Raw genomic sequence first — 144,179 nt, 5'->3', positions numbered from 1 at the left:
AACAACACCTGCCAAAGCCGTCATTCCCCCTACTATCATGAATTTTATACTGAGATGTTGCGTATACCATGTGGACAACCTAGGGGGTAGAAGGGTAGGAAGAATGTCCACGGTTCACAAAAATTAATGAAAAATTGCATGATCAGATGTTTACGCTGATGGAGGGAAGAGCACATCTAAAACTGTTCAACATCTGTCCACGTAGTATGAAAACAGCCCTTCGGAAAAAAAAGATTCATCAAAGGAATAAACTAAAATAGAATAATTAATAGTTGAGGGACGTTTAGATTATAAACTTCATTATACAGACCCCATTTTTCTGATATGTATGATATGGGTATTACAAATGTATATTAGCCATCTAATCATTCTTAATATAATTCAATTTTCTGAACGCATAACTATTAAGACTTGTCTCATTGTACGAAATAACTTGAATCAAAATTAAAAGATACAGTTTCATTGAATGGATGTCTTATATGTCATATTGAAAAGCATTATGATTCCCCAGATTAGTTTGTTTTTCAATTTAACGCACTGTCACTTCAAATTTAGTTTGAATTTAATTCGATAAATGGGATGTTGCTTAGAAGCAGATAGACGAAACATACTTACTTGATAGGGGTGATCGGGGCAATATGGGCCACCTAAGGAAATCGTTCCGAAAAGCGCAGAAAAACTCAAAAAAACATCCTTTAAATGTAGTTGACTTATACTAGAGAATGTTACCTTTCATATTACGTCGATGAATGACGAAAAATGCGTTTGAAAATTGTTGGAATGCACTTCTGAAAATGTATTGATTTCAATGTGTGTTCCCGACTATACGGGGCAATATGAGCCACCATTTGGGGCAGTATGGGCCACCCATCCAAAACCTTTATTGAGGTGAAAAAAGTATCGTAATATGGAAGAATATGATATTCCTGCAACAGTTGTGAGTATTCCATACCAAATAAAATTAAAAAATCGCACAACCGCGGACTGAACAAATTTGTCACTCTTCACCGTTTGAACAGCCACATTTAAATTGGTCAATAATCATTTTTTCTGTTTCAATCGCACTAATGCGCTGTTGTAATTTTTCCGTAATGAATCTGACATATATGATAATATTCTTGTATTTGACTACTGAAATTTGAACTTGTTCGCATTTTAAGGCCTAATATCTTGCTCTGTGCAGGTATGCCCATATTGCCCCATAGAGACCGGTTTTGGGAAAAAAAAAATATGATAAATTCAGATTTGTATCAATACAAACATGTGTGCACAATATTCAATTTTAATATATCTTTTGATTGGCACGGCAAATGCTGGGTAAAGCGTACCATTGGTACTTCGCGTACCTGAAGGAATAAAATAGACCCCATCTCGCGGTCCTTAGCCTCTTACCCAGCAACTCCTATCCCTACCTCCCCGCGGTGCTGGCCGGGATACGAGCAACCTTAGGGAAGATCGGGTAACCAACCCCGGTGGGAACTATGGTCGTATGCGGACAGGGAAGGGGGGGTTTGCTCCTCTCCGGAGGTGCAAATCTTATTGAGCGTCTGTTCTCCATGTCAGGATCGGCTCACAACAGCGTCTGTTCTCCATGTTAGGGGCGGCTGATCATCGTCCGAGTGCCAGCGAGCGACTCTTGATGAAACTGTGCACCATGGTCCACCGGGAATAAGGAGGAATAGTCCTCCGTAAATTTAGGGGGTTTGGTGTCAGGCCCTGCAAGCCAGCCTTTAAAAAATCATAAGCAACGAACAATCAACAAGAGAGTACGGACCGGAACCATCGGCGAAGACCACTGCGACGAAAAGGGACTAGCGATTGGAAACTCGGTTCGTGGAACTGCAAATCTCTCAACTTCCTAGGGAGCACACGCAGACCCGCCGATGTGCTCGGCGACCGTGGATTCGGCATCGTAGCGCTGCAGGAGGTTTGTTGGAAGGATCAATGGTTGCGAACGTTTAGAGGTAATCATACCATCTACCAGAGCTGCGGCAACACACACGAGCTGGGAACAGCTTTCATAGTGATGGGCGATATGCAAAGGCGCGTGATCGGGTGGTGGCCGATCAATGAAAGAATGTGCAGGTTGAGGATCAAAGGCCGGTTCTTCAACTTCAGCATAATCAACGTCCATAGCCCACACTCCGGAAGCACTGATGATGATAAGGACGCATTCTACGCGCAGCTGGAACGTGAGTACGACAGCTGCCCAAGACACGACGTCAAAATCATCATAGGAGATTTGAACGCTCAGGTTGGCCAAGAGGAGGAGTTTAGACCGACTATTGGAAAGTTCAGCGCTCACCGGCTGACGAACGAAAACGGCCTACGACTAATTGATTTCGCCGCCTCCAAGAATATGGCCATTCGTAGCACCTACTTCCAACACAGCCTCCCGTATCGGTACACCTGGAGATCACCACTGCAGACAGAATCACAAATCGACCACGTTCTGATTGATGGACGGCACTTCTCCGACATTATCGACGTCAGGACATATCGTGGCGCTAACATCGACTCTGACCACTATCTGGTGATGGTTAAACTGCGCCCAAAACTATCCGTCATCAACAATGTTCGGTACCGACGACCGCCGCGGTACGACCTAGAGCGACTGAAGCAACCTGATGTCGCCACTGCATACGCGCAGCATCTCGAGGCAGCGTTGCCGGAAGAGGGTGAGCTCGATGGGGCCCCTCTTGAGGACTGCTGGAGTACAGTTAAAGCAGCCATTAACGACGCAGCGGAGAACAACGTCGGGTATATGGGTCGAAGTCGACGGAACGATTGGTTCGACGAAGAGTGCAGACAGATTCTGGAGGAGAAGGACGCAGCGCGGGCGGTTGCGCTGCAGCAAGGTACCCGGCAGAACGTGGAACGTTATAGACGGAAGCGGAGACAGCAGACCCGCCTTTTCAGGAGAAGAAAGGCCGCCTGGAAGAAGCGGAGTGCGAGGAGATGGAACAGCTGTGCCGTTCTCAAGATACACGCAAGTTCTATCAGAAGCTCAACGCATCCCACAAAGGCTTCGTGCCGCGAGCCGAAATGTGCTGGGATAAGGATGGGAGCATCTTGACGGACGAACGTGTGTGGTGATCGAAAGGTGGAAGCAGCACTACGAGGAACATCTGAATGGCGCTGAGAGTACAGGCAGTGAAAGTCAAGGCAGCGGAGGAGATGACTACGTCAGTTCAGCGGACGATGGAAGCCAACCAGCCCCCACCTTGAGGGAAGTTAAGGATGCCATTCAACAGCTAAAGACCAATAAATCAGCTGGTAAGGATGGTATCGAGCTGAGCTCATCAAGATGGGCCCGGAAAAGCTGGCCACTTGCCTGCACAAACTGATAGTCAGAATCTGGGAAACCGAACAGCTACCGGAGGAGTGGAAGGAAGGGGTTATATGCCCCATCTACAAGAAAGGCGACAAACTGGAGTGTGAGAACTTTCGAGCGATCACCATCCTTAATGCCGCCTACAAAGTGATATCCCAGATCATCTTCCGTCGTCTGTCACCATTAGTGAACGAGTTCGTGGGAAGTTATCAAGCCGGCTTCGTTGACGGCCGCTCGACAACGGACCAGATCTTTACTGTACGGCAAATCCTTCAAAAATGCCGTGAATACCAGGTCCCAACGCACCATCTGTTCGTTGATTTCAAGGCGGCATACGACAGTATAGACCGCGTAGAGCTATGGAAAATTATGGACGAGAACAGCTTCCTGGGAAGCTTACCAGACTGATCAAAGCAACGGTGGATGGTGTGCAAAACTGTGTGAAGATTTCGGGCGAACACTCCAGTTCGTTCGAATCGCGCCGGGGACTAAGACAAGGTGATGGACTTTCGTGCCTGTTGTTCAACATTGCGCTAGAAGGTGTCATGCGGAGAGCCGGGTGTAACAGCCGGGGTACGATTTTCAACAGATCCAGTCAATTTATTTGCTTCGCGGATGACATGGACATTGTCGGCCGAACATTTGCAAAGGTGGCAGAACTGTACACCCGCCTGAAACGTGAAGCAACAAAAGTTGGATTGGTGGTGAATGCGTCAAAGACAAAGTACATGCTTGTGGGTGGAACCGAGCGCGACAGGGTCCGCCTGGGAAGCAGTGTTACGATAGACAGGGGATACCTTCGAGGTGGTCGAGGAATTCGTCTACCTCGGATCCTTGCTAACGGCTGACAACAACGTTAGTCGTGAAATACGAAGGCGCATCATCTGTGGAAGTCGGGCCTACTACGGGCTCCAGAAGAAACTGCGGTCGAAAAGATTCGCCACCGCACCAAATGTGTCATGTACAAGACGTTAATAAGACCGGTAGTCCTCTACGGACATGAAACATGGACAATGCTCGAGGAGGACTTGCAAGCACTCAGGTATTCGAGAGACGGGTGCTTAGGACCATCTTTGGCGGTGTGCAAGAAGACGGTGTGTGGCGGCGAAGAATGAACCATGAGCTCGCCCAACTCTACGGCGAACCCAGTATCCAGAAGGTGGCTAAAGCCGGAAGGGTACGATGGGCAGGACATGTTGCAAGAATGCCGGACAGCAACCCTGCAAAGATGGTGTTCGCTTCCGATCCGGCAGGTACGAGACGGCGTGGAGCGCAGCGAGCGAGATGGGCAGACCAGGTGCAGAACGACTTGGCGAGCGTGGGGCGTATCCGAGGATGGAGAGATGCGGCCTCGAACCGTGCATTGTGGCGTCAAATTGTTGATTCAGTGTTATCTGTTTAGATGTTAACTAAATAAATGAATGAAATGAATATCTTTTGATTGTGGTGTATTTTTGATCTGTATTTTAAAAAGTTTTGTGTCAAAACCTTATTTATAAACTTCAAATCTTATAATAATTTTGCCTATGCAGCGAAAATTTACATTTTCAAGTGTATTTCCATGTTTGAATTGAATTTTAATGCGGTTTTCACGTTGATGCATATGTGGAGCATCCTCTTATAGATCATATAACTTTTACATGATAAAACTTGTCAATAAGCTCAAAATGAGGGTGGCTCATATTGCCCCGTATGTTCATATTGCCCCTACTGCCCCTACTTGATACTTGATGGGCTACAGCTCTTCGATGAACCTACGCCGAATGGAGTATCCTTCTCCACTGGACTCGATCCTGGGCCAATCGCTTCCAGTCGCCCTGAACATTGAGCGCCCTCAGGTCCTCTTCAACTGCAAAAAGCCATCGTGTACGCGGCCTTCCACGAAGCCTGCGGCCTCTTCCGGGTTCTCTACTAAATATTATCTTCGCTTGTCGTTCTTCAGGCATACGAACAACGTGACCAGCCCACCGTAGTCTGCCGTGTTGAATAAACTTAATAATATCCAGCCCTTTATACACCTGGTACAATTCGTGATTCATGCGACGCCGCCAGATACCGTTCTCCTGTTTACCGCCGAGTATTGTCCGCAGCACCTTACGCTCAAACACTCTGAGAGCTCTCCGATCAGCCTCCTTTAACGTCCATGTCTCATGGCCGTATAAAGCCACCGGAAGAATCAGGGTAGTATACAGCGCGAGTTTTGTTTTCGTTTGCATACTACGGGACTTAAGCTGGTTACGAAGTCCGTAATAAGCCCTATTTGCAGCTGCAATACGTCTTTTCACCTCGCGGGTAACATCATTATCGCACGTCACTAATGTTCCAAGATACAGGACGAAACAGATACAGACGAAACATATGGGATCGTTTATCAGGTCAGGTCAGGTCAGGTTTTTCTCAAAATATTTAACTTTGATACGAGAAGCACGAACAATCATCAACTCGTCATTATTCTCACCATTGAATTCTTAACTTTTTTCTACAACAAATATAATTTTGAAAAGTATCACCGGCGCGTGCTTACTTGTAATTTTAATACTGATACATTGATAGCTACATCAAACAACTGAACACCGAAATACGCCGCTCGGTGCACAGGTTGAAGAATTGACCACGCGACGCCTCTGCGTTCTCCCATACTAATTTCCATACAAACTTCAAACGCGATGCGGAAACCGAGGAAGCAGCAACCAATCGGTCCCAAATTCTGCACAGTTGTTCAGGACCCAGAATGACTTCGAAAAACCATTGATTTGTAAAAATGACCATGACGCCCCACTCTTATATATTATATAGCCCATTTTTCTTCTTCTATTTACGATGTGTTATTATGTGATTGTCCAATTTCTACACTACAGTATTAGCATTTCCTTAATTTGTTCAATTGTCCATCCTTCGCGAGAATAAACAATCAAAGCGATTGTTCATTTGAATTTCGGATTAGGCACCCCCGGCATCATTTCTTCAACGTAAGGAAAGTAAATAAGAAACGGGATTTAAATTAAAAATAAAGTAATAATCACGGCTGTTCAACCACATTGATAGTAATCGGAAAGCTAATTATGTTATCTCTATTTGATTTTAAATAAGAATGTTCAGCCAGACATATTTTGTTAATTTACGTTTATTTTGCATTACTTTCGCGCGCGTTTGTGTGTCGCTTGCCGTGACCAGTAAACCGTAATCAGGATTTCACTGGTATTAATCCTGATTGGCCGGTTGGCACATAAAATCGTACATAGTGCAATACAAGATGCTAAATTGGAGGCGATACATACATGTTGTATGGAGAAGTACCACTATCGACTCCACTTCAGCATCCTACACGACACCGAGTACGACACCATATACGTGTTGACTGGGTTTGATAGAACCTGGTTATAGACACATGTAGCTTTAAACCTCTATATTTAACAGAGCCCACTGTCAAACCCCACCACATCATAGGCAGGCCCCCAAGTCGCAGTGGCCATGGGGAGCGGTCCCTAGGACATAGTCCCTGCTGTCCCTTCAATTTTGATCGTCCATATTATATAAAAAACAAAGTTGGTATTTGTACGACCGCGCATAACTCAAGAATAGACAGCCCAATTTTTGCAAATTTATATTCCTTTTCTTCTTCTATTAACAATTAAGTTGAGAACAATTTAAAATAAAAAAAAAAGGTGTACGTAGAAAAATTATCAGGAAACTGATTAGTTTTGGGCGAGACAAAATTCGCCGGGTCAGCTAGTAGTATTATATACCGATCATCTAAGATCGGTGAACTGGGGCGCTGTCTGTATGTGTGAGTGCACAAAATCTAACCCATTTTATCCACTTATCCTTATCCAATTTGCTTACGACTGGTTGCATTTAATGGAAAGTCCTATTAAGGACCCCCCTAACACACGTGACCGAAAAATCGCGACGCGATTCTAACGCTTGTCGAATGCGATTCTATCGCCGTTGGAGTGAAAGAGTAACTGGAACATTGCCTACAGCGACCCAACGAAAAAACCGCGGCGACTAGTTTTCGCAGTTGCAGTTGCAGGTCTGGGGGAGTCATTTTATTGTTTCTCATTGAAAATGGATAGATCGGACAATTGACTCAAAACTTTCATAGCTTTCTATTGAAAATTGACTAGACCAAACTTTAGGTTCAGAAATAATGACCAAAATACTATATTTTGCACAAAAAATGCGTAAATAGTCTAGTTATTATTTTGGCACCTATTCTCAACCAACAAGTTCGATTCGAATGGGAATTCTGTCCGCCGTCCCATCATTTCATATTAAAATTGCCTGGGTCGGACAATGGACTAAAAAGTTATGGCAAAAATACTATTTTCAATTAAGCACCAGAAAGCCACCGATACCGTTAGGCGGATTATTCAGGGTTTTTCCAAAATAATTTCCGACTACACCTTTGTAAAAACAGTAAAACATAACTTTTTCGTCATTTAATTTTGATTTGATGTTTTTTCTAGTGATTCGATTATGCTGAAGATACTGTGAGCCCGTGAAGGAAGGAACGGGTCGGACTCGATTATCCGGAGTATCGATTTTTTTTACTCCGGGTAATCGAATCCACCGATACTGCGATAGACTCGATACTCCGGATAATCGAGTCCGACCTGTACCTTCTTCCACGGGCTCACAGTATCTTCAGCATAAAAGTTTCCTTCGTCTCAATGCTACGCACAAGCAAATATTGAAATCAGTAAGAAGATAAAATTGATTTTTTTGCATACTAAACAAAATTTGTAATTTAAATTCTTTAGTAGTATTTTGTAATTCTGTCATGTTTTCAGTTGCCACTGAACCCAGTGAATAAAAAAAAATGGTGGAAAATCTTGTTTGTTGGGGAGGTTCTTCATGAATACTGTTCGGAACATGAAAAGTGGTTCGATTGGTTCTGGACGTCATCGACAAAAGGGCAACAAGATACATATAGTTTTCGTTGAGAAATACGATACTTTGTATTTATTGTATTATTAAAGCAATGCTAACGAGCATCTTCTTCTAGAGTGGTATTTAATACAATTCGTAGATTTTCACAAAGCCGTTTATTATTGGTGATAAAGCGTAAGTTAAGTGAATGTGTATATGTTAGTTGAGTATGTATGTGATTGGATCGCCGGAATTAGTATAAAATGATAATATTAATGAATGTGACAAAGGTAGCAACAAACAATTCATTTTTTAATTGACGTCAAATGAAATGTTACAAGGGCTAAAAGATAATGATGTAACGGTATGAACTTAAGTAGTGGATATATTTTTTTAGAATGGACGACCCATTCCGCGTCCCATAGGAGCCTGAGGCATTTCTCCGCCGGCGGATTTTGGGCTCTTGATGGTTTCGTCTACCGACAGGATCATACAACAGGCTTCACAGGCAGCTGTCAGAGCGTTGATCTTGATCACCGATGGTTCCCAAACGAATGCTTCGAAATTATCGGCAATATGTTCTTTCAAAATATCTACTCCGTACCATTGACAACCTAAAAAAATACGAAATAAGCCAAAGTTAAATATGCTTGGATGAAATGTACACATGTCATCGATTTTAGGAATAAAAAACTAAAACTGGATCTTACCTTGTGCATGCTTTTGTCGTAGTTTGTTCAAAATATTGGTTGCATCGAAACCGGCATTATCGCACAACTGACGAGGAATGATCTCCAAAGCCTTTGCTAATGCGCCAATCAACAGTTGCTCCTTGCCGGCAATTGTGCGTGAATAATCACGTAACATTTTCGACAGTTCCATTTCAATGGCTCCGCCTCCTAATAGAACATAATACATAAAGAAAGAAAAAAATAATCAATCTTAATTGACGGAGATTTTTTACTAAAATAGGATACCTGTTTGTTCCACTGATCGATGTTCCCCATATTCACAAACTATTTATATTTTACAATAATATGGTTGCGGTTCTGGCTGATTCGCATCAAGCGCCAATAAAAAATTACCAAATTTGACGCACAAAGCAGCGTGTAGCGGTTGTAATTAATAAAACCCAGAATAATCCACCTAGCGATGATGGTACCTTTCTCGTGTATTGTAAAACAAGAAAACACACAAGAGTAACAAAGAAAAGCACATAAGAGAGGTCAAAATTGCATTTTAGAGAGATAGATTCAGTTATTTCCATCAATTCACATTTATTTGCGTTCATTAAAGGTGGTTATACAACAGAGCCGCAAATCGGCCATCTTGGAAACCACGTGCTTTTTCTAGTGATTTTTCAAGAGCACGAATTGAGAGAACCACAATGCCCATGGGTATGAAACATCCGTAGATCGTTTGCTTACTTATGCAAAATTTCAGCATTTAATTTCAGCATTGTACGAAAATTATTGCGCTAGTTTTGAACTCTTGATAATAGAAGTAAAAAACCGTGTGGTGAATTTAAAATTCACCACATGGCTTGATTGTATAATCACCATTGTAGCATTACAGCAGTTTAAAAAAATCGATTTTGAATTTTTTTTCCAAGAGGGGGGAACCCTTGGGAAAAAATGAAAAAAGCAATGTTTTTTTAATAACTCCGGAACGCAATGGCCGATTGGGACAATTTTTAATAGCAAAAAATAAGAAAGGATTCCGCGTCGAATGCAAGCTAATCGGATAAGTTGTGTCTCGCATTTTTTTTGTACACACACATACATGCATACATACACACATACAGACATCACCTCAATTCGTCGAACTAAGCCGATTGGTATATAACACTATTAGTCTCCGAGCCTTCTATCAAAAGTACGGTTTTGGAGTGATCCTCCTGTAGCCTTTATATAGGGTATGATGGGGCAAGATGGGTCGCCTAAGGCGAACTCTGAATATCTCGAAACAGAAACATTTTAATTCCACTTTTCAACATGGATTTATAAAAATAGCTCATAATCTGTAAGCCAGAAGTATGAAATAACAAAAACTCCACTTTTTATTCCATTTCGAGTCATTAAAGTAAAAGTCTATTTTTCTGGCAATCAAAAAATGACGGGGTAAGATGGCCCTAGTAACATTTTGGTTTTATGATGGTTTTATAACACTCTTGAAGAGTAAATTATTGTCTTCAAGAGCGTTTTAAAACTAAAATTGTTACTTGGGGGGTCAAACAGCGATGCACGATGAGTCAATTTTAAATACTGCAAGTAATAATGTTTTAAATTCCAATATTGAATTACACACAGATATATAGCTTTATTGTCAATGATTATATTGAATAAAACATAATTTTTGAGCCTTGGATGAAGAAATTGCTCTACATTTAAAATAGGCTGCAAATTCTTATAAAAAACAAGCCGTCTGAGTATTGCTTTCTTAAAGACAAAAAATAGACATTTTCAATAAACAAAATAACACCATTATGTCAAAAGTAACCTTAAAATGATTTAACCAGCAATGTAAAATATATTTTGAATACGAACTATGCCCTTCAGTATGTGCTGACCCATCTTGCCCCATTTGTAAGTTCATGTAGGGGCCCTCCTTATGCGTGCGGTAAGACGCGCGGCTACAAAGCAAGACCATGCTGAGGGTGGCTGGGTTCGATTCCCGGTGCCGGTCTAGGCAATTTTCGGATTGGAAATTGTCTCGACTTCCCTGGGCATAGAAGTATCATCGTGTTAGCCTCATGATATACGAATGCAGAAATGGTAACTTGGCTTAGAATCCTCGCAGTTAATAACTGTGGAAGTGCTTAACCCTTTATAAGGCAGACGAATCTAAACAATAAATTAACAAAAACAACAATAGGACACAATGTTGACATGGTATTAAACTCAAATGTATGTTTGTTGTACATTAAACAGTTCAGAAACATTGAAAAATTGGTGGCAATATAGTTGCCACTGCCCGCCAAGCGGTATAACATTGGTGGCAATATAGTTGCCACTGCTCGCGAAGCGGGACAACATTGGTGGCAATATAGTTGCCACTGCCCGGCAAGCGGGAAAACAGGCAACAACAAAAATATAAAAAGATTTTTAAAAATTTGGTTTTACGTAGAACCAGTCAAATCAAGGTACGTTACATTTTTTGGTAAAGAGTCCTAGTCAGAAAACGCATTATAAGTGAAAAAACAAATTGGGAAAAAAACACAATTTCGTCAAAAATCCAAAAACCAAATATACTGGAAGGCAAAGCTTTTTTCACGCTAATCACGTAGTAATCTAACACAGGAGATTCAAAATAATTGATACCAACGGGAAAAAATATATCTTTGTCGTTTTTTTAACGAATTATAACTGAAAATCCTTCTTCCACTCGAAACTTACGATCTGTTCGTAAAAAAACTGTTCTCAAATTGACATTTCAATTTTTTTATGGCTCAAATTCATCTGGGGTGTTACTAGGAAGCAAATAAAGCCACTACATGGGAAATTATAAGCAGAGCTCTTGTTAATAAATAGAAAAAAATATAATTTGTTGGTGGCAATATAGTTGCCACTGCCTTATAAAGGGTTAATGAACACTAAGCTGCGAGGCGGATCTGTCCCAGTGTGGGGATGTAATGCCAATAAGAAGAAGAAGAAGTTCATGTTAGAATGTCTAATTTTCGATCAAATTTATTTATTTCAACGCAGTTAGTATAACATCACCTACATTACTTATAATACGTTTACTATGTTACTAAAAATGTTTAAATTTTACATTGCTTGCTTGACGAGATTACACGTTTTATAGAAAGAGTGTTTCGCATAAGAAACAATGCTGAAAAATATTTTACCTTGCCATACACTACCAAAATAAATATTTATCATCAAATCGAGTGACAATAATGTAGTACCAAATTATTCCTCTTACAAAGTCATAATCTCCACATTAAAATGTACACGATGCTCAAAAACGGCCCTGACCCATCTTGCCCCGCCTAACCCTATACTTAGTATACGCGAAAGGCAAAAACATTTCTTTTATCAGGGATAGTTTTTATCAAATAAGTACATAAATAGATAAGAATATTGTATTGTGTATTACAAGTATTTATTGCAGTCATAAATCCGCTTGGTGCGGTTTGCTAAAGTTTTTTGTGTATTCAGTTGGAGCTACTTGGTAGCTTAGTTTGGCAAGACTAAACCCGTCCCTACGTTCACCCTACTTAGACACAGACCAACAATGAACATCGTGTGCAGTAGTTAGGTCTTGTGTCGAAGTAATTCTTCTAAATTTTCAGTGTCCCATTAATAGCGTTCGAATCATATTCCCAATTCACAGCAAACAAAAGAAGCACAGAGAGATCGTTTTAAAATTGTATTAGGTCAATACCAATTTCTCAAAACAACACATCCGTTTCTCCAGGCAAAAACTCAAACGTCGTTCAGACGAATCCAACAGCAGTTCCACGCAGACCAACAGACTTAAATAAATACTCCCCCCTAAACAATTAGAAAATTCCCATAAAAAAATAGGAAATTGCCAATAAAGAAATCAGGGTATGAGCAATAAATAAATATTAAATTTTCACAAATAAAACAAAATTTCCATAAACAGTTAAAAGTTGTCCACAAAACAAAAATAAATAAGCACTTTTAAAAGCAAAAATTGCAATTATAAAAGAAGAATGTTCCATAAAAGAAATAAAATGTTCCACGAAAAAAAATACAAAATTTCCATAAATAAATCAATATTAGCAATAAAAAATTACAAAATTTTCTACAAAATAAATATATATTTTCCATAAAAAAATAAAAAATTTCCACAAAATTATCACTAAGGAGTAATAAAAAAAAATAAGAAAATTTCCATAACAAAATACAAAAAAAAAGCAATCAAACTGTGTTTTTTTTTCCATAGATCACCCTTCTTTAAAAGCGTTTAAAGTTCATGTAAAATTTCATCAGCTTTCTTGTATTTTTTTATGGAAATTTTCTTATTTTTTATTGCTTTTTATATTGATTATTTTTATGGAAAAAGAAAATATTTATTTTGTGGAAAATTTTGTAATTGTTTATTGCTAATATTGATTTATTTATGGAAATTTTGTATTTTTTTGTGGAACATTTTCATTTCTTTATGGAAAATTCTTCTTTTATAATTGCTATTTTTGCTTTTAAAAGTGCTTATTTATTTTTGTTTTGTGGAAAATTCTTAATTGTTTATGGAAATTTTGTTTTATTTGTGGAAATTTCATGTTTATTTATTGCTCATACCCTGATTTCTTTATTGGCAATTTCCTAACTGTTTATGGAAAATTTCTAATTTTTAATGAAAATTTTATTTTGCTGCCATAAGGTAACAGAAGCATTCTAATGATGACCTTTTGATGACTCTCGTTCAGATTTATCGTTCGCATCCCCGCATACAAAAGCTGAGTCGCTTTGAAAATTTGGCATTGAGTTGTTCATCATTCACATGAGTCAGTTTTATTATTTTTATTATTAGTTAATGATGAATTAGAAAACTAATAAGAACGTTTTTTTTTGTCCCTTAGGGTTGCTATGATCGGGGTGGGTTTTTGAAAGTTGACAAGTGATTATGCCGGAAGAACAAGGTCTACTTTGACTAAAAATGAATACCGGACTGTGGGAATCAGCTAACATAATCCTCTTGAAAACTTTCAGGAATGTGGTCTGGTCAGTCACATAGGACAAAGTCTAGTCAAAATGTAAATTTGAATATGTCAGTATTGTTTGTATATACGTTAGGCGTTGATTATTTATTGAGTTATTTATATAATTGTGAATTGAGTAATTAATCTAAAACACAACTTGTTTTCTATATTTTAGATCTGTTATTGTCACTGTGTTGTTGTCTGTTTCAACTTAAAAGTCTTATATAATTTTGTCTTATGATCGTTTTAGTCATTGTTAGATACAGTATGCATAAAACTACAAAAAAATGGTAACACACTTAAAATAAATCGCAGATTTCTGTGAAATTTCACCGAAATCTCAACAGCAGAACCGTTCGGTGAATAATTTTACAGATGTTCGGTGGTTTTGACAGTTGAACAAAGGAAAAATCGCCGAAAATTTTGTGAAATATTTACCGAACAAATCTGCTGTTGAGATTTCGGTGAATTGAAGCAAAATTCACCGAAATCTGTGAAATGATTTAAGTGTGACTGCCTTACAAATCATGTGTCGGATGCGGTCCTTGGCTCTATTTGTTGTGGCCCGCGTCGTGTAGTAAAAAAAATACTTCCAACCCGGCCCGTAAGCTTTTCTATATGGCTCGAGCAGCTCCTTCTTATTTATAAATTCTGTAGGTTATTACTGATTAAAAAAATTAATCTGTGCTTGCACGGAGTCGGATAATCCAGCACGGGCCAGTTTTGTTGTTATTGAGATTTTGGTAATACGGATGAAACCAGAACGGAGAAGTTGATAAAGAATACATGTCGATATCGTGTGCTCTAAAGAAAAAGCCTCTCTCAGTAGCATAAATTTCTCGCAAAGCACGGTGAAGAGTTAAAGTTCGCACAGAAGATTTAAAAATTACGTTACTGTAAAAATCCACATGCTTATGATTCTACCTGCTTGTAATCGTCATCTTTAAATCACATAGGATTTAGCAGCATTGATCCCAATTAAGAAAACAACTACCGGTATAGACCTGAGGAAAGCTGTTAAAACCTGTATGTAGCGACCAGGGAATCAATATTCGGGCAACGCCTAACAATATAGACGAATCCAAGTAAAAATAAGAAGAAGACACACGACGGTGTTAACTTTGACAGATCCTACAGCTCAGCATAGGGAGATAATTTTAAAATGCTTATAATAAATTCTAGACAAAATGTAATTAAAATCTGATTGATGTGCGGTACGGAAAAAGTTCTGAATTACATATCTGAAAGCTTATCTCAATTTTTTGAATATTTTCCAAAAATGTATCTATCATACAGTTCGGAACTTTTTCCGTATCATACTTCAATCAGATTTTAATTACATTTTGTCTAGATTTTATTATAAGCATTTTAAAATGATCTCCCTATGCTGAGCTGTAGGATCTGTCAAAGTTAACACCGTCGTGTGTCTTCTTCTTATTTTTACTTGGATTCGTCTATACTCTTTGTCATTAACAGAGTTTGTTACTGACAAACGCACCTACGGGTCTACTACGAAAGGCCGAATCACAAAAGGCCGAATCACGAATGGCCGAATTACAAAAGGCCGAAACCACAAAAGGCCGAAATCACATAAGGCCGAATCACAAAAGGCCGAAACCACAAAAGGTCGAATAAAATCGGCAGACCAACAAAGTGGGCCGGAGCGCGCGCGCTCGCTCCGGTCCACTTTGTTGGTCTGCCGATTTTATTCAGACTTTTTTTTATTCAAATACTTAATATAATTTAGAATATGCAGATTATTTTGTGATTTTTCAGTGAAGTCTTGTGAAGTCAGTTTCTTTTAAATTGGGAGAAAATGATATGCATTGAGGAACACCGCGTTACTGCAAGTTATACAGCTTTTGGTCAAAAGCATAATAATTGAAAAAAGTCTATTTTGTTTAGCTTCTGATGTCGCAATTAGATCATGAGTAGTGCGCATCATTAGCACAATGCTCAACCATGCATCATGAAGCGCACAACTCCTACATTGATGCAAATCGGCAATTCGATTCTGTGAGCCATGAATCCGGTGGAATTTAACTCAGGCTCTTGCATTAGATTTGGAATTTAACTTTTCCCAATACTACTGATAATGATTACTACGTCAGCAAAGGAAGAAAAAGAGAGCTCTTGGATTACTCCGTTACTTTAAAGTGATAATATTTATCCGTATGTTCATGCTTTCATTACTGCAATGAAGATTGATCTATTATGCAATATATAAGGAATCAAATTGACTCTGTAAACACCGTCATACAACTTCTTTCAATTGAAAGATTGAGCTTCGACGTTGAACTGACGTTAAATACCTCAACTGAATAAGATTGATTAAGATCGCTGCTAGTAGTTGCAAAACACGTGGACAAGTTTTTCTTAATAGGGCAGCATAATATAAGTAAACGTAAATTTGTCAATATTCCAAGTTCTCTTAATTGAAAGATTGAAACTTTTTGTAATGATTCGGCCTTTTGTGTTATTCGGCCTTTTGAGATTCGGCCTTTTGTATCATTCGGCCTTTCGTGGTTCGGCCTTCTGGGTTTTCGGCCTTTTGTGGTATGCTAGAACATTTTCGGCCTTCTGTGGTTCGGCCTTTTGTGATTCGGCCTTTTGTACTGATCCCGCACCTACACTGAACCCAAACATCATCATCCAAATGAATGATTTGTCATTTCCTGCGCTTGCAAGGCTTCAAGGCTTCCTTCCTTTTTCATTAGGTTCTGCAGCGTCTGAACGTAACCTCAATCTGGTGACAGGTCAGTAGTACTTCTTGTTGGACTCAGGGGCAGTCAACCAATCACGAACTCGACCCTTGTCGGAGTCAGTCGAAAGTACTACTGAACTGTCAAAAAAGTTCATTCGACGAGGACCGAATTCATTCGTGACGTCATGCTGTAGAATCTAATATGATGAAAACAAATGAATGCAGTATCGACAAGCTATCGGATGAATTTCATCAACTTTTGTGATGTTTATATTTCGGTTACAGAAAACGTTGCCATATACTTGCAGTATTTTTCTTGTGCGTCAGATTGTCGTTCTAAATGCAAATGAAAACTTAATCCCCCAAGCCCTATTACGATAATCATCCACTTTTGGTAGAATTTTCTGTGCTCCAATTATGCTAATGGTTTTGAAAGTCATCTGTTCACAAGCCGCGGTCATCTTACAATGGCGTCCTAATTTTGACCGTTAGTGGAGAAAATTCGCGATTATAGGAATTGCCGTGCTGGTAAGATAAAGTGAGGAACTATCTCTAAGGAAATTTGTGTTATTAGCAGGTATCATATTATTTTCAGAATCCAGAGGGAGTCAACCATAATCCTGCACCGACAAAAGCGGATGGATGCCGATCCAAACCGGATGATAAGTTGTAGCTCCGAAGTTATCTACCACAACCTGCCGAGTCTGTTTGTAAAGTGGAGCTCATCGATAGTGTTTCGCTTTTTTTGCGTCGAATTACGGCCATTACAGTGAGGATAAATATTAAGCACAGCACGGCGCCAACAGCATTTCCAGTGAAGCTGACATGAAGAAGCCAGTAAATTCCAAGGACGTGACGACAGTGGTTAGGAATCGATGAGCTAGGTGCGCTCAAAAAAGACTCGGGAAACTCTAAGCCAGGCTGCCCGCGGATCAAGGACCCCAATGAACACCACCTGCTGGCTGGAGAAGGATAGCTTTTAAATTGCCTCATCCAAATCGCATCACCACCCGGCAAACCACACAAAAAACCAACCGCTACCTATTGCATCAAATAATAGTGGTTAAAAAACTTGGAACACATCGTAAATCTTATAGAACTAGAGAATCAGAAGTTTCGTCAGTTGCTGCACTCGAATATCGAGTGGGCAATGAAACCAAGGACCAGCGGCATGATAGTTGTTGCCCAACGGCGTGTCAATGCAGAACCATTTGGCAGCGCACACCCCACACTATTCATTTTGAAGTATTTTCTTTCACAAAATATAATGCCATTTGTTCTGATTCAATATATCGATATCGAAAGCAAAAATATCGATATGACCGATATATTGAAAGCAAAATATCGATACAAAAATATCGGACATCGAAACAAAAATATCGATATTCCGATATATCGGAAGTATCGGAACGTCCCTATTTTGTACCGTGCACGCACCATACTTTGCGCAGTTAAGGAAATGCAAAATTGAATCAACTCGTACAACTTACACAAAGTAGCTATCTGCCTGAAATAGTTTCCAAGCTGTAGTATTTTTAGCATATTATTGTTTGAGAACTAAATTTGGTACAAAAATTTGAAATAAATAGTAAATTGAACTTTAAAGCAGACCCCTTATTATAATCCTAACTTTGCGCACATAACTTGGAAAATTTCTAACACGATGATTCCCTGGTAGCGACGCTCGTTTTTAAGAAAATCAACTTTACCTAAGCGATGAAACTCAACCACCAATAATTCTAAATTATGTTGACGGAAATGGAAGCAAAATACATAGATTTGTTATGTTAGTTCGTTAACTAACGCATAGTACCTTATATTCTCTTCGAAATGAAATCACACTATTTTTACAAGATAAAGTAAAACCAATGTCCACGCTGCATGATGGAAAGTGATTGTAGAATAAAGCCCGTGGTGAATTTCAAATTCACCACACGTTTATCTACATACATTTCCAAAAGCCCAAATCTGGCGTAATTGTTTTCGTACAGTGCCGAAACGCAAATTATGGTTGTTCAGCACAACTAAGCAAACGATCTGCCATTATTTCAGCCCCATACGCGTTATGGTTCTTCCATCTCGTGCTCTTGAAAAAAAATATTGGAAAAGCACGTGGCTTACAAAATGGACGATTTCTGGCTTTATTGTATAATCATATTAATGGATGAGTGGCTTGACCTTTATCAAGGAATGTAATTGTCGCTGAAAAATGCAAAAAAAAACAAGCAACAATCAAGAATAGCGATAACTCTTTGTCCTCATCTGCAGAGGATAAAGACATGTTGCGTTCCATTTTATTTGCAACAAACATGGAGAGGTAATTGTTGTGAGCTTTTCAAAGTGCGATAACTTGTTTATTTCAGAAGTAAAACACAAATCATGTCAACGGATGGTTAAGTTTATGTCTAAACATTAATAACTGATACTTATTTAACCAAAAACATCGTCGAAACTCGACTATTTCTCAAAATGCGCGGCAGGCGATCATTGTCCTATTCTGTTGCAGTTTGGGACAAACGCCTATTGCGAGTTGAATTTGTCCCAACATTTACAAGAGAGGACAATGTTGTTGTCATTGGCAATGTTGCTATCTTACATTCCCTGACCTTTATAGAACGTCACCAAACATTTCAATGACTTGAACATAAAGTTGCAAATCAGGAATCAACACTTCAAATATCTCACATCGAACGTACACAATAATGAATGGACAACATTTTTCAATGTTTATAATATTATTTAAAATTCAGTTTAAGCTATATTTCAGTTCACAAGACTCAAATTATAAGAAACAAAACTATAAAACACATTCTCCTACCTCTGATCTGTTGGTTTGATGCACTGCTCGATTGCTACTAGCAGATACACCTGTTTTCACAACGTTGTTTTCCACTCAAATTCAAGCTAAAACAAATGTTTACATATGAAATTCACTTCACAAGACATAAAGCACATCACATTTTCACTATTATTATAATTATATTTGAAAAAAGAACGCGATTTCCTATAGTTTGATATAGGTTTATTTCGAACTATGTCTCAATCATCCTTGTCCGTATTCCAAACTGTTTACATCTTGCTTGTATCCTGAAGGGTTGCCGACTAAGATTTTTATTTCAGAAAGGCTTGCATGAACTTTTAATGTGAAACTCAACTGACATATTTGCAAAATAAGGTATATCGAAAAGATAAATTATGACAAACATAAAATTGAACTGATAAGATGGAAAATTGCAACAAAAACTGAAATATTGTAATTATGTTTCTAATAACATTTCAGTTGTTCCTACATAAATAAAAAAACATTGGAGAATTCGGCATCACTGCAATCATATCGTTACGTATACACATGAGTAATAGTGTGCGTAGTTTATGTTGGAAGTAGTATTATTGAAATAGGTACAGGCATAGGATTAACTATTTTAGAATGTTATTGAAATGGGTGCATGGTGGTGATGATGTTTTTTAGTTAAATACTTCATAAATGTGATGTTCATTTCATTTTCGAAGTCACCAAATTGTTCTCAATTAAAAATTATGTGAATTGGGCATAATTATTCTCACGGTACTTGATAATTGGGTGAGAAATCAATGTATTTTATGTGCACTGTGTCTTATTGTTATTGATATAGGAACAGATACCCTATGCAGGTAAACTCGAATCCCTTCGACAGACATTTTCAAGCCTATTAGCTATTTTTTGAGGACACAGTTCCTCAACACCGTTTACTGATGTAAATAATGTATATGAAATGTTTCAAATGCAGATAATTGACCTCCAATGCAACGACGAGCTCAAATCTAAATTTTAGAAAGACACATCTGTTGTAAGGGGCCGTACACTAATTACGTAACACATTTTTCTGGGGTTTTCAAAAGCCCCCTCCCCCCTGTAAGATTTTTCCCATAAAAATCATTTTTTATTTAGGGGGAATGACGGCTTTGGCAGGTTTGTTCTATTATTGGCAGGGGGGGTTTTTATGACTGATTTTGCTCAAATTTGGCATAAACATTCTTTGCATATCAAAGAATATTGTGGCCAAATTTCATAAAATTCGGTCGTCAAAAACCCCCCTGCCAATAATAGAACAAAACCTGCCAAAGCCGTCTGTTCCCCTATATGGCGCGTAAGAAAATGGCAAACCCCCCCCCCCTCCCTCCGTAAGTGCTTACGTAATTAGTGTACGACCCCTAAGATATTTTCTCTCTTCAGAAGTACATCTTCTTCTTATTGTCATTACATCCCCACAATGGGACAGAACCTCCTCGCAGCTTAGTGTTCATAAAGCACTTCCACAGTTATTAACTGCGAGGTTTCTAAGCCAGGTTCCCATTTTTGCATTCGTATATCATGAGGCTAGCACGATGATACTTTTATGCCCAGGGAAGTGGAGACAATTTCCAATCCGAAAATTGCCTAGACCGGCACCGGGAATCGAACCAAGCCCCATACCCTCGGCATGGTCTTGCTTTGTAGCCACGCGTCTTACCGCACGGAAGAGGAGGGCCTCAGAAGTACATATCTGTGTGAACAACTTTTATCAAGAATGAAAGCAGTAAAAAGAAATTCTCGCGTGATTTTGAAAATGTTGTAAGTCCAAAAGAGAGGCTCTCTTTGTTTACTTTCTTTTTTGATTATTACGAAGCCTTACTAACATTTACATCGGATGTTTCAACAGAGATCTGAAGAAAAAAGCTTTGTCTAGCGTTCTGAGGTGGAAATATTGCAATAAATGCAAAACTAGCTTCAGTATTAGTAAAAGATAGCGTAATAAAAGAGAGTCGCTCATTTGGATATACGACGTTTTCAAAAATCATGCTAGAATTGTTGATCTTCATTTTATCTGCTTGCAAAATTTGATCACCGATTGTAAAATCAATATGCGTCGAGCATTGGAAATAAACCAACAAAAAAAGATTCTTCAAACGCAATAAGTTTTTCTTTTAAATTTAGCCATTCTGCAAAACTAAATGCCATTCTGAAAAAAATAACTTTGGTTATTTTTAAAATGTATAAAAAATATGTAAGGTACAGTGGGGTAAGTGGGTAAATGGGGTAAGTGAAAAAAACGCAAGTATTTCACTGATGAAGCACAGAATTATTCAATTTCACTTCACAATCATACAAGGCCATTCAAATCAATGCGTTGAATAAGTGAAAGATGAAATAATGAGCCATTTCAACATGCGAGAGTAAAAGTTTATTAACCTTTCAAGTTTATCTTTTGCACAAGTTGTTTTGCGTGTCAATAAATACAAATATTTTTTTTGTTGGTTTACATAACACATTCAATTAGTGCATTGATAAGTTGGTTTTCTTTGTAGTTTTGAATTCCAGCCACAAAAATATTGATATGAACATCAAAAATTTTGAAAAAAAAATTTATTGCTTTGCCTGTTTTTTTTACCATGGGTGGGGCAAGTGAAAATTTTTCGACACTGAATGCATTTCTCTATTTTTCCAAACACAAATAATTTCTATTAAGCGTATATAAACAAATGATACCAATTCGAACTCATTCTAAGGCTTTTGGTTATTACAGTGATACGTGGTAATACTAAATCAGGAACCCAAACGTGTTAGTGTTTGAAATAATCCATGTTTGATAAATAATTCGTGAAAAAATGTTTTTTTATATAGCTTAAATACAAGAATCACTACTTTTGCAAATATATCAACAATTATGATTTATTTAGTTGAAATTAATAACATTTATTTATTTGTTAATGTAGACTCTTCTACTGAAATCATAAGTGGATTGTTAATGAAATATAATATGATTCCAGGTTTGATGAATATTTCAAAGATAATTTCTCTGCATTATCGCCAAGGTTCATTATCTTACTATAAACCTGAAATAGAAAGTAGTGTTAGACACAAATGGAGATGAGATAGTAGATCTCAAAAAAATCAAGTAAAGAAAACATAAAAACATAAAAATCATTTAATGGAGGCACTCTAGTGCCCTTTGACTTTCATGAAGTGTCAAAAAGCATCACAACAGATCACAGTTATATTCTATTCAGTATAATTATCATTTGCATGAAATATATGAACAGAAAATGTGTTCTTATATTGAAAAATCCTCTTTTAAAATCATTTTTCACTTACCCCACATGTGGGGCAAGTGAAAAATTGAAACCGATTTTTTCGTTTTCCAAATATTTTGTATCCTAAAAGTATTTTTCAAAGATCTTGTTCACAGGCATATACTGCCGTCATACGCATATTTGTCCCATGTTTGCTGGGATTCCCTATATACATGGGACAGTTATGCGTATAACGGCAGTATAAAGATTAGATAGATGATTCGTTATGTCATAAATATGATCATTTTCAATATTATATTCCACTTTTATGACTTGATGAACATGAAATATACGATTTCCTTTACCCACTTGCCCCACTGTACCTTACCGAATATTTCCTGGCCCGCCAGCAAGCTTATCATTCTTAAAACTAGCCTGTGGCTTGAAAAGGTTGGGCAGGCCTGATATACATAACAATGGATCGCGTTAGAATCAATTCATAAAACTGCCTACATCACGCCGCAATCTCCAAAAGCAAGAAACAGCAAAAAACAATTTTTCATCTTTGCTCCGTTGGAGCATGCAAATGTTTGCATCCTAATCCCCAGTTGTGCCGTAAAACGCGACTCGAGGGCTAGGCAGCCATTTTTGGACTCTGTCATGATTATGGTTTCTGGGGCCCTCGTTAACCGAGCGGAAAGATGCGTGGCTACAAAGCAAGACCGTGCTGAGGGTAGCTGGGTTCGATTCTCGGCCCGGTCTAGGAAATTTTTCGAGTTGGAAATTGTCTAGACTAGACTTTCCTGGCCATAAATGTACAAAATTGTCCTTGAGGATCGAAGCTATTTTAAAGCAAATCAACATAAACGCCCAACCACGAAACTTTTACGGAGTGGAAGATGGACTGCTGCATTTTAAAGATAAAAGTTTATAAAACAATACCACTTACCGGCTACGACGGAATCGTTCCGAATGGTACGCCTGACGATCATTATAGCATCGTGTAACGATCGATCGGTTTCCTCCAAAAATTGTTCTGATCCACCTCGTAGAATCAGCGTACACGTTTTCGCATTGGGGCAGCCTTGGAAGATGTTGAATCGCTCCCCTCCCACTTGGCGTTCCTCGAAGTGGGCACATGTTCCAAGCACCTTGTCGTCAATATCCTGAACTGTGCTCATCACTGCTCCGCCGCACGCCTTCAATGTGCGTTTAAGATCCTCTTCTTGAACACGTCCGGCGCAGAACATATCCCTATCAGCGAAGTATTGGGTAGCAACATCGCCAATGGGCAATTTGGAAAGAACGACCTGAGCTCCGGATTTATGAATTTTCTCCAGTTTATCGTACAAAATTTGCCACTCAGCGTCAACGACCTTCTGATATTCTTGAACATTGTCCACGCGAACTTCGGCATTGTCACGCTCAGCTTTTAATTCCAACTCGATGTTAAGAAGAGCAATCTTGACATTTTCGTATGATTTAGGCTGCATTTCAAAGCCTGCATATGAGAATGTTTTCTTGAAAGCTACGCCATCAATCAGCATGGACTCTTCCAAGGCACCGCCTGTTACTTTTTTTATTCCAATCATGTTCAGAGGCAGTAAAACATCCAACGTAGTAACAGCGTCGACAACCATTTTGGAGAAGAAATCCTTCTGTTGATGAATGAGCTTGGAATTCATTGCCGTAGCAGCGCACTTCTCCAGCAAGGCTCGATGCTTTTCGTTGTCATGTTTCTCGATCTTGAATGCCAACTCGTTGATTCTGGAGATGCACAAGCTAAGCGTTTTCCGCACTGCCTTGATGATAATTCTAGGATGCACACCTTCTTCGACGAATGGTTTCAACTGCTTCAGGAATTCACCAGCTAACATAACAACGCTCGTGGTACCATCGCCGACTTCAGCGTCCTGAGATTTAGCGATGTCAACCAGCGTTTTTGCAGCTGGGTGCACAATGTCCAGCAACTTCATAATAGTTGCACCATCGTTTGAAATTGTAGCCTTTCCGTTGTTCTCGACAATCAGCTTGTCCATGCCACGGGGACCGAGGGTAGTACGCACCTGCAAATAAACATATACGTCAGTTCAGCACGCAAAAAATCCAACCAATCTGAAGTAACTTATCTCTTGTATACCGGTGTCGTATGTGTGATTTAATATATTTTTTCTTTAAAAGATCTTGAATGAATTGGGCTGTGATGTAAAACACGCTCATTATTCATTGACAAATGTCAGTGGAAACAATTATTGAAAAATGGTTAAGTTTGAAGGAAAACGTTTGCCAACTTTCTCCAGAGGATTTTTCGAATCCTCATAGTTATCTAAATGAAAAATATGCTTGAATTGTATAATTTTGTTAAAAGTTCTTTTAACTTTCAAAACATAGATATCGTATGCTTGGACTCGAAGTCGATGATCCTGTCTTTTTTCTTTTTTAAGGGCTAAACTAGCAGACCCTTTTATTGTACCATTCAAATAAAACCCAACCCAAAGCGGCAATTAATATACACCCTTATTCTTGTTTACGAACGAACGAAAGTTTTGAGTGAATTAGAATTCTTAGAATTTCCCATTCCCAAACGGAAATACGCATCAATTATCGACTGAAAGCGCATACGAACAATTACATAAATAGAGGTAGTATTATTATAGTAAATCAGCTGTTGATCATCTTCCTTGTGTCTAGCGAAAAAACTGTTTTTCAATGATGAAAACCTAATGTTGTACCTACCTAATTTTTTTATATCATTTCCCTAAACATACTTTCTGTGTTTTATTCCAAAAGAAACATACAAACAATATGTAGGTAATTATTTTCAACAATGTGTAATACTTACGGCATCCACAATAGATTGGCAGGCGTTGATGTTGGATATAAGCTGAGGCTTTCCCTGAGAGGTGTCGGTACCTTCCTTAAGCAGCACAATTTGAGGTTGCTAAAAATACGGAAAATTATAACTTTCTTAAAGGTTCCATTTGATAATATTGTATTTTTGTAAATCAATTTGACTTGTAATGGATTACGCGTAAAACAGGTTTGCCGGCCCAGCATATTGATGAATCATTCAAACACCGACGAAGAAGCTTCCTATAATAGTGTAAGTGCGCCCACACATTTCAATTGAATATTCCAGAAAAATATAAATTTCGTTCGAAACCGCACTTTTGTAATTAAATCAAAGTAGTAACACATTAAAGTAACCTATTCGTTGTATTATCATAATAATGATCATCACTTAAATCATAAAATACGGCAGTAAAAGAAGTGAAAAGTTAACATTTGGCCGGTCAGCAAAATGTAGAGTAGCGAAACAGCATGTTTCCACGGAGATTATTCATAACAGTTTCACGCTCAAAAACTTGATCAAATCAATATTTTTTTATGTACCAATAACAACTTATAGATTACTTACCATTTTGATAAACTTTCACTAGTAAATTAACCTGACAAAGGCAATTTTACGATTAAAAAGGAATAATTTACGAATTTTACAAAATGCAAATGCGAGAAGCACACATGAACGAAAAGACCGAAGAATGATTTTGACAGATAAAGAAATATCGACAAAATATCGAAGCCTACCCAGAAGCACTTTTTGTGAGGCGTTAGACTCTGGTTAGATAATGTTAGGTATGCTCTCTTCAAGAAGCATAAAAAGAATGCTATGTTTTCTTTCGTTTTTTTTTTCGCGCTGTGGTAAAGAGCGGTGACAGATCAGAACACAAAGAAAACACGTTTAGTATCTGAATGGCGACAGTAATCATGAAAAGTAATTCATAATTTTGATTCAAGTTGAGCCTTAAACTCAATTGATTTTCTTTTGTATTAGATAGCGCATCTGAATTTGTGGATTCTCCAGGAGTGGACAACAATGGTCGCTGTGCATCAGAAGCCGGCGATGGATGGAGAACCACATTTGATTGAAATGCGTTGCCGAAGAGGAGGAGCGGAACGACGATGACCAGCGGCAGTGCAAGGAAGCAGAAAAAAACTACGGCTGGCTGAGGATGGGGAATAAAACTGTCGCTGTGGATCAAAAGCCGGCGATGGATGGAGGACCGTATTTGATTTCAATGCGTTTCCGAAGAGCAGGAGCGGAAGCGACGATGATGAACAGCGGCAGTGCACCGAAGCGGAAAAACTACGGCTGGCTGAGGAAGGGGAATAAAACCGCTGCGGACACAGAGTTCAAATCCGGTCCGGTAAGTGGTAGCTTCAATTGTGTGAATAAGGTGGTATTGTAATCTTATCGACACTGCCTGTAATTGCATATCTGTCCCATCTTTGATATGTTTTCTATTCAGATGAGACAGATTTGCGATAACAGGTAACACTAATCAAATTTGATGTATCGCCTACACTCCTTTTAATCCTTTATATTCAATTAATTTGTCGATTAATTGACGCATAAGGTATTTCTCTACAAATAGCTCCAGGAGTGTAGGGAATTCCTTCAAAAAATCTCCTTTAAGGAAATCCTAAATTGTTGTATCAATACTGCAAATTCCAGTCATTTGCTTCAAAAACAATTTTCACGAATTCTCGAAATTACTCTGGCAAGTATTAATCCGGGAATTCTTCTGAAAAGTTTAAGAGGAATTTTGAAATTTCCACTAAAAAATCTTTTCGGATGTACTACTTTAGACATTTCTCTGGGATTTGTTCAATAAAGTCATATAATTTATTCCTTGGCATGCTCCGTGAGTTCTGTCCTGGGTAATAGTAGTTTTGGTGTGCTTTTATCATATGGTATGATTTCTCAAACTGGAATTGTTTTCTTTTTTTTTCTAGATTACGCTGGTTGAATTCAAGAAAACACGATTCTGGCAACGGGCGGTCAGACTGACAAAAAATACCGGAAGTTGGATACAACCAAGATACGATGGATAGTTTTGGTTCAGTCAGGAGTTTTGTTGTTGTATACGGAGGATCTCAGGTCGTTGGACAGAGGTCTTTCCACACGTCTCAACATGGGCACAATTTCAGTTATAATTGTGCAAAACAGTTGTTCGTATTATTTTGAAGTTATTTAAATCAATTATTAATTTTATTTTAATTTTATTTAAATTTAGCTTTAATTTAGTTTTATTTGAGTTTTAATTGAATTTTAATTTAGTTTAAATTAAGTTTTAATTTACGTTTAATTCACTTTTAATTTACTTTTAATTTAGTTTTAATTTACTTTTAATTTAGTTTTAATTTAGTTTTAATTTACCGTCGTCGGGGGTGAGAATGGGTCACGGTTTCAACTACTTAGAATGCTTGTAGAATGGATTGAATGTATCTTAGGGTAAGAAGACTTAATTATAAGAGACCTTTTTGAACGTTTTTTCTCTACGACCTCCGGGCTGCCGGTGAGAGCATTCTCACCTCTCCGACTCATTGTCACCCCCGATGGCGCTAGTTTTAATTTAGTTTAAATTTAGTTGCAATTTAGTTTTATTTTAGTTTTTAATTTTAATTAAGTTTAAATTTAGCTTTAATTTACTTTTAATTTAGTTTTAATTTAGTTTCAATTTAGTTTTAATTAAGTTTTTAGTTTAGTTTCAATTTATTTTCAATTTGCTTTTAATTTACCTAGTTTTAATTTAATTTTAATTTATTTAAAATTTAGTTTAAATTTGGTTTCAATTTAGTTTTATTTTATTTTTAATTTACTTTTAATTTAGTTTTATTTTAGTTTTAGTTAACTTTTAATTTAGTTTTAATTCAATTTTAATCACAGAGAGGCTCGAAGAAAATTTCTTGCAAAACATGTGTAAACAAACACACCGAACCTCAACGCCATCGACGTCGACATTGCAACTAACAATCTCATTTTGACAACACGATGGCGCTGGTATGCTCTTGCGTGCATAACGACACTAGCGCACAGTGGCATTTTTTGATGACGCTAGCGCTGATTATGCACGGGATAACGGCGACATTCCAAAGTTATTCAAAATGAACAGTAAAAAGTTATCACAACATGGCGAGTGCAGCTTCAACGTCTGTTCTCTGTGTTTTAATTAAGCTTTAATTTAGTATTGATTTACTTTTATTTTAGTTTTAATTTACTTTCAATTTAGTTTTAATTTAGTTTTATTTAGTTTTAATACAGTTTGAGTTTAGTTTTAGTTTAGTTTTGATTTAGTTTATATTTACTTTAATTTACATTTGATTTAGTTTTAATTTAGTTTTAATTTATTTTTAATTTAGTTTAAATTTAGTTTTAATTTAATTTAATTTATTTTTTTTTAGTTTTAATTGCGTTTTAATTTAGTTTTTATTTAGTGTTTTAGAGGAAGTAATTAAGCAACTCCCAGATGAGTTTCTGGTGGAATTTCCAGAGAAACTCCAGGTGGAATTCCGAAATGAGATCTTGGCGGAATTCTTAAAGGAACTCTTGAAGAAATTCTGAAATAAGTTTCTGGTGGATTTCAAAGAAAACACGATTCTGGCAACGGGCTGTCATACTGACAAAAAATCCTGGAAGTTGGACACAACCAAGATACGATGGTTTTGGTTCAGTCAGGAGTTTTGTTGTTGTATACGGAGGATCTCAGGTCGTTGGACAGTTACACATGTGCAAAACAGTTGTTCGTATTATTTTAAAGTTATTTATATCAATTATTTTTAATTTAGCTTTAATTTAGTTTTAATTGAGTTTTAATTTGGTTTTAGTTTTAATTTATTTTTAATTAAGTTTTAATTTACGTTTAATTCACTTTTAATTTACTTTTAATTTAGTTTTAATTTACTTTTAATTTAGTTTTAATTTACCGTCGTCGGAGGTGAGAATGGGTCACGGTTTCAACTACTTAGAATGCTTGTAGAATGGATTAAGTGTATCTTAGGGCAAGAAGATTTAAATATAAGAGACCTTTTTGAACGTTTTTTCTCTACGACCTCCGGGCTGCCGGTGAGAGAGATGACCCATTCTCACCCCCCACCCATTGTCACCCCTGATGGCGCTAGTTTTAATTTAGTTTTAATTTAGTTTTAATTTAGTTTTAATTTAGTTTTAATTAAGTTATTAGTTTAGTTTTAATTTACTTTTAATTTGCTTTTAATTTACCTAGTTTTAATTTTGTTTCAATTTTCTTTAAATTTAGTTAAAAATTGGTTTCAATTTAGTTTTAATTTAGTTTTTTTTAGGAACTTCTGGAAATATTACAATTGGTGGAATTTTCAGAGAAGCTTCTGGAGGAATTTCTGAAGGAATTCCCGGTGAACTCCTGCAGGAATGCTCAGATAACTCTCAAAGGAACTTCTGGAAGTATTAAAAGAGGACTCTCGTGGAGGAACTTCTGGAAGAATTTCCAGTGGAACTCCTGAAAGAATTACACAAGAAATCCAGAAGAAACTTCTGGGAGTATTACAAGAGGAAATCCAGGAGGAATTCCTAGAGAAAATTCTGGAGGAGTTTTCAGAGGAACGCTTGGAAGAATTCTCAAAAGAACCCCTGGAAATATTCTCAGAAGAACTCCTGGAAGAATTCCCAGAGGAACTCTTGGAGGAAATACCGGAATTCGCAGAGATACTCCTAGAGGATTTCGCAGAGCAACTCTTGGAGGATCTTCTGACAGAATTACATTAGTAAGGAACTCCCAGATGAACTCCCGAAGTAACTTCTGGAATAATTACAAAAAGAACTCCTGAAGGTATTCCCAAATAAACTAGAATAACTATTGGAGGAATTTCTTTAGGAACTCCTGGAGGTATTTCCAGAGCAACACTTAGACAATATCCCAGAGGGACTCCTGCAGCAATTCCCAGAGAAACTTCTTCCCGAACTTCCATAGAAACTCATGTAGGAATTCTCAGAAGAATTTCCAGAGGATCTGGTTGGAGGTGGAATTCTTAGCGGCCTTTCTGGAGGAATTATCTCTTGGAACAAGTTCCAGAGGAATTTGTAGATGAATTTCCGGTGGAAATCCCAAGGAAAATTCTGGCGAAACTCCTGGAAGAACTCTTGGACGAATTTTCAGAGAAAATCCTGGAGGAATTTTCAGGGCAAGTCCTGGAGAAATTCCCAGATGAATTTCTGGACAATTTCACAAATAAATTTCTTGGGAACCCCTGAAGGAATTTCTCAAATAAATTTCTAGAGGAACTCCTGGAGGAATTCTGAAATTAGTTTTCGGAGCAATTTCAAGTGGAACTCCTGATAGAATTCCCAGATGAATGGTGGAATACTAAAAAAAAATCTGGCCGAACTCCTGATAGAATTTTCAGAGGAAGTTGTGAAGGAGAGGATTTCCCAGCAGAAATTCTGAAGAAACTCCTTGAAGAATTCCCAAATGAGTTTTTGGAATAAAATCTAGAAGAATTCCTAGGAATTCGTAGTTGAACTTCTGGTGGAATTGCCAGAGAAAGTTGTGGCGGAGTCTACATTTTCGGAATAACTCCTGGCGCAATTCCCAAAGCAACCACCTAGGCATTTTCTGGTGGATTTTTAAGAGACTCATAGAATTCCCAGATTTTCTCTTTTTGAAAAAAAACCATATAAATTCCTAGAGGAACTTCTGGAGATATTCTAAAATGTATTCCTAGGGAATTCCTAAAGGAACTCCTAGTGGAATTACCAAAGTAGCTCCTGAATAAATTCCCAATTGAGTTTTTAGAGGAACTGCCGGAAGATTTCCTGGAACAATTCCTAGAGGAATTGCTTAAGGAAGTAGCTCCTGGAGGAATCCTAATGACATTCCCTATTTACTGTTTTCGGATTAAAAGAGACTTAAAATCAAAATTCAATGAAGTCTAATATGATTTTATCGAGAGATTTTTTTATTGACGGAGTCAAATCACAACTCCAAGCGACTTTCTTGCTTCGTCACGGCCTGTCCGCCATTGGCCATCTTGTTACCGTGCATCTTCTTCATACGGTTCCTGCGTTCCTTGCGCTGCTTGCGATTCATCTTCTCCCAAACACTTCGTGGCTGACCAATCGGTGCTTGGGTTCAAACTTCTTGGCATGTCGAGATCATTGCAAAGCCGGTCGAGTTGCCACCGTCAAAATTGGTTCCAAATCCAAAAACGAACACTGCATCGGGGGTACATGACCGCCAATTTGTCACGGATTGGAATCTTCGGGACCGAAGCCAGTCCCAGAGGCACGACGTCATAAATCTGCTGCTTGCGGCTCAGCTGTTCATAAACCGGCGGATATGGATCGTTGCTGCCGGCATTTTGGTGCACCGGTCGACTTGCCACCGTCAAAGTTGGTTTTGCGGCTCAGCTTTTCATAAACCGGCGAATATGGATCGTTGCTGCCGGAAATTTGGTGCACCTCTTTTTATAGACTGAGGGTAAGGAAAGCCTTCGCGAACGCACTTTTGTAAAACAGTCAAACTTTAAAAATAATAATTTCACATAAATAAACGAACTATTCTTCATTTAATTCAGTTTTGTTTGCATCTAGCTGTGATTCGGTGCAAAAGTGTGCTTGTGTTGGTTAATAATATATTTCGCGCCAATACATGCACTTTTTGCTCGTATGACAGCTGGATGTAAATAAACCAGCATGAAATCCCACCCGAAAATACCCTAACCACTGCCTAACCGCCTAAAGCGAAACATAGCTAACGTTCATCTAATGTGAGGGTAACGTGTTAGATTAAAATATGCATAAATCATAAACATACCTAACAAAAGTGTTGCAGATCTGTCTAATTTTAGTCTCATTTTACTCTAAAGTTAGTGAGAAAATTAGAGTAACTTTCTAACAGGTTACACTCACATTAGGGTCAAGTTAGAGTAACCTTGTTTGCTGGGTAACGTCAATTGTATACGCTGAACTAAAAATAGGAACAAATATGTATTTAAATATTTATTTAACCTATTTTAAAGTCCACACTGAAAACAATTTGCACGCTTGAACCTCATGTTATACTAAGGACACACCTGTGGTACTTGTACCATGGTACAAGAGAACAAGAAAGTTATCCCAAGACTATCTTTAATAAAGACAATAATTGGTATGGTACTCATTTCAAGATTCTTGTACCATGGTACTTGTACCACCAGTGTGTCATTAGTATTAGACGATCCCCACCAGTGCGTAAGACGATGCCCACCAGTGCGTAAATAAAGCCAAACTAGCAACCTCTATCATGACGCGAACGCGCACCGGTCGTTGGTAAACGGGTTTGGGAAATGTAAACGCAACCTTCGGTGAATAGCGAGTTGGCAAATTTGGCGACCCGCTCCAACCGTTGCCAAACCATCACACGGAAATATAAAGTAACCCGTAAATAAAAAATCTGCCGTCTGCTGAAAAATTGTTCGGGTATTAATCATCAAAACCATTGTGATGGAGGTCAGTTTAGTTTGGATTTCAACTGATTGGTGGCGCTAGCGCATATGAAATAACCTGATAGGTTAGATATCTCGAAATCTGGAATTTTTAGAATATTGGCGTCTTCTACAAAGTTGTTCGGGTGGTCAAAACCATCATGACGAAAACAAGTTTAATTTGAAATACAACCGCTTGGCGGCGCTAGTGAATTGGAAATAACCTAAAAGGTTAGATATTTCGATAGTTGAAATCTTAAGAATATTGCCGTCTTCTACAAAATTGTTCGGATGATTAAAACCATCATGACGAAAGCAAGTTTAGTTAGTAATACAACCGCTTGGCGGCGCTAGTGTATTGGAAATAACCTGATAGTCAGGTATCTCAAAATATGTAATTTTTAGAATATTGCCGCCTTCTACAAAGTTGTTCGGGTGGTCAAAACCATTATGACCAACGCAGGTTTAGATTAAGATTTAACCGCTTGGTGTATAAGACATAACCTGCTAGGTTAGATATTTCGAAAACTGATTTTTTTTGAATATTGCCGTATTCCACAAAGTTGTTCGGATGGTAAAAACCGTCATGATGCTAGCAAGTTTAGTTTTAAACACAATCGCTTAGCGGCGCTAGTGTATAAAAAATAAACTGATAGGTTAAATATCTCAAAATCTGGAATTTTCAGAATATTGCCGTATTCTACAAAGTAACTTGCCATAAGACGAGTTCGTACAATTCCATTTAATTCCACCACTTGGTTGTACCTAGGGATCCTATAATGAGAGATATGCAAATACTTTTCCAGACGATTTAGCAACGCTGTTATTTTTGTTAGCAAACGCTTCCAGCACTTGCCGCAGCGCAAAATGTTGAAGCTTGTATATGACTTTGCATTTGATAACAATTTGGAATATGTTTGTCTGTCCACTAACAGTGTTTAAATAAGCATTATCACTAAAATAAAAGTGCAATACAAATAGGCGAAATACGATACATAAACTAGTTTACTTCTACTCGCGAAAGTAAAACAAATAGTTTATTCGATGAAACTTTTCTTAAAATCTATCTCAATACCTCTCAACCTCGTCTCAATCTGCAACAATAACAGTGTTCATTTGGCTCACGTTTTGACAGTTCTCAATGCTCGATTGGCTTACAATGGCCGCTTTCGCATATCTCTCATTATAGGATCCCTAGTTGTACCTTTGACAGATACACTCACGTAAAATACCTTCCGAAGTTTATTAGTTTGCCTTATGAAAATTAGCCACAAGGAATCAGTTTGAAAATCATAAGGCAGCCTTATGAACCTGCATGAATTTTGGATGAACCAGATCCATAATGAACATATATGTTTATCTTATGTTTACCTCACTAGTTTCATTAATCAACCTTATGAAATTTCATAAGTTTTTATAATGAAATTTCATAATATGAATATATATTTTTATTCAAAATTTACCTCAATGAAAATAAAACAAAGTTGTTTGTATGAATAAAATAAGGTTTCAGAACTTTATTTATCTTTCTATTGTCATTATAATTTTGTTTAGATTGAAGAGTTGAGATTGAATTTGAATTCTGATAACTTTAAGAATATTATAACATATTTATAGAATCACCGGATATACTATCCGAAAAAGACATCTGGTGGAATCTTTAATATAGTGTCGGATGACTCCAACAAGTTCCATCACATCGATGCCAATATCGAAGTCAGCATATATGCACTGACAAAATTCCAATCATATCCATTATGTGTGGCACACATAAATTTTGACTATAGCATTTCCCACATAACGGCTATTTGAATTCGCATAGCATATATGTGGAAAAACACATAACCGTTATTGGCTAATAACCTTTATGTGGATTTTCCTATAGCGGGTGGTTATTAACGCACACATGAAATCTATTTGTGAATTTCTTTAGATTTTTGCCAATAAAAATGTGTGGATTTTTATTAGTGTGCTGAATAATACGCAACGAACTTTAAGTCGTAGCTCGCACGATTTCGATGTTGAGCCATTCGACTATAAGGGTCAGCTGTTTGTCTAAAGATCCAAACAGAATCCGAAACGAAACTAATGATGGGTTCCTTTGAGAATTCTAAAAACTTGAACTTGAACTTTCACGGAAGAATCCCTAAAGGATTCCCGTCAAAGTTTCTAAAGGATTCCTGTCGAAATCTCCAAACAATTTTCGCCAAAACCCCTGTTGTAATGCCTAGATGATTTCCGTTGTGATCCTTACATTACTCTCTTAAGATACCCTGAAGGATTCGCGTTGGAACCCTAAAGGATTCCCATTAGAATCCCTGAAAATTCCCGTCGAAGTCCCTGAAGAATTCCCGTCCGGATTCCGAAGGATTCCGGCGAATTTCGAAAGATTCCCGTCAAAATCGGAGTCCCTAAATAATCCTCGCCGTAATTCCTAAAGGAATTTCCGTCGGAATCCCTGAAGAATTTCCGTCAGAATCCTTAAAGGATTCACGTCAGAATCCCTGAATGATTCCTGTCGGAATTCCTAAAGGATTCCCGTCAAAATGCTTTAAGGATTTCCGTCGGAATACCTGGAAAGATTCCGCCGTAATCCCTAAAGTATTTCCGTTAAATTCTAAGGATTCCCGTCAGAATCCCAAAGAATTCCCATTAGAATATCTAAAGTGTTCCGGAAGTATCTCGTCAATATCGCTTCAAGATACCCGTCGAAATGCTTTAGGGGGTTCCCATCGGAATACCTTAAGTATTCCCGTCTGAATCTCTAAAGAGTTCCCGTTGGAATCCCTACAGGTGCCTATAGTATTCGCGTCTGAATCTCTAAAGAATTTCCATCGGTATCCCTAAAAGATTCCCGTCGGAATTGCTAAGAAATTTACTTCGGAATCAGAACTCTTTGGGAATGCCCGGATCACTAAAGGATTATTTTCCCATTACCAAAAAGATCCTTTTTAGAATCCCTAAAGGATGTTATTCGAATCAAAATCTCTAAAAGATTCGCTAATAAATTCCCTTTGGGAATCTCTAAACGAATCCTTTGGGAATGCTTAAATGAATCTTTTGAGAATGGCTGAAGAAATCCTTTGAAAATTCTCGTAGGTTTCCTTTGTATCCCTTCTGAATCACCGAAGGTTTTTTTTTTCCAGATACCCTAAAGGATTATTTTAAAATCTCTAAAGGATTCATTTTAAATTCCTAAAGAATTGGAATTTATGGCCGCTTGTTTTGTTTGAAATTCATAAGAACGCGAATTCGGGACTAAAAGACGTTCGAATCAAAGAACAAGGCAGCATGTCAGTGGGGACCAATCGCGCAATGTTGGCAATGTCGCGCGAGATATGGATAACACCCACCTGCTTCAATGTTTTCGAAGGCTAATAAACCGGTCAGGTGCTCCAATAAGAAGTTGGTAAGTGTCCGGTACATGCTGGCCCTCAACCCCCTCAACATAGTATCCAAGGTAAATATATGGATTAGAATTTGAAGTACCATGACAGAATGCATTCTTTTAAGTAATTTGTCGAACCAAGCGGAAGCATATTGCGTAGTTTTAACTGTGGACTGCAAAATAGACTTGCATCGCGAATCGGATCTCCTTAGAATGTAATATTCGTTGAACTAACTGATTTACCTCCCACAGCCACAGGTAGTTTCCATCGTTCTAAATCAGCAGCAACACATGAGCCCACAACTTCGGTTTATTCGGACAGCGGAGCGGATCCTTTTACCTCCTGGTCATGGTATTTACATGTACTTCAATGACTCCAGACATGCTCGTGTATGTTTTCCGTGTTGATCTTCGACGAATCTTCGTTCGCGCTCGAACAGGTCACAAGTCCTGTTTAGTTATATTCTTCCGAATGCCGCGGGACCTACACAAATGGAACTAATCGGTTGAAATTTGTGTCATTTTTTCACAAATTTACAATCAGAATCTTCAACAGCAAATAACTCACCGGTAGCTTCAAGAAATTTTCCGAATGCCAATGGACCCTTCTAATCCGAGTATTATTTGATAACCTTTCGTGGCCCATCTGTTGCTAACTTTTCCTGGATTCGTACGACGTCACTTGAGCTTGCAGTCTCTCATATAATGTTCCTTATCCACACACATATTTTCGTTCCTCGTTGTTTTTTACCATCCAGCTCGCCATCCGCGTGAATCAACCGTTCGAAATCGCTCCTCCACCGATGATGCCGGCTTCTAGTTAATGACTCAAATTCGAGCTTGAAACGAATTTGAATCGAATGAATCTGGGTGGTTTTCTTCGTACCGTTGCCAATACCATCGGCATCCTCATTGGTGTCGGTTTACTCATCGCCGGTTGAGTGCTCGGAAAACGTTCCGTTTTCTTCAAAAATGATGCAATTGCTGGAATAAATAAGCTTGATTTAGATTTTTTATTATGAATTTTTATAAGTCATGGTCATAACTTTATCTGCAATTATTTAAGTTTTTAGGCTTTATCTTAAATTATAGCATTAAGTTCGGAAAGTTAACGTTGAAAAGTAAAAGTCCTGTTAGTCATTTTTCCCGTAAAACTTACATAGTAACTGATGGGCCTAATCCGCAATCTGCTTGATCCTCCGCTAATAATGTCGTGCTGCTCCTGCACTCTGCAGCACCTCGGGATGTACAACTCTATCGTCGCGCGCTGACTGCTTTACAGACGATGCCAGTGCCTCGTCCATCGAATATACGTTTATCTTGCCATCACGGACAGTCCTTCCTTTGCTAGGGCTGCTTCCAGATTTCTGTAATCAACCGCGCCGATTTGATGGCAATGTAAAAGCGACGAATGGCCCCAGAACTGGTTGTTTTGGCTGTGTTTTGTAACGATAAGTTTGTCCAGAAAAGGAATGTGTTCGCAGCTGCAAAGCAATACTTATCAGAAATATAATTTTATTTTGCGTGATGTGCACTTACCTGTCGGATATCTGCTGTGGCGAATCCATCGAAATAACGGCGAAGGGTTCCGATTGAAATCTTTTTGGTCGGCGGGAATGCAAAACAAAAACAATGACGTTAATGTTTTCCGGTGGATGAACACATGAACATGTTGCTCCATAAGATTGCCTTATGATTGTCATTCATAAGGAATAATATTGGAATTCATAAGGCATAGGTATGTAATTAATACGGATGATTGTGAATTTCATAGAAGCCTTATGAAACGGTTATAAAATGAACTTTTGGTGTTTCATAAGGGGTAACTTATGAATTTCGATATTTTATTTACGCCAGTGTACTACAGTAAGGTCATCTTCAGTGTCTCGTACTTGACTCGATTCGGCTCAACTCGAGCGAAAACGAGTATTGCGGTTTCAAACTAAACTTCTGGTTTTGACTCCCCTTTTAAATCTTACATAATAACCAACCTAACAGATAATTCGGATAACTTTGTAGAAGATGGCCACTTTCTAACTCTAACGGATTTAGAAATATTTAACCTAACATGTTATTTCTCATATACTAGCGCCGCTATGCGTATGAATTCCAAACTAAACTAGTCTCCATCATAAATGTTATGGTTACACGAACAACGTTGTAGAAGACAAAATCTTTCTAAGTCTTATAGATCTCGAGATATCCACCTCACTAAATTATTGCATATAAGCTAGCGCCACCTAGCAGATGTGTGTCTAGCTAATCTGATAATCACAAAATGTATTACGCACATATTTATATTACAAAGTTGCTCGCGCGTTCTGAAATATCTGAAAATAAATAATATTTTTTCCTGATTTTATTTATTTCCGTGTTTGCCTCAATAGCAACCGGATATTCACCACCGGTGCGAAGCATGATTGCACTTCAACAACCTTGATAGAAACAACCGGTGCGAGAACAAGTGCATAAATAAAATATGAACGCATTTCGTTCCTATACTAGACACTCATTTGGATACACATTGGTGGGGATCGTCTAAATGAAGCCAAAATAGCAACCTCTATCATGACGCGAACTCGCACCGGTCGTTCGTAAACGGGTTTGCGAAATGTAAACGCAACCTTCGGTGAATAGCGAGTTGGCAAATTTGGCAACCCGCTCCAACCGTTGCCAAACCATCACACGGAAATAAAGAGTAACGCATAAATAAAAAATGTGCCGCCTTCTGAAAAATTGTTCGGTTATTCATCATCAAAACCATTGTGATGGAGGTCAGTTTAGTTTGGATTTCAACTGATTGGCGGCGCTAGTGCATATGAAATAACCCGATAGGTTAGATATTGTCGCGCTTATCTTTTTCTAGACTTTCGCGGCGGTCTTACTCTCGCAGGCTCGACTGCGAAGGTAGACGTCAAGATAGCCGCCGGGTTAAAAGATAGGGAAAATTTTCCAAAACCACGTGCTTTTCGCCAAATGACAGCAGTATTCGATTGTATTAGTGACAGGCAACCGGAGTCACTGAGTACATAAGGAGTGTTTATCATGACAAGTGCATACGGTGGGTAAGATTTTTATTGACTCTGTCGTGTTTAGTGACTGTTGCGATTACCTGAGAAGCAGCCAGCAGGACCCCGCAGTATTCTATATTTTCTCGAGATGCATAATATCTCGAAATCTGGATTTTTTAGAATATTGGCGTCTTCTACAAAGTTGTTCGGGAGGTCAAAACCATCATGACGAAAACAAGTTTAATTTGAAATACAACCGCTTGCCGGCGCTAGTGAATTGGAAATAACCTAAAAGGTTAGATATTTCGATAGTTGAAATCTTAAGAATATTGCCGTCTTCTACAAAGTTGTTCGGATGAATAAAACCATCATGACGAAAGCAAGTTTAGTTAATAATACAACCGCTTGGCGGCGCTAGTGTATTGGAAATAACCTGATAGGTATCTCAAAACACGTATTTTTTAGAATATTGCCGCCTTCTACAAAGTTGTTCGGGTGGTCAAAACCATTATGACCAACGCAGGTTTAGATTAAAATATAACCGCTTGGTGGCGCTAGTGTATGAGAAATAACCTGCTAGGTTAGATATTTTGAAAACTGAAATTTTTAGGATATTGCCGTATTCCACAAAGTTGTTCTGGTGGTGAAAACCGTCATGATGCAAGCAAGTTTAGCTTTAAACACAATCGCTTAGCGGCGCTAGTGTATAAGAAATAAACTGATAGGTTAAATATCTCAAAATCTGGAATTTTCAGAATATTGCCGTATTCTACAAAGTTACTTGCCATAAGACGAGTTCGTACAATTCTATTTAATTCCACCACTTGGTTGTACCTTTGACAGATACTTATTTCGACTTCTACAGTAAGGCCATCTTCACCCGCATAATCATGAACCATATGTGGATTATTCCTCAAAACGTTCATGACTATAAATAACTTTACCTCTACTGTTCTGGTTGTTATTCATACTAAAGATACACCAACCTCACCATAAATGATATTCACAGTATGGTATGTTGTTATTGGCATATCGACCATACGGGTAATAGGCGGTTAAGTATAATTACCATATAAAAAAAGGCATTTTTCAGTACAATAATTTCATAATACAACATGTGGTATGGTCCAGTTATAATCCGTGTTTGAGGTGAGAACAATATGAAATATACTATGCAAATAGTAGAATTATATGACAAAAAATCGGCACACCGTATCCCTTACCTTACCTATATTAAAAGGAAATTAGTTATCATTTTCGCTCACAAAAAAATGAATACAAGTGTTTGACACATCTTAGTTATTTATTTGTAAGATATATATTTTAATCTCCCTGAAAAAAAAAATATGCGCGATGTAAAGTTGAACCAGCTTGTCTTTGCTTTTTCTTTGTGCATCCGGGAAGCTGCATGCAAGAGAATCCGAAATTTACCTACAAAACACGCAGGAGGAAAACCCTTACACTATAAATATGCAGAGCACATATCTTATTAACAAAATACTTACCAATATCACGTTATTTTGGAACTAAGGGAGCTCTTCTTCCACACTTTTTCGCCACCATAACTGTTGAGAATTGAAGAAAAATTTTGTTGTTTAACACCATTTGAATGGATTACACAAATTTCATTACTTACCAATGATTTTAAGTACAAAAAGTAAGTAGAAAGTTCAGAAAAACAACTGAACAAGAAACATTTTGTTTCCACTGAACTAGTTTTTTTCCAACGAAATCAACAACAGCTACACGGGAAAATATGTCTGCATGTGGTCTTTTAAGCATCATTGCTGAACTAATATGTTAATCGCATATTTATCATTGGAAGATATAATTCTTAACTGTGATTCAACACCGGAACAAAACTAAACTAGATTTAGAAGATACATAATTATTTCACAGCCATATATGGTGGTTGTTGACATACCACGTATAAATTATTTACAGTTTATTATGGTTTATTTCGAAAGATCGGAAGATAAGGCATTATAAATAAACAATATACTAAGACATTATTACATATGATACTATCGATGAAACATGCTGTATGGTATTGATTCTATGTCAACATATAGTTACATTGTACATCTATGATTACACAATTAGTTACAGTATTCCTTAATGCGTGTGAATAGTGGCAAGAATACTGCAGATGGTTTTTATTTATGCGGGCAGTGTCTCATACTTGACTCGATTCGACTCAACTCGAGCGCCAACGAGTATTGCGGTTTCAAACAAAACTTCTGGTTTGACTACCTTTTTAAATCTTACATAATAACCAACCTAACAGATAATTCGGATAACTTTGTAAAAGATGGCCACTTTCCAACTCTAACAGATTTAGAAATATTTAACCTAACAGGTTATTTCTCATACACTAGCGCCGCTATGCGTATGAATTCCAAACTAGACTAGTATCCATCATAAATGTTATGGCTACCCGAACAACTTTGTAGAATACAAAATCTTTCTAAGTCTTATAGATCTCAAGATATCCACCTCACTAAATATTGCATATAAGCTAGCGCCACCTAGCAGATGTGTATCTAGCTAATCTGATAAGTTTAAATAAGAAAAAAAAATAAGAAAATGTTTTACGCATATATCTATATTACAAAAGTTGGAGCGCGTTCTGAAAGATTTGAAAATAAATAATAATTTTTTCCTGATTTTATTTATTTCCGTGTTTGCCTCAATAGCAACCGGATATTCACCACCGGTGCGAAGCATGATTGCACTTCAACAACCTTGATAGAAACAACCGGTGCGAGAACAAGTGCATAAATAAAATATGAACGCATTTCGTTCCTATACTAGACACTCATTTGGATACACATCGGTGGGGATCGTCTTAGGACACAATAAACCAACACGGAAGAAAAAAAGTACCCAAAATTGAGTACTTTTAAACTTACTTTTGAGTTATTTTTTCTCTTCGCTTTCATCCACTTTTGTTGTCAAAAACAAAAGAGCCAAACAATCCAACGACGCCAGTTCAATACGGGAAGCCAATGTTGAGTTTTATTTCCTGACCTGAGGTCGAAATTGAGTGAATTAAACTTAAATTTGGGTCAATAAATTTTCCGTTGGGTACTTTTTTAACATGGGAGTAAAGGCAAACTCGAGGGCAAACTACTTCGACCCTACTTAGGCTTTGGTCCGATTCGTGAATTAAAATCGAATTAAACTTAAAAGTGACATTTTGAAAATTTTCAAATAACCCTGCTCGCAGAGCAAGATTACTTTTGACAGATATTGAATCATTTTTGATAGATGTTTTGTTGGTCTTGCTGGGTAGCACCAACCATTCTTATGAGCGGGGGATTTCATAATTTCCGAACTGTCACTTTTGAGTTGAATTTGATTTTAATTCGCGAATCGGACCAAAGCCTTACTCAATTTTGGCTTCCCGTACGGATGTTCGAGGTTGGGTGAACTAAACTCACTATTGGGTAGTTTATTTCTTCCGTGAAGGGTATTTCTCAAGAATTTTATTTAGTTCACTTTAACAAAAGTGAACTGAATAATATGAAAAGTTTGGAAAAGGCCTGTATTATGTCCCATGTCCGTGTTACATGAGAACATTTCCGCAGGCCTGGGGGAAATTTCCAAAACCCCACAGAGTGCCGTACACAGAAAAAATAAAGAACCTAAAAAAAAGTTTAAAGAACTCAACTTTAAGTACGAAGTTCGAATTTTTAACTCAATAGTAGGTAGTTTTCTCACTCTCTCTTTTGAATGTTATTATAAACAAAGAGAGCTGCATCGACCCAACGTGTGCTGTTCCGTGGAAGAAGCCAAATTTGAGTTGTTTTCACCATAGTCCCGGGTGAGTGAAAATAACATAAATTTGAGTTGGTGGAACTTCATAGTGGGTGAAAATTCAACACGGGAGTAAAGGCAAAGTACTCACCGGATTTTTTCGCATTTTACTTATTTTTGGCTTCTTCCACGCAAGGGCGGTTTTGAGTGAAAGGAACCGTAAAGTAAGTTGTTTCGCGGTTCCGTGTAAGTGCCAAAAGTGGGGTCACGGAACTAAACATTGACACATGGATGCTAAATGCATGATTTGTGGTGGAACCTCTCACGCCAAGGACGCCTGTCCTGTGAGAGAAGATTGCAATCAATTTAAATGTATACACAGCAAAAACAGTTGTTGAATATTACATTCGAAACAGATGCACATAGGCTATTCCGTCAGAGCTGTGATATTCCACTCTTTCGATGTACACGGCAAATCGGGAGTAACAGCGCCGGTGTAATTTTTTTCATGATGTAATTCTGCACGATGTACTCGAATACCTTCTGAGTAATAATGTACAAAACAAATGACGTAATTGAAGGGATGTAAAATAATTCAACGTGAAAAGGACGATGTACATGGTGCAAGATAAATTGAGTTTTCTTCGTTTTATCTATGAACCTGAATTTTTCAATTTTATATGATTTTATTTTACTTTTATTTAAATTCCTGAAGAAATCGACACGGAACTTGAACAAAACAATAATTATAGATTTAATCAAATAGCAAATAATCAACTAGCTGTTGAACATGCTGCTCGGCAGATTCCAACCATCGCCGTCGCACACAAAGTAGGTGTCCGTGGTGAAGGTTGCCCAGCGTAGTGGCCGTTTCCCGCCCATCAAGAATCGTTGGAACCCTGAGAAAAGGTGTGTTAATTGATGGTAAACTACTTCTCCTGTTAAATACTTACCTGAGAATAATTCAAAGCATCGATGAAGCCAACTAGGAGAACTAGGTGGGGTAGCATATCGCCAAACACGCAGTTTGGATCCAGGACTAGAACGCGATAATTGAAAGGCCATATCATCAAGGCTGGTTTTAATCATTTTCTTGACGTAACCAGAATGCTGATGTTGTTCGGACACTCGCCGTTCTGTCCGAATCCGGTAGGTAGACATTGATCGATTTCCTGCGTCTTGATTTCTTGTTGATATCCTGAATCTCACGTAGATGCATCGCATTTCTACCTTCTCACTCCATCTTGGAGTACTGGATGAAGTTGAAATAAATTTCGATAATCGTGGAATACAGCGGGAGACTGGTATTTTCAACGTAGAATACGTTCGTACGCATAATGAAAATGGCATCTTCGTAAGGGATTCCGGGAAACCGCGATCCACTGGTTACTATTACTTACCTAAAAAAACAAAAACCAAATCAATAAACATTCTTCACTATTAACGAATAAATAAATTATTGCTTTTTAAATATGATTCTTCTGGAATCCCGGAGAGAAAGCGCCCGGGATTCCGGAGAAAAACTTCCCCAAAAGAATCCTCCATTGATTTCCAACAGAATTTTCCCTGGATTCTTCTCGGCATTCCCAACCGTGTCCTACAGGGAATCTCCAGTCTCTCTGGGAATCCAAACACATCCTCTCAATAATCCCAACAGACCCCTTCTGGGATTCCCACTAATCCCGGCAATCTAAATAAAACCCTCCCTGCTTTCCCAACGAAATCCTTCCGAGCATCTCAACAGAATCCTCCCATGTTTTCCAACGAAATCTTCACTGGATTCCCAACGGAATCCTAGATTGCTAGAAGGAATATCATTGTTATCAACAGAGGAATCTTTCTGAGTTTCCTAAAGGCATTTCCTCGGAATTCATCCCCAACTGAGTCCTCCAGAGATTCCCAGCGGAATCCTACTGAGATGCCCAACGGAATCCTGCTGGGAATACCAACGGATTCATCCCGGGATCCCCGACGGTATCCTCCGAGGAATACCAACGGTATCTCCCCGATATTCCCAAGGGAATCTCCCCAAGATTCTTAAAAGAATGAAGGAATCTCCCCGAGATTCCCAAACAAATCTCCTCAAGATTTTCATCGGAATCTTCCAGAGAAGGAATCTTCCCGAAATTCCCTGAGATTCCTCCCAGAAATTTTGAAAGGAATTTTCTCATGAAATTGGATATTTTATTTGTGAATCTCGAGTAGATTCCTTCAAGATTCTCTAGGAGATTCATTTGGGAATCTCAGAAAATTCTTTCGGAAAAGATTCCTTCGGCAATCTCGGAGATATTAATTCGGCAATCTTGGTGATATTTCTTCGGGAATACCAGAGACATTCCTTCGAAAATATCTGGAAGATTCCTTCGGGAATCTCGAAGATATTCCTTTGGGAGTCTCGGGGAGATTCCATTGGGAATCTTGAGGAATTTCCATTGGGAATCTCGAGGATATGCCATTGGAAAACTCGATGAGATCCCATTGGGAATCTCGATGAGATCCTATTGGGAATCTCGGTGAGATCCCATTGAGAATTTTGGGGAGATTCCATCGGGAATCTCTGAGGGAGATTCCATCGGGAGTCTCTGGGGGAGATTCCTTCGGGGAGATTCCTCCGGAAATCTCGGGGAGATTCCTCCGGAAATCTCGGGGAGATTCCTCCGGAAATCTCGGGGAGATTCCTCCGGAAATCTCAGGGAGATTCCTCCGGAAATCTCGGGGAGATTCCTCCGGGGATCTCGGGGAGATTCCTCCGGGAATCTTGGGGAGATTCCTCTTGGAATCTCGGGGAGTTTCCTCCGGGAATCTCGGGGAGATTCCTCCGGGAATCTCGGGGAGATTCCTCCGGGAATCTCGGGGAGATTCCTCCGGGAATCTCGGGGAGATTCCTCCGGGAATCTCGGGGAGATTCCTCCTGAATCTCGGGAGATTCCTCCTGAATCTCGGGAGATTCCTCCTGGAATCTGGGAGATTCCTCCGGAAGTCTCGGGGAGATTCCTCCGGGAATCTCGGGGAGATTCCTCCGGGAATCTCGGGGAGATTCCTCCGGGAATCTCGGGGAGATTCCTCCGGGAATCTCGGGGAGATTCCTCCGGGAATCTCGGGGAGATTCCTCCGGGAATCTCGGGGAGATTCCTCCGGGAATCTCGGGGAGATTCCTCCGGGAATCTCGGGGAGATTCCTTCGGGAATCTCAGGGAAATTCTCTCGGGAATCTCAGAGAGGTTCCTTCGAGAATCTCAAAAAGATTCCTTCGGGAATCTCAAAAAGATTCCTTCGGGTATCTCAGAGAGATTCCTTCGGGAATCTCAGAGAGTTTCCTTCGGGAATCTCAGAGAGATTAATTCGAGAATCTCAGAGAGATTCCTTCGGAAATCTCTGGAAGAAAAGTTCGGAAATCTCGGAGACATAGCTTTGGGAATCTCAAGGAGATTGCTTCGGCAATCTCGGGGACATTTCTTCGCCAATATCGGGGAGATTCCTTCGGCGATCTCGGGGAAGAAACCTTGGAAATATCGGGGATGTTTATCGGAACTTTCGGAAAGATACCTTCGGGAAGGAACCAGGAAGGAGTCTTGGGAATATCGGGGAGATTCTTTCGGAACTTTCGTAAAGATACCTTCGGGAATCTCGGGAGAATTTCTTCGGGAATCTCGGGAGCATTGCTTCGAGAATTTTGGCGATATTCCTTTGGGAATGTCGGGAATCTCGAATAAATTCTATCAGGAATCGCAGCGAGATTCTTAAGGAAATCTCGAGAAAATTCTTTTGGGATTCTCGTGAAGATTTTTCGGGAATATCCATGAATTTGCACGAGATTTTCAACGGAATCTTCCCAACATTCCCAACGGGATTCCCCCGAGATACCCAAAGGAATCTACCGAAGATTCTTAACGGAATCTCCCAGAGATTCGTTACAAAATCTATTCGTGATTTCCAAGGGAATCCTCTCGGGAATAATTCTTACACAGAAATCTGAGGTAAAAATCACTATTTCGTAGACTACGCCGTTAGAATTTTGAATATAATCCTCCAAGATTTTTTTATTGAAATCTTCCCAAAATTCTCAAGGGAATTCCGAAAGAAAATACTCCCGGGATGCTGTTGGAATCCATACAATGGAATCCTGTAAGAGCTTGAAAGGTATTCTGTTTGGATTTCGAAAGGAATCAAATTAGAATTCCGAGAAGAATCTTTTTGGTATTTCGAAGGAAGCCCTTTTGTGATTTGAAAGGAAATAATTTTGAAATTCCGAAGCAAATCCTTTTGGGATTCTACGAAAAACTCCTCTTGAATTCTAAATTACTTTTTGTCTTCCAGAAGAAAAGAGGTATCTATCTGAAATTCAAAAGAATTTCTTCTGGAATCACAAATTGAACCTTCCGGGGGATTCTGAAGAAAATCTTTCTGTAGCTAAAAAAAATCCTTGTAGAATTCCAGAAGAAAAAAAAAATTTCCCAGATTTCCAAATTATTTCCCTACGAAATCTCAAAACAATTTTCTTTGGAATCCAAAAAATACTCAGCAACCCCACACAGAGTTGCTGCAGAACATGAGAATTTCCTTCAAAGGGCCAAGAGATTTACGGAATCAATAAAGAACTTTGTCCGGATTCCTTGAACGATCCCCTTCGAAATACCAACAAGATTCTCTTATGAATACCAACAGGACCTTACTGAATACTGAAGGACCTTCTTTGGAATGTTTGAAGAAATTTCCGAAGTATTCTTACCTCAATCCTTGAAGGGATCCCGATCCAATCCAAATCCGACGAAATCCCTAAAGAATCCCGTCAGAGTCCCCACAGAATTTCTGCAATACCCAAATAATCCCCATCGGATTTCCCAAAGGATTCCCAACGGAATCCTCAAAGTATTCCCGACTGAATCCCTGAAGATTTAAAAGGGGTTGACCAACTACCAGGAGAGCTATTTAACCCTTTATAAGACGGACGAATCTAATGTCGTTTTCGGTTATTGCTGGGTCGAACCTAGTTCTGCCCCGGATCCGCTCTAACAGCTGTCAAAACGTTCGGTTATTCGTTCAGGTTGGATCGCGATCCGCACCAGATCCGACCCAAAACGAACGAGGTTCGCTCTGCCGATTTATCGAGATCGAACCTAAGTTCACCAATACATTCGAACACAAACTGTCAAACAGGTCTTTATGTTTACGCTAAAGGAAAATGAAAACATGAAAGACACGAAAGGGTGCGGATGGGTATTTGACTTTTAATCGTTTTTGTTTCATTTGTTGAATTTATCAATTTTGTTGCTGTCTTGCACGTAAAAATGGATTATTTTAATTGTGTGTTGTCTTTAAGTTTCTCTGATGGTGAAATGGGTTCAGATACCGACATATATTTTGCAGATTACTTCAGGCGGTAGCTCCGTTATAAACAAAATGATGGTTAAAAATTTTGATGATTTTTATTCACTATTACGTTGTGTATTCGATTATATGCTTTAGGTGTAATTGTTCTCTCGATGGGAAAATAGCGTACCGGAGTATCGGATTATTATTTATACCAAAATGTTCATACAATTATTTTATTCGTTATTGCAGCTCTGTGAATAATTTGTTTAAGATTAAGGATTTGAAGAATATAAACATAATGTCACCCTTTATATGGCAGTGATAACTATATTGCCATCAACAAATGATACGTTTTTCTGATTATTTACAATAGTTTTATTAATTATTCACCTTGCAGAGGGTATATTTGCTACCTAGTAACACTCCAGATGATGCCAGAAAATAAATTCGAATGTAAATTTAGGAACAGTTTTATACGAATTGAGCATAATTTTAGAGTGGAAGAAGGATTTTTAGTTGTAATTCGTTAATAAACCGACAAAAACATATTTTACCCCGTTGATATTTATTATGTTGAATCTCCTGTTATGTAGTGGAAAATTATGTAGAGAAAAATTATTTGCCTTTCTTGTATATTTGGTTTTTGCAGTTTTGGCGAAATCGCGGTTTATCCCAAAGGATCCCCTCTTGGGAGGAAAATACAAAAATGTTCTATTACATTTGAATGGCATAATTGATAATTCAAATGTAACACAATCACTGTTATCCAGAACGCCACTTAGAACCAGTATAACAGTTTATCGGGAAACACGGATTGGCATAATTACCGGAAATGTTCCAGAGCGCCAAAATTCCTCCACGGCAATCTACATTGCCGTCGCCATTCATCACAAGCTTCTAATCACATAAATTTATTGATGGATTAACTGTCATTGTTAAAATAAACAATTAACAGAAGAAAAATCTGACTTCCCCATTCAATTTATATAATAAGAAACAAAATAACACTAATAACAAAATTCAAAAGATAAAATCTGTATAAAATCTGATAAAATATTTATATTTCTGCCTATCAGCTGGCAGTGCGAATTGAAAACAAAACAGATGATAGGGCTTGAGATCTCACTAACACCATCATACTGACTCGATCCCGATTCGTTTTTCGTTCGGTTATTCAGAGTCGGGGTCGGACCTGACCCAGGTCTTGAACCGAAAACGACATAAACAATAAATTAACAAAAACAACAATACGACTCAATGTTGACATGGTATTAAACTCAAATGTATGTTTGTTATACATTAAACAGTTCAGAAACATTGAAAAATTGCTGGCAATATAGTTGCCAGGAGAGCTATTTAAACACGGTGGTGAGGCACTGGCTAGAGCGCTGCACTGGGTCATTACCAAGATTTGGGAGGAGGAAGTTTTGCCGCAGGAGTGGATGGAAGGTGTCGTGTGTCCCATCTACAAAAAGGGCGATAAGCTGGATTGTAGCAACTACTGCGCAATCACATTGCTGAACGCCGCCTACAAGGTACTCTCCCAAATTTTATGCCGTCGACTAGCACCAACTGCAAGGGAGTTCGTGGGGCAGTACCAGGCGGGTTTTATAGGCGAACGCTCCACCACGGACCAGGTGTTTGCCATTCGCCAAGTACTGCAGAAATGCCGCGAATACAACGTGCCCACTCATCATCTATTCATCGACTTCAAAGCCGCATATGATACAATCGATCGGGACCAGCTATGGCAGCTAATGCACGAAAACGGATTTCCGGATAAACTGACACGATTGATCAAAGCGACGATGGATCGGGTGATGTGCGTAGTTCGAGTTTCAGGGGCATTCTCGAGTCCCTTTGAAACCCGCAGAGGGTTACGGCAAGGTGATGGTCTTTCGTGTTTGCTATTCAACATCGCTTTGGAAGGTGTAATACGAAGAGCAGGGATTAACACGAGTGGTACAATTTTCAATAAGTCCCTCCAGCTATTTGGTTTCGCCGACGACATAGATATTATGGCACGTAACTTTGAGAAGATGGAGGAAGCCTACATCAGACTGAAGAGGGAAGCTAAGCGGATCGGACTAGTCATCAACACGTCGAAGACGAAGTACATGATAGGAAGAGGTTCAAGAGAAGACAATGTGAGCCACCCACCGCGAGTTTGCATCGGTGGTGACGAAATCGAGGTGGTAGAAGAATTTGTGTACTTGGGCTCACTGGAGACTGCCGAAAATGACACCAGCAGAGAAATTCGGAGACGCATAGTGGCTGGAAATCGTACGTACTTTGGACTCCGCAAGACGCTCCGATCGAATAGAGTTCGCCGCCGTACCAAACTGACAATCTACAAAACGCTAATTAGACCGGTAGTCCTCTACGGACACGAGACCTGGACAATGCTCGTGGAGGACCAACGCGCACTTGGAGTTTTCGAAAGGAAAGTGCTGCGTACCATCTATGGTGGGGTGCAGATGGCGGACGGTACGTGGAGGAGGCGAATGAACCACGAATTGCATCAGCTGTTGGGAGAACCATCCATCGTTCACACCGCGAAAATCGGACGACTGCGATGGGCCGGGCACGTAGCCAGAATGTCGGACAGTAACCCGGTGAAAATGGTTCTCGACAACGATCCGACGGGCACAAGAAGGCGAGGTGCGCAGCGGGCAAGGTGGATCGATCAGGTGGAAGATGACTTGCGGACCCTCCGTAGACTGCGTGGTTGGCGACGTGTAGCCATGGACCGAGCCGAATGGAGAAGACTCTTATATACCGCACAGGCCACTTCGGCCTTAGTCTGAATAAAAAAAAAAAAAAAAAAAAAATAGTTGCCACTGCCCGCCAAGCGGTAAAACATTGGTGGCAATATAGTGTTGCAGGTTTGTTCCGCGAGTCATGTAATAATCATGGAGAAGGACTTTTCTTTTAGTTCAGTATCCCTACTATGGTGAGCTATGAAAATAGTCACCAGTAGGGACTGAAGAGACACAGTTGGTTGCTGGTCGATAATTGAATTCATGTATTCTCGATCACGTCTTAAATAGCTTACACAATCTACATGCTGTATTTGGTAGAAAAGAGACAACTGGAGTGACACTTGTGAAAAGTGCTCATCTTACAATTTTGGTGGCCGGTGGTCTTACCCGTAATGTGTTGGGCTAGACCCTACGTTAGAACGAAAGAGGTAAGAAAGAGAATTCTATAACTGTGGCTCGGGCGCCGCATATGGTTGCAATTTCATAGCTTGCATTTTGGAGTGCATTGATCGAAATAAGTAATTTGAGTATATGATTTATTGACTTGAAGCATGTTACGTATCAGTGGTTCTCAAGTACCATGACAATAGTTGCCACTGCCCGCGAAGCGGGACAACATTGGTGGCAATATAGTTGCCACTGCCCGGCAAGCGGGAAAACAGGCAACAACAAAAATATAAAAAGATTTTTAAAAATTTGGTTTTACGTAGAATCAGTCAAATAAAGGTACGTTACATTTTTTGGTGAAGAGTCCTAGTCAGAAAACGCAAAAATAGCCTTGGGCTAAAAACCTCTTTAATAAAGATTAAAAAAAAAAAAACGCATAATATGTGAAAAAAAAAAATTCGCGTTTTTTCTCCCAAGGGGGGACCCTTGGGAAAAAAACACAATTTCGTCAAAAATCCAAAAACCAAATATACAGAAAGGCAAAGCTTTTTTCACGCTAATCACGTAGTAATCTAACACAGAAGATTCAAAATAATTGATACCAACGTTTTTTTAACGAATTATAACTGAAAATTCTTCTTCCACTCGAAACTTACGATCTGTTCGTAAAAAAACTGTTCTCAAATTGATATTTCAATTTTTTTATGGCTCAAATTCATCTGGGGTGTTACTAGGAAGCAAATAAAGTCACTACATGTGAAATAATAAGTAGAGCTCTTGTTAATAAATAGAAAAACATATTATTTGTTGGTGGCAATATAGTTGCCACTGCCTTATAAAGGGTTAAACACGGTGGTGAGGCACTGGCTAGAGCGCTGCACTGGGTCATTACCAAGATTTGGGAGGAGGAGGTTTTGCCGCAGGAGTGGATGGAAGGTGTCGTGTGTTCCATCTACAAAAAGGGCGATAAACTGGATTGTAGCAACTACCGCGCAATCACATTGCTGCCTACAAGGTACTCTCCCAAATTTTATGCCGTCGACTAGCACCAATCGCAAGGGAGTTCGTGGGGCAGTACCATACGGGTTTTATGGGCGAACGCTCCACCACGGACCAGGTGTTCGCCATTCGCCAAGTACTGCCGAAATGCCGCGAATACAACGTGCCCACACATCATCTATTTATCGACTTCAAAGCCGCATATGATACAATCGATCGGGACCAGCTATGGCAGCTAATGCACGAAAACGGATTTCCGGATAAACTAACACGGTTGGATTCGCCAAGTACTGCAGAAACGCCGCGAATACAACATGCCCACACATCATCTATTTATCGACTTCAAAGCCGCATATGATACAATCGATCGGGACCAGCTATGGCAGCTAATGCACGAACACGATGGATCGGGTGATGTGCGTAGTTCGAGTTTCAGGGGCATTCTCGAGTCCCTTCAAAACCCGCAGAGGGTTACGGCAAGGTGATGATCTTTCGTGTCTGCTATTCAACATCGCTTTGGAAGGGGTAATACGAAGAGCAGGGATTAACACGAGTGGTACAATTTTCAATAAGTCCGTCCAGCTATTTGGCTTCGCCGACGACATAGATATTATGGCACGTAACTTTGAGAAGATGGAGGAAGCCTACACCAGACTGAAGAGGGAAGCCAAGCAGATCGGACTAGTCATCAACACGTTGAAGACGAAGTACATGATAGTGTAGTATTAAAGAGCGATCGTAATAAATGTATTCTCAACAAAAGTTATTAATGTGTATCTTCATTGAAAATCAAAATGAAAGATATAATTCATTTTATAATCCTATTATTCGAAGTCGTAAAAGCACCTTATAACCCTATTATGCAAAAGGCCTTTTGGAAAAAAAGAGAAGAAAAAAAAAAGTGTGAAACTGTTTCTCCTCGATGTTTTCCCCTTCGCTGTTTCTGATTGGTCGGCCTACTTGAGCATTCAGCTATAAAAGCGATGACGTTCGCTTGGATTGTTGATTCATCAGTCAGACGTTGCAGACAGCAGAAGTCAGCCATAGCAGCAGTAATGCTACGTTTTGACAGGGCAAGTGAATTAAACAACTCAGTTGAATTCAATTGACTTGCCAAAAGTTGAACATGTTCAACTTACTTTTTGTTCAAGTGAATTGAATTAAGGTGTTTACACGTTCAATTCGCGTTCGATTCAAGCGACTTGCTCAATTCACTTGTCTTGTCTAAACGTAGCATAAATTGGACCCGACGCGCTCGTCATCATTCGGACATCATCGGCAGCAGCGCTAGCAGAGTACCGACGCGGAAGGGGAGGAAAAGAGCTTGGGCATCCATCGGCGACATTCATTCGTCGTCACACTTTGACATCAGCGCATCAGCGGTGGTGAAAAACAACACCTACCCACTCGTTGCCAGTGGTAGCAGCGCGGAAGATTAGCATCTAACCAGAAATCGCAGCAGCATCGGAATCAAACGGCCCTTTTCAGGGCCAAGGTTACAGAGGAAGATTTAGCCATACAAACTACACTGTCTGGTTTCACTGAGGAGAGGAACATTCGGAGTCCGGTCGCAGTAACAAAATCAACCGGCCCTTTATCAGGGCCACAGTTAATTGAAAGTTTTCCATTGTTACTGCTCTGTCCGGCGGCAACAGCAGCGATTTCGTATCGGAATCTTCAGCATCGGCACCGAATCATCGAATACCTGGGCGGATAACCAGTGTCATAATGACCCCCGGCTACGACACCTACCCACTCGTTGCCAGTGGTAGCAGCGCGGAAGATTAGCATCTAACCAGAAATCGCAGCAGCATCGGAATCAAACGGCCCTTTTCAGGGCCAAGGTTACAGAGGAAGATTTAGCCATACAAACTACACTGTCTGGTTTCACTGAGGAGAGGAACATTCGGAGTCCGGTCGCAGTAACAAAATCAACCGGCCCTTTATCAGGGCCACAGTTAATTGAAAGTTTTCCATTGTTACTGCTCTGTCCGGCGGCAACAGCAGCGATTTCGTATCGGAATCTTCAGCATCGGCACCGAATCATCGAATACCTGGGCGGATAACCAGTGTCATAATGACCCCCGGCTACGACAGATAGGAAGAGGTTCAAGAGAAGACAATGTGAGCCACCCACCGCGAGTTTGCATCGGTGGTGACGAAATCGAGGTGGTAGAAGAATTTGTGTACTTGGGCTCACTGGTGACTGCCGAAAATGATACTAACAGAGGAATTCGGAGACGCATGGTGGCTGGAAATCGTACATACTTTGAACTCCGCAAGACGCTCCGATCGAATAGAGTTCGCCGCCGTACCAAACTGACAATCTACAAAACGCTCATTAGACCGGTAGTACTCTACGGACACGAGACCTGGACGATGCTCGTGGAGGACCAACGCGCACTTGGAGTTTTCGAAAGGAAAGTGCTGCGTACCATCTATGGTGGGGTGCAGATGGCGGACGGTACGTGGAGGAGGCGAATGAACCACGAGTTGCATCAGCTGTTGGGAGAACCATCCATCGTTCACACCGCGAAAATCAGACGACTGCGGTGGGCCGGGCACGTAGCCAGAATGTCAGACAATAACCCGGTGAAAATGGTTCTCGACAACGATCCGACGGGCACAAGAAGGCGAGGTGCTCAGCGGGCAAGGTGAATCGATCAGGTGGAAGATGAATTGTGGACCCTCCGTAGACTGCCTGGTTGGCGACGTGTAGTCATGGACCGAGCCGAATGCACACTTAAAAATATCCTTGTAAAATTATGTCATGGAACATGCACATAAAAGGAGCGGCCAATTTACCATAAATTTATGTCAACCTTTAAAATTACATGGTAACAAAAAGCCAAAAAAAATACACGCCATGACGTAAAAGTATGCTACCGGAGAAGCTCACTTCTACGTCATGACGTGTTTGCTTTCTATGGATCACTATATAAATACAATACACAATTCTTTGTTTTTATATTTCTGCATTCAATACCTACCAACGATGAATTGTGTTTATAACAAATCCTAAATGGCACTATCCACGACGCATAACGGTATCTCATTTTCAAAACACATAAACTACACTTGTTCAGACGCCAGAACAAAACATGTGGAGAAGATTACGATTGATTAACTGAATGCACTACTGACTTTTGTTCGGCCCATCTTATAAAATTAGGCTTGATATTGAACGAAAATTAAGCTGGTTATCACTATAGCATCCTTATAGCATGCTTTTATTTAGAATAGCAACTTATAGCACTTGAAGATGATTATATATAAGTTTAAAACCCCCAGTGGCACAAGCACTTGCGAAATGCATTAACAATATATATCACATCATCGTTTCTGTGTCAAATACTATATAATACGAGAACATTGACGAAAGCACCAAAACCAGCCGACATCGATTAAGTTTTCACTACCGCGCACCTACCAAGCGATCAGACTACTGACTGACTGATATGTGCCCCCAGTTCATGTTCATGTAAATTTTCGGTAGAACATTTCTTTGAAAGATACATGAAAAGAATCGTAAATTTAAGTCTTATATAAGATTAGGTTATAGAAAGTTAAGTGCATCAATGATTCGGTAACATGTAAAATCCATGAATTTTTAGTGTGTGGAGAACACTCTTATATATAATAGATTCCCGACGCAATCCTCAAAGAAAAGGATTCCCGATGCACTCCTCTAAGGAATCCCAAAAACAACTTTTGAACAAAATTCATAAAGAATTCTTGACGCTTCACGTCGGAATCTCTTGAAGATTCCCATCGCAATCCTCAAAGTATCCCCAACGGAATCCCTGAAGGATTCACGACGGAATACCTAAAGGATTCCCCTCGGCATCCCTTATAGATTCCCACTGGAAGCCCGGCAGGATCCAGGCCAGAGTCCTTGAATGGTTCCCGTCAATATCGTTGAAGTATTCCCGTCGAAATCCTTAAAATATTTTCGCGGGAATCCGCTCGGGAGTACTTAAAGTACTACCGTAGAAATATTTAAGGGATTCACGTCGGAATCGGATTTTCGACGGATTCCTCAAACGATTCTCTACGGAATTCCAAAAGGATTCTCGACGGAATGTCAAAAAAAAACAAACTAAAAACCTCATTAATAAAGATTAAAAAAAAGAAAAAAGATTTATCCACCTATTAGTGATGATGCCTTTCTAGTGCATTCTTCTTCTTCTTCTTATTGGCATTACATCCCCACACTGGGACAGAGCCGCCTCGCAGCTTAGTGTTCATTAAGCACTTCCACAGTTATTAACATGAGGCTAGCACGATGATACTTTTATGCCCAGGGAAGTCGAGACAATTTCCAATCCGAAAATTGCCTAGACCAGCACCGGGAATCGAACCCAGCCACACTCAGCATGGTCTTGCTTTGTAGCCGCGCGTCTTACCTCACGGCTAAGGAGGGCCCACGTGCATTATATTTGTTTTATTCCAAAATGCAATGTCCGATCGAGCCAACTTGTTGCGAGTAAATCAGATAATGCTAAGTTCCAAAAAGTGTGTCTACAAAATATGTACACTTACACACATACACACACGCTGAGTAGATCGGTATAAAACACTGTGGGTCTGTGGGTCAAAAGTTCTTTTTTGGAGGAATCATATAGCCTTACGGTACAACTCCCCCTAATGGCCCGTTTACATATGAGCTAGTTTTAGCGGACAATACTAGCTCGATATTAGCATAATGTAAACACTATTAGCACATGACAATTCCTGTTTACATTATGCTAATTTCGCGCTAGTATTGTCGGACAGTGCATTGTCCGCTAGAACTAGCTCATATGTAAACGGGCCATAAAGGATTCACTTCGAAATTCTTAGAAAATTCTCATCGGAATCCCTTGAGTATTTCCAACGAAATCCCTAAAGGATTCCCACTTGAATCCCTGCAGGATTCCCGTCAGAATCCCTAAAGGATTCACGTCAGAACTGTTGAAAGATTCCCGTCGAAGTCCCTAAAATATTACCGTTCTTCTTCTTCTCTCTTCTCTTCTCCATTGGCATTACATCTCTCACTGGGACATTGCCGCCTCGCAGCTTAGTGTTCATTAAGCACTTCCACAGTTATTAACTGCGAGGTTTCTAAGCCAAGTTACCATTTTAGCATTCGTATATCATGAGGCTAACACGATGATACTTTTATGCCCAGGGAAGTCGAGACAATTTCCAAACCGAAAATTGCCTAGACCGGCACCGGGAATCGAACCCAGCCACCCTCAGCATGGTCTTGCTTTGTAGCCGCGCGTCTTACCGCACGGCTAAGGAGGGCCCCAAAATATTACCGTTGAGATCCCTAAATGATTCTCGTCAGCATTCCTATAACATTCCTGTCGGAATCTCCAAAGAATTCCCATCAAAATCCCTTAAGGAAATCCCTACATCCTGATCCTGATGATGTCCCTACAAAATTCGCGTCGAAATTCCGTCGGTGTCATTAAAGTATAAAGAGTCCTTAAAATACCGACGAACTTAAAGTATAAAATAAAGGATTCATGTCGAAATACCTAAGCGAGTCCCTGAAGGATTCCCGTTAGAATCCTTTCGAAATTCCTAAAGGATAGGATTCCCATGGGCATCCCATCGCAATCCCTTAATGATTCCCGTCGCAATCCCTAAAGGATTCCCGTTGAAATCTCCTCAGAATTCTCGACGGAATCCCTAAAGGATTCCCGACTGAATCCTTCCAATGGGATGCTGATGAGAATTAATTAAGGGATGCCAATGAAAATCCTTCAAGGATGCCGATGAAATTCCTTTAGAAGCTATGACGGGAATCCCATTCGGAAGCTGACGGGAATTTCCATGGGAATCACGAAATGTTTCTTGTTGAAATCCATAAAGGAATCCTTAAGGGACTTTAGAAAATGATTATTTATACTTTCCCTGTGATAACACTTCGACTTCGAAATATGAGTCCATAAGTAGCCCTGATAGTTTATTACTTACCTCACTCGCGTTAGGATTTTTGTTCATGTCCTCGACAAAAACACTCAACGGATGTGCACCGATAGAGGCCCTCCCGGATAAAAAATATCATTAAAATATCATAAATTTTATTGTTACAACACCATTTGAAACATTATTTTTACCATTGAATATATAATGGAATTTTGACAATAAAATCACATGAGAAATAATGGTTTTCCACGATAAAATGAATGGTAAATGGGACTTTTACAATTAAAAAAGGGGGATTGTTATGTATCTTTACAATAAAAAAATCGAAAAATTTCCATACAAAATTCGGAGCAAAACAATTGATTTTACGGTTCTTCAATGAGATGATTTCGAGCGACAAAACAATAGAAAACATTGTGTTTTAAATGTTTTCAATTACTGTTTGTATTGTTTTACAATAGAAATACAACAGGATTTAGAATACATTATACTCCAATATTACAATAAAAATACAATTCAATTAATTGTTTTACAATTTTTTTTATTTTCAAATTAATTTTAATCCAGTTTAAACTTGATTTTAACTCATTTTAACTCGCATTGCTGTTACTTGGCTTGGTGCATAAACCTGCGGAAAATGTAAATTATTAAATAATGTCAGTTTTATTAGAAGTTTATAAGAAAAGAAAAAATTACCTACATCAGTTCTTATTATATCCCGTTGGTAAGATTGGCCAATGGTAGCCACTGAACGATCTTGAATCAGTGAACAGCAAGCAGCAGTATTTTATTTATCATAAGCTTCATTTCTGTAAAGGAACAAGGATACGTTACCAGGTATGTCATCAGGTATTATGAAGATAAAATTTTTATTTATTTTTTGTTCGGGATGAACCACTGCGTACATTATGTACATTGAACTTTTGTATGTAGTATAAGGTGCCTGCCAGAGTAGACGCGTCTACGCGACGCCGCGCGAAAATTGTACGCAAGGGAATAACAATCAAAAATAAGGAGCTGTCAAATCGTATGGACGCTTCGTTTCGCATCGCACTTCGCGTCTACTCTGGCCGCACCCTAAGATTACGATTACCGGTGGTGAGTATAAACCGTTTGTCAGCGCAGTATCATTACTTGACACTTCACCGGTCGCTACTAAACGCGCTGCTAAAACAGTAGCGCAGCTGACAGGTGACCAAATTTAACAGCGCTGCTATTTGATGAACTATCAAACGTCGAACGTCACCGGTACGGAATGCAGCCACCAAAATGATAACCGAAAATAGTGACCGATGCGAAAAAGAGTGACTAATCTAAAATGACATCACTGATCAAAATACTCGCTCCCAGTAAAGATGCTCTAACGCGCACTTACTTTAAATACTTACCACGGTACAGAAGCCGTATAGTGATCTACCGCTTGCCCAGCATCAGAAACTGTAATGACACTTTCTGCACCATACAGTTTCATTATTTTCATCTCTAAACATCACTAATTATAAACAAAACTGTACACGCTCAAATGAATTCAGCCATTCTCCGAGTAAAATGATAAGCAAAAGTTTTTGTTCCCTTTCATTTTTTTGAATTAAATTTTTTATTGCATAACATTTCTAGACCTACAATATGAAAATATATACTTGAGAATCGGTATAACATTTTTATTCAATTAATATGCAAAGCTATTGTAATTTTATTGTTTTCAATTGTTATTTCATCAATATAATAAATCCATGAAATATTCCAAAATTATATTAATACAATTACATTAGACGGATTTCCAGATCATCCAAACCGAATACTTTTAAAATTTGTTTAGTTTTTGGATGAGCAATACTAAACATAAGCGAACAATAAAAATATAATAGAATGAATCGGTAACATTTAAATATATTGTTATTTTAATGGACGTACAATAGGTCATTGCGCGCGGCAAACCTAACCTCACTATTTTGACAGGTACTGGTCCTGTTGTTTACGTTTCGGACTTAGAATTTTTTTGATCCAAATTAAATCTGCATATTTCACGATGTTGAAGACATTCCATACATTCCGCATTCAAATATTGGTAATTATCGATAAGCTTAGGTAATTAACGATCAGAAAATCCAAAGAATGATAGAAGTATCTCAAAATTAAAATAAAGTCGTCTGTAAACAACAGGACCAGTACCTGTCAAAAGTCGTGTGTGACGTCACTGTGCAATGGAGTATAAAGATCTTTTACAACCGTGAACATTTTACAATAAGCGTACAATAGTTTGTATTGTTTGCCACACAATCTATTGTATTTCAATGGGTTATGTCATTCAAGTTGCTGTAAATTTTTATCCGGGCTTTCCAATGCATATAAGATGAATGTCATTCGAACGGATCTGTGAGAACTGTTTATAACATCGTTATTCCTCGGAGCAACAGTATCTGTAGACTTAAATGTCGGCTCTTTAAGCTACTTTATTATTTGTTGCGTCAAAGTCATGGACGGGGGATCTGAAACCTGCCAAGTGGCCGCGGAGTTCTTTACATCAATCCTTCTGCGATCTATTATAATGGATTTGTCGTGCAGGGTACGTGGAGCATCCGCATTTGGGAATATCTTCAGCAGTGATGTTAATGGAACAGAAAATTGCTGAAATGATAATTAAAGAGTAAAATATATTGTAAAAATATAGATTCTTTTTGAGCAATAATAACTTTATACTTACTATTCTATAGAACCGGATACTATTTTGATGTCTCAGTGCATAAATTTCACCATAATTTAGTATTTTAAACCTTACAAAAGAAAAACTCTGCAAGCGATTCATCAACATTGCAGCGGCTAAACAAAACACCACCAGGCAATCGAAACCCGTCAACACAAATTAAGCAGTGTTGAAGAAACGCACATTATTTTGAATGTGATTTTACACTGGATTTTTGTAATAACCCATAACTATTTCTGAACGCTGGGTTGCATGAATTACTGTGTAATATTAAATAAATAAATATTGTTATATTACACAAATGTAACGTAGTGAAAAATAATAAATCCATTTTATTGTAATTTCCAGGCGGTGTAATATTACATCCAAATGCATGTCAATTTGCGTCTATATTTTGTCATTACATTGGAATTCCGAAACATCATTCGAATTACGTTGACGCACTTTACAATTTTTTTTTTGCTGTGTACCAATTGTGGGGGCAATCAGAAATTCAACTTCTGGGAATGCGCTTCACACAAAAAAGTTTTGAATTCCCGTGCAAAATTGATGACGGGAAATTGCAATAGATTCGCCGGGTAAACAGATTTAAAACGCTCAAAGTCCGCAATCATTTGCCGGTCGAGCAATTCATACTCACCACAATCAACGAACAAATTTTGCTCCTACCTCTCACCGAGTAACGAACAGTTCGTCAAATTCTAATTTTTCAAACACGCCCTCCTATGCAAGCATCGCTCCAGGCAGGCAAAATTTCATTTCTGAAACCATTCTTCAACGGAAAATAACGTTCGTTCTGACGACTCAGGTAGCATGTCTTTGTAGCGACTTTGATTTTCTAAATGAACAATTGCATCACATGATTGATGCAATGTTCAAAGCAAATACCAAAACTGAAGCTGTTCAGGTTGGTATCAAATTTACTCAAAGAATTGTTATTGGACTTCGTTTAAATGGATTCAAATAATTCTTTGAAAATTTTAAATTGGAATGCCCGCTCATTAAAGGGTAAGGAAGATGAATTATTCAACTTCCTATCAGTTCATAATGTGCACATTGCCATTATAACTGAAACATATTTAAAACCTGGTCTTTTGTGGGCAGAGTGGTTTGCTACTTCTCAGCAAATGAAACACGGAATTTGCCTTCCGAGAAAAACTGTAGAAGATCTGATTTTATTTCACAATAGTCTCTCATAAAGAGCATGTTACAATAGTGATGGATGTATGGTGTTGAATAAACAAGACAATCTTATATGCGAATAATGTGCAAAAGGAAAGCACAATAATAACTGTTGAATTGTATATATGGCGTATAGCACAGTGTGCGAAAATAGTTCTAAGCAAAAGCGTGTTATGTAACACTCACCCTCAATTCAACATCCTAACGGTTTCGTCATGAAATCTGCTAGTTGTTTATCTGTTGGCATATATTGTACCTTAAGTAAACCTTCTCTAATTTTTTCCCTGACAAACATATATTTTACATATAACAAACATATATTGAAATGTGCTGTAGCCATCGATTCGTACTGTTTGAATCTTTCTAGAACATTACTTTTGTACTTCAATAGACAGTGAAGACCGTGAAGTTTTCAATAATGTTATGAAGTATTTAAATCTGTCGAAAGTTTTCTTTTCAAAGGGTCCACATATATCAGTATGTACCACTTCCAAGGGCCTGACTGTCCTAGGTATTGCCATGTCGATAAATGGTGACCTTTTTTGATTTCCCGCAAGACATGGTCCACATATTATCATGTCTACTGATACTTATGCTATCCATATCATCAACCATATGATTTCTAATAAGTTTCTTAGGATTTGTCATTCCAATATGTCCCAATCTCTTATGACACTGCATTAGTTTGTCATTTACTTTTCCCAGTAGAGCTGAACTATCTGGATAGTCACAAAAAACGTCCAAATAATAGAGGTTATTTATTCTCTGACCTCTCATTATTATTTTACCGTTTTTGTCAAAAACCTTGACGTTGCCATTTTGAAAAACAATGCTGTTCCCCTCAGATTCAATCTTCCTGACTGAAATCAGATTTGTATGAAGTTCATCAACAAAAAGAACATTGTACAGTTTCAAAGCTTTTACTTTATTGAGACCAACAACAGAGTTTAGTTTAACATTGCCAACTTTTGTCGCTTGGATACGCTGTCCAGCCTTAGCAACACAAATTTCCGTTGGCTTCTGGAGCTTTCTCACGTCCCATAAAGCTTCGCCATCTCGGAACATGTGATCACTGGCGCCTGAGTCAAGTACACAAGCGAGTCTCCTTTTCTTCGTGCGGTTTGCAATGAGGGCAATGTTTTCAACATTTCCTGCGAGATCCTCAACATCCTCAACGGTGGCAACCTTCGAGTAACGGTAGTTGTTTGAGTTGGAAGGGCACTTGTTCTGGTAGTGTCCCTTTTCTCCACATTTGAAGCATTCAATGTGCTGCTTCGAGGGCTTCTTGGATGGTTTCTCTTCGAATCTCTTCCTTCTAGCAACGAAACCTACGTTGCAGTCTTCAGCGGTAGATCGTTCAGCGTTCAATTCAGCGTTGAGGAGCATTCTTTTGATGGATGCTAGTGACAATGTATCGAAGTCCTCCTGCTTCATTACCATTAGGGCATTCAACACACTACTGTACTTCATCGGAACTGCGTTGAGTAGTGTTTGAACTTTGTCTTTGTAGCTCAGTGGGTCCCCATTGGTTTCCAGCTGATAAAGCACATCATGATGTTCAGTGAAAAGTTCACTCAATGAGTTGAAGCAAACGTCCTTCAACCCATAAAGCTTTCCTCTCATAGTGGTCTTTCAATGTATCCATCATTGCTTTTGCTGTTGACTTGCCCATGATCGTTCTCAAAGGAACATCCGTCATCCATGAGCAGATGAGCTGCATCGTCTTGCTTCTGACGCGCATCAATTTTCGCCAGTCTAGATTTCTTAGCATCTCTGTCTTCGTTCGCCGGTGCCTTCCAATATTCCTCGTTTTGTGGCTCCCTCTGGAGAACTGCGAGAATACCCATTCTGCGCAGAGCCATCTCCGCCCGCATCTTCCAAATGGGGAAGTGTTGCTCCATCCCATAGGACATATGGGTCGCACGGACAATCCGCTTGTCCTCTTCGGTTTGCTGATACGGGTAGTCCATCGCGCTGGTTCCAGTTCTACTAGCGATCGCTGGTCCCATAACCTGTGGGCAGAGTGGTTTGCTACTTCTCAGTAAATGAAACACGGAATTTGCCTTCCGAGAAAAACTGTAGAAGATCTGATTTTATTTCACAATAGTCACTCATAAAGAGCATGTTACAATAGTGATGGATGTATGGTGTTGAATTCTATTCAATATCCCAATGGACCAACTTGTTTTTCTTCCAGTCGAAATCCTTCTACAATTGATTAAGTTTTAACGGATTCAAGTGAGCTGTGTGGCCAATTGGTAACTCATGTTGACTTTGACTCTGATCACCTTCCTGTGACGTTTGAAATCTCACAACAAGCCATTAACAATCCAATCAGCTCTACTTTTAATTATCATAAATTGGCATTTATATAAAACTGTATATTGATAGGAAATTTGATGTTGATATTCCTCTCGATACCAGAAGTGATATTGATAATGCTCTCGTATCTTTGACAAATTTAATTGTCGAAGCCAGAGGCATTGCAATTCCTAAATGTGAAATTAAATTCAACTCCATTATTATTGACGACGATCTTCAGCTACTGATCCGTCTTAAAAATGTGAGGCGAAGGCAATACCAAAGAACTCGCGATTCCGCGTTGAAAGTTATTTGGCGAGATTTGTAAAATAAAATTAGGGGGATAGATTTTACTCTTTCCATCAATTCATATGCATTTGCGGTCATTTAAATGCATTGTTGCAATCTTTGAAAAAAAAAAGTTTTTCGTTTTTGAAATTTGTTTTTCCCAAGGAGCGACAATGTTTTTTCCAATAACTTTGGAACGCAATGATCGATCGGGCCAATTTTCAATAGGAAACAACTAGACCGCAATCCGCGTCGACTGCAACTTGTTGCTATGCTACCAAAAAGTGTGTCTATTCATTCATTTATTTAGTTAACATCTAAACGGATAACACTGAATCAACAATTTGACGCCACAATACACAATACATCTCTCCATCCTCGGATACGCCCCACGCTCGCCAAGTCGTTTTGCACCTGGTCTGCCCATCTCGCTCGCTGCGCTCCACGGCGTCTCGTACCTGCCGGATCGGAAGCGAACACCATCTTTGCAGGGTTGCTGTCCGGCATTCTTGCAACATGTCCTGCCCATCGTACCCTTCCGGCTTTAGCTACCTTCTGGATACTGGGTTCGCCGTAGAGTTGAGCGAGCTCATGGTTCATTCTTCGCCGCCACACACCGTCTTCTTGCACACCGCCAAAGATGGTCCTAATCACCCGTCTCTCGAATACCTGAGTGCTTGCAAGTCCTCCTCGAGCATAGTCCATGTTTCATGTCCGTAGAGGACAACCGGTCTTATTAGCGTCTTGTACATGACACATTTGGTGCGGTAGCGAATCTTTTTCGACCGCAGTTTCTTCTGGAGCCCGTAGTAGGCCCGACTTCCACAGATGATGCGCCTTCGTATTTCACGACTAACGTTGTTGTCAGCCGTTAGCAAGGATCCGAGGTAGACGAATTCCTCGACCACCTCGAAGGTATCCCCGTCTATCGTAACACTGCTTCGCAGGCGGGCCCTGTCGCGCTCGGTTCCAACCACAAGCATGTACTTTGTCTTTGACGCATTCCCCACCAGTCCAACTTTTGTTGCTTCACGTTTCAGGCGGGTGTACAGTTCTGCCACCTTTGCAAATGTTCGGCCGACAATGTCCATGGCATCCGCGAAACAAATAAATTGACTAGATCTGTTGAAAATCGTACCCCGGCTGTTACACCCGGCTCTCCACATGACACCTTCTAGCGCAATGTTGAACAACAGGCTCGAAAGTCCATCACCTTGTCTTAGTCCCCGGCGCGATTCGAACGAACTGGGGTGTTCGCCCGAAATCTTCACACAGTTTTGCACACCATCCACCGTTGCTTTGATCAGTCTGGTAAGCTACCCAGGGAAGCTGTTCTCGTCTATAATTTTCCATAGCTCTACGCGGTCTATACTGTCGTATGCCGCCTTGAAATCAACGAACAGATGGTGCGTTGGGACCTGGTATTCACGGCATTTTTGAAGGATTTGCCTCCGCTGCCTTGACTTTCACTGCCTGTACTCTCAGCGCGATTCAAATGTTCCTCGTAGTGCTGCTTCCACCTTTCGATCACCACACGTTCGTCCGTCAAGATGCTCCCATCCTTATCCCGGCACATTTCGGCTCGCGGCACGAAGCCTTTGCGGGATGCGTTGAGCTTCTGATAGAACTTGCGTGTTTCTTGAGAACGGCACACCTGTTCCATCTCCTCGCACTCCGCTTCTTCCAGGCGGCGTTTCTTCTCCTGAAAAAAGGCGGGTATGCTGTCTCCGCTTCCGTCTATAACGTTCCACGTTCTGCCGGGTACATTGCTGCAGCGCGATCGCCCGCGCTGCGTCCTTCTCCTCCAGAATCTGTCTGCACTCTTCGTCGAACCAATCGTCCCGTCGACTTCGTCCCACATACCCGACGTTGTTCTCCGCTGCGTCGTTAATGGCTGCTTTAACTGTATTCCAGCAGTCCTCAAGAGGGGCCCCATCGAGCTCACCCTCTTCCGGCAACGCTGCCTCGAGATGCTGCGCGTATGCTGTGGCGACATCAGGTTGCTTCAGTCGCTCTAGATCGTACCGCGGCGGTCGTCGGTATCGAACATTGTTGATGACGGATAGTTTTGAGCGCAATTTAACCATCACCAGATAGTGGTCAGAGTCGATGTTAGCGCCACGATATGTCCTGACGTCGATAATGTCGGAGAAGTGCCGTCCATCAATCAGAACGTGGTCGATTTGTGATTCTGTCTGCAGTGGTGATCTCCAGGTGTACCGATACGGAAGGCTGTCTTGGAAGTAAGTGCTGCGAATGGCCATATTCTTGGAGGCAGCGAAATCAATTAGTCGTAGGCCGTTTTCGTTCGTCAGCTGGTGAGCGCTGAACTTCCCAATAGTCGGTCTAAACTCCTCCTCTTGGCCAACCTGAGCGTTCAAATCTCCTATGATGATTTTGACGTCGTGACTTGGGCAGCTGTCGTACTCACGTTCCAGCTGCGCGTAGAATGCGTCCTTATCATCATCAGTGCTTCCGGAGTGTGGGTTATGGACGTTGATTATGCTGAAGTTGAAGAACCGGCCTTTGATCCTCAACCTGCACATTCCTTCAATGATCGGCCACCACACGATCACGCGTCTTTGCATATCGCCCATCACTACGAAAGCTGTTCCCAGCTCGTGTGTGTTGCCGCAGCTCTGGTAGATGGTATGATTACCTCTAAACCACTCTAAACGTTCGCTCCATTGACCCCTTCCAACAAACCTCCTGCAGCGCTACGATGCCGAATCCACGGTCCTTGAGCACATCGGCGAGTATGCGTGTGCTCCCGATGAAGTTGAGAGATTTGCAGTTCCACGAACCAAGTTTCCAATCGCAAGTCCCTTTTCGTCCCAGTGAACTACGCCGATGGGTCCGGTCCGTATTCTCTTGTTTATTGTTCGTTGCGTGGGTTTTTTGGCTGGCTTGCAGGGCCTGACACCAAACCCCCTAAATTTCGGGAGCACCATTCCTACTTATTACCGGTGGACCATGGTGCACAGTTTCACTTAGCGTCCCTCGCTGGCACTCGGACGATGATCAGCCGCCCCTAACAAGGAGAACAGACGCTGTTGTGAGCCGATCCTGACATGGAGAACAGACGCTCAGTAAGATTTGCACCTCCGGAGAGGAGCAAACCCCTCCTTCGCTGTCAGCATACGACCATAGTTCCCACTGGGGTTGGCTACCCGATCTTCCCTAAGGCTGCTCGTATCCCGGCCAGCACCACGGGAAGGTAGGGATAGGAGTTGCTGGGTAAGAGGCTAAAAACCGCGAGATGGGGTCTATTTTATTCCTTCAGGTACGCGAAGTACCAATGGTACGCTTTACCCAGCATTTGCTGTGCCAAAGTGTGTCTATGTGTGTGTGAATAATGCTATGTACCAAAAAGTGTGTCTCACATTTTTATACACACACATACAGATATCACCTCAATTCGTCGAGCTGAGTCGATTGGTATATAACACTATGGGTCTCCGAGCCTTCTATCAAAAGTTCGGTTTTGAAGTGATCATATAGCCTTTACGTACCTATACTTTGTATACGAGAAAGGCAAAACGTTTCGCTATTCTGAGAAATACCAACTTTGAGAATATTGTCTCGAAGTTGGATCCCAGTTCGAAACCCTTTTGGAAATTAACAAACATTCTTTAAAAACCTCAAAAGCCAATTCCAGCGCATGAAGATGGAAAAAAATGTTATTGACAAATGGCGAAAAGACAAAACCAAATGTAACAATAATCCACTTATAAACAGAAAATCAAAACTTTGTCTTAAGAACAAACTTTTGATTTACAAACAAATTTTTAGACCAGCCATGTTGTATGCTGTGCCAATATGGACTAGTTACTGCAATAACAGAAAGAAGACTATCTCCAGAGGATTCAAAATAAAATTTTGAAAATGATTCTGAAGTTGCCTCCGTGGTTTAGTACCAATGAACTTCATGGAATTTCTAATATTGAGACATTGCAACAAATGTCCAACAAAATAATTTCCAATTTTAGATAAAAAATCGTTGCAATCTTCTATTGCAACGATTAGCTTATACCCTTAGTATTAATTAGTTTAAGTTGAAAACATTGCAATTCCTACATGGTTCAATTCAACCAGAGGAAAAATCCTAACTGCCAGAGGCAATTTAAATGTATTAATAATAACTAAAAATGTAACATAGCAAATAAGGATGACAGTTTTAAGAAAACACGGAACACCTAGTCTAAGAGATGAATGCATGTATTAGATAATTAGCAAATAAAATTAGTAAAAAAAATAAAATAAAAAAAAATATAAATAAAAAATTAATATGAATGCCAATGGGATCACATAATTTTGTATCCTGAATTTCTATTTTTCATAGTTAATTCGAATGACGATGCTGATGCGTCTGGAACGTGAAAGTGTATCGTTCCACACTTGGTAGCCACATGTTTCCAAAATGCAAGCAACTTGGAAAGTGTAGCTTTGTTTGCGATATGCAATGGCAATGTATGTACATATCATCACTGTTGCGCGCCAATTTTTCAGAGTAGTCAAAAGCTGATTGAACGCATCAAAGAGCACATGCGCACATGAAGCTTGGACTGGGATATCCTTGTCGCGTGCGTATGCCATATGTGCTGCTAATGCTCAAAGCAGATTCTACATCGCATCAGTTCGGTTGAAACGTTCGAGGGGAGAAGATCATTAACCACCAGTTTTGGTTTCATCAATCTGATCATTGGTTTAAATCTAGTGAATAAATTTGCACGAAAAAAATGGTCCGACGTAAATATTTGCAAATGGTGAGTAATAAACTTTAAGCATTCGTTAGCAAAGGTGTTGGATTTTAGTTAAATTTTATTATGTATCAAATAATGCGAATAAAAAACAGTTATTGCAAGAAAACCTCGGCATTGACATTCAACACCGGATAACTGGATAGTATAAACAATTCTTTTTAGTGTCTAAATTTAGAGACTATTTTTGGAGATTCCAACCGCAAGCAACCATAGGCGTACTCGAGGAAATTGTGCATTATATTTGATAGAAACATAACTATCTAAATGGATTACAAGATTATTGTATATTATGTCTTAAATTTCAGCATATACTCTTGGTATTTTTGACATTCTTGGCGAATGGCCTACAAGCGATCTCCGACACCGATGCGTTTGAAGATCATTTGTCACGCGATGGTCTTAGAAAGCAGCTGCAAGAAGTTAAAGCCCAATTGGAAAAATTTAATACGCATTATCTGATAAATCTAGAACAACGAATGCTCAACGTTTTGACAACAATGACCAGTATCGACAGCAATGTAAAAACTCTTCAGGAGAAATCTCAGATTTGGGATGTATTTCAGCACCACATCGGGGCTTGGACCGAGCATATGAAATCTGTGGATCATAAATTAGATTTAATCAAGAAGTTAGTTTGGCATCATCATGCAGAATCTACTTATGATCACATTTTGTCTTTCCAGAAGCCAAGAAAACACTCCCCATCATTTAGAAGTAAAATTATCGAACATAGACTTCAAAATTCAACACATTTTTGATAAAGTTGACGTTGTTAATGAGAAACTTCATGACATTACGAAAACTGTTTATGCGTTATCAAGCTCTTACCGAGCGCGTCGCAATGATCGAAACGAACCGCATGACCAGAGCGCAGTGCTAACTAAAATTGGCAACCTCCAGAAGCAGTTGAACCGCCTAGAACTAAATTCATCAAACTGCCCAAAAAAGAACGGCAACGGAAATGGCAAAGCGAAAAAAGAAGCGCAAGAATTTGATGACGAAGTGGATGACTTTCTCGATAAACTTGCTACGAAGAAATTGAAGGATATTGCAACCAGCCGAAAGAATGCACGATCGCTCGAAAGTCTAGCGAACACGCTACGATCCGTTGATGAGCGCACGATTAGAATCTACGATTTGGAAGCTAATCAGTTTGAGCAAATTTGGAGTTGCTGTAAAAGAACTGATCACGAAATTACAACTTTTACAAATAGTGCTGATATTCTGTTGAAGCGTATAGAACGGTTGGTTATTAATGTGGATAATAAAATCGAGAAAAGGAACAGTTTACAGTGTCAGATCCAAAATGAAGTCTCAGTTGGAGTGACCAGTCTCGATGTGACAACCGAAACTAACGAGGATATTGCCACGACTACGACAGAAGATGATTTTAGTGTATCAAAACTCGATATTATCGAAAATGATTTAGGTTAGTTAGTTACTTCCTTTCAGTTATTTTTCGTTCGTAAACTATTGAGGAACTTTAAAAATGTGAACTCATGTGCCAGACAAATTATTTTGATTTTTCTGACAGTGTACAGTACAGTGTACAGTGAAACACTTAATAATGATGCTTTCATGGTGGTTCTTCTTCTTTTGGCTCTACGTTCCAACAAGAACTTGACCAGCTTTTAAACTTAGTGTCCTAATAGCATTTCACAGTTATTGATTGAAAGCTTTTCTATCCTTTGTGTGGCAAGAACAATGTACACATCGTGCCCTGGTAGTCAAGAATATTTCCCACCCGAGAACATCATAGTCCATATCGAGATTTTTTTTTTTTGCATCCGTGTATTCACCCGTATCGAGAATCTAATTCATTATCTCCGGATGGACAATCCTACGCGATTTCTCGCCAGACTAACAGAGGGTTTTATATGTTATAAAAATATTAGATATATAATATATATAAATATATATATTATCAATTTCCCACCTTATCGGCCGCGACGATTTGTAATCGTCGCAAAGCAAATCGTCGCCAGCAAAAATGGCCATAAGATCTGTCAGATCAACTGTGAACAAAATTGTTTGATTTCAATAATCACATTATTTCCCGAAATTTAGTACTGTTTTTCATGCATATTTTCATAATTTGGCTTTGAACTACCACAGATTGAAAATAATGATATTGGCGACGATTTTAAAGGTGCTTAAAAAGTGATCGGCGCGTTTTGTTACCAGCGAAACTGACAATATGTGTTTTATGTTATAAAAATATTTTCAATACTTTGGTAGTTAATGGTATTTGGAATATCAATTCGCAATGTAAAGCTCAAAAACCAAACATGTTTGAATAGTTTTGATATTTATTCTCATTTCTCCAGAACGAATACTATTTATAGATTAAACAAACATTTCATGTGAAATGTTGTGCTACATCAAAAAAGATTAATTACAAAATTAACAACAAAAAGGTCATAAATCGTTAATTTTCATTAGGTACATTCTGGATTATTTTCTTTGGAAGCATTCTATTATTTAGGGTTTTAGGTTGCTTCAATTCAAGACAAACTAACAAAGTGTTCATCACTTCTAGTAGATTTTCATCAACCAGACAAGCAGGGCTGCCATCAGTTAACCGTGCGAGAGGATGGTGTCTATACATTCAGTTCAATCGAGTTGAACGACGCTAACCGAGACATCAACAGGCGATACTGTAAATTTGCCTCAGAAGGTGCAGCCTGGACGGTTATCCAAAGGCGATTACATACTGATTTGCAGGAAAACTTTAACCGATCGTGGAACGAATACAAGAACGGGTTTGGTGATTTAAACAGCGAGTTTTGGTTTGGCAACAATTTCATTCACATGTCAGCATTTTCAATTCATCGGAGAAAATATACCTTTAACTCATTTTTTTATAATTGTAGGCTCACATACGATGATAATGTTGAGTTAAGAATTGAGTTGTTCGATTTTGAAGGGAACTTTGCTTATGCAGAATACAAAACCTTCAGAATAGATACCGAGCAGTTCAATTTCAATTTGATGATCTCCGACTACCAGGGTAATGCTTCCGACGCATTGAGTTACCATCACGATCAGGATTTCAGCACGTATGATCGCTCAAATGATAAATCAAATGGTTCTTTTTCATGCGCCTTAACATACGGTAGCGGATGGTGGTTCAACAGGTTGTATTATAAAATGTTTATTAAACGCTCTGTCATTGTAATGTATAATTATCATATACTAATTTTAGCTGTGCTGAATCTAATCTGAATGGCATCTACTACGCTGAAAATCCCGAAGCTCACAAGTCAACTGGAATTCTGTGGGAAACGTGGTTGGGTGATTACTCTCTGAAGTCGACTGTCATGATGATACGCCCGAGGGATGTGTGGGCTCCCGAAAACGATGATTTTCCTCATCCACAGGATCCATAATTACTTAAAATTATAATATGATAATTATTATACTAAGGACACACCTGTGGTACTTGTACCATGGTACAAGAGAACAAGAAAATTATTCCAAGACTATATTTAATAAAGACAATAATTGGTATGGTACTCATTTCAAGATTCTTGTACCATGGTACTTGTACCACCAGTGTGTCATTAGTATTAAATAAACATTTGCTACGTTCAAATCCGAGCTCGAAGAAGTTCTCAACGTGAAGATTAGAAAACTGTCTGAAAAGTTTTTTAAAATTGCCTCATTAATTACTCGCAAAAATAAATGTTCAAAAAAATTTCAGCATTTCATCGTCCCAAAATATTTCAAAAATATATTCTCTGCCTTATCATTTAGGCAATTTGAATACATGAATGTACCGAAAACACTAAAACAGTTCTAAAGTTATGTTTCGACAAAATAATGGGTGCCACACGGGAAGCTGAAGCACAAAAGGCTGAATACTCTTAAGGCAGATCTCAAAAGGGTGAATGAATAAGAAGGCTGTAAAGTATCGAATGACTGAAATTGGTGGATTGAATTGAATCTTCAAACGATGGAGTACAAATTGAGTGGTATAGAATGGTTACGGTGTCTTTGTATTTTATTAGATCCAACTGACCGAACATGGTCTTATTGAACATCTTATAACTAGGAAATAATAGCATTAATAAATAACTGATTTCATCAACTCAATAACAACAAATTAATAACAGATTTCATAATTGCACATCACACAAACATCAATATTTTTGAGCAACTTACAAACAACTACAAAAACAAAACTTCATTCTCCTTTTTTGACGTTACATAATTCATACAGACACATTTACAATTACAATTTTACGGTTTCCAAGTTTCGTTAACTTTAGTCAAAAATTCGCGGCAATTTATACCTTTAGGCCAAGTTGAATGATTTAGTGCCAATGCTTTTTGTTCCATAGTCAAAACAACCTTGAACGATATATAATCCATTTCATTTAAATTCTTCCATTTCGGCACAAGCTTAACCACATTATGAAAAGTCGTCATTGAAGTGCCAAGGCAACGGGATACCATTAGCCGTACATCGTTTTCAGTAGCACAAGTATCGATGTTAGATAAGTACAGCGAGAACGTTTCACTTTCCTTCTCGGCACATTGTGATGAGCAAGCTATCTCATTAGAACATTCATGATGGCTATAGGTAGACATGGGTGTAGAATGCAAACACTGAGCGGCGGTAGCTGGTTTCTCGACGATGTCAGCAAGCGTTTGGACCACATGAGCGACGGTACGTTTCAGTTGATCAATTTCGCTTTCCAATGAGCGGTATGGTTCGGTGTTTGTAGCGACATCCATTGGTTCGGTTATAGTGGCAGCATCAGATTTCATTCGCTGCCCTGATCTTGCAGAACATTTCCATGCAGGTGTTGCACATCCAAATTATATTTGTGGATAAAGCATACAGATCAGTTTCTGTTACTCCAACACAGTCAGCGTGGAACTTCTTAGCACACATCCCTTCACACACCGTATGGAGATCAGTCGCGGTGATAACGAGAGAGCATTTCTCACAATGCATTGTTATGGTTTTATTAAGCAATGGTCGACGGAACAGCTTTTCAGAAACGGATATTTTGTGAAATTAACGGGCACAAACGTGAAATAATCAATTAATGATGACACTTTTTAACAAAACGTTCAATGGACTTGACTTTAACACAGATTGTCTTGTCTTTAAACGTCTTCAACACGTTAAATTCAGCGTTATAGAGGAAGCAACAAACAGCCCGTACGGTATCAGAGACGTAAGTTTATGTGGGAATATTTTATTTTATAAAAAAAAAACCAGATTAATCCACCTAGCGGTGATGGCGCCTTTCTCGCGCAAAAATGTAATAAATGTAGCCTTTACGCTTACACCTCGATGATGTACAAGAAAGGCAAAACAGTTACACCGTCTAATGTTATGATAGAAAATTTACACTAGTAGACGACAGATGGCGCTGCCAAAAGTTTCTCGAATTTCCTATGTTCGAATTTTGACTTTCGGACAATTTCATAGTACTATGAAACTGAACGAAGAGCATACTTACGCCTAAATGCGTGCAACACGAGCATCTTTATAGTACGATGAAACTCTTAATGGGAGCAAGCCGCGGATAAACTTTAAAAATATTCATAGATGCAAGGCATTTTTCATAACACATTTCATAACACACATTGTTCTATGTCACTATATGTCATCACTATTTTAATATTATCTATTTTTTGCAATTTGCAATTATTATGAAATTCAATAGTGATCAACAGCGTTTTAGTCTCTGTCGGATGCATGTTGTTGCAAGAAAATCGGTTAAGAGTTTCTATGTAAAAATTTGGCTAATGTTTTTTATGGCATTTTGTGCGCACACACACGCACACACATACACACACACACGCACACACGGACAGACAGACATTTGTTCAGCTCATCGAGCTGAGTCGAATGGTATATAACACTATGGGTCTCCGGGACTTCTATCAAAAGTTCGAATTTGGAGTGAAATGATAGCCTTTCGGTACAACTTAGTTGTACGAGAAAGGCAAAACGTTTTTCTGAAATACTCACCACGTGGAAGTGCATGGTCTTATTTTTCATATAGTCGGATGTTTTATCGGGGATCTAGAACAATTTTAATTTTTTCGATATTTTTAGCGCAAACTCCATTTAACTCTTATTCACTATTATACTGTAAAATATCGAGGGAATGAATGAAGGCTTCAAACATACAACTACTTTATTTGAGAGTAGATAATGGAATGACTAATACACAATTATAACAAATGGATTCCCTAGATGATTTCCGGTTGGTTGTTTATTATGCTTAGCAACTTCCGCATACCAAGCATGGCGGCTATGCCACAACTACTCCCCCTCCTAGCGTCTTGGTGGCCGAACAACTCGATTATACCTCGTAACATATGTTCCGATCAATTGATGGTTTGCTTGAATCTCCTCCGTATCATCTTCAAGCGAAACGAAGCTTGCATCCGAATCTGCATCGTCGTTGTTGAATTCACAGTGGTTGGTATTTATTTTTCCTTCTTCATAGTCGTCTTACGGGTACTTTAGGATTTGATTACTTCTCCGTCTGATAATACCAAGTGTGTCCGACGAGCATTCGAATATTACAGCTCCAAGCTTTTTCAAGATTTTTCCACGTATCCAAGTTACTTTCTTTGGATTTCTGTAGTCTCTGACGTATACAGATTCCCCAACAACAAATGTTGGTGACTTCTTTTTGCTATTCATCTTTTCAATAGTGTCGCTTTGGCGTTTTACAGCATCAAACTTTAACAAATCAAACCTCTATCTCATTTCTCTACCGAACATTAATTTAAATGGGCTTTCCGCTGTCGTTGCATGCTTCGAAGCTCTATACATTTCCAGAAAAGAGCTTATCATCATGGACATCGATTTCTTCTGAAAAACTGCATCGTGGCTAAGCTTCTTCAAAGCAGTTTTCACTGTTTTCACAGCATTTTCTGCGGCACCATTCGAACACGGACTGTGCCGGTTCGCAAATGATTGATTCCTCTTGATTTGCAAAACTCTTGAAATTCTTCCGACGTGAATGCAGTTCCGTTGTCAGACACCAAAGTGGTAATTGTACCAAACCTTGAAATATATTCACAAATTTTCTCAATTGTTTCTTTGGACGTCAATGTGCGAACTGGAAAGACTTCAATCCATTTGCTGTAGCCATCAACCATTACAAAAAAATCCGATCCACAAAACGAAAAAAGACCCATGTGAACTCTGTCTCGTGGTGCAGACGTCAGTCGCCAAGGCGAAACAGAATCACTTCTTCCTGGTCGTTGCTGAATACACAGTTCACATTTTTTTTCCTAGCGTCTCGATGTCGCTATCCAAGTTTGGCCACCAGAAGTAAGATCGGGCCATACTTTTCATTTTTACGATTCCCAAATGTACCTTGTGAAGTTCATCCAGCAACATCTTACTCAGCTTGGTGGGAACAACTATACGATAGCCCCAAAGTAAAACACCTTCTTCTACGCTTAGTTCATCATGTTTTTGATAGAATGTTTTCAATTCATCTTCCTGTATAATATTTGGCCACCCAGACTGGACGTAATTGACAACTCGGCCGATAAGCTTATCTCTTCGGCTTTCTACAACAATCTGCTTCCGTTTCACCAACGAACGCGTTTCAACTTCAATGAAATTCAAGTAGCTTACGGTATCTTCATCATTCTCGTCGTCTTTACAGCGTAACGGAAATCTTGAAAGAAAATCAGCTGGGACATTGTGCACACCCTTCACATGACGAATGTCATAATCGCCAGGAATGCCGCCCATCGTTGTAACCGTCCAGCTGCTATGGTTGGGATACCCTTCGGATTGAGCAACCCAGTCAATGGCTTATGGTCGGTCATGAGCCTAAAGTGACAGCCAAACAGATAGTTGCTAGACTTGTTGATGCCATAGTAGATCGGACGGATCAATGACGGAATATCCGGCCTCATGTTTTTGAAAATCCGAGACGCAAATGAAATCGGCCGTTCAGATTTTTTTTGAGAAAACGTGAGTTATCACAGCTCCAATTCCTTCGTTAGATGCGTCACAGTATAACCTAGCAGGAAGATTGAGATTATAGTGAGCCAAAACGGTATCTTCGGAAAGAAGCTTCTTCCACTGAGAAACAGACGTCTCACTTAGATCAAAATGCAATAAAAATCATCGTCACGAAAACATTATCGCCCAATGCAAAATGCACTGTAGATGGACAAGAGGCAATCAGGTAGCGGTAGTGTGCAAATGTCAAACACAAGCAAAATCGATGGAAGCGCCATCGGTGGCCAATCGTCCACCTACAAAAAATTGAATCCCCCGTTAAAAAGATGAACTATGGAACCTATGTACAGTGAGACGTCTGTATGTCTGTGCTTCTTCGCTTTCTCAAATGCTTGTTGATGATTGTTGGCCCAGGAGAATTTCACACCGTCCTTCAACAGTTCATATAGAGGCTTCAAACACTGCGCCAAGCTTGGACAACGTCCTTGACATCAGCTGGTGGTTTCACGTCTAAAATGGCTCTCACTTTCTCTGGATCTTTGTGTAATCCATCTTCATCAAAAACATGTCCTAGGTATGCTACAATTTGCTTGAAAAATTCACATTTGTCTTTATTCAACAGGAACCCGGAATCTTTTAAACGGTTTAAAACTAGGGGGAAAGACGGCTTTGGCAGGTTTTGTTCTATTATTATCAGGGGGGTTTTTGTCGACCAAATTTTATGAAATTTGGCCACAATATTCTTTAATATGCAAAGAATGTTTGGGCTAAATTTGAGCAGAGTCAGTCGTAAAAAACCCCCCTGCCAATAATAGAACAAAACCTGCCAAAGCCGTCATTCCCCCTATTTCCAGGTTCTCCAGAAGCTCTTGTACTGTCGCTCCTGCAACCAGGACGTCATCTAGGTAAATAACGGTATCACGACAGCCCTGAAGAACTATTTCTAACGTGCCTTGAAAAATTGAACATGCTGGTTTTGTGCCAAATGGTACATCTACCACAGATTCATCCAATAAACTCCACGATGGGTGCTCCACGCTAAAATCCTCTTCGTTTCATCAACTTCGAGCTGGTAATAAGCGTTTTTCAAGTCCAATTTCGCAAAATATCTTCCTCCTTGGAGAGCAGCAAAAATATCTTCTATAACAGGAAACGGGTGGCGGTCATCCAATAGAAACGGATTCACCGTGACACGATAATCGGCGCATAAACGTAATGAAGAGTCTTTCTTCATAACTGGCACTAATGGTGTACTCCATTCAGCTTCAAATGAATGGGGCCTTTGAAATGATACCGGAGCTCTCCAGCCTGTTGAGTTCTGCTTCAACTTTTTCTTTAAACGCCAACGGAATTTGTCTTGGTATCGACTTGAAAATTGACCGTGTGTTTATTCACAAAAACTTGCATTTCCACCGGCGGAGGAACATCGAGTTTGTTGACTCGCAAATGATTCACTTTCGAACTACGATTCTCTATTGATTGCTTCTTATCTTTCGATGGACAAACCTTGGCCAAATGGCCCTTGTTGTCACAATTGCGGCAGATATAATTTTTGTAGGCTTTGTAGGGGAACTGTTCCGTTTTCAATCTCACTGTACATATATTCATCTCATTGCGAAACACAGAAATACGGCACCAATTTCGTCACTTCTTTTTGCTAACATGCATGCTCACTGCTGAAAAAAATCACAAAAATAATAAACAAATCAAATACCTTTTCATTTCTTTGTTTTTCGTAGGACCAATATCGGAGCTATGAGATGAACGTTGAAGTTGAACGTGGCATGAAGATGGGTAACTATGGAGTTTTATATCACTCTCCCAGTTCAAATGACCAGCGATTTGTTGAAATTTTGGAGAACTGGTTGGAGATGTTCATAGATCCTAGTAAATTAAATATACTCGCTGGCGATTTTAACATCAATTGGTGTGACATCCATAATTCGAATCATTTGAAACGGTTAGCAGACTTTTTTGATTTGAAACAAAAGGTCTTCGATTACACACGTATTTCTCAGCACAGTAGAACTTTAATTGATCATGTATATTCTAATTTCGATTCCGTTAGTACGGTAACGATTTGTGATTTGAAAATAACCGACCATGAAACTCTAGTAATTAACGTAGATGATAATAGTGATAATAATAGTGATCTTATCAAATTAAAGTGCTGGAGAAAATATTCAAAACAAGCTATCTCGGGTCTTGTCGCAAGAAACGTGGATTTTCAATCAAACGTCGGTTCGTTAGATCAGCTGTTCTTACTGACGTTTTGAAAACCTGTACCAATAATCTAATAGAACATAAATATGTATCTCTGAAAAACTCGAACAGCTGGTACAATCTGGATCTTTTACGATTCAAACGTAAAAGGGACAAATTGTACAGAAAATTTTGTAGAAGTAATAATGCTATTCATTGGAAAAGGTATCAGGTCGCGCGTAATAAATATTCGCATATGTTGAAAAAAAACGAGATGCGAATATATTCAGAGGAAAATTGATCAGCATCAAAACAACAGCAAAGAGTTATGGAAAATTTTGAAATCCTTGTTAAAACCTAATAGTAGCAAACCGCGATCCATAACCATAACCTCGATGGCACATTAGAACAGTCAGAACAAGTTATTGCAGATAAATTAAATCAATATTTCGTCAACAGTGTCTCACTGATTAACCATGTCAATTGAGTTAGTTGATGAGCCTGGCGAAATAAAACAGCCGATTAATTTAAATTGTAGATTTGATGGATTTCACCCAATAACATTAGAAGAACTTGAGAATATTTGCTATTCAATTGGAAAAACGGCTGGAGTTGATAATGTTAATGCCAAGGTAATACAAGACTGCTTTGATGTCATCGGACACAACTTGCTGGACCTTATAGATGAATCTTTACGAACTGGGCACGTGCCACAAGTTTGGAAGGAATCTCTAGTGATTCCGATTCAAAAAGTTGCTGGGACGATTAAAGCCGAAGAGTTTCGTCCTATCAATATGTTGCACACATTAGAGAAAATTTTGGAACTTGTAGTAAAAGGCCAGCTGCTTGAGTATTTGAATAGAAATAACTTGCTGATACCGGAACAATCGGGATATCGAGAAGGTCATTCTTTTGAAACCGCATTGAACTTGGTATTAGCTAAATGGAAAAAAAATGTAGAGCGTAAAGATACGATTGTTGCTGTGTTCTTGGATCTAAAACGCGCTTTTGAGACAATTTCTCGGCCCTTATTGTTGAGCACAATCAAGCGCTTTGGAATTTCGGGATCTGCATACAATTGGTTTGAAAGCTATTTGTCTGACAGATCTCAAAGGACTGCTTTTAATGATTCTGTTTCTAGTCCCGTGGAGAACACGCTAGGAGTGCCACAGGGAAGTGTATTAGGGCCTATTTTATTCATTATGTATATAAATGACATGCGACGAGTCTTACGATTTTGTGATATAAATCTTTTGCTGATGACACCGTGATATTCATTGCAGCTAAAATTTAGCAGATGCCGTTTCACGCTTGAACGAGGATTTACACTCTCTAAGTAGATGGTTGAAATACAAGCAATTGAAATTGAATATTGATAAAACAAAATACATGGTAATTTCGCGAACCTGGAGTAAATGAGGATGTCTCTGTTAAAATTGATGATGGGACAATTGATCGCGTCCGCGATATTAAATATCTTGGCGTGATTATTGATGACAAGCTAAAATTTGACATACATATTGACAATGTTATCAAGAAAATAGCCAAGAAGTATGGAATGCTCTGTCGATTAAAACACGATTTGACTATTGGTAGCAAAATACTCTTGTATAAATCAATCATCTCTCCTCATCTGGATGTTTGCCCTTCCATCCTTTTCTTGGCTAACGAAACACAAATATCGAGATTGCAGCGCTTACAAAATAAAATAATGCGTTTGATTTTAAAATGTGATAGATTCACTTCCTCAACTTTCCTGTTGGACGCCTTACAATGGCTGTCAGTGAAGCAAAGAATAGTGTACTTGACTATGGTGTTCTATTTTAAAGTAATAAACGGTTTACTGCCTCGATATTTGTGTGATCGAATTGAAAGAGGAAGTGATATTCATAGTTATAATACTAGACACGCGGATAATGTGAGAACACCCTATTTTCTGTATGGCGCTTCACAAAACTCTTTGTTTTTTAAAGGTATAAATGTTTTCAATTCGATGCCTTCACACATCAAACGTGCAGTCACGCTAACACAGTTTAAGAGACAATGTATTTCACACGTCAAAGCTGCCTTTTGAACAGCTACCCGGCAATTTTTTACCCGTTAACACATGTATCTTGACGAAGTTTTTAACAACGGATGATTTTTATGGACCATTTTTTATCATTTATTGAGGCATTAATAAGCTATGACGTTCGCCTCGATGATGATGATGGATTTTAATTTATTGACGTAGTTTATTTTTGAACCTTTCTTTGTGTAGTCTACAAAAGTTTGAGCATCGCGCGGGGTTTGCAGATATGAATGTTTTTGATTTTATTTAAAACTTGCATATTTCGAACTGTTGAATCATGCTCTTGAATTAGTAGTAAGCCTTCTGGTAGATTATTTTGTACTCGCGGTTGTTCCGAAACTTTTGTTATCGACGGAGCAGTTACACAAGTTTTGATGTTTGGTTGTCGAACCTAATGATCCATGTTCAGATACATGTGAGTTTTAGATTGCGATATTGGTTTGTGAAAAGAACGCGATGTTTGGCGGAGCTTTTGAAATCTGTGCGAGAGGTTTCACAAGTTTAGCTTTTGATGAGCTCCATGTATCACTACTGTTGATTACAAAAATTCTAGGTGTAGTTCTTTAGTTCATTTTACCGATTTATTTTTGCTGTACAGTATGGAATTTTATTTTGGATTTTATATCTGTATATACAATCGGATCGTTTGTTTGCAAAACCGATTACATTGATCTTATTTAATTATCTTAAAGATAACTCGTCCAGCTCAAACCTTTGTAGGGGTATGTGGCGGGACCATCATCATCATCATCATGAAGTCCAGGAGCAGTAACCCTATATTTTTATAAGTTTCACCTCCCATAAAATAAGCTTTACTTTACCATAGAAGATGATTTCTCAATTATTGGTCATCCCACAAAAAAATCTGTTATTTACAGTGCTCTGGCATGTATTTGTGACAAGTTTCCTTGATTTTAACAAAATTTCCAAGAGTTTTTAAATATGTTCACCTGTTGGGGCCAACTGAACACTCTATATAGGGGTTAAACTGACACCTTAAAACTTAAAAACATAACCTCAAACTCATCGAACTAGGCTTTCATATCGTGTTATTTTCGTTTTATCATGGTGCGGAATTATAAATCATCATAAAAGTTCCAGTACATGACATATATACCACAGAAGCATATAACACCATAGAAGTCGCTGAAAGTGCAACAAAAAAACGAAGTGTTTTGTATAAATTTGGCAATCTCGTTGGCAAGTTGATCGGTACTACCCATTGGAAGGATTGGCGATGCCAGTAGGGTGGCTAAGAGCATGCATAGATTATGCAATGCTTAGAGGAGAGACGATTGGGAAAGGGTCTTGTAATCAAGGATGTTAACCATCATTCAGTAATTTGCGTTTGATCATTTAGTAGTTTGTCAATAACACATTCCAGAAGCTGAATTTCAAAATATGTGGTATGGTGGACTTCTAGTGCGAAGGTTTTTCTACAACTCTGCCTAATGGTTCGTTGTTTGAATTCCACTAGTAACCGAGTTATAGCTATAGTTTCAGTAACTTAGACTAAATGATAACAAAATTCCAATCATTTAGTTTGAGTTACTGCAACTAGCGCTCTAACTCCGTTATTAGTTGAATTCTAATACCGAACCATTAGGCAAAGTTGTAGAAAAACCTTCGCACTAGAAGTCCACTATACAACATATTTTGATATTCAGTCTCTGGAATGTGTTATTGACAAATTACTAAATGATCGAACACAAATTACTGAATGATCGTTAACAGGTTGTTTGAAGGTACGAAAATGCGTTTTGCAGAATTTGTTTTTTCACCTGGTTGGTTCCATAGTGCATGAAAAATAAACATCAACAGTTATCACGTGCTGGAAGAGGCGGCAAGTTTGGTATCATTTGGCGCGCAATGTTTGATGAAATATGACAGCTAGTACGCATGACGCAATGAATGACACCTAGCGCCACCAAACGACGTATTGCCACAGTCAGTATTCTAACGTACTTTGATTTACACAGCTTTTTGAGTAAAATTTGTTCTAGCTTGGATGTCTGTTATCTGTGGTCGGGGTAAATAGCTGCTTCAACAAATCACAAAGCTCCGAAAACTTATTATCTTCAGGTAATGCCGGGAACGTTAAATTCTTAACAATTTGGTAGACTTCCATGGACACAACCGTCAGTAAAAACACAGATTTCCTCTTGTTGTCCTTATTATTCATTAGATAGGCAACGAAAAATCTCTTCAAACGCTCTTCATACAACGGCCAGGAATCTCCATCATTAAATTCCGGAGGCTAGACAAAATTCATTCTGAATTCGGTTTCTCTCGTCGTCAAATGTAAAATATCGTGGGAATGAATGAAGGCTTCAAACATACTTTTATTTGAGAGTTGATAATGGAATGACTAATACACAATAATAACAAATGGATTCCCTAGATGATTTCCGGTTGGTTGTTTATTATCCTTAGCAACTTCCGGATACTAAGCATGGCGGCTATGCAGAGCCGTAGCGTAGGGTATCAGCGCCCTTGGCGAAACCTTTATTTGGCGCCCCTTTCTCACTAAGGAAACTAATATATTTGCATTTTATATTTAGAGAAAAAAAATGGATCTTACTTTGAAAGGGTAAGATTAAAATGTTTTGCAATGTTTTAAAATGTTGCAATGTGGTTTGTGAAAGTCTAGTGGGTTGCAAGTGCTGAAAGTGCTTAATGAACACTAAGCTCATTAAGCACTTCCAGCACTTGCAACCCACTAGATGCGGCTCTGCCCCAGTGTGGGGATGTAATGCCAATAAGAAGAAGAAGAAGTGGGTTGCAAAAAATCTCTGAGAAATTTTAAAACTCGTTATCATTTTTGACTAACTATTTGTAAAATATGTTACCACTGACGATCCTCTAGACAATTCAATAAACTAATAAATAAAAAAAAAGTGAATCCACGTACTAGAATGAATGATGTATTTCGGATGAACATCATAAAATCTTTTAACCTTTGGCTACATTTGTGTAAACATAATGATGAAACTTTCTCAAAAACACTATGATGAGAAATCTGCTTGTTGCATGTTTAACAAAAAATAAATTTCTGTAGCAATATTACCAAAATAGCCAAAGATTCGAAATAAATTCAGATTTTGAAACTACCATCGTCTTGTTTCTAGTCAAATGGGACAATAATATTCGACTCCAGAAGGTGTCGTTTCACACCTGGAATCGCTAACGGACTTATTCGAATCATTCCTATCAAGAAAAATCCAATTCTAGAGTGGGGCGTCCACTGGGAGCCACTAATAGGGTTCAATAAGTGTATGGAGAAAGATGGTCGATGACCAGAGTCGAATCTTGATTTTTAGAGCGGGTTTGTTTGATGATCGGAAGCACCATTGAACCAATTCGGTTCAAGAGAAATCCAAAGCTGGTGTGGCTTAATCGGTGGTTTGAAGGAATTACTGGATTTAGTCGCGTCAAAAAAATCCAATGCCTAATCGGATTAAGAAAATCTAACCCTGGAGTGGGTAGGCCAATGGTTTTGAGAAACATGGTGACCTAGTTGGGTCAATGAAACCCAGCTCTAGATGTTGTTCGATGTTCGGAATCGCCATCGTACCTAGTCGAATCAAGTCAAGAGTGAGTCAGGTGGTGACTAAAATCGGCATCAGACCTATTTAGTTGAGAAAAATCAAACTTTTTAGATACTTCTGGACATATCCGGGTCAGTAAAATCCAACTCTAAAATTCGATAAAATTCGAACCAATCTGGATCTGATTCTATTGTTGATAATAGAAGAAAACCTGTTATGAACACCGAGAGTCATAAGGAAAGTCTACCACAATAAATTAAACAATAAACTAAAAGTTCTAGCAAGGCAAATTTATTGCTGCTTGAATTTCTCGTTGCAGATATTCATATTCAGCAAATTTGTCAGATGAAAACTAGCAACCCTATAATCAGAGACCGGCGGAGTGAAATACTGTCGAAATGGTAACGTATGAGCACTTGAACTCTTTGTTTGTGAAATGGAACCTCTTTTGACGGTTCGATTGAAAACAAGATGGCGTCTTCGCCGATCTCTTATCCTAGTATTTAAAATAATGAGAACCATTATTTTAAATACACAACCCTCATACCAAGTCAAACTCAGAATAATATTTAACGGCTCTGGCATAAGTTTCAGGACTGCAGCAATTGGTAATTTCGCTTGGCCCAACGGTCTATTTTCGAGCCACACGGAGTTTTTCCTAAGAAAAACTAGCAAATTTATCTTAATTTAATTTACACAAAACCCATATTACTACTTCTCGGTATCAGCCATTAGAGCCCCTTGTAACCGGTTCCAAAAGTTCTTGAGAAACCAAAATAGATCTCAAAGCTAAGACCAATCCATATGACTTCTTGATGTGAAAGAAAAGAAGAATTTTTTCTTTGATTTAGATTACTCAAAATATCTGTAAGTACCACAAACTTTTGGATTTTGTACTCGATTTATTTTTTATCGATTCCTCATCGACGAGCTAGTACAATTGTTCTCATAGTGTAATTCTTGATTTCGGCGCCCCCTAAAGGCTGGCGTCCTTGGCGGGGGCCAACCTGGCCAACCGCACGCTACGGCGCTGCGGCTATGCCACAACTACCAAACTCACCTCCAGCAAGAATGTATGGAAAAATTACCCCCGAGAAAACATTTTATAATCGCACTTACGTGAAAAAGGAAAGCCCATGGTAACGGCAAGATTTGACAGTTTGCTTCTAAAGGGTTACTGCTCCCGGACTTCATCTCTTTTTTTTTTAGTAAAAATGTATTTGTTTTTTTTTAGTATTTTTATGATTTTTTTTTGCAGCAGTGAGCACGCATGTTAAAAGCTAAAAGAAGCGACGGAATTGGTGCAGTATTTCTTTATTTCGTGATGGGATGAATATATTTTCAGTTAGAAGGAAAACGGAACAGTTTCCCTTTTTCTGTTAAGTCCCGCCGTTACCGTCGCCGTTCCGTTCTGTTGCTTTCGAAACTGAACGCTCAAAACCTGTCCCCTATATAGATGGGTAGTAGGTTATGAGATGCTAGGCTAGCCCCTCTTAGGATATGCGAAACCTTCTGGAATTTACTCACCTTTCCAGTAATGCGGATACAGAAAAACCCAGATTAATCCACCTAGCGTTGGTGGTGCCTTTCTCGCATTTAGTTAAGACACCAACCATATAGGGCGCTTCTATAGTTCGATGTACCATTTTCTTCATAACTTTTAAACGCAATGAAGGATCGTTATAAAATTCAATAGTGATCAACAAGGCTTTGTCCCCTGTCGAATGAAACTTGTTGCGAGAAAATCGGTTAAGGATTACTATACGAAAAGTTGTCTAATGTTTTTATAGCTTTTGTGCACACACATACACACACACATACACACATACATACACACGGACAGACAGACATGTGCTCAGCTCGTCGAGTTGAAACGATTGGTATATAATACTATGGGTCTCAGAGGCTTCTATAAAAAGTTCGTTTTCAGAGTGAAATGATAGCCTTTCGGTACAACTTAGTTGTACGAGAAAGGCAAAAACGGTAATGTTACAAAGCAGAGGACAATCAGGGACACTATAGTTGTAATAAATTGTCAGGGGGTACATTTTATATACTTAATATTTAATAATTTCGAGACACATAATTTCGTTGCGACCGTTTTTCGCATTGGGGCCCCTGCTTAGTGGAATAGGAAATGAGAAATTCCTACCTGTAACTCTGCTGTTTACCACTACTTCTCGCAGACATTACGAAAGGGGAGTAGATTGCCTGTCTTTCTTTCTGTCTCCACAGACCTTATTGTCTAGCAGCCGGCAGTCACTTTATTGGTGGAGATAGTCTTGGGTGTGGTGGAGTTTATGGCGGTCAGGATTCTCAATCCACTCTTGGGTTCTCGACGCTGATTTGGGGTTAGCCATGCTGGTTTAGGGTCGGCCACGCTAGTTCCGGGTTGGCTATGCTGTTTTGGATCCACTACACATCGGTTCACCACGCTATATTGTGGTTCACCTCGCTGGCTTGGGGTTGTCCACGCTGTTTGGGTGGGCCACTACGGATTTGTTCACCATGCTGCTTGGGGGTTCGTCACGCTGGTTAGGGTTGGCCTCGTTGTTTTGGGTGGGTCATTACGGATTGGCTCTTCACGCTGATTCGGGGCTCACATCGCTAGATAAAGCCGCCAACGATGCCTAGGGCTAGCCTCGATATGTTGGAGCTCGATTAGATGATTTCACACGCTAGTTGGGAATTTCCCGGGCTGAAATGTGTTAGCTTTGATTGTTTGGCTCCCCGTGAATGACCCTAGTGTTATCGCTATCGGAAAGGGAACTCATTGATAGGCGTGGGCGAACCCTACAGCTTCTAATGCACCTTCTCCTCCGTAACTGCGGGCTCTTTTCATCCGCCGCGTGTGGTCCAACAAAATGACATTTTTCAAACGGAATCTTTCACATACTGTGCGTGCAATTGCCGAGTTTCAGACACAGTAATTAATTTCCACTCTGGGTGGCTTATTCCCAGTGAATATTAGATTTCGAATTCCCGGTTTTTCCCAGTCCGATATTTTAAAAAAAATCCCTTAGAAATATACATATTGAAAACAAAACCGAATAAAAATTCGAATTTATAATAAGGTACACTGGGGGTAGTGGAAAAGGAAAAACCGATATTGCATGTTTGAATCACTGCTAAACCAGTTTAAATGATCTAAATGCATTCAATAAAAATAGGCTATCAAAAACAGTACATTTTGCACCAACCCTTATTGCAGGACAAGTGAAAAACGCACTCTTACCTCACCGGTGGGGTAAAAGTGCGCATCGGGTGGGGTAAGAGTACGCATTTATCCAATCATGTGCTTTAAGTATATATTAACACAAATAAGAGTTAATAACATTTAATTGATGTTTAATGAGCATATATTAGGGAATCTTTAAAGATTACGTAACTCTTAAAGGGGGAGGGGGTCTAAAAAATGTGCACTTTCATACGAAAAACCATTGTTTTTTATTTATACAAAAAACTACAGAGGTAAAAATATATATCAGGTTTCACGTGGCGTATACAAAGGCATTTTCCTTAAAGAAAGTCCATCAAGTCTATACTAGGGTGTTAGATAATCTTGTAGCGAGACTAGCTGGTCTTAAACCATTAGTTGTAGCAGGTGACTTCAACGCGTGGGCAGTGGATTGGGCCTCTCGGTTGACTAACGCTAGAGGTTATATCCTGCTAGAATCTCTAGCGATACTGCACGTAGTCCTGCTGAACGAGGACCAAGCGGCACCGTTCAGAGGACCGAATGGCGAGTCATGCATCGATGTGGCCTTCTCCAGCGCGGGATGGACGGTGGAGCCTGAATGGAGGGTTCACGAAGGGTACACTGCTAGTGACCATCAGGAAATACGTTTTATGGTCAGCAATACCCCCAATAGAACCACAGGGCGGGTCAGTAAAGCTGATCTAGGATGGCGTACCTCGCAGTTGAACCCAGAACTGCTGGAAGAATCACTACGGTGGGATAATCGGACTCCTTAGTCTTTAGTAGTGATGAGTTATCTGATATCCTAACACTAGCATGTGACGTGACAATGGCCAGGAGGACTATGCCAACCGGCAACCTCAAACCGCTGGTGGACGAGCACGATAGCTGATCTTCGCAGAACCTGTCTTAGAGCTAAAAGAAGGTTGCGACGTGCTAGAACCGAAACGGACAAGGTAGAAAGACGCCGGGTGTTCCAAACAGCCATGCAGAGCTCTGAACTATGAATTCAAATGTAGTAAGAGAGCCTGCTTTGAAGAACTGTGTAGGATGGCCAAAAATACTCCATGGGGGGATGCATACAGGATAGTGATGACTAGGATCAACAGCACACCTCCTGAGAAATCCCCGGAGATGTTAGCCAGGATCGTTGAAGGTTTGTTCACGAAGTATGACTCATCGGACTGGCCCGCCACACTGCCTCCAACGTTGCCTGGACGAAGGAAACTTCCCAGATCGTTGGAAACGGCAGAAGTTGTTGCTATTGCCTAAGCCTGGGAAATCCCCGGGAGAGCCTTCGGCATACAGACCAATTTGCCTACTTGACACAACTGGCAAGTTGTTAGAGAGGGTGATCCTGAATAGATTGACGGGCTATACGGAGTGTGCTGGTGGCTTATCAAACAACCAATATGGGTTCCGTAAAGGTCGTTCTACCATCGAAGCAATTCGGTCGGTAACGGAAACGGCTAAGATAGCGCGTGGTTTGAATAGGAGAGGTATTAGGTACTGTGCATTGATTACACTAGATGTAAAGAATGCATTTAATAACGCTAGCTGATTCCCTGCATCGCTTGAGAGTCCCGGATTATCTGTGCAGGATTCTAAAAAGCTATTTTCGGAATAGGATATTGTTAGTCGACACCGACGCTGGTCAGCAGTCGATTGAAGTGTCAGCAGGTGTTCCACAGGGATCGATCCTCGGACCGGTTCTGTGGAATATCATGTATGACGGAGTATTACGCTTAAATCTCCCGGCTGGTGTGGAAATAGAAAGCTTTGCGGATGATGTAATGCTAGAGATCACAGGCGACACTCTCAACGAAGTTGAATTGAAAACTTCGTATGCGGTTAGCAGAGTCGAAGAATGGCTCAACTCAAGGAGGTTGGCGTTAGCACATCACAAGACTGAGGTTGTTGCAGTGCATATGCCAAAGGGCCTGTCGAGCAACGATACACTAGTTCAGCACTGGGTGCTGCGGATAGAATCAATTTGGTTGTCAAACTGAAGCCAAAATTTTCTATTGTGCCGGAGCCAAACATTGAAGATTGTGGTTATGTTCGTTTCTGATCTAATATTGAGAAGTATTGTTATTATTTTGGAAAAAATAAAATAAACTTTGTTTGAGTTTTGTATTCTTTGTAACAAATATTCTCACATTATATTTCGAGTGGAAATTTAGTGGGAATGCAACTAAAAGCATTCGTTACGAAATTTCACGAGATTCCGCAGCTGATCGGAGCATGAATGTATGTAAACAATCGTAAAGTCATGTAGAGTCTAGCGCATTTGTGCGCTCTCATGCAGCGTGGAAAGAGAAATTCGAAGAGCGGGAAATGTTTGACAGCCAAGTAACTGCAAAATAATTTTGTTTATGGGAGTGATTTCAAAATATCCCTCTGCTCGCTTGAGCGCAGAAAAGCGGCTCTATCCGCAGTACCCAGGTTCAGCATTACGAATGCAGCGATGCATATGTTTTATTTCAACATGTCAAAGTAATAAGGCATTATTTCGGTCGTAAAAGGGCCTTTTTCCACTTTAAGTCAACTTTAATGGCTGTATTATTTGCAAGCATATATAGCTTCATGGTTACTTGGGTAGGTTACTATCATAGCTTGCGATCGACGGGTGGTGATGTTACCACCCTTGAAGTCGATGTTGCGTTATATCGTCGAGTGCGTTAGCATAGGCGTGAGCGTTCTCAATAGTCCTACCCTGATGTATGTATGCTTAATTGCGGGCCGGGGGATACGGACTGGTGAAAGGGTTTTGGTTTAAGTGGGTCGGGTGATCCCATCCCCACACTACCGTTTCCGTTTACCTGTGCTCAAGAAGAAAAAAAAATAAATGTTTCATAGCCCTTCATTAGTATTTTATCAATCCCATAATAAAAAGGCTACAAATTCTTATGCGCTTGACATTAAAAAACCAACATAGGTCCATTCAAGCAGGTGTGAATTACATTTTAATATTTTCCATACAATTTGAAAGCATCTGCTGCAGGCTCGCTGCGCTTGTGTCCACTTGGTAAGGGCATATCGTCCTGCCTACACTGGGCGTTTTGGCCAGTGAAACATGTTTTCGAAAATCGTTACATTTTTGAAGATGGAAGCAATTTTTATCTTATTAACCACTGAGGAAAGTTATTTTGTTGCCCAACTGAGTGTTCCAGTGCAAGTTTTGCGGACAGTATGCCAGAGTCGCTCCAGAATGTTGAGCAAACAAACATGAAAAAGTTACATCAAAACTGTAACTTTTTGTATTTTGCTATTATTTTCATTGTGTAATACAAAAATACTTCCACATTTACATAGTATGGTGGGTTTACAAATACTTATGGGTACCAACTGATTTTGACCCTTAATTAGTTATAGTTTTCTAGAAATCAAAGGGGGGCGTTTTGGTCAGGTGGGGCGCATTATACCGCCTTACCATATGTGCTATGTACCGCGGTGGAGGTTGGTACTCGGATTCTGATGGCTTTTCCGCAAACGTGACCTTTAGGCCCGATGTCCACGTAGCATATTTTCAACGCTGCGTGCACACGGCGTTCAAAGGACGCATGTGTGCATCGGGAAAAAGCGGTAACCACGGTAGCCACGTGCACGCAGCGTTGAAAAAACGCTACGTGGGCATCGGCCCTTAAGTGGTATTGTTGTGTAGGGGTTATCACGCCTATCTAGAGAGTAGGAGGTTGAGGGTTCGACTTCCTCCAAGACACGTGGATTCTTTTTCGAAAATTTCATATCAATTTGTCCATTTTGAAACATGTGCCAAGATATTTAACAAAAAAACACTCTAAACCGTTGAGTTGTTGTTTTTGTTCATGTTCATTGGCCGACCAAACAAACATTGACCTATTAACATACAACACATCCATTGACGACTTGAGCATTTTAAATTATGGTCCACGTCGCTCAGCCTATAAAAAATAGAAATGTCGTGAGAAAATCAAAGGAGCTTAGCAAAGCAAAATGAGTCTGTGGATTTTTATAATCCATCCAATAGCATTCAAAGTTTTTTCTCATTTAAATTTTAATTACCTCTCTTTAAAATCTGAGGAAATTGCCAAAACTTTGTCGGAAATAAAGAAGCTTAGGGTCGATTTCTTCATCCCCGCTTAGGCCTTAAACCAGTTAAGCGGAAGTGAAGAAATCGGCCCTTAGCTTGTTTACTAAAATTAAGATTTTTCAAGAAATAGCAGCATTACAAAATTCCTAACATACTTTACCATTAATTTACAATGGTCTGCAAACTAATATGTGAATATGTACATTATGTGGAAGATATTGATTTGGTAACCACTTTCCTTTCGATGAGACTCTGGACCCTGAGGGTCAAGGGTTCGAGTCCTATAGAAGGGAAAGTGAATATAGGCAATTAACTTTGATTGAACCTGAGTTGCGTGCTCTTGCCTACGCAATGCGGTCGGGTCTGAGCTTGACGACCAACTGGCAAATAGTTCACACATCCTTGAAAAATGAATTGCGAGTGATTTGACTATGCGTCCAATTTGGAAATCTCGAGCTCATTCAGTAGCCGCTATGTTGCGAAGGCCGACGGAAGTCCTTCGTAGCTTAGTTGGTTAAAGCACCAGTCTAGCGTACTGAGGATCGTGGGTTCGAGTCCTATCGAAAGGAAAGTGGTTACCTCCAATACAATTTTCAAATCAATATCTTCCACATAATGAACATATTCACATATGAGTTTTCAGAAAGAAATTTAGTACCTATAACATAAAAACATGCACTGACAAAAATCCAATCATATTCATTATGTGTGGCACACATAAATTTTGACTACAGCATTTCCCACATAACGGCTATGTATATTCTCATAGCATGTATGTGGAAACACACATAATCGTTATTAACTAATAGCCTTTATGTGGATCCTCTATAGCGGGTGGTTATTAATGGACACATAAAATTTATTTGCAAATTTCTTTAGATTTTTGCCAATAAAAATGTGTGGATTTTTGTTAGTGTATGTTGATGTAATTTTGATATGACCTTTATCATGAGGTATAGCCATCGAATTAATTCATTATCGTAACAGATTCCGAAAAACGTCTTTCACGCTTGCTATCACGGTATCCTACCTACCGAGAGGTGTGTACAGACGTGATAAGTGAAAGATTTTTTCATTCTCTTTTGGATTCAATCCATGTGGTTTTCGCAAAAAAAAATTGTTTTAGCGGGAATTTGCAAATCGCAAAATAATCCTGAATTATTTGAAATTCAAACACCTGATAAGCAGATTCAACAGATTTGAAAAGAGAAAAGATGCTTTTATGTATTTATGTAGCTAGATATTTGCAATACTTATGCGAAGCAGCAGAAATTCTATGTTTCTTCGAAATTTTTACAGGTCGATAAAGTAGAACGATGAACATCATATCTTTTTAACGGCATCAATTGGTATCGATTTTTTGGAAAAGATCGTTATAAATTTTCCGTGTTGTAATTTCTGATTAATTTGAAAATCTTCAGAATGTGGCATCGATTGCTATAGATGGTTGATAAGAAAAACGAATAGTGTGATACGAATAATTTTGAAAAAAAAAAATTGAAGAAGTGGTTGGTTGAGTTGCTGCAGCCTGAACACCTAGTAATAATTCGATACTTTCTCCCTCTTACAAAGAGATAAATAGCTCTATCTGAATAGGCTATAAAAGCATCCCAAGTAACCAAAAGTTCGTTTAAGAGTACGTTTTTGGCTTAATCAGCTTCACTGCTTAAGCGAAAAACTTACTCTTAAAGGAACTTTTGGTTACTTGGGATCACCCGTACTACGCTATCATTTTAGTTTAATCACAAATTTTCGTACCAGTCACAGTCACTTTCGGCTTTCGAATTGGTTGCTGTAATTCGTACCAGTAACGTTTGACAGTTTATCAACTATCAACTCTTACCGCGCTACTGGTTTAGCAGCGTTTTTAGTAGTGAAGTGTCTGGTTATGATACTGCGCTGCTAAACGACTAATACTCACGCCCGGTAATCTTGCTCTAACACGTGTCATACTTATTCCAGTGTCTATATTTTGTGATTGAGAATCCAATAAGAATGCTCTTTAGCACCGTTTCCACATTTTTTACAGTGCCTCTAGCTGTCAAAAAAACATAGAGTAGGTATCAGTGTATGAGTGTATTGTTATACCATTCAGCAATCAGTTAGCAGTGGTGGTGCCTTTCATATCGTGCGGTGATTCGTCATTCATTCAAAGAGCGAGCACTAGTCTGGAGTATCCTTATGTGTCTACGGATATTTTGCTTCATTTCGACTCGTCCTTGTGCCTAGCCAAATTGATTGTTGATATTACGGATAAAACTAACTTCGATAATGTTCGTTTGTTAAGCCCATTAACATGTTTCGCGGCCAGTTCGTCCGATCAGTGCCTGAAAAAATACGGAAGTCTTTATCGCTGTGAAGAAAGTGCGAAGAAGAAGAACGAAAGGGCCACTCCTGTTTCATTGTGTCTCGCTAATGTCGAAGACTTGTGAATTGTTCGCGTGATTCTAATTTGGTGCAAAATTTTCTTACGTTTGGTGGCGCTACGTGTTAAAGTGACAGAAGGAACTTTAAGATCAAATTGTGAGATTAGTTGCTTCGTGTAAAAATGATGAAAAGTTTGTTCGGCAGGAAAACTGCCAAAGACAATGACAGAAACAAAATATCCGAGATTGGATTGCCCACAAATGTGGTGCACGGAATACATGTCAGCAAAAATAAGCTTACCGGTGATTTGGAAGGTCTGCCAAAAGCATGGATCAGGCTTATGGATGCATCCATCACGCATGACGAACAGAGTAAAAACCCAGAAGCCGCATACCAGGCAGTCAAATTTTACAATTACTCGATCAAGAAAAAGGAACAAGCAGAACCGTTTAAGCCATTTATAACCGAAGATGCCATCCACGAGGAAACCGAATCAATCGATCAGTTTTTGGACATGAAAAATGCCCACAAAAGTGAGGATTCTATTGAAAGCGAGGAAAACTATGCAGAAGTTTCACCTCCACCACCTCCACTACCGAAGAAGGCAATGACCTTACCTCCAAAGCCACAGGTAATGCCCAAGCCGAAGAACTACCCAAGAATGACTAAAGGCTTCCAGAATTTGAACTTGCTGGAAAGTGGGAATAAGGAAACTATGATTATTCACAGCAATAGCACCACATTGGATAATCATAAAAGTGCATACGATTTAGTCAACAAAGTCGATTTAGATGCAGAAAATGAGCTCATACTGAGGCCAAAGGAGCAAAATGTCCGTACACCGAAGACAGACATGCAAGTTTACAACGAGCTAAAACGAATTTGCAATATGAACGATCCATTGGAGCGATACGAGAAAACTGTCGAAGTCGGTAAAGGTGCTTCTGGAGTGGTATTTATAGCCAATGATCGTCATACTTCTCAAAAAGTTGCGATCAAAACAATCGATATGAAAAATCAATCATCCAAAGAATCCATCCTCAATGAAATTAATGTACTGAAAGACTTCAATCACAGAAATTTGGTGAATTTCTTAGAGGCTTACTATATAGAAACGGTTGATCATCTGTGGGTCATTCTTGAGTACATGGACGGAGGACCATTGACAGATGTAGTCACAGAAACGGTGATGAAAGACCGCCAAATTGCCGCAGTCTGCCGTGAGGTTCTACAGGCAATCAGCTTCCTTCATTCGAAAGGGATCATACATCGAGATATTAAATCAGACAACGTGCTGCTCGGAATGGACGGATCGGTTAAAGTGACTGATTTTGGATTTTGTGCCAACATCGAAGGCGATGAGAAGCGTCAAACTATGGTTGGAACACCGTATTGGATGGCTCCGGAAGTAGTGACCCGAAAGCAATACGGAAAGAAGGTCGATATTTGGTCGCTGGGAATCATGGCAATAGAGATGATCGAAGGACAACCACCATATCTAAATCAGGCTCCTCTGCGTGCGCTCTATCTAATTGCCGCGAATGGGCGGCCTGACGTAAAGAGTTGGGATAATCTGTCGGACAATCTGAAAGACTTCCTGGACCGCTGTCTTCAAGTGGAAGTGGACCAACGAGCATCGGCTGACGAATTGCTGCAACACCCGTTCCTGCAGGACTGCATGGAGCTGCGGACCCTGACTCCATTAATCAAAGCTGCCCGAAGGTTGCTGAAGCGGGACAACTATAGCTAAGCCGGTGAATGAAAGGGTGGAAATATGCCGATATGGCTGTGAAAATAAGTGCCTTAAAATTACAACCGAACTTCTGTTTCCAATGCTGGACGGAATGAAGAAAAAAAACTGTATGCGAAGTGCTGAAAATAGATAAGGTTTCAACACTTTTTTCGTTGATAAGGAACCCGCGTTTCGACGGCGGCAAGGCAAGTAAGATTACAAGAATGAAAAAGAAAGAAAATTGATTGAAATTGTATTTACATGTCATACTTTATAGGAGATGTCATATCGTCCATTTTGTACTAGAGTGTGTTTTGTGCTGGAATTGAGGGGTATAGACGAGTGTAAATGTGTAGCTAAGGTGTGTGAAGTCAAAGAAGTAGTGTTTTAGCTAAAGTAATGACAACGGTATTCGTCCTTCACATTCCCACACACTTCCTTCTGGATATTTTCCTACGAAGTTACATTCAGTTTGCACCATCACAAAGTAATTATTATTGTTGCTCAGTTTGCACATTTGGAAGACTAAAAATATTAAATTTTAAATTTACCCTTGTATGAATAAGCTTTTTACAACTCTTTAAGGGGGAGGTTAATTCGAGCCAAAAAAAGGCATGTTTTGTACATATGTTGTGACAACACAGTTGAAACTTCTGTACTGTAATCAATGGTACATTAAAGTTAGACATTCGAAGAATATTGTGTAATATTTTCACAAAGAAATATTGAAGAATATTGCCTCGGACAAAAGTTGAATTGCGATGTTCCTCATAACTTTGATTTTCCTAGGTATTTTATCACTTTTTTGGAACGCTTAGAAGAAAAAATGCAATTTGCTGAAAAAAAAACACTTTTTGTAATATTCGGTGTTCGTTCAACGACAACGATAAGTATGGTAAAAATAGCGAGCTTGGGTCATGAATGTATGAAAATCCGATGCTATAAAATACACTTATAACTAGGGTAAAGTGCCCAATAGTGGACCCCCAACCAATAGTGGACCCTCCAGCCATTTTTGCATTATTACAGCATAATGTAAACATTTTGCAATGAAATTCCATCGGGAGAACCTACCTTACAGTCCTATGATTTGATTACATGGATTGGAAATGCTATGGAAGGTAAAATTAGATGATTTTTTTACAATTCTATAAAAAATAAACACGAGAGTGCCCATTAAAGGAATATTTTGGGGGGTCCATAATAGGGAAGAAGAACGTCCCGAAACGGAACATAAAAATCAAATGAAGTGTCGACTATAGGGAAGCAATTTCCTATTATGGACCCCCAGAGGGTCTACTATAGGGCGAATTCAGTCAGACTTTAAAATGTTAATTTCAACGAATGACGTCGTGTATTTGAGTGTTTTATGTATGTACATATCGTGAAGAGGAGACGCAGAGCGTGGTATTAGATATCAAGCAGAATTAATATGTTGAAAATTTCTACACATTATGACAGGAAGCGCAAAATTCCGCTACTAGGGGGTCCACTATTGGGCGTTTTACCCTACGTTTAATCGGCCCAAAAACCCTAAATGCTCATTGAACTGTTTGAATGCCCAGGGGATGCATGTACAGTACACGCTTTGCTTTAGTAGCCAGGAAACTGTCAGTGGTTCTCAAATATAGGAATTCGGTTAAAAGAACCAAATGGAAATAATACGCAATGTTATTCATAAATACTAATGTTTCGAATGGAATATGAAGGGTGTACGGAATCAAAATGCATCACTTTCAAAGGTCGATAACCTTTCTCCACCTGGTTTGATTAAAACGAAATTTTGTGTAGGACGGCTTCAGAAAGTGCAGTTCAAACTGCGTGAGTTTTATTGATAAATTTCCAAGGCTTTCGTAAATACTGTCGAAGGAACAGGACGTGCGTGGTAAAATCTTTTGGATTCACCTCAACAATCCACATTTTACAAAAGTACTCACCTGATTTTTTAGCATTTTACTTATTTTTGGCTTTTTCCACGCATGGGCGGATTTGAGTGAAAGGAGCCATAAAGTAAGTTGTTACGCGGTTCCGTGTAGAGTTGGGGCTGACCGAAAGATACTGGGCTAGAATGAAAACACGAGCTTCGGAGGCATCCAAAATTTTACATTACAGAACATAAAATATTGAAGTGGCCTCTCGCATCAAAATATTTTATTGGCCAATATATAACCCTGCCGTCACAATTTTTGATTGGAAATTCGACCAAAAATTAGTCAAATATTTTAGATCGAATTCACAAAAAAAAACATCTGTTTTGACACTTCTATAGTAAAAAGCAAAATTTAAAAAAATCAAAAATAATTGCTCAAATATAATTTAGGACTGATATTCGCGAAATCGAGTCTGCCGTGCATACATCCAAACATAAGTGGAATCACTGAAGTTTAGCATGGGAACGTATAGGAAATCAAATATCAAATAGTTCCAAAAAAGTTGTTAGTCTTTATAACTAAAAACTAATTAACTAATAAACTAAATTTACATAAAAAATATGTTATTTTCAAATTAATATGTTTATTATGGGGCTTATTAATGTGGTATTAGACTCCACATACTAAATAGTTTTTAATTAAATATTGTTCTGAATTTAAAAAATGAATTTCAAATTTTATTCCGTGTTAAATTACCATCATCGTCACTCATACTCCAAACATTTTCCAGAAGTCGCATTGGAGCTACGACTTCAAGAATTCGCCAAATTTTGGGACAGCATCAACTCTTTTGAGGCTTGGTGTTGCATGAAGAAGAAGAAGAAGCAGAAAGATGATAATCGAAAAAATCTCCACGGGAAAGCATACGAAGAAGTTTTCAAAACTCTTCTAGTCTTCTCAAAAATTCTAAAACAATTTAATTAAAAACGGTAAGCAGTAAGGGGTTGGACTTTGTTTAATAGATAGTTCTACCAATCTTCAATTGAACTCTCTAGGTTCAGAGTCTGTGCTTTGAGGTAGTCAGGACGTCTAAAAAACACACGCATAGTTGAAGAGGTTTAGAGGGCCAAAACATTGCACTATGGTCCAGGAAACAGATTTACGCGGAAAGATGCATTTTACGCCAAAACTATATTTTTTAGAAAAAACTGTTATTCTACAAAATTGTTTGAAATAGTAGGGCCATCATTATGATGCTACCAAAAAATAGGGTAGTCCATCATATAAAAAAAAAATAAGAAAATATAGAAAATATATTAAGCTCTTTTAGTGGAATGTATTCAACCATCTAAGACGAATTAAGTACTCTCCATTTAATTCCAACAATTATTTTCGATATCTTTGCAGATACGTATTTCGACCACAACTGTGTGACGTCTTCAGTGTCTCGTACTTGACTCGACGAGAGCGATTCATATTCTTTGGTATGACGATGTTATTATATCAAACACGCGTTTTGAAAAGCCCCAAAAGTCTTCAGACACTCGTGAAAAATGAAAAATTAAAAATCTACTGCTTTGACACTTTTTATAAGTTTTATCATTATCACCGCATTGCAAGATTAACGAGAAAAGATGCATTTTCGGCCACAAGAAAAAAAAATTCTACAGAGTTATTCTGGATACTTGAGCCCGTTACCGAAAAATAGGGTGGGCCATTTTAAAAAAATGTGAAATTTTATTATTTTTATTTTGCGGAAAATTGACATAAAATGTTCTACAAAATTGAAGCGCAGCTTTTTCCAATCAACTTTTATATATAAACTTTTTATGTAGCTCTTAAGCTCACTTGTTTAGAGCAATTTCACTTACCAATATTAGGGTGTCCCTCAAAAAACAATATTTATGATCTGCTCATTTAATTTTTAATTTTTTACAAATGTCACCTTTTGAAGACTTTTGGGGCTTTTCAAAACGCGTGTTTTGCTGTAATACAATCGTCTGTATCTTCTTCCGTTGTCGAGTTATATCAATTTACTTGAAAAACATGACTTCAGTAAAATTGGTAAAACTTGAGATAAAAAATATCATATCCCCAATTTTTTGACATAATAAAGAATATGAATTGCTCTTTCAAATGCCGTGTATACATATTTTTTGGTCTGCTCTAACCGGAGACATCAACTTATGAAAAAAAATGTAATTTTGACAGAAAAACGATTATAACTTTTGATCGGAAAAAGATATTGAGCATATTTACCCATCAAAAGTTGCATTTTTGAGCTCTAAAAGTCACCTGAAGACTTTTTCGAGAAATGAAAAAAAAGGAGATTAAAAATACTGTTTTTTTGTACATCCGAATCCAATTAGGTGAAATTGCCCTAAATCAGCCAATTTAAAAGGTACAGAAAAAGTTTTTTCAGCAATTCATTTATTGGAATAAGCTGCGCTACAACTTTGTAGAACATAGGATGTCAATATTCCGAGAAATAAAAAATATTTTTCCAATTTTTTTATATGATGGGCTACCCTATTTATTGGTAGCATCATAATGGTGATCTTACTTTTTCGAACAATTTTGTGCAACAACAGTTTTTTTCTAAAAAATACGGTTTTGACGATCTTTCCGCGTAAATCTGTATCCTGGACCATAGTGCATTGGTGCATTAGGTTGTCGTAACAACTCTGCAGGGTACTAGTCTAACGAAGAGTCCTTCTAAATGTCGTTCTCTATTTAGCAATGTTCGTTTTTTTTGAGTTAAATGTTTGACCTTTTTACATTTCATTTACTATTTTAATCATCGTTTGCTTATCCCTGTTACGTAAATGCAACTTACATATGTTCAAATGCAAAAAATAGTTCAAATAACCAACTGCAACGGCACTAGCAGATTGGGAAATGCTGACTTTGGAGTGCTACCACCAAAGATAAGACAGATCATAGTCATTTCGTCTTCACGAAAATTGTATGACTCATGAATGTTTCCCGTTAGCTACATCGGCCTGCAGCTCAGTATTACACACAGTGCACGTGAGAGGCGCTCTTCATAATATACCTGCATAAATTTATTGTGGCACGAAGCAGTGATGGAAAACAGAATGAAAGAATGTTACTTTCGCTTTCGTTTTGATTAAGTAAATTGGCTGCAGTACAAGATCATCTTCTAATTTCCCCTCCTATGGTGTTTTTGGATTGCTTTCCGGTACATGTCTATACAAAACAGAAACCTGGGCAGTACTGTAGAGCGAGTATGAGTACACGCCGGGGAGCGTTTGCGATGATTTGGGATTTGCGTGCATGCCTACAGTATAATGAAATAACAGCTTGGAGTGGGTTGTTTTTCAACAATTTTTCATGTCTATCAGCCGTTTACTATTACAGTCACATAGCTGCTATACGCTTGGTTAAATGATTGGACGATTGGGTCGTAAATAATAATAAAAGTATGAGACACACGTTTCGAAGACATGTAGGAAGCGTTCTGTTAGTGTTGGAGTACGAACGGATCCACCCGATCTGACACCTTAACTGCAAAGAAGATCATTACGCTATTTATACATAGTTGATATGTAGGTAGATTCTACTACATACCTCGACGGAAGAAAAGATAATCATTGATTGATAGTCAGGGTAGCAAAGTTGATGCACTACATCTACAAAACATACATTTACACTGTCGACGAGACGAGTAAAGCCATTAGATAACTGTAGTCCGGTGTTGAAAATATTTGACCTTAACCGCTAGTTATGAGAAGGGTTGCACTTCCGCCAGCTATAGATAATACATATAATCAACATTAGATGAAACTGATAAATATCACTTGAGCGTAATGAAACGCACCACATGACTAATGACACCCTCGATTTATTCGCCTGTTTTGTAATACTAGCTTTCTTTGCTTTCTTGTAGGCATTCAATTTGTAACAATTTTGATTTGATGTACAATTTTTATTATTGAAAATAGATGATCACCCTCATCCTACTGAGATTCTGTGAACTTCGTATGAAAAATTTGTTTTTGAAGTGGAATTATAGCCTTTCGATACAACTTTGTTGCAACGAAAAAAAAAACAAAATCGGAGCTGCTAATCAAGGTACAGCACTAAATTGATTTATGACTGATAAAATGTATGTCCAGGGATTCATTCATGCTTAGTCGAGGGTTCATTTATGGAGCTGCAAAAACGTAGCGAAAGTTAATATTGTTATCGCACGTCGAAGAGATCTTTTGATACAGTATGCCAACAAAGTTGAATCGTATTCCAATAAACACAGTTAGATATAGGTACCTATACCTATGTACACTGCCAAACTATATTTCCATTTTTGGTGCACAACCCTCGTCTGCCTATCTGTTTTTATCAATTTATAGAAATTAGCATATCTTGGTAATGTTTGCGTATCAAAGAATATCGTGTTTGACTCATGTTGATGATGAACCATTTTGCTATTACCTAAAGCTGAACAGCTAAGATTTTGGCAATATTTGTGATATTGTTTGCTGAAATATCTGTCTAGTGTCTATTGCTAGGAAGCAGTACTGAAAGCATCACTGCATATGATCGCATATTTCTAGAAACTTTTTTCAAAAAGGCGTAACTGTATTTGAGAAATTTGAAACGGCTTACACTCTCACTATTCAGCATATTTCGTTTAATCGACGCCACGGCCAGATTGATTGCAATCTATTCTTTCTGTTCGATACACTGCCATTATATGCCTAAATATCCCATGTATGTACATAGGAATACATACCAACAAACATGAAACACATATGCATATTACGATCGTTCATTAGTTGACCAAAATAAATTGAATTAGGAAACTTCTATAAATTACGTAACACAATTACCATTACAAAAATCAAGGTCGGACAATTACGCCCTTTTGAAAAAAGTTATCAGATTTGTTACAAAACCAGTTTTTGCGTTTTTAAGTAGGGGAAATGACGGCTTTGGCAGGTTTTGTTCTATTATTGTCAGGGGGTTTTCTATAACTAATTATGCTCAAATTTGGCACAAACGTTCTTTGCATATCAAAGAATGTTGTGGCCAAATTTCATAAATTTTGGTCAACAAAAACCCCCTGACAATAATAGAACAAAACCTGCCAAAGCCGTCATTTTCCCTAAGGAAAGGATTATGCATCGTCTCCAACTTTTAAGTTTTTTTTGGACAACTAGGAGAAACTAAAAAGTTTCTTGCATATTAAAGAATGTTGTGGCCAAATTTCATAAATTTTGGTCAACAAAAACCCCCCTGACAATAATAGAACAAAACCTGCCAAAGCTGTCATTTCCCCTAAGGAAAGGATTATGCATCGTCTCCAACTTTTAAGTTTTTTTTTGGACAACTAGGCGAAACTAAAAAGTTTAGTCTAATAAACTCGGAAGAATTATCCAGTTGTGCATTGTGATCGCATAACAGTCACGCTGGAAACTTCCGTGACACTTGCGCCATATTTCTCGTACTCGTACATATTGTAACGCAGTTAAGTTGCACTCAAATAATAAGAAATGTTAATGGTGTTTCAGTAAAAAGTTCTTCGAGTTTCAACCAATTTTTTTCTTTGCAATTTATATGAAAATGAACAGATTTTCATACTAAAGTCGCCGTTCCACATCTCGATATTGAAAGGACCATCAAGATATGGAAAGATAGAGGAATGGAAGAAGCATTGAAATGGGCACTTACCTATACCAAAGTTTCTAACAGTAAAGTTGCGCAAAGAGCTTACACTGATTCTGAATGATGCTCATGTTATAATGTTGGCAACTTTCATTTTTGTTCAACCCTTCAAATGATTTAACGGGAGTGTTCACTTCTAATGCTTTCAAATTCGATAACCACGTTACCCACAGAGTGCTAACAAGTAAGTTTCTTGTTGCTACAGTAATGGGAGGGCGGTTTCAAGTGTGAAGAGGCCTTCCTTAGCCGTGCGGTAAGATGCGCGGCAACAAAGCAAGACCATGCTGAGGTTTGGAAATTGTCTCGGCTTCCCTGAGCATAAAAGTGTCATCGTGTTAGCCTCATGATATACGAATTACGAATGCAAAAATGATAACTTGGCTTAGAAACCTCGCTGTTAATAAATGTGGAAGTGCTTAATGAATACTTAGCTGCGAGGCGGCAATGTCCCAAAGTGGGATGTAATGCCAATGGAGAAAAAGTAAAGAAGTATTTTAAGCTGTTTTTAGAACAAATCTAATACATTTTAATTCTTGCGATTCAATTCGCCATAAATAATCATTAGGGACCCTCCTTAGTCGTGCGGTAAGATACGCGGCTACAAAGCAAGACCAGGATTACTCCAAAAAACATCTTGTGATAGAAGGCTCGGACACCCATGGTGTTATATACCGATCAACTCAGTTCGACGAACCGAGGTGATGTCTGTATGTGTGTATGTGAACAAATTTTGTAGACACACTTTTTTAAACTTAGCATTGCCCGATTGACTCGCAACAAATTGCATTGTATAATGTGGTCCCATAGTTTGCTATTGAAAATTGAAAAAAAAATCAGTGATGATGGCAAAGCGTATTAAATCATGCAAAAACATGCAAAATGATATAAAACATGCGATGTATTCCCCTAAAGTGCTTTTTTGGCCTTTCTAATGAATTTTTTTCAATACATTTTATGATGCACGAGAAAGGCATCATCGCCGCTAGGTGGATTAATCTTTTTTTTCATAATATCCAGACAAGCATCTCCCAGCAAATTGGTCATTGTCCGCTACGACAAACATCGTCGAACTGTGAGGCTCCCGCTTCTTAATTTTGTACACTTACTCACTAGTGAATCCAGAGTTCTGGTTATGATGGGGCACCAGCAATTTTGGTTCGATCGGTTCATTGATAGTTTGGCATCAGCAGTAAGAACTATAATTGTGCTTTAAGCACGGTCACAGCAGATAGTGAATTGCATTTAAACATAAGATCGACTGAAACATTTTGGCTCAAAGTTTACGCATACACAGACTTTTATGATTGAAACGAGTCTATTTGTAGGGGGCCCCTTGCACGACCCCTTGCTCAATGTCTCGGCACGCGGGTTGTATCTTTCCCAGGGAACAATTATATCGCTTCACGTCTTACGTTATGTTTAATTGTTACTACGGCCGAGTTGCCGAATAATATGCAATTAATTGTAATTGTTACTGTCTGAGCTGATTGCTATTGGTACATTATTACGGACCACTGCAATCTGCGTGTCGAAATTTTTTAATCCCTGCTTAGTTCTAAAATTAGGATTGTATTTAAAGTGCTATGTGATACAACGCCATTGGATACTTCACCAAAGTCCAAATTGCAAAGTCCTCGCTCCAATATTAAACACTCTTTTCAACAATGATGTCACAGATTTTAGGGGGGAGGGGGTCTAAGATTTTGTGACAGTACATATACTAGGTATACAAGAAAGCGTGACAAAGGGGGGAGGGGGGTCTAGAAATCTAAAAAAGTAGTGGACGTCTTATTTGAATCGCCCTTTATGTACATTATTTTGTGCGCTCTGATTGTGCACTGAAATTTGTCGTAGTTTTAAACTTGATGTTTTAAGAGCATTTCCACGGCATTTTGAGGGCTTTCTATTTTCTTTGGATTCGAACCATGAAACCAATAAATCGTGTAAACATGCAACTTTCTTCGTAAATTATTGTGTCATGGTGCTTCTGATGGTTTACTTACAGATATCATTATTATAGAATTAATATATGACCTACCAAGTGAATTATGAAAATACAAAACATAACCAATTAGATATCCAAACCGTAGACGATAGCTCAAAACCATTATACACCTGTCAGTTTGAAACTACATGCAATTATAAACATATTCGAAAAAAAACTTTCTGTATACTTATTTCATGAGAAAACGAATCGACTGACATGAAACATGAACGAAACTTTTAGTAAACATATATATTGAAAATATGCTCTGCAAAAACCAACACTAGATGTGTTTTTATAGATATTTTTTGTGCTAAACAGGCAATCAGTATACAAATCAGTGCATCATCATAAGAAGATCGTACGCAACAATCACAGCAATAAAACAAGTATTGCAATATACATGCATTTAAAGGTATTGTTTTCCGATTTTGTATATTGTAGAAAACGTAGCTAAGACTTGTCTAATAAAGCACAACCACTACGAAAAGATCAATTCCATGTATGTAGGTGTTTTGGTGTCCAACAGTGTCGCATCATAGAAGATTAACTTTAGAATTTTAATTAGAGAACGGTCACCATTCTGCAAACTCTTGTCAATGACTCACTGTAAATAGTATTTTTAGTACAGCCACGATTTGTAAACATAGGATAAGAATCCTATCAACAAGTTTTTTATTCCGAGTTACATTTTTATTTAGTCAAAGTATCTTACACAAAGAAAAGTATAATTTCCGGACAAGGTTTGTTGTGTTTGCCTCCTAAGTGGTGGTGTATCCTGAAGATATCCGTATGTATAACAAAATAAAAAATGGTCCACCGGAGTAATTGATCGAAAATCAATGTATTGCACTAAGTTTCCATACGACAATATTATTATATAAAACATAATTTACTCGATCAATGCTTTCTTTGTTGTTTTATTGAAAATCCGAAAACCCGCCAGGAAGATTATACAATTGAACTGTTTGTTTGAGAAACTGCATATGTAACATTTTTGGCCAAAATGAGATTTTTATATATTCTGAGTCCTCTTCCAAAAATACGTATTCTGGTAAAAAACATTGATTTTCATGAAATAACTTTCACTGCCTGTAGTTTATTACGAACGACTTCTGAGTACCTGAGAAATATTCTGTAAGCAATTTTGACAAGAAACTGTTCACGCATTTTGCCTTTCCAAGGCATAAAATGATTCATTTTTGTAGAATGAATTGAAAAATTGGAATTTTTTTTTTCAATTTTGTCACATACCCTGTTTTATCACCCCAAAATTCACCAGGGGGGTGATAAAATCGGGGTATTACTGTAATAGAGTCAGATCAGCAGAATACAAATCAAAGGGGTTGTTTCTCAAGATGTGCATTGAATTGGTAGTCTGGTCAATCAATCTGCTTTAAATTAGGTATTTAGTTAGAAAATAGCTGTACGGATTATGATCCTAAGATTCGAAATCCGTCCACGGTATCAAAATCTGAAATGTGATTTATATGCGAGTAAATATCTAGATGAGACAACAAAAGTGGGATTTATTTTCAAATTTCTAGAACAAAGCCCACTATTTTATCAGTTTTTTCTTAAACAGGAGACAATTTTCTAAGCTATATTTTTTTGTTTTTCAACAAATTTCTAGCTAATTTCTGAAAGAAAATCAAAATCGCCAAAAACCTACATGGGACTCTTATGCGAATCCTGGCAGCATTATAGTCATCTTTACAACCTCGTGCTTCTCGAGCCTCACTGAGTACATACATTTTGTATTATTACGGTATTAATACGGCAGAATTAGCTTATGTCTGTATATAACGCAGTCCCGATACGCGGGGCAAGTTGAAACGATGCATATAAAAAAATAATTCAAATAAACAAAACAATTATTAGAAAAGTTTGTTAGGGTTGCTTATTTTTATGTAATCTTTGGCCCGAACTAGCAAACACCGCAAACGGATTCAAAATATATCAAAGGGTGATTTTTTTTACAGCACTTCGAATTTCAACTTTGAAAAAACCGTTTCAACTTGCCCCGGTGTACCTCAATGAGCAAAAAATAGAGCGAAACACCGTTCCCTGATCAAAATTGCCAGAAATAGATACATGTCGTGAAGAAAAAGAATGTTATCAAATCTCACACTGAAAAATGTACAAGAGCTTTACGATCCCTCCCCACGGCCTTTACTAGTTAGGGGGCCTGGCTAGGATGTGGTGGGGTTTGGAAATGGGCACTGCTAAACTTCTACACACACTATACATATGTCCGCAAGCAGGCCCTATCAAAGCGACCGTGTGCCTCACACATCGGGAATTTGGTCCACGGATTATTTCTTCATGCATTTTTATGCGATGTTTCGGGATTTGGGCACGGAAAATCAAAATCCCGGCCCCATTGAAAATACATTTCATTTTCATTTATTTAGTTAACATCTAAACAGATAACACTGAATCAACAATTTGTCGCCACAATGCACGGTTCGAGGCCGCATCTCTCCATCCTAGGATACGCCCCACGCTCGCCAAGTCGTTTTGCACCTGGTCTGCCCATCTCGCTCGCTGCGCTCCACGCCGTCTCGTACCTGCCGGATCGGAAGCGAACACCATCTTTGCAGGGTTGCTGTCCGGCATTCTTGCAACATGTCCTGCCCATCGTACCCTTCCGGCTTTAGCTACCTTCTGGATGCTGGGTTCGCCGTAGAGTTGGGCGAGCGTATGGTTCATTCTTCGCCGCCACACACCGTCTTCTTGCACACCGCCAAAGATGGTCCTAAGCACCCGTCTCTCGAATACTCCGAGTGCTTGCAAGTCCTCCTCGAGCATTGTCCATGTTTCATGTCCGTAGAGGACAACCGGTCTTATAAGCGTCTTGTACATGACACATTTGGTGCGGTGGCGAATCTTTTTCGACCGCAGTTTCTTCTGGAGCCCGTAGTAGGCCCGACTTCCACAGATGATGCGCCTTCGTATTTCACGACTAACGTTGTTGTCAGCCGTTAGCAAGGATCCGAGGCAGAGCATAAAATAATCACCTTCACGAAGCAACTTCGGTTCGAATATTGACAAACGTCGCATGACTATTCAAAACATAGAATGACTTACTCAGTTTTCTTCTTCACATATTCATTCATTTGATTGGTACTGAGAATGGTCACTGCGTTTTAAGAAAACATTATTGGCCTTCATTATGTTGACTTTTGGCACTAAAATTGTCCCTCAGTTCATCATCGGGGTCAGATCTATGTGAGTAATTGTTGAAACCATCATTTAAGTGTTTAGTTTTACAGTAATTTATTAGTTTACGAAATCTAAATAAATACTCACTGACTGATATTTGATCGGAAATTGTCAATGTTCAACCGAATATGAATATGTACGAAGTGAGGGTGACAAAGAAGGCCGATGGGCTTCACCAAAAATGTTCGATTATTTCATGCTCTGATGCGAGGTAGACGAATTCCTCGACCACCTCGAAGGTATCCCCGTCTATCGTAACAATGCTTCCCAGGCGGGCCCTGTCGCGCTCGGTTCCGCCCACAAGCATGTACTTTGTCTTTGACGCATTCACCACCAGTCCAACTTTTGTTGCTTCACGTTTCAGGCGGGTGTACAGTTCTGCCACCTTTGCAAATGTTCGGCCGACAATGTCCATGTCATCCGCGAAGCAAATAAATTGACTGCATCTGTTGAAAATCGTACCCCGGCTGTTACACCCGGCTCTCCGCATGACACCTTCTAGCGCAATGTTGAACAACAGGCACGAAAGTCCATCAGCTTGTCTTAGTCCCCGGCGTGATTCGAACGAACTGGAGTGTTCGCCCGAAATCTTCACACAGTTTTGCACACCATCCACCGTTGCTTTGATCAGTCTGATAAGCTTCCCAGGGAAGCTGTTCTCGTCCATAATTTTCCATAGCTCTACGCGGTCTATACTGTCGTATTCCGCCTTGAAATCAACGTACAGATGGTGCGTTGGGACCTGGTATTCACGGCATTTTGAAGGATTTGCCGTACAGTTAAGATCTGGTCCGTTGTCGAGCGGCCGTCAACGAAGCCGGCTTGATAACTTCCCACGAACTCGTTCACTAATGGTGACAAACGACGGAAGATGATCTGGGATATCACTTTGTAGGCGGCATTAAGGATGGTGATCGCTCGAAAGTTCTCACATTCCAGTTTGTCGCCTTTCTTATAGATGGGGCATATAACCCCTTCCTTCCACTCCTCCTCCTACATTGAAAATACATGGAGGCCAAAATCCGCAAGAAAATCTGAGGTTGAGGCCAAGATTTTTTTATGTACAGGTTATCCGACTTGTCAATATCCCCAACTCAGCCATCTTTAATTTTTGTATGGATTTTATGCTCGTTTGTTTACGTTTTGCACTGAAAATGTATGTCCCCCCCCCCGCGCTGGTTATTCCCATCTACTGACGAAGTCGGATAACCTGTACATAAAAAAAATCTTGGTTGAGGCTACCCTTTTTAGAACAAATTTGTCTGCAATGCACTCTCCAATAGCCGAGATCTGTCCTGGCCACGTCCTTGCGAATGCTGAGGAAGGTGAAGGATGTTTACTTGGACACCTACACTGGCCGGCATAATAAAGTGCCCACTAGCCGTTTTTCATACAAAATGGTCAACTTTGGAGCTCTAGATCTTGGGTTCCCGTGAACCGATTTGGCTGAAAATTTTACCAGAGCTCAGATATAACTTGAATTTTAACATATCTATGTTTCGAGCATATTGACTCACAGGGTTAAAAATTATTGCGGTAATACCAACGTGAATTTTTTGGCAAAAAATGTTTTCAAATACCTCGAAAACTACATCTCTAAGTGTACAGGTATATATAGCAAACTTTTTGTATTGGCAAAATACGCGTTTTTTGCTGAATATGTCATCAGTCTACAACCTATAGAATTCAAGATATTTAAAAAATAAATTTTTGCCAAAAAATTCACTTTGGTAATACCGCAATAATTTTTTAACCTGTGAATCAATATGGTCGAAACTTAGATATGTTAAAATTCAAGTTATATCTGAGCTCTGGTAAAATTTTCAGCCAAATCGGTTCACGGGAACCCGAGATCTAGAGCTCCAAAGTTGACCATTTTGTATGAAAAACGGCAAGTGGGCACTTTATTATGCCGGCCAGTGTACTTAAGAAAAATGCAGAGAACTCTACGACCTCTCATAGGTGCCACGGGAGGTTTTAGGATTGTGTGGGAGGTTATAACAGTAGGAATCGTTTTGGTAGAACGTGAAATACAGAAAGAACTAAGATAGCAATACAAACTAGGAAAGGGACGAGCCAGGAATTGAACCCACGTCCTCCTGCTTATAAGGCAGAAGCGATAGCCACTGAACCACCGAGCTTGTCAAAATGAAAGCTTTTGATTGCAGTACTCATATTAATTAATTAAAAAATGTTTCTTAGGTCCTTTAGAAAAGTTAAGTGAGAATTGTCGATACCCCCCATTTGAACGTGACGTACCCCCCAGTCGTCTAACGTGAGACGTGTCGAAAACGACAGTTCTCGAGTCATACGACACGCAGAATAAGCACAACTGCAACAAACGTTCATTAAAATAAATTCAAATTTTATATTGAAATCATGGCAATCTTCTATTGCAAACGATCAGCTCCTTGTACCCTTAGTTTTGATTAGGTTACGTTAAGTTTAAAGCATTGTTATTCCTGCTTCCTACATGGTTTAATTGGGTCCTAAAAAGAAGCATCGATATTCGATTTTTTTCATTCATATCGGTTCAAGTATTCTTGTCCGATGCACTATCGTTTGCAACCATAAGCGAGGTAGGGCTTTAGGATCCAATTTAACCAGAGGAAAAATCTTAACTTGGCCAAAGGCGCTTGATATGTATTATCAGTAACTGAAAATGTATCATAGCAAATAAGGATGATACTGTTAGGGCATCTTTAGTAATGTTACAGTTATAGTTACATTTATTTCCCGAGTTTTACATTTTATAACTGTCAAAGATATAAAACACGAAATGCATATTCAGTAGCAGTTATAAGCTCCACATGTTTTATACTGGAAAACGAAAAAATAATCTTCCGAGACCAATTCAAATGTCATACTGTTATGATGTCGATGAAATAGTATTTTTTGTAGCTGATGACGTCATCTTCTATTGTTTTGAACGAAATAAAACTCGAGTATAATCTGTTGCAAATTCGTGCAAAAATACAACTGAGCAGTATTCCAGTTATAAATTCCCCGACGAAACTGTTCGAATTTTTAAAACTATAACGTCTGTTGAAGATGGCATTTTTACAGTTTCAATTTCATTTCCTAACTCCCATACAGTTTATAACTCTACTAAAGATGCCCTAAAGATGCCCTTAAGAGAACACGGAATATCAAGTCTAAAGCTAAGTTTAGACAAGGCAAGTGAATCGAACAAGTTGCTTGAATTGAACCTCTGAACACCTTCATTTAACTCACTTGAACGAAAAGAAAGTTGAACAAGCTCAACTTTTGGCAAGCCAATTGAATTCAACTGGGTTGTTCAATTCCCTTGCGTTGTCCAAACTTAGCATAAGAGTTGAATGCATGTATTCCTAGATAATTTTCAAATTAAATCGAATACACAGATTAAATCGAATACACAGATAAAAACCCAGATTGATTCACCTAGCGGTAATGTAGCCCTAACATTTGAACCCATAGTCCGATCTGGTCAATTTTGAATAGGAAACAATGGGAAAAGATTCCGCGTCCAAGGCAATCTGTTGCGATCAAATCGGTTAAGGATAAATGCCAAAAAATTAACGAGAAAATTTCACGCGCCCGTTTGTGGTACGAAAAAATGTATTTTGGCCATAACTTCTGAGCCCATAATCCGATCCAGTTAATTTTCAATAGGAAACAATGGGACAGGATTCTGCGTCGAATGCAACTTGTGAGCAAATCGGTTAAAGATAAGTGTCTAAAAAATGAGTATACTTTGTATACGAGAAAGGCAAAAATAAAAAGAGAAAAAGATAATTCACAGCAGAGTTATAGTCATTTGAATTTTGATTAAATTTTGCCTGTCCCGATCATTCTGTCCAACCGCTGTATGTTCAACTTTCTTTTCTTCGTTCAAGTGAGTTGATTTAAGGCGTTTAAACTTTCGCTTAGGGCTCAATTCAAGCGACTTTTTCAATTCACTTGCCTTGCAAGCACATAGTACTTGCATTAAAATGAGTCAAATGACAATAACGACTAGGTACAACCAGAGTGTATGTAATTAAGATTGGCGACATGTGCCGCATTTGACAGGTGTCCTGCTCGTTTGGAACACGATTTTGTATGGAAATGACAGATGAATTTTGTTCCAATTCTGACAGTGTCGACACCCTTATGCTACGTTTTGACAGGGCAAGTGAATTGAAACAACTTTTCTTGAAACAACAATTAACTTGCCAAAAGATGAACATGTTCAACTTTCTTTTCGTTCAAGTGAATTGAATTAAGGTGTTTACACGTTCAATTCGCGTTCAATTCAAGCGACTTGCTCAATTCCTTGCTCAATTCAGTTGCCTTGTCTAAACGTAGCATCTATTACATAAAAGATATTTTAGTTACTAGATAAAGATTGTCGCTTCGGTTCCCTTTGTTCTGCTGTCCGAAACATGTGTGGTACATACCTGTCAAATCGTATGGATTTTCCTTCTTTGACATTTAGCTCCCCTATCCTCGCCAGCAAAAGATGTTCCGGACAGCGACGACAGCGACAATCTTTATCTAGTAACTAAAATATCTTTTTATTACATGCACTCTATGTGTACAACATTCTTTCAGTGTATCACCAACACATTCATAATATATCACAAATAAAAATAACATCGCTGCAGCGTGGTTTGTTGTTTATTGTTTATGTTTTGAATTTGAACCATTTAATAATTCCAATCACCAACTTGCTACTCGTTTAACAATGAATCTAAGCGATATCATACAACAATATTCTAATATAGCAATAAAGCTACCACCGGTTAATATAACATATATTAAAACATCATATTCCGACGATTATCAGGTATGTGCCAAGTCTATTAGAATACATAATTAGCTTAGAAAGCCTAATAAACCTGAGTCATATGATATGTGGTTGGGAATTTCAGGATTTACATAAAGTGAATGTAATACAGGACTCTAGATTTACTAGATTTACTCTAGAATGCTACTCGATTGATTGTTATCAAAGACAACGAAATAGGAATGCAATAATAAATTTACAAAACTACTGGCGATTGACCCTGTGAAATCAAAGGACATTACAATTTGTTTAAGTTTGATACTGAAGAGACACAATACAGGTACTTATTTAATTAAAGAAAAAGCTATAATTATTGAGATAAGTTTATTACTGGTATTACTTCTGCGTGAAGTTTAACAATTTACAATGATATGGAAATGCTAATATAATCTTCCAAACTTGGACGTACATGTTCATGATAGAATTAAAGGCGAAAGTCTAGATTTGATAGTTCCGTAAGAATACTACAGGCATGATGAATATTTTATAGAAGTGGATTTGAATATATTTGTGATGATAATTACCTGTGTTCAGAATAATAGCAGCGGAAGACGTTTTTCATACAAAATGGTCAACTTTGACAAGCTGTAACTTAGTACCCCGATGACCGATTGAGCTGAAATTTTGGCAGTGAATTACAAATATGTTGAAATTTACACATACTATGTATCAATTTTTTCGAGTGGCGCTTTCAAAAATTACGCACTAGGTCAAATTGGTCAAAATAATAGCAGTTTTTGTTTTCGAAATATCAATAAATTTATATGTTATAAATTTGAGCTCAGGTGCTATGAGACACTAAGTTTATAATTTAAAAAATACAATTTGTGGAATTTGACATTTGAATTGGCGAATATATCAAACTGGTGGGGATTCTCATCGATTTGTATTCGCCGAAAACAAATCGATAAGAATCCCCACCCGCAATTTCGCGGCGATTGATCCATTATAAACATCAATATATCAAACATAAAAACTGCTATTTTTTTTAACAATTTGACCTAGTGTGTAATTTTTGAAAGCGCCACTTGAAAAAAAAATGATACATAGTATGTGTAAATTTCAATATATTTGTAGTTCACTGCCAAAATTTCAGCTCAATCGGTCATCGGGGTACTAAGTTACAGCTTGTCAAAGTTGACCATTTTGTATGAAAAACTATTATTCTGAATTGGACATTAATTTACAATGTTATGAAAACTCATATGTGAATATGTACATTATGTGGAGGATAATGATTTGAAAAATGTATTGTAGGTAACCACTTTTCCTTCGGTGGGACTCGAACCCACGACCCTACAGTACGCTAGAATGGTGCTTTAACCAACTAAGCTACGACGGACCTCCGTCGGCCTTCGCAACCTAGCGGCTACTGAATGAGCTCGAGATTCCCAAATTGGACGAATAGTCAAATCACTCGCAATCCATTTGTCAAGCCAACACTTCCACATTTGTATTGTACACGTTCACATTAGAGGAGCGTGAGTATTTAGAATGTCTGGCGGCTACACACATTCTTCATCAGCAACTATACTGATCAAGTGAGGTTGCCAATCGGTCGTCAAGCTCAGATCCGACCGCATTGCGTAGGCAAGAGCACGCAACTCAGGTTCAGTTCAATCAAAGTTCAATCGAGCTAGGTTCAATCGTTCAATCGTTCAGTAGCCGCTAGGTTGCGAAGGCCGACGGAGGTCCTTCGTAGCTTAGTTGTTTAAAGCACCAGTCTAGCGTACTGTAGGGTCGTGGGTTCGAGTCCCACCGAAGGGAAAGTGGTTACCTACAATACATTTTTCAAATCATTATCTTCCACATAATGTACATATTCACATATGAGTTTTCATAACATTGTAAATTAATGTCCAAGTCGGGTAGTTTTATCCCCGGAATATAAGCTATTAACTTTGATTGAACTGTCGAAATGAATCAAAACAAACAGCAAAGAAAATGCGGGAGCAGTGCAAGGATCTTCCGCATGCGTTATGCTGCGTTATGACAGGGCAAGTGAATTGAACAACTCAGTTGAATTCGACTGACTTGCCAAAAGTTGAACATGTTCAACTTTCTTTTCGTTCAAGTGAATTAAATTAAGGTGTTCACACGTTCCGTTCGCGTTCGATTCAAGCGACTTGCTCAATTTACTTGCCTTGTCTAAACGTAGCATTACACTAATGCGAGCAGTTAACAAAAAATGTCAATTCAAAAGGCATTCCGTGTAGCTGTCTCACTCTTTATTCGACCGACAATTTCAACGTCGATTAGATGGTTCGTCGATTTCAAACTGTCGGGTCCAGTCTTGAATTCAACGTACAATATCTCAGCGTTCTATAAATAGGACAGTTCTTGTGAATGCTCAGCGGACCTCCAGGCGTTAATGGGTTTAATATCCTTCCTTTTCTGACATTGAATGTTTCAATACCTATCATTGTGGCCAATCAAATCATTATGATATCAGACGTCAACGTCCAGAGATTGGAAAAAAAACCTGAAAAATGCTAAAAATAGGTAAAATATGCGGAAATGTGCCGATCGAAAACTACTTCAAAGAGAATGTTCGAAGGACTTCCAAAAAATAATCCATAGAAAACGGTTGTGTTGTAGTCAACGATGTTATCGATCATTTAGTAATCTGCGTTCGATTATTTAGTAGTTTGTCAATAACTCATTCCATAAGCTAAATTTCAAAATGTGTTGTATGGTGGACTTCTAGTGCGAAGGTTTTTTTACAACTCTGCCTAACAGTTCGTTGTATGAATTTCACTAATAACGGGGCTATAGCTCCAGTAGCAGTAACTTATACTAAATTATTGCAATTTTATTATCATTTAGTATAAGTTACTGTTACTAGCGCTATAGCTCCGTTATAAGTTAAATTCGCCAAAATGATACCAAGCTTGCCGCCTCTTTCAACACGGGGTAATTGTTGATGTGTATTTTTCATGCACTATGGAACCAACAAGGTAAAAAATCAAATTCTACGAAATGCATTCCGTTCTCTCTAGCAACCTTATTCAATTACCAAGCACAGTTTTTGCTACTTATGCCACTTCTCAATTCCATATTGTTGAACAAATCTATGTTTATAATAGCATTCCAGATTTTGATTAGTAAAATATGTTAACTATGTACTATCAAAGAGAGGTAGTGTTCCGAAACAATTCACTACCGGGAATGCTAGTTAGCTTCCTCTACACAACCCGAATGAAACGACTAGGTGGGACATAGGCGAATGGTAGAAGAAATCATGAATATCCCTGAGCACAAATTATGGCCTTTTCTTTTTTAGCTCTTTGCTGCTGATGGCTGTGACAATTACTGTGGGTAATGGAAGGGACGGTCAGGGCAGCAGGGACTATGTCCAAGGGCTTGACGATCCCTCCCCAGGCCATCTGCGAGTTGTGGGGCTTGCCTAGGATGTGGTGGGGTTTGACAGTGGGCCCTGTTAAACCTCTATAAAAAGCTGCATGTATCCGCAAGTAGGCTCCACCAAAGCGACCGTGTGCCGCTCAAAGCGCACAAGCCCAAGTCCTGGTGTTAGGTGGGACGCTAAACAGCCCTGACACGACGGCCCTCCGACGAGACAGGAGGTTTGCGCAGGCCCAATAAGCCGCCTAGAAAACCAATCATTACGAACAATATAAGAGATAATGCGACTCGATATAATCGGCAAAAGACCTAGGCGACGAATACAGGATCACGATTGGAAGCTTGGAACATGGAATTGCAAGTCGCTAGGTTTCGCAGGTTGTCGTGGCGCTGCAGGAGATTTGCTGGACAGGACAGAAAGTGTGGAAAAGCGGGCATCGAGCGGCTACCTTCTACCAAAGCTGTGGCACCACCAACGAGCTGGGAACCGGCTTCATAGTGCTGGGTAAGATGCGCCAACGCGTGATTGAGTGGCAGCCAATCAACGCAAGGATGTGCAAGCTGAGGATTAAAGGCCGTTTCTTCAACTATAGCATCATCAACGTGCACTGCCCACACGAAGGGAGACCCGACGACGAGAAAGAAGCGTTCTACGCACAGCTGGAGCAGACATACGATGGATGCCCACTGCGGGACGTTAAAATCGTCATCGGTGACATGAACGCACAGGTAGGAAGGGAGGAAATGTTTAGACCGGTCATCGAACCGGATAGTCTGCACACCGTATCGAATGACAACGGCCAACGATGCATAAACTTCGCAGCCTCCCGCGGAATGGTAGTCCGAAGCACCTTCTTTCCCCGCAAAAATATTCACAAGGCCACATGGAGATCACCTAACCAAGAAACGGAAAACCAAATCGATCACGTTCTAATCGACGGTAAATTCTTCTCCGACATCACGAACGTCCGCACTTACCGCAGTGCGAATATTGAATCCGACCACTACCTCGTTGCAGTATGCCTGCGCTCAAAACTCTCAACGGTGTACAACACGCGTCGAAGTCGGACGCCGCGGCTTAACATTGGGCGGCTACAAGACGGTAGACTAGCCCAAGAATACGCGCAGCAGCTGGAAGTGGCACTTCCAACGGAAGAGCAGCTAGGCGCAGCATCTCTTGAAGATGGCTGGAGAGATATTCGATCCGCCATTGGTAGCACCGCAACCGCTGCACTTGGCACGGTGCCCCCGGATCAGAGAAACGACTGGTATGACGGCGAATGTGAGCAGTTAGTGGAAGAGAAGAATGCAGCATGGGCGAGATTGTTGCAACACCGCACGAGGGCGAACGAGGCACGATATAAACAGGCGCGGAACAGACAAAACTCGATTTTCCGGAGGAAAAAGCGCCAGCAGGAAGATCGAGACCGTGAAGAAGAAACGGAGCAACTGTACCGCGCTAATAACACACGAAAGTTCTATGAGAAGTTGAACCGTTCACGTAAGGGCCACGTGCCACAGCCCGATATGTGTAAGGACATAAACGGGAACCTTCTTACGAACGAGCGTGAGGTGATCCAAAGGTGGCGGCAGCACTACGAAGAACACCTGAATGGCGATGTGGCAGACGAAGATGGCGGTATGGTGATGGACCTGGGAGAACGCGCGCAGGACATAATTCTACCGGCTCCGGATCTCCAGGAAATCCAGGAGGAGATTGGCCGGCTCAAGAACAACAAAGCTCCTGGGGTTGACCAACTACCAGGAGAGCTATTTAAACACGGTGGTGAGGCACTGGCTAGAGCGCTGCACTGGGTCATTACCAAGATTTGGGAGGAGGAAGTTTTGCCGCAGGAGTGGATGGAAGGTGTCGTGTGTCCCATCTACAAAAAGGGCGATAAGCTGGATTGTAGCAACTACCGCGCAATCACATTGCTGAACGCCGCCTACAAGGTACTCTCCCAAATTTTATGCCGTCGACTAGCACCAACTGCAAGGGAGTTCGTGGGGCAGTACCAGGCGGGTTTTATGGGTGAACGCTCCACCACGGACCAGGTGTTTGCCATTCGCCAAGTACTGCAGAAATGCCGCGAATACAACGTGCCCACACATCATCTATTCATCGACTTCAAAGCCGCATATGATACAATCGATCAGGACCAGCTATGGCAGCTAATGCACGAACACGGTTTTCCGGATAAACTGACACGGTTGATCAAAGCGACGATGGATCGGGTGATGTGCGTAGTTCGAGTTTCAGGGGCATTCTCGAGTCCCTTCGAAACCCGCAGAGGGTTACGGCAAGGTGATGGTCTTTCGTGTTTGCTATTCAACATCGCTTTGGAAGGTGTAATACGAAGAGCAGGGATTAACACGAGTGGTACAATTTTCAATAAGTCCGTCCAGCTATTTGGTTTCGCCGACGACATAGATATTATGGCACGTAACTTTGAGAAGATGGAGGAAGCCTACATTAGACTGAAGAGTGAAGCTAAGCGGATCGGACTAGTCATCAACACGTCGAAGACGAAGTACATGATAGGAAGAGGTTCAAGAGAAGACAATGTGAGCCACCCACCGCGAGTTTGCATCGGTGGTGACGAAATCGAGGTGGTAGAAGAATTTGTGTACTTGGGCTCACTGGTGACTGCCGAAAATGATACCAGCAGAGAAATTCGGAGACGCATAGTGGCTGGAAACCGTACGTACTTTGGACTCCGCAAGACGCTCCGATCGAATAGAGTTCGCCGGCGTACCAAACTGACAATCTACAAAACGCTAATTAGACCGGTAGTCCTCTACGGACACGAGACCTGGACGATGCTCGTGGAGGACCAACGCGCACTTGGAGTTTTCGAAAGGAAAGTGCTGCGTACCATCTATGGTGGGGTGCAGATGGCGGACGGTACGTGGAGGAGGCGAATGAACCACGAATTGCATCAGCTGTTGGGAGAACCATCCATCGTTCACACCGCGAAAATCGGACGACTGCGATGGGCCGGGCACGTAGCCAGAATGTCGGACAGTAACCCGGTGAAAATGGTTCTCGACAACGATCCGACGGGCACAAGAAGGCGAGGTGCGCAGCGGGCAAGGTGGATCGATCAGGTGGAAGATGACTTGCGGACCCTCCGTAGACTGCGTGGTTGGCGACGTGTAGCCATGGACCGAGCCGAATGGAGAAGACTCTTATATACCGCACAGGCCACTTCGGCCTTAGTCTGAATAAATAATAATAATAATGGAAGGGACGGTACAGATTCAAAAGAATTACAATAATGAAAATACAGTCAAAGGTGGTAGCTGCTGTTACCAACGAAACATCTCATCACAAAACAAACCATGCGCTCCTTGATGGCAGCAAAATCGCTTACGTTAGTGTGAGAAACATCGCTTATGGAATTGAAACCAGATTGGTGAGGAGGATCTGTTGTTTATGTTTATGGTGGGTGTTGGCGCCTAAATTTTTGACAGGTTCTTGACGAGAGAAACTTTGCGATGCCAGCGCCGCCACGAGATTGCCAGTTGTGTTGCGTTCCAAAACGGCCGTTAAATTCCTTACACACGATTGAGAACGGACTTGTATGTCTGTTCTCTGTGGTTGTACGAGAAAGGCAAAAAAGCGAACCAAAGAGTTTAACCTTCAATATAGTTGATGGAGATTATACTAGTGAGCAAAAGTCAGCACAGTGATGATTCAAGTTTTAGTTGATACAGGCAGCGCCTTATATTTTTGACGACACAACCTGGCAGTACATGAAGCATGGCCCTATGCAAAAACCGCTTGGACACGTGTATTCGAGACTTCCATGCCAGTTGAATACACGGCGAGAAGGCGTGGAGTACTGAGGATTGGACTAGCAACACAAAGGGAACTATTCTGTTAGATCAATAAATTGCTCTCTATGAAAACAATAGAAGCAGTTGCAGGACTAGTAAAATGGGTAATTGCATTATTGACTATTGTAAAGGAAAGCGGGGACCTATACTGCCGTGAATCGCATATTTGTCCTATATGAATAGGAAACCCAGCAAAGATGGGACAGATATGCGATTCACGGCAGTATTCGTCTATGTGTGGATATGCGTCGTGTAAATCAAGCAGTCTAGAGCGAATACCATATGATGTTGACCTTTTCAAGTCCAGTCCAGATACATTTCATCGCATAGGCTAAGAATTTCTATAAATATTTATTTTATGTTTCTTAGATTTTATATTGGATGTATCACGGTGTCTTTGTACAAAGAGACTTATTTTCAAAAAATCAGTATCTCTAAAACATTTATTAATACGATCGAATTCCGTTTCACAATCGATTCACCTCGGCTGTCGTGGCTAGAGATTGCTACATTCTCGCTACGTTCGGGTATTTGATCTGCCACCGGAGATAACAGACAACGAACTGACAGTGGTTCTCAACCATTTCGGATAAGTTCAATGTACAATTCGTGAAAAGTTTCCTCCTAACCTGGGTTTGGACCATATCTACACTGGGGTTGTTAGGGGTGTGTATATGGAAATGGAGAAGGAAATTCCTCCGACAATTGAAGTCTACTTCCGAAAAGTAAAAGTGTGTCATAACGGTTTGAGGAACACGTGCTTTCTATGTCAATCTACAGGACATCGTCAAAACACTTGCCCATCCAGGAAAAATCGGAACCCACAACACGGATTCATCATTCCACCAGAGAAAACGTCGGAAATTGTAAAAGAAGCGAAAGTAACGGAAGTAACGGGAGACCTAGAGAACTAGAGAAAGTAGCTATTGAAGACCATCAAGAAGAAGAAGAAGGAGAAAGTCAGATGCAGAAAGTAAAAGAGAAGCAGAGACCGGATATTGAAGACGAGTACACCCGATTCTGTTTTTACACAGATTTTTTTTACACGGTCGTGTAAAAAAAATCCAATACAAAATGTTTGCAAAGTTGCTCCATTTTGCATGATTCGTCGAGAAATCATAAAACTTTTTACACGGATTTTCAAATTTTGAACTGAAAACTTTTTTTACACGGAACGCATCCCCCGTGTAAAAAAAGAATCGTGTGTATATTGAAAGGACGTTCGGGATTGCAAACTGTTCGCAGTTGGTCAACGACTTCAAGGTGGTCATGAAGGAAAAAACACGGAAGCTAGAGGCGAGCCAGCGTCGGGAACAATTCGCTTCATCTGGATCCACTGAGCGTGTCCCTCCGAGAAAGAGCTCTCGAAAGACCACAAAATGATTGACAAGATGTTTTCTCCTGAATGTAAAAATAATCACTTTGTATTATTCAAATTGTATTTGGCTCCGACTGAGCCTTAATAAATAAACAAATAGTAAAACACCCACTACACGAAAGTATAGGGTTTCCTCTTTCAAGTAGGTGCATTTTTAAATTGTTATATCGGGGGTTATTTTTCCATACATTTTTGGGGGGGTTAAATAGGCTATCATTTAAGATTTCTATGGAGTTTGCACCAAAAATAGTAAAACAAATAAATATTGTTCTAGTTAGAACATTTTAGTTTACCCACTATATGAAAGAGGAGAGTATATACTTTCGCGTGGTAGGTGTTTCCGAGATATAGAGACACCGTGGTATAGTTCGACCTTTAGTTTGATTGTTTTAGAATCTAGAATTTGACTAGAAAAATAACAATGTTCATTTACTATAAAGGCCTGTTCCGATACAATGTCTAATGCTTGGCATTTCTTGCGCTCCAGAAATGTCCCAGAAAACATTGGAGTCTATTTTTGCAGAATGCGAACACGTTGTTAATTACTTCAACGATATATTTATCCATAAATCAGAAGAATCGTTAAGAATCTACTTGAAGTACTGAAAACACGGGAAATTTTATATATGACAGGCCCCAACTCCTTCCCATAAGCGCCTGAAAGCTGGCAGTGGTAGAAAGGAAACCAGCCACTTTTTATGATATATTCATATATTAATGTACTTTTACCTTTCTAGGAGATTCCGAGTGAACCTAAGCATTCGCAAATCAACTGCTGTCAACCTTTCGAAGCGACGGGCGTGTTCGAGTATGCAATAAATAGCTACAAAATCATTGCCCAAGGTGAAGATATTAAAACCGTGTACGACTTAACACTCACAACCGAATCCAGAACTGATCATGCATACCATCCTGGCGACACAGTGGGAATATTGACAAAGAATTTCGACAATGATGTGAGCAATTTATTGAATCATTTGGAATTGGAATCCTTTGCTGATCGCACCATCCGAATTGAAATTGACCCTTCCACCAAAAAGAAAGCAGCAAAACTTCCGTCGTACGTACCATCGACTGTACAGATCGTAAAGCTTTTCACGGAATGTCTTGATCTGAAAGCAATTCCCAAAAAGGTAAGTTTTGAGGTCTAGAATCGTTCTAAAACAATCTTGGTACTTGGTAGACCGTGTGACTCGCTCCCCTTTGATTCACTGGATTTTGTAATGTCCCAACAGTCACCTAGTAAAAGAATTGAAGTCTACAGATGATCCTGTCGAGAGCTGCACATCTCTCTAATGAAGAAAAAAAGAATTGAAGCACATACAAAGTTAACATTTCACTCTTTTCAGTTATTCATTCGAGCTCTGCTAGATCACACAACAGATGAAATAGAACAGAAATTCTTATCGTTGTTATGCAGCAAAGAAGGACGGGTCTACGATGACATTATCCTGGAGCCAAGGTTGAGTTTCATCGCATTACTAAAGAGTATTCCAAACTGTAAACCACCCATATCGATCCTAATAGAGCATCTACCACGTTTAATGCCACGCCCATATTCCATTGCTAACTACCACGATGGAACAGGACAGCAATCGCACAAGCTAAGAATAATTTTCTCACTGAATGAAGATCGCCCAGGGTTGACAACTACAATGCTGAGAAAATGTTGCCTCGATAGACATTCCATATTTCTATACTTTAGAAAATCGACGCGATTCGTCTACGTGGACGATGATATTCAAAACGAAGTTGTCATGGTAGGAGTAGGCACGGGAATTGCACCGTACTTAAGTTTTCTCGAGAAACGGTCCCTGGCATTGAAGCGAAATGCGCTGAACAACGCATGGCTCATCGCTGGATTCCGGTACGAGAAGTCCAGTTACATTTGCCGCGACGAACTTGAACAATACGGTAAGGAAAGGATTCTGAGTAATCGCACGGTGGCATTTTCGAGGGATCCTGGAGCACAGTTTCGCTACGTTCAAGACTTGATGGAAGCAAATAAAGAAGCATTGGTAAAGTTGCTTTGTAGTGCCGACAGTAAGTTCTACGTTTGCGGCGATGGCAAAATGATGTTGCCTCAAGTCGGACGTAAATTATCCGAGATAGTCAGTTCTGTTCAAGGTATCACGCAGGAGGAATCCGATTCCATCATTACTGAACTTAAAAAGTCGAACAGATACATTGAAGACATTTGGCTTTGAGTCTTCTTACTGTGAAATAAAAATCAACCATGTTAAAAATCTGCTATACGGCACTATACGGTAACTAATATCACATTGCCACGATGTTGGATGGATACCTTTGCAAAGACTTATTTTTTAAAAGCTTGTTTAGTTTATTATTAAAATTTCTTATACTTTTTTGACAAAATAGAGCCTTAAGGATATGCGTATGAAAAAAAAAACAGGGAAAAGTGGGGCAAAACAGTCAACATTGATTATGACCTAAATGAATATTATATTTACATTATCATTACGAACAACAATTTGTACAGCAGTTATGAAACTCATAAATGAAGTTTATTTATTTATTGTTTATATCAACAGACATCCTACAGATGATTATACATAAAGCTACTCTAACTAATACTTAAGCGTACGGGCTTTTAATGGTTGAAATCGGTTTCCAAATAAACAGAAAGTAGAACTATGTGCGAAGAGCAAACAAATTGGAAAACCGTCGTCTTAGATTAGGGCGACTAACACTAAAGTCGACCGCTGAAGCCACCCTGTTGAATATCTTTTGCAATCCAGTAAGGGTTCTTTCTAAAATTACGTAACGCTAAATTATGTGATTTTGGACCCCCACCCTCCCCCTCGTAACACTTTTTGTATGGAAGGTTTAATATTTTTGTATGGATCGTAACGCTCGGCCTGAAATCATTGGGTAAACTAAGCGACCTTGTAGAGCGTCGGCAATAAACAAATGCCTCGCCGTGTTCCTATGCACGTACAGAGACTCTTAGAAAAAATAGTTGGCAACAATCGTGACTCGGCAGCTGAACAGGGTTTCTCCATGGTAACTTGCGTAGAACGAAGCGCAAATACCTGCGTTGTGCCGTGTCGACTCGATGTATTCAAGGCTATTGTTGTAGTTTGGGCTCCATACTTCAGAACAATATTCTAAGATGGAGCGCGATGCAGAGCAACATCCCACTTTTAGGTAGTAGGAAAGACGGCTTTGGCAGGTTTTGTTCTATTATTAGCAGGGGGGTTTTTGTCGACCAAGTTTTATGAAATCTGGCGACAATATTCTTTGATATGCAAAGAAGGTTTAGGCCAAATTTGAGCATAATCAGTAATAAAAAACCCCCCCTGACAATAATAGAACATAACCTGCCAAAGCCGTCATTCCCCCTAGTAGATGTCGGTGAAATTTTTGGCGATTCTGAAGATGCATCCAAGAGATCGAGAAGCTTTAGCCAGAACATACGATGCTTACTAGAGTGGGGCGTCATGGTAATTTTTTTTCAGATCAATGGTTTTTCGAAGCCATTCTGGGTCCTGAACAACTGTGTAGAATTTGGGACCGATTGGTTGCTTCCTCGCTTTCCGCATCGCGTTTGAAGTTTGTATGGAAATTAGTATGGGAGAACGTATATTTTTGCATTTCTACTACTAGAGGTTTCAGTTCATCGTAAACCAAGTGGCACATTGCGTTAAAGTATAACCCAAAGGATGCCGAAAAACTTTGCTGAAGAAGGCACGTTGCTAGAACGTCCACGAAAAAAGTTATAACGTTTCGAAGATTAAGTGGTCTGGGTTCAGCCAAACCGCACCAAGCGGCTTTTCGACTGACTTGTGATATTTTGTTCGTACAAGGACAACGGAAATAGTTTTATATCAATTTTTGTATACATTTGCAGTAGAATATCCTCAGTTATGGGGTTGAGGGATGTTCGATGCGATTTGCGATCAATTAAATCTGCTAAACGAAAGTTTGAGCAGAAAAATCGTTAATTTTTCGATGGCGCTTGGTGTGATTTGGCTGAACCCCGACCAATAAGTGTTCAAACCATATGCAAAAAATCGTTTATTCTGCCAGCATTGCCGAACTACGTAGACCAATAATTTAACTGAGTGTTATTTCAAAATAATTGAACTTATAGGGCTTTAGAGCTCATGAGAGCTATCCGGAATCATTTCACAAAGAAAAAAATCCGATAAGAAGGAAGATGGGCTTTGCTCTTCGATATTCATAGGTCGTCCGGTAGTGCTGACAGAAACATTGATTTCTTGCATATGGTTCGAACAATCAATTTTCATTGGCACCTATGAGAGGTCGTAGAGTTCTCTGCATATTTCTTAAGTAGGTGTCCAACTAACCATCCTTCCCCTTCCTCAGCATTCGCAAGGACGTGGCCAGGACAGATCTCGACTATTGGAGAGTGCATTGCTTTCATCTAAGAGATAGTGATTAGTCCCAAATCAATATCTGCGGTAACGGATGAAAGTGATGCTACTTTCATACAATAGTCTTGGCTTGTACCACCTACGAATTTGTTCGAATTGCTCAATGCTAATGCTAATGCTAACAATCAATTTTCGAAACGTAATAACATTTTTTGTAGACCTTCCAGCTACGTACCTTCTTCGTCAAAGTCTTTCGGCATCTTCCAGACTATATGCTAACGTATTGAGTCACGTGATTGATGATAAATTGAAGCCGCTAAGAGCAAAAATGTTCAAAAGTTCGTTTTCCCATACTAATCTCCATGTAAATTTAAAACGCATGCGGCATGCGAGGTCGCAAGCAATCGAGCCCATATTTTGCACAGTGGATTGGGGTCCCAAAACAATTCAGAAAAATCTTGATCTCACTTGATCGGACGAAGTCTGAGTTTTTACATACAACTGCGCCCCACTCTAATGCTCACTTACTTATGGGTTCTTATACACCTCCGGTGCTGCAAAGGGCCGACTTGAAAGATCTCCATCCTGAGCGATGACCAGCTATCGTTTTAACATGTTGCCAGGTTAGATTTCGGTCGGCTTCTTTTATTTCTTAACTGAGGCTTCGCCGCCATGAGCCTCTGCATGGATCTGCCTCTGCTGCGATGTCCCGCTGGGTTCCAGTCTAATGCTTGTTTACAGGTTTCGTTTCCACCCCTACATAGAGTGTGGCCGACCCAGCCCTACTTCCAATCCCTAATTTCTGTTGCTATCGGCCTCTGGTGACAACGACGATGGAGCATCTGTTAATGAACACCTGCAGCCGTTGAGTGTTCTCCACTGATACACACCATGTTTCGCTAGCGTATAACAGCACAGATTTCACGTTAGAGTTGAAAATTCGTATTTTGGTGCGGCAGATAAGCCTGTTTTCCCAGATATTTCTTAAATTCGTAAAGGCAGCCTTTGCTTTCTTGATGCGTGTCTTGCGCCTATGTCGATCTTGGAACCGCCATTTGACGCCACTTGGCTACCAAAGCTTATTGGAAGCTTTCAACATTCTCTACTGATTGCCCGGCTACTGTGAAACTGGAAGGGGTCACCGTGTTTACATTCAACAATTTGGTTTTGTTCTCGTTGATGACTAAACCTGCAGAAGTACGCCTCGGCAAGGTCATTGAGTTTGCTCTGCATATCAGAGCGCCGTTGAGCGAGAAGTGCAACGTCATCAGCCAATTCGAAGTAGTTTAGGTGCTCCATGGTTATAGACTGCCATAGCAGCCTGCGGTTTGGTTCACGGTCAATCGCACGTTCCAGAATCTCGTCGATAAGAATGAGGAACAGTAACGGTGATAGAACACATATTTGCCTCACACCAGCTACGACCCGGATAGGGTCGGACAAGACCCCATTGTGCAGCACTCTACACGAGAAGGCATCGTAATGTTTCTCGATGAGGCCGATGATTTTCCCAGGAACCCCTTTACGTATAAGGGTGCCCCACATATTCTCGTGATAGAGACGGCTGTAGTCAATGTATACCAAGTAACAACATACGATACATGCAGTTTAAATGTAAGTTGACTAACCAAGATCACTCTCAACCTCCTTAACATGGTCCACATGTAAATCACATCAGTCTGCACACGTTGTACCCTACTATTGGTTATATAGGAGGTCAGGCAGACCAAATTAGTAGCTCTCTGTCGATCGTCCAGACGTGAAGCCTTGTTGGTCGTTACTGAGAAACGGCTGGCAATGGGCCTCAAGCGGTTCCAAAATAACTATCTCCAGCAGAAAAACCGAGGGAAATCCGTCGGGTCCCAGAGAGAAGCTACATTTAAGCCGAGAAGAAGCGCTGATAACCATCGTTGCAACAATGTCGATAGCGCCAAGAGTTTGGTTGACAGACGGAGCAGTGCTCACAGCGCTCTCGATTTCCACGGCTGTTAACCCTCATTTGAGAACATACTCGAAAACTTCTCGGAAAAGAACGATCAAATGTTCTTGCTCGTAGATTCCGTGTTGTCATTGAGCGTCATGGAGGAGGGCAATCCAGATTCCTTGCGTTTCTCGTTTAAATATTGCCAGAAGCGTTTAGAATGCCACTGGAGGTTGCGTTGAATTTAAGCTGATTTCATTTTCATTTATTTAGTCTACATCTAAACAGATAACACTGAAACAACAATTTGACGCCACATTACACGGTTCGAGGCCGCATCTCTCCATCCTCGAATACGCCCCACGCTCGCCAAGTCCTGCCCATCGTACCCTTCCGGCTTTAGCTACCTTCTGGATACTGGGTTCGCCCTAGAGTTGGGCGGGCTCTTGGTTCATTTTTTGCCGCCACACACCGCCTTCTTGCACACCGCCAAAGATGGTCCTAAGCACCCGTCTCTCGAATACTCCGAGTGCTTGCAAGTTCTCCTCGAGCATTGTCCATGTTTCATGTCCGTAGAGGACAACCGGTCTTATAAGCGTCTTGTACATGACACATTTGGTGCGGTGGCGAATCTTTTTCGACCGCAGTTTCTTCTGGAGCCCGTAGTAGGCCCGACTTCCACAGATGATGCGCCTTCGTATTTCACGACTAACATTGTTATCAGCCGTTAGCAAGGATACGAGGTAGACGAATTCCTCGATCACCTCGATGGTATCCCCGTCTATCGTAACACTGCTTCCGAGGCGGGCCCTGTCGCGCTCGGTTTCGCCCACAAGCATGTACTTTGTCTTTGACGCATTCACCACCAGTCCAGCTTTTGTTGCTTCACGTTTCAGGTGGGTGTACAGTTCTGCCACCTTTGCAAATGTTCGGCCGACAATGTCCATGTCATCCGCGAAGCAAATAAATTGACTGGATCTGTTGAAAATCGTACCCCGGCTGTTACACCCGGCTCTCCGCATGACACCTTCTAGCGCAATGTTGAACAACAAGCACGAAAGTCCATCACCTTGTCTTAGTCCCCGGTGCGATTCGAACGAACTGGAGTGTTCGCCAGAAATCTTGAGACAGTTTTGCACACCATCCATCGTTGCTTTGATCAGTCTGGTAAGCTTCCCAGGGAAGCTGTTCTTGTCCATTATTTTCCATAGCTCTACGCGGTCTATACTGTCGTATTCCGCCTTGAAATCAACGAACAGATGGTGCGTTGGGACCTGGTATTCACGGCATTTTTGAAGGATTTGCCGTACAGTAAAGATCTGGTCCGTTGTCAAGCGGCCGTCAACGAAGCCGGCTTGATAACTTCCCACGAACTCATTCACTTATGGTGAATGACTAATGGACGTTGTTCTCCGCTGCGTCGTTAATGGCTGCTTTAACTGTATTCCAGCAGTCCTCAAGAGGGGCACCATCGAGCTCACCCTCTTCCGGCAACGCTGCATCGAGATGCTGCGCATATGCAGTGGCGACATCAGGCTGCTTTAATCGCTCTAGGTCGTACCGTGGCGGTCGTCGGTACCGAACATTGTTGATGACGGATAGTTTTGGGCGCAGTTTAACCATCACCAGATAGTGGTCAGAGTCGATGTTAGCGCCACGATATGTCCTGACGTCGATAATGTCGGAGAAGTGCCGTCACGTGGTCGATTTGTGATTCTGTCTGCAGTGGTGATCTCCAGGTGTACCGATACGGGAGGCTGTGTTGGAAGTAGGTGCTTCGAATGGCCATATTCTTGGAGACGGCGAAATCAATTAGTCGTAGGCCGTTTTCGTTCGTCAGCCGGTAGCCGCTGAACTTCCCAATAGTCGGTCTAAACTCCTCCTCTTGGCCAACCTGAGCGTTCAAATCTCCTATGATGATTTTGACGTCGTGGCTTGGGCAGCTGTCGTACTCACGTTCCAGCTGCGCGTAGAATGCGTCCTTATCATCATCAGTGCTTCCGGAGTGTGGGCTATGGACGTTGATTATGCTGAATGTTGAAGAAACGGCCTTTGATCCTCAACCTGCACATTCTTTCATTAATCGGCCACCACCCGATCACGCGCCTTTGCATATTGCCCATCACTATGAAAGCTGTTCCCAGCTCGTGTATGTTGCCGCAGCTCTGGTAGAGGTAGGATTACCTCTAAACGTTCGCACCATTGATCCCTTACAACAAACCTCCTGCAGCGCTACGTTGCCGAATCCACGGTCCTTGAGCACATCGGCGAGTATGCGTGTGCTCCCGATGAAGTTGAGAGATTTACAGTTCCACGAACCGAGTTTCCAATCGCTAGTCCCTTTTCGTCGCAGTGGTCTTCGCCGATAGTTCCGGTCCGTACTCTCTTGTTGATTGTTCGTTGCTCATATTTTTTTAAAGGCTGACTTGCACGGCCTGACACCAAACCCCCTAAATTTCCGGAGGACCATTCCTCCTTATTCCCGGTGGACCATGGTGCACAGTTTCACTTAGAGTCCCTCGCTGGCACTCGGACGATGATCAGCCGCCCCTAACATGGAGAACAGACGCTGTTGTAAGCCGATCCTGACATGGAGAACAGACGCTCAGTAACCCCCCTTTCCCTGTCAGCATACGACCATAGTTCCCACCGGGGTTGGTTACCCGATCTTCCCCCGAGCAGCACAAGTCAGACAAAAATGGTTGCAGCAACTTCAATGTGACTGAATCTGGTCACATAGCAGTTCCAGTCACCTAGGTGCAACATTTGTGCTGCTAGGGCCCTAAGGTTGCTCGTATCCCGGCCAGCACCACGGGGAGGTATGGACAGGAGTTGCTGAGTAAGAGGCTAAGGACCGCGAGATGGGGTCTATTTTATTCCTTCAGGTACGCGAAGTACCAATAGTACGCTTTACCCAGCATGTTCCGTACCTAAGCTGATATCGAGAGTAACACTCCTTACTAGCTCGCTTGTACTCGTAATTGAGCTAACATAATAGTGCTGTCCAATAACATAATAGTGCTGTCCAAGTTCTTCCCATCCCTCTCAAGTCCATTTGTTGACAAAAAAGAACGAGCAGGACGGGAACTCATTGGACAGCATTAATGATTGCGAAGTGAGAGTGAGCGATGTTTGGTAAACTGCCGCAATGCAGCTCTTTTAGTAGTTTTCAATCGTCGCAGCGAGCTAGAGTACCAAGGAGGACTAACTTTCTTACGACAGACTTTCTTTGGAACGTGTTGATCAATGACATACGCCAAGACGTTGGAAAAAGTTTGCGCTGTCATATTCACATCTTCTAGGTCCAAAATGCTACGCCAATCGACGGAAGACAGTAGATGATTTTACTAGTGGTGCGGGTGTAATCAATGAAGATGTAGCTGTGCTATGATCACTAATGTAACAAGGGTCCAGGCGACGATTATTCTCGTTGGCGATGGAATTAACTTGAATTAATTCTGCTGAACTAGAACTGTCGAGTGGCTTTACCGCTCCGGTGTGTAAAGAAGAATGATCGTTGTCGTTGTCGGATAAAGATAGATGTTGGGTGAAGTTATCCACGTTATGCTTAGTAGATTAAAATCCCCCAGAGCTATGATTCCATCAAGAGCAGTTGCTACTTCTATATAGAAAAGCGAACTACAGTGAGCCACTAAGTTTCGGTCACTAAGTTCGATCGTTGTCCAAACCTGAGGCCTTATTGCACATCTCCTTCGTATGATAGCTTGCATGGTTTGCTCGATGTGAGTCGAGGTGCCCCTGTTCGAGGCAGTCACACGAAGAGTTTACGACAGCTTTTGATTTGAGACTGGAATTCACGGCAACCAGTACACCGCCTCCTATGGTTTTACGACTGTTGTTGGAATTTAAATCACATCGAAAAACCTCGTAAAGCTATCAGTACACTGTTTGTCATAATGACAAATATTTGTCAAGTCAGCCTGATATCCATGTCGATTTCTAATCGGTTTGAAAGATGTCCGGATCAACTTGACAAATATTTGTCATTATGACAAACAGTAGACTGCGGGCTTAAGCAGGACTAAAAAGCGTGTCATCGATCAGCCAAGTCTCAACGAGAACGATGATATAGGAGCACTGATCAGACACTGCAAGGCGGTAATCCTCGACCGTGCAATAATGCCATCCAGATTTTCGTAGTAAAGCAGCAGTCGTTTATGTAGCTTCTGGAGCGGATGTGTGGAACTGCAAGCAGCGAGCTAATCAATACGGGAATAATGCGAAATATTGGATTTTGGAAGAACTCCCCACCGACACCATACTATACTCAGGACCAGGACGTTGACGGGAAGGGCTCGACTGCGATGGGTGGCTTAGAGGCTTCCATAGAGCTTAAGGTAAGTGTGCGGTCCCGGTGACTCAATGCTAAAAGTACGGTTTGATTTGTCCAAAGAAAGTTTACTGGAAGTCGTAGATATTTCAAAACACGAAATGTTCAAGAAAGAACTGTACTTGCCCGAATTTGGATTTTAGAAGACCTCTTCACCGACCTCAAATACAGAACTGGAACGGCTGCTGGTCGTCGGCTGGAACGACTCATGCGTCCCATTTTCCAACGATGGTTTATTGAAGTGGAATGAAACGGCGGCTCGATGACTATTTGGTTACGGATGGTTTGGTTGGAAGTCGTAGATACTTCAGGACACGACGAGGACGACGACACTATTTTGCATTATCCCGAGCTTTTGCGCAATTAAAAAGAAAGAATAGTCTCCCCTTTTGCATTGCACCGAGCAAACGCGTGATTTTAAAGAAAGGCCACATCAGTGTTTCGCCTTATCTCGAGCAACCTTATACAAGAAAAATGATACGAACAAAAATTCAATAAAATAGAATTGCTTTTACTTTCACTTTTTGGGGAATAATACGTTCTGCTGAATGGTCGCTTCTGAATTAGTAAATATATTCTGGGAAAAAGATTCTAATGGTACGGTTTTCAACAGACAGTTTTCTGGGAAATTGTAAAGAACCTGGAGACTTGGGGAGTGAAAGGGGAGTTTACGAAATGGTTATATGCTTCATGTTTTGTTTTCAAGAGCATGGTGTCTGTGGAGCACCATCAAATTTTGCACGTTCTAACATTCATCGAATTGTTTCAACAACAAAAAGGAATATTCGACACATCTTTATGATTCCATTAGAAAGCCGCATGCAGCCCGCGGGCCCACTTTGGGGATCACTGATTTAAAACAATAGTGATGGTTTTGAACGTGAAAAATTAATATTAGGCAAATTTAGATGTTGTCGTAGAGCCAGGGGCTAGATTATGAATATGACATTTTTGAGCGAGACAACATTTGTACATGATCATTAAAAACGCAAAAAAATGTATCATCTAAATAGATTCAGTGTATTTTTGATTTCATTTTAGGTTCTTGCTCGTCTATCCCCGAGGGATTAGCCATATCGCATCATTTTTAAAACCCGTTTATAAGGTATTGAAATTTACTGCCGTTCTACGCATAACTGTCCCATGTATACAGGAAATCCCAGCAAACATGGGACAAATATGTGTATGACGGCAGTTTTACATAATCAGTGTTTATTGATACTAATGTCAAAGTCACGGCATTGTAAGTGTTTCAGGGGTAAATCAACAGAATTCGGAGAAATTCCACAGGGTTTCCGCTTAGGGTGGCCAGTTGCCCAACTTTCCGATACCTACTTTTTATTAACCTATGAACAACATATCAGCTTTTCAGTATGCAATCAGTCATAACCGACTCATAAGGTTTCTTAATGAATTGCATTAGTTTTTTCGAATGGATTTTTGCCAGAACTTCTAGGGTCTTTTACTTTACGTATAATGGGCAGGGTTTGAATCCGAAGGAGAATGAGAAAATCTCTCACTATTCTAGACCAACATGTGAAAAGGGCGTAACAGCCAAAATTTATTCCTTCTGATTCTTCGTCCACATACATAGCTATATATGTAGACGAAGAATCAGAAGGAATAAATTTTGTCTGTTACGCCCTTTTCACATGTTGGTCTAGTATTCAACTTGTTTCACACAGCTGAGCGAAAAATATATGGTCCCCAACATAAAATGAGCGAGAACAACGGGTTTTATCAATCCCCCTCGGTGGGGGCCGCCTATCCGAATCAGTTTTTTTGTCAACTTAATACAAGTGCGATAGTTTTGTTTTCATGGCTTGTAATGATTCGAAGAGGTTTTTGCCTCTCTTTTATCGTTGTTCGTTATCTATTGAGAGCGATTTCTGCGAACCCTGATAATAGGGCATTCAGACCACGTATTTAATATTAGCGATCTCATACGGCTTTCTCGTATACATATGCAAAGGTAAATTTCTAGGACAGTCTTTATTACGTACTTACTAGTAACGGATCATCGAATAGTACAAATATTTACCCGTCTTCTTGTACTCACCCATCATTGCATCGGACTCTACCTTGGGTATTCCTTTGATTTTGCTCAAACACGTTGAGATTGTGTCCTGCACTCTCGGCAGCATGGTTCTTCCCTCCCCACACAGATAGAGCTTGGTGTTGTCGTCGAGCAAAAGCTCGATGAATTCTTCCTTTTTGTCCTCGATAATGTCCTGCACAAATTTGTACCTACTGTCGGCGTCACGGGAAAACGCCTCATACACTTGATCGAGCAGTCCCAGCTGAAGATATTGCTGAATTTCATCTTGCATCAAGTAGTTGCGATCACGGTGGCGACAACTCGTGAGTAAGAGGGCTGTGCCAAGCTTTGCCTTCTTGTTGAACTGTTTGGCGCGCTTCCGGAATTCAAGGAAACCTATATATGGCGATATTCCAGTTCCCGGTCCTATCATTATGATATTCTTTTCCAGATCTTCCTCACGGTATTGGAATGAGGGTTTCACCTGCCTTAGATACATGTAGACATACTTATCATATCTAGCAGCATACAGCAGTTTGTTTTCCAGCATGGTAGTTGTTATGCCATTCCTGCCGTCGTTCAGCATAGCAAAAACAATGCGGATGTGACTGCCTCGATCATAATTGGCAATTGAGTACGGTCTTGCTTGTAGACGCGGGAAATGCTCGATTAGCATGGCAAGCGATGGATGGCATGAAGATAGAATTTTCAGCAGATGCAGAAAATTCATTTCGTTCTTTAGAACGAATTCATTGTAAAACGAAGCACCTTCTTTGGATGCTAAAATTTCTAAAAGTCGCTTCTCGCATGGATCCGATGTATAGCTGGCTAACACTTGTAATGTAATCTGGAACAAAAACAGTCATTAGAGACATAGATTTACTAACTTTTTATATCTAAAATAGAAAGAGTAAAGTATACAAGCCATGACTTCCTGGTAGATCAACCAGGGAGCATCTTATTCTGTTATCATATTTTAGACCAAATCTCATTTACATAGATAATGGTTTAATATTTCCTTTAGTTGATTTTTTTTGCATAACTGCCTGTAATAGGTGAAAGCAATCCCCTTTTGCAGCATAGAAACAAGCGACTTACTTTTCGGGGAATAATTCTAAAATCCAAGCATTCCGTCAGAAGTCGTCGTGGGGTGATGAATTTTGGAATGTATGGCGGAAGCTCGGGATTTTTCTTCTTCACCGGCTTAGCAAGTTTAACTTCGTAGACACACTCCGCTATTTCCATCAGATGCATTCGATCGAGAACGAAATTAACATCCGAAGCAAGATTCTGAGTGAGGATGCCAATTACATCTCCCGGAAGGTAGTCGGGCATGTTCTGAAAATAATTGATCAACGCTGTTACAGGGGGCAATATCGAAAGTACGCATGGTTCACTTACCGGAGGCTCTTTTATCGACACTTCATAGACAGTTTTGACTCCTTCGCCCTCAGCCAATACCTTGTAGCTAAGAATTCCAGTTTTATAAACAGGTCCCGTACTGAATGGCTGCTTGGAGTTGCATTGCAAATGATCTGGGATCTGTGAATGATGTGCCACAGAATAGTGCACCAATTATAGAAAAATAGAACAGTAATTGTTTAGGCATCACTTACCGCTTGGCCATGCTCAGAACGGATGGTTTCGATGTAGTGTACAGGTAATTTCGGAAAACTAAGTGTTGTGTTTTTGAACTGTTCTATGAAATCCATCTTTTAATGATAGAATTTCCGCACAAATAGGTGGAAAATGCTAAGTACTTTATAAACTATTTTAAACTTTTATTAATTTCCAGCACTAATTTGCCTGGTTTGCGATATAAAAGCACTTTGTTTATTTTCTTATGACGGGTTGCGTTTTCACGTATGTCACTAGGCCTTTTAATTTCATTTCAAGCTGCGGATACCACACTGAAAACCAAAACTACCCAAAAGTGGGTTGTTTGCACTCAAAACCGTGGTTTGCACGGAGATTTGTAAATACACATTTTATGGTTTAAAATCACCCACCTTCAGGAGCTATATGAAGCTGTCAAAAAAGTGGGGGATTTTGAAATTTGCTAAATGGGTGGAAAATGCCCACCTTGAGACAGCTCTGTTTTGTGCAGAGTATGGGTGTTTTTCACTCGTTTATGGTTGAAAAAATACTTAGCACTTTTTTTCTGCTTGTGCAGCCTGAGTGAAGAAAAATTCCGTCATTATTTGAGCCAATTTATTTCAAATAAAGCGTTTAAGCTACTGCTCCTTTTCAACTAAATGTTAGCCTGGTATGCCGCTGTCAGCAAGCCTGAAGGTAAGTGTTTCTGAGTCTAATCCAGATATGTATGCTAATACCAAATATTCCAAGAGAGATAAAATGTTGTGCTTTCCGTAGATTACACAATTCCGGACCAGTTTTCAACGACGGCATAACCCATCAGAAAACATAAATACGGAATATATCCGAAGACGATATCCCATAGACGATCCGATATCCGAAGACAACTGAATTACCGGAATTACCAGCATCCAGAAGGATTTGAAGGGCCAGTGGTTTTAGTTGAAAAATGTTTTAAAATAGCTAATGTAAAGCTTTCATGTGTATATCTTACTATAATGAAGTAATAAATAAATTACGTTTTGTTTTATGAAATTTTAATATTTCGATTCAATATATTCTAATAAACCCTCGGGACTGCTAAATCATTTTGCCAAATGAGTATTTTTCACCCATCTGTATAGATTTTGCTTTCTAGAAGGTGGGTGAAAAGTAAACATCACTTTTGACGTACAAGCCTCCTACCCACTTATGGGTAAAGGCACCTTACCCACCTTATGGGTTAGTCCACTTATCTCCAAGGTGGGTGAAAAAACACCCATTTCTGGGTTTTCCCATTTCTCCGTGTGGGCCAAAAACCCAAATTTGAGTAAAATGACTTTTCTGTCACTACACGCACAGTATGTATGCTCTTTTGGGCAGAAATACACTCTTTTTCGGGAGAATGGGACTACCCACAAAAGGAGTAAAATTTGACGCATAAAAAGAATAAGTTCTACACACTTTCCTGTTTTTATGCATAAATGTTATTCATTTGTGAATAAAAGATAGTCATAATTGTGCATAATATTTATTCCTTTTTATGTGTAGTCCCATTCTCCCACGAAAGAGAGTACAGTATCCCCCCGCTGATCCGACAAATGTATGGCCGGACTATCGAGGTTTCTCTCGTTAATCCGACTGTCAAATCCATACAAATGAACCAAAACAAAATCACAGCACAAATTTGAAAACTGACAGCATAATGTGTTTAAATGGGTGTTGATACTTTATAATCCGGAAAATTCCGAATTAGCGAGGTCCGGACTAACGAGTCGTTGGACTAGCGAGGTCCGGATGAGCGGGGGGATACTGTACTTTGAAGTCATAATTGAATACTTTATATTCAAAAAAGCATACTAAGTCTTTTGTGTGTAAACTTTTTTAGCAGTGTAGGTAGTTTGCCTTTAATCCCATGTAAACAATTTACCCAAAGCTGAGTTTAATTTATCCAAAGCGGACCGTAATCAACCCAAAATAGAGAATATTGAATTTACTCAAATTTGGGTTATTGGGCTGAGCAAACTCGGTGAGGTGTTTGCATCTTGCTCTAGTTTTGATAGCAATCATGGGAAAGAAAGGGAAAACTACCCAAATTTGGGTAAATTTTTTCTGCTATATTCTCATAAGTGCGTACACCCGATTCTTTTTTTACACGGGGGATGCGTGCCGCGTGAAAAAAATCCGTGCTATTTCGAGAAACCGTGTAAAAAAAGCCGTGCAAAAAATATCCGTGTAAAAAAAGTAACCGGGTCTTTGCTAAAACGGTGGATGCGTTCCGTATAAAAATAATCCGTGCTATTTCGAGAATCCGTGTAAAAAAATCCGTGTTATTTCGAGAAACCGTGCAAAAAAAACCGTGTTATTTCGAGAATCCGTGTAAAAAAAGCCGTGTAAAAAAATTCGTGTGAAAATAATCCGTGTAAAAAAAAAAATCGGGTGAATATTGAACTCAAAGTTTGGGTTGATTTATCTGTCCGTGCAGGGGGGGAGTAATACTAAAGACACACTGGTGGTACAAGTACCACGGTTATATACCCTAGTACATATTGTACCATGGTTTTCCACGTTGTACCAGCATGGTACAAGGTGACACACTAGTGGTACAACTTGTACCATGGTACGAATACCACCAGTGTGTCATTAATATAAGCCTGTCATTCACGAAAAATGTTTTCAATCATGGGCCTTTTCATGTGATACTGCCGATGAGATAAGACCGAGGATAAGACAATCCAGCTTTCCACGCTCGGTAATGGCGGCTTGCCGCTGTGTAAAAATCAATCGGTCACTGTACCAGGAACGTACTCCTCTACGGGATCCCGGGGGGCACCTCATAGGTTCTAAGGGTGGAAAATATGTCAATAATCAATTTCGATGGCACCTATTTGGAGGAAAACCACGACGAAAGAGCCGTCGCATAACATATGTTGGTGTAAAAATGGAAATGTCATCTTCTACGTGTTCTCCGAGGGAGCCTCATAGGTTCCAAATGTAACCAATGTGGTCACTTATCGATTTCGAGCGCACGACAATCTGTTTGGTGGGAAAACACACCGAAAGAGCCGCCGCACGGCTTATATTGGTGTTTAAATGGAAATGTCCCCTTTTACGGGTTCCCCGGGGGCACCTCATAGGCTACAAGAGTGGCCAATTTGGTTAATTATCGATTTCAAGCGCATAATCATTTATTATGTGGAAATTCATGACGAAAGAGCCGCCGCACGGCATATTGTGCTGCTAAAACGGATATGTCCCCTCCTGTGGGTTCCCCGAGGGCACCTCATAGGCTCCAAGAGTGGCCAATGTGGTAAATTATCGATTTCAAGCGCATAATCATCTATTTTGTAGAAAGTCATGACGAAAGAGCTGCCGTACGGCATATTTTTGTGCTAAAACGAAAATGTCCTCTTGTACGGGTTCCCCGGGGGCGCCTCATAGGCTCCAAGAGTGGCCAATTTGGTCAATTATAGATTTGAAGCGCATAATCATTTATTATGTGGCAAATCATGACGAAAGAGCCGCCGCACGGCATATTGTGGTGCTAAAACGGAAATGTCCTCTCTTGCGGGTTCCCCGGGGGAACCTTGCTTGTACCAGGAGTGGTTAATGTGGTTAATTATCGATTTCAAACGCATAATCATCTATTTTGTGGAAAATCATGACGAAAGAGCCGCCGCACGGCATACTTTGGTGCTAAAACGGAAATGTCCCCTCCTGCGGGTTCCCTGGGGGCACCTAGCATGTACCAGGAGTGGCCATTTTCGTCGGAAGCCCTCTCATGGACCATACATTACCGTTTTAAGAGAATCTATGAAGAATTATCGATCGAATGGCATATATGGAGCGATTTTTCTGCTCCCCTTATATGACCGACAAGGTCCCCGTGGAAGTCGTTTCACGGTGGCCATTGTCCCCAGAACCAGCATATCACCACATAGCCACAAAATTGATGAATTTATCTTTCGAACGGTATATAAACTTTGTAATTCGGTAATAATTTGACTGTTTTATAAGCATTTACATTTCTGGGTCAATATGACCCTAATATCTTATTCGTAACTTTTTTTGTGGGGTCGTTCCTGTTGCACCTTAAAATACTTTTTTCATGTCAGATGCTTCATTTCCACAAAATATTAAAAGTCAAGAAATTTCAGAACGATCGGATTATCAGGTAAAAAGTTATTCTACTTTGAAGTTTTGTTTTGGGTCATATTGACCCCAACATCTTACTAAGGTTAAATTAGATTTGCATTGAAACCGGATTGGATTTGGATTGATTTTTTATTGTATACTAGATTTGGATTCGATTTGAATGGATTTGCATTGGATATGAATTGGATTTAGATTGGAATTGAATTTGAATAGGATTTGGATAAAATTTGAATTGGATTTGGATCGTATTTTGGATTGGACAGCATTTGAATTGGATTAAGATCGGATTTATTTTGGATTTGATTTGGATTGGTGTAGGATTGGATTTGGGGTCTCCAGTAGCCTTGCGAGCAAATGCGTGGGATTGCTAATCCGGAGATGGCGAGTTTGATTCTCAGTCCGGTCTACGATGTTCTCGGGTTGGAAACTTTCTCAACACTCTGGGCATAGTGTACCCATTGTACTTGCCACACAAGATACATACTCATGCAATAGCGGGCATAGAAAACCTTTCAATTCATTCAATTGACTGAGGAAATGCTAATAGAATACTAAGTTGGAAAGAAGGCCAAGTTCCAGTTGGAATGTAGAGCCATTGAAGAAAAAGAAGAAGGATTGGATTTGAATTTGATTTGGATTGGAATTGATTTAGATTGCAAAATAAATCCGGATTGAATTGCGTTTGGATTGTATTTGCATTGAAATCGGATTGGATTTGGATTGAATTTGGATTGAACTAGATTTGGATTCGATTTGAATGAATTTGAATTGGATCTGGATTAGGATTTGATTTGAATTGCATTTGGACTAGATTTAGATGGGATTGTATTTTAATGGGATTTGGATTGGATTTGAATTGGATTTAGATTACATGTGGATTGGACTAGATGTGGATACGATTTAAATGTATTTGGATTGGATTTGAATTGAAGTTGGATTGGAATAGGATTGCATTTGGATTGGATTTAGATTGGATAGGATTTAGAAAAGATTTGAATTGGATTTAGATTGGATTGAATTTGAAATAGAGTTGAAATGGATTCGTATTTTGATTAGATTTAGATTTTATTGAAGTCAGATTAGATTTAGATTGGGTTGTACCAGATTTGTATTCGATTTGAATGGATTTGCATTGGATTTGGATTGGATCTAAATTTTGATAGGATTTGAATTGCATTTGGATTGGATTTAACTTGGAATGAATTCGAATTGGAATGGATTTAGATTGGATTTGGATTGGATTTTAATGGAGTTTGGATTTGGTTTTTAGTGGATTTGGATTGGATAGCATTTGGATTTATTTGGATTGGATTTGGATTGCATTTGGATTGTTTTTGCATTGAAATCGGAATGGAGTTGGATTGAATTTGGATTGCACTGTATTTGGATTTAAATTTGATCTGGATTAGGATTGGATTTGAATTTGATTTCGACTGGATTGGAATTGAATTTTAATGGGATTTGGATTAGATTTGAATTGGATTTTGATTGGATTTGAATTAGATTTGGATAGTATTTGGATTGCATTGCATTTAAATTGGATTTAGATTGGATTTATTTTGGATTTGTTTTGGATTTTTGTAGAATTGGATTTGGATTTAGATTGGGTTGTGAAATAAATCCGGATTGGATATCATTTGGATTGTATTTGCATTGAAATCATTGTAATTGCATTGAAAGATTTGATTTGGATTGAACTTGGATTAAATTTGAATTGAATCTGGATTGGATTTAGATTGCATTTGAATTGGATTGGTTTTGAGTTGGATTTGTATTGTATTTGCATTGGATTTTGATTGGATTGAATTTAGGTTATATTTGTATAGGACTTGAATTGGATTTGATTTGAAATGGAGTTGAACTAGATTTGGATTGGATTTGTATTGGATTGTATTTGGATTGGATTTTTATTATGTTTAGACTGGAGTTGGTCTAGATTTGGATTGGATTTGGGTCGTTATTGGTTTGGATCAGATGTGGATTGGTTTTGTTTTTGTATTGGATTTGGATTGATTTTTATTTGGGTATGAATGGGCCTAGATTTGTATTGGATTTAGCATTGAACTGTTTTATCATTAGATATGGATTCGGCTTTGAATAAGTAATGATCTTTAACTATAATTAGAAACTCACTTTAACAAATTATTGAAAAATCTAGTGCTAGGATCTTGTGCTTTATTATATTTGATGTTCAATTTGGAAATGAACTGCTGGTGAGTTAGAACCTAGAGATCAAAAAAAAAAACATGATTTGAACCACAGGTGCAATTAAGTAAAGTGATTTTATAATATGCAATGATTTACAAACTCTGTACGTGCAAAAAAAAAAATCATTCAGACTCGATTAAATATTGAAGAGTCATAAATAAATTTAAAAAAAAGAAACATTGATGGGTAGAAAATTTAAATAAAAATAAAGTTGATCGAATTGGAATTATAAGTTGATTTAAAGGTTAGAATGTCGATAAACAATGGATGTGAATGTGAATGTGAATGGATGTGATAAAGAATGTTTGTAATGTATTTGGACTGGAATCTGGTTTAGATGTAATTTGCAATGGATAAAATTTTGATTAAATATTGATTCCTGTGAATTGTGATGGATTTTGATTGCATATGTATTTACTTCATATATTAAGTACTTGACTTAGATTAGTGAATATCTTGCATATGAAAATGTAAAACGAAATGAGACATTCAATAATAATAATTGAATGTGGATTAAACAACAATGCAACATCTTGGAGAGTAGAGGTGAGCGGGATTGTGGTGATAGCGATTAAGTTAAAAATAAATAAAATAAA

At 39.5% G+C, this 144,179-nt stretch overlaps 5 protein-coding genes and 2 long non-coding RNA genes across 9 annotated transcripts; 3 read left to right on the top strand and 4 right to left on the bottom strand.

Annotated features, from left to right (window-relative positions):
- Nucleotides 1-8,265: 8,265 nt before the first annotated feature.
- On the bottom strand, nucleotides 8,266-26,182 carry LOC134227896 (T-complex protein 1 subunit eta-like). The gene is made up of 5 exons (XM_062709601.1): nucleotides 26,030-26,182; nucleotides 25,454-25,552; nucleotides 23,561-24,677; nucleotides 8,917-9,105; nucleotides 8,266-8,820 (listed from the first exon to the last, which is right to left on the bottom strand). Exons 1-5 carry the CDS (start codon nucleotides 26,030-26,032, stop codon nucleotides 8,600-8,602), a joined length of 1,629 nt encoding a protein of 542 aa, XP_062565585.1. The 5' UTR covers nucleotides 26,033-26,182; the 3' UTR covers nucleotides 8,266-8,599.
- A 14,447-nt stretch (nucleotides 26,183-40,629) lies between these two features.
- On the bottom strand, nucleotides 40,630-41,063 carry LOC134224320 (uncharacterized). The gene is made up of 3 exons (XR_009982903.1): nucleotides 40,928-41,063; nucleotides 40,797-40,856; nucleotides 40,630-40,722 (listed from the first exon to the last, which is right to left on the bottom strand). It is a non-coding gene; the product is annotated as an uncharacterized LOC134224320 (long non-coding RNA).
- A 17,932-nt stretch (nucleotides 41,064-58,995) lies between these two features.
- On the bottom strand, nucleotides 58,996-59,931 carry LOC134225829 (uncharacterized). Of its 2 annotated transcripts, XR_009983336.1 has the most exons (4): nucleotides 59,818-59,931; nucleotides 59,523-59,742; nucleotides 59,126-59,238; nucleotides 58,996-59,057 (listed from the first exon to the last, which is right to left on the bottom strand). It is a non-coding gene; the product is annotated as an uncharacterized LOC134225829 (long non-coding RNA). The 2 variants fall into 2 exon arrangements; XR_009983337.1 differs by lacking the exon at nucleotides 59,523-59,742 and having other exon boundaries at nucleotides 59,818-59,906.
- A 9,615-nt stretch (nucleotides 59,932-69,546) lies between these two features.
- Nucleotides 69,547-73,740, top strand: LOC134227658 (angiopoietin-2-like). 2 transcript variants are annotated; one of them, XM_062709308.1, is made up of 6 exons: nucleotides 69,547-69,670; nucleotides 69,973-70,295; nucleotides 70,351-71,096; nucleotides 72,207-72,480; nucleotides 72,541-72,804; nucleotides 72,873-73,740. In XM_062709308.1, exons 1-6 carry the CDS (start codon nucleotides 69,644-69,646, stop codon nucleotides 73,054-73,056), a joined length of 1,818 nt encoding a protein of 605 aa, XP_062565292.1. In that variant the 5' UTR covers nucleotides 69,547-69,643; the 3' UTR covers nucleotides 73,057-73,740. The 2 variants fall into 2 exon arrangements, with proteins under 2 accessions (XP_062565292.1, XP_062565293.1); XM_062709309.1 differs by having other exon boundaries at nucleotides 72,210-72,480; nucleotides 72,873-73,739.
- A 21,073-nt stretch (nucleotides 73,741-94,813) lies between these two features.
- LOC134224627 (serine/threonine-protein kinase PAK 3) lies at nucleotides 94,814-107,261 on the top strand. Its single transcript, XM_062704056.1, has one exon. The coding sequence runs from the start codon at nucleotides 95,268-95,270 to the stop codon at nucleotides 96,834-96,836; it is 1,569 nt and encodes a 522-aa protein (XP_062560040.1). The 5' UTR covers nucleotides 94,814-95,267; the 3' UTR covers nucleotides 96,837-107,261.
- Nucleotides 107,262-114,212: 6,951 nt separating this feature from the next.
- LOC134226501 (methionine synthase reductase-like) lies at nucleotides 114,213-125,226 on the top strand. The gene is made up of 3 exons (XM_062707314.1): nucleotides 114,213-114,396; nucleotides 123,715-124,110; nucleotides 124,327-125,226. Exons 1-3 carry the CDS (start codon nucleotides 114,295-114,297, stop codon nucleotides 125,182-125,184), a joined length of 1,356 nt encoding a protein of 451 aa, XP_062563298.1. The 5' UTR covers nucleotides 114,213-114,294; the 3' UTR covers nucleotides 125,185-125,226.
- A 10,358-nt stretch (nucleotides 125,227-135,584) lies between these two features.
- LOC134226328 (methionine synthase reductase-like) lies at nucleotides 135,585-137,530 on the bottom strand. Its single transcript, XM_062707045.1, has 4 exons — nucleotides 137,262-137,530; nucleotides 137,047-137,187; nucleotides 136,744-136,983; nucleotides 135,585-136,492 (listed from the first exon to the last, which is right to left on the bottom strand). Exons 1-4 carry the CDS (start codon nucleotides 137,355-137,357, stop codon nucleotides 135,614-135,616), a joined length of 1,356 nt encoding a protein of 451 aa, XP_062563029.1. The 5' UTR covers nucleotides 137,358-137,530; the 3' UTR covers nucleotides 135,585-135,613.
- Nucleotides 137,531-144,179: the final 6,649 nt, after the last annotated feature.

Source organism: Armigeres subalbatus, chromosome 3, assembly GCF_024139115.2.
Source record: "Armigeres subalbatus isolate Guangzhou_Male chromosome 3, GZ_Asu_2, whole genome shotgun sequence".
NCBI classification, from domain to species: domain Eukaryota; kingdom Metazoa; phylum Arthropoda; class Insecta; order Diptera; family Culicidae; genus Armigeres; species Armigeres subalbatus.
Note: the sequence above shows the minus strand (reverse complement) of the source record. Positions and strands in the feature narration are given on the sequence as shown.

What these genes read in the sequence shown, in the direction of transcription:
- LOC134226501 (XM_062707314.1), top strand. Translation starts at nt 114,295, where the DNA reads ATGAATCTAAGCGATATCATACAACAATATTCTAATATAGCAATAAAG. An exon ending in CATATTCCGACGATTATCAG is followed by an intron (nt 114,397 to 123,714) that starts GTATGTGCCAAG and finishes TTACCTTTCTAG; the next exon opens with GAGATTCCGAGTGAACCTAA. An exon ending in TGAAAGCAATTCCCAAAAAG is followed by an intron (nt 124,111 to 124,326) that starts GTAAGTTTTGAG and finishes CACTCTTTTCAG; the next exon opens with TTATTCATTCGAGCTCTGCT.
- LOC134227896 (XM_062709601.1), bottom strand. An exon ending in GAACGATTCCGTCGTAGCCG is followed by an intron (nt 9,106 to 23,560) that starts GTAAGTGGTATT and finishes ATGTTCTATTAG; the next exon opens with GAGGCGGAGCCATTGAAATG. An exon ending in ACGACAAAAGCATGCACAAG is followed by an intron (nt 8,821 to 8,916) that starts GTAAGATCCAGT and finishes GTATTTTTTTAG; the next exon opens with GTTGTCAATGGTACGGAGTA.
- LOC134224627 (XM_062704056.1), top strand. Translation starts at nt 95,268, where the DNA reads ATGATGAAAAGTTTGTTCGGCAGGAAAACTGCCAAAGACAATGACAGA.
- LOC134227658 (XM_062709308.1), top strand. Translation starts at nt 69,644, where the DNA reads ATGGTCCGACGTAAATATTTGCAAATG. An exon ending in GACGTAAATATTTGCAAATG is followed by an intron (nt 69,671 to 69,972) that starts GTGAGTAATAAA and finishes CTTAAATTTCAG; the next exon opens with CATATACTCTTGGTATTTTT. An exon ending in AGCGGATGGTGGTTCAACAG is followed by an intron (nt 72,805 to 72,872) that starts GTTGTATTATAA and finishes TACTAATTTTAG; the next exon opens with CTGTGCTGAATCTAATCTGA.
- LOC134226328 (XM_062707045.1), bottom strand. Translation starts at nt 137,357, where the DNA reads ATGGATTTCATAGAACAGTTCAAAAACACAACACTTAGTTTTCCGAAA. An exon ending in TGTCGATAAAAGAGCCTCCG is followed by an intron (nt 136,984 to 137,046) that starts GTAAGTGAACCA and finishes AATTATTTTCAG; the next exon opens with AACATGCCCGACTACCTTCC. An exon ending in TTAGAATTATTCCCCGAAAA is followed by an intron (nt 136,493 to 136,743) that starts GTAAGTCGCTTG and finishes TTTTTGTTCCAG; the next exon opens with ATTACATTACAAGTGTTAGC.